At 38.3% G+C, this 144,179-nt stretch overlaps 1 protein-coding gene across 2 annotated transcripts; it reads left to right on the plus strand.

Moving 5' to 3' along the window:
* Positions 1-29,476: 29,476 nt before the first annotated feature.
* On the plus strand, positions 29,477-82,051 carry TMEM200A (transmembrane protein 200A). 2 transcript variants are annotated; one of them, XM_027634190.1, is made up of 2 exons: positions 29,477-29,549; positions 77,188-82,051. In XM_027634190.1, the coding sequence occupies exon 2, from the start codon at positions 77,204-77,206 to the stop codon at positions 78,677-78,679; it is 1,476 nt and encodes a 491-aa protein (XP_027489991.1). In that variant the 5' UTR covers positions 29,477-29,549; positions 77,188-77,203; the 3' UTR covers positions 78,680-82,051. The 2 variants fall into 2 exon arrangements, with proteins under 2 accessions (XP_027489991.1, XP_027489992.1); XM_027634191.1 differs by lacking the exon at positions 29,477-29,549 and adding an exon at positions 57,994-58,036.
* The last annotated feature ends 62,128 nt before the right edge of the window (positions 82,052-144,179 follow it).

Raw genomic sequence — 144,179 nt, forward strand, 5'->3', positions numbered from 1 at the left:
GTTGTTATAAAATATCACATGAATTTTGTTCATATGCTGTAATTGCTCTTATTCTGTATTACAATCTGCATTCAAAGTAAGATTTTTTTATCTGTGTTTTGTCAATGCAAGATTTTGTCAGGTAGATTCAATCATGCCCAAAGTCAGGATTGTACATTTTGCTGAGAAGGGTCATGGCTAGTCTCTGAGAAATGTACCATCATCAGGCATGGGCATATGTCTGGGAGAGCCCGACCTCAAAAAGAGCTACAAGCCATATCCAGAAACATTTTCCAGGCAGCAGAGAAACAAGAACCACAACAAAGTTTTTGAATTCTCCTGGCATTTATTCAGTAGGATGAATCAGCGAAGTAGAGGAGTGAAAGTTACTAGGAAGACATAAAAAGAAACCTTGAAAGAGAACAAACTGCCCTTGTCAGTAAACACTGGTGCGTGCATAACAATAATTTTGGCCAGCCAATAAGAACCTACCCAGAGGCCTCTTCTCATATGGTCGCTCTAGGGAAAACTGGAGTTTGCTACACCGTAGGAATAGTTAGTAGGCTGCAGGCAACTCATCAGCATTTTGAAAGAGTAAAGCAAGTAAAAGTATTTGGAGCACAGGAACGAGGTCTGACTAGCTCAAGCAAAGACACCTTTGGGTTTTGTTTGGCTCGTGCTGAAGATAAACAGCTCTGGGCTGACGGGGGGCGCTGCCGCTCTCTCCCACACTAGCCCTTCCTTCCTCCTGCAGTGAGCTGGGCAAGACACCCCTGTTCAGGTGGAGTTACGCACCTCCTTGGTAAGAGACACTAGATAATGAATACTTTTAGGAATCACTGAGTCGTGGAGTGGATCACTGCTGCTAAGCAGTGCATGCTCCTGCCCACTGCTCCTGGATTGCTGTTTTAGCATGATTGGGAGTTGCTGAATCATATGGTTACTAACCACTTACAGCACTCCTCCGGTTTATGCATCACACAAATATGAAGAAGATGATGAATAATTAAGTTTTAACACATTTCACAATGCACATTTTTTGTTTGTTCTATTAGTTAAATAAAGATGGATCCAGTCAGTCATAGATTTTTTGTGTTAAGGAATTATGTTGGCATATGAAACCAGGTGAGGTGGGTGTAATTGAGCTAGATGATAAAAACAGGCTGTCTCACAGGCCTATTTTATACTCTAGAAGCAACAATTTAACTAATTTGGCATCCATTGGTGCAAACTCTTTACGTACAAGATGTTCTAAAGAGTGAATTAAGTAATGTAGTATTAATTCAAAATAAGTGTCCCTACAAGGTGAATGCATTTATTTAGTTCATTGATATTCAGGGCATACACAGCCCATTCCTTACAATATTACCACAGTAACCAGTCATTTCTGCCTGTGTGCTATTGTCTTCTCAACATATCCAGATGAAGAAACTGTGTAAGCACTCCATATTTGATACAGAATGTTCGTTGAAATCACCAATAATCTCTAACCATATGATGGATATAGTGGGAACTGGAAAGTTTGAAAATGTGCAAATTCATATTTTGTTGTGATACTATAATCATGATATAAGTAAAAGGATTCACAAACCCACTTCAGAGGACTGTTTCATCCTGCTTTTTGCCACTTTTACAGCTGTCCTAATTTATGATGCCATGGAGAAAACACCACCCCAAACACAAAAGGACCTATACATATATAACCATTTGTTCTATTGACAAGGGTGTAAATTTTCTGGTCTAACAATCTACTGAGATTGTATCCTCAAACAGTGTATCAGTTAGTGGGCCCACATTCTAGTTGATTGCTGTAATCTGTGCTTTTCAGGACTTCTGAATTATTTATGTAAAGAGGAACCTCGCAATTTCACCGTGGAGCCAAGAGCCTCTTGGTTAGTACATAGGAAACACGAAAACTGCTCTTAAATCCCTGCTTCAGATTAGGCAGAGCAGGGATTTGGAACTGTGCCTTAAACTTTCAGATTGCCAGCCGTTACAGAATAGAGTGAGACTGTCGTTTTGAGGGGAGGATATGTCAGAAAAGTCCTGATCTCAGCTTAAATGCCTTCTGCAGGAGAAGGGCTGGAGTGAGTATCTCAAGGGCAAGTAAACACCTTTCTCCAGGCTGAAGATAGGTGGATATTGTGCGTTGAAACCAGCCACATCACGTTTAAGTTATGCTTGTATGATGCATTAATAAAGTTAAACTTCTTTTCCAAAATAGCAATTCAGTCTCAGGCAGTTACAATGTATTTGGGAAAATGTAAGGTTCACCAATTTAGCTTTGTTTCACTCATTCTGTGGCTCCGAAACCTACGCATTTTATAAATAAATCTTTTCTGACTGTAGGTCTTGTTTACATTGCAGGCAGACTGAAGTAACACAACACCAAAAGAGGTGAGAAATTCTTCTGTGTGTGTCTAAAGTAGAGTGCTAATGTCAAAACATCATTTCACTGTTAAAATGCTAATAACTTTAAGCAAATCCATACCCCAAACAGCTACACGCATTGTAAGTTATTTGCATTTAGTTATACACACTGGCCAAATACAATAAAAATTTGGTATACATGGTTCATCAGTCAGGATGTGGCAGAGCAGTAGAGAGAAGACTCTCAGATAGGTGTGAGAATTATGACACTGATTATATGGATAATTATGATTAGACTTATTGCTAATACAGTATCTAAATATTGCCTGTGCAGTATATCATACAAGCAGGTCTAAAGCATTATAATATACAAAGGTTCAGCTAGAAACATACAAGGTCACAGGTTTTGGCCTTACAGACTGTACAATTGCAAAGCAACAAAGCACCAATGGAGCTACTTCAGGATTTTATTTCTGTATGTGACTGGATCTTAGTGCTTTTACTCACTGATCCAAAAGTGAGCGTTCCCCACCTTTAGGTTGGAATTACCCTGTAGGCACCCCTGACAGGGAGAGGAACATGGAAACCCATTCAGAAACTGCCTGCAACCTCAAGAGAACAATTAGCCCAGTCACCACCAGCATTTTATACCTTTATGGAGGGCAAAAGCCAATCACAATCATCACAGCTTCCCCATCACTGAAATGCATTCATTATGTGAGCACCCAGACCTATCTGGTGTTCTTATCCTAGGACAAATCATTTGTCCATGACACACGGCAAGTGGGAGGGTGTGTGTGTGTGTATGGAGGACACATGCCAAGACCCAACTAACATTCCTCATTATCACACAGGGATAAGCAGTATATACCACGAATTTTTTTTTTGTCCCCCAGTCAAAGTGGCTGGCTTTAACAAAACCAGGAATGAAGGCACATTTCTACCCAGAAAATGGCACAGGGGTGTTTCTGTGACAGTCAATGTTGCCATATTCTGCATTTCATCTTTCTCTGACAAACGGAAGGAAAAATCTGTTTGGAAAGAATTTTCCTTTTCCATAAGTATGTAACATTATTGTTGTATTGGTATTTCCAGACACTGTTTTTTGATTTGCGTTATCCTTGGGATCATACCAAAAAAAAGCACAAACAGCTCACTCACACAGAGCCAGTATATACATACTCACACACAGATGTACTAGTAAGCTTTTGTGGATGCAGTAGTATAGACATGCACATTCAAATAAGTATTTATGGATGCCATAAAAATCATAGTGTTTGTGATCAGGATACAACAAAGCATATTAAAATTACTTTGTTTTCCTTTTTTGAATGAGAGAGCAGAAAAATCACTTCCCCAAACACCCAAGATCTAATTAAAAATACTATATTAACTTTATGTCAGCAAGTAAACTGCTTGGGATTTGTTACTCTTATTTTTCACTGTATCTGTTACTAGGTTTACTACTATTCAGGAGTATATTGGAAGATGTTACAAATGAAGCTGTCAGATACAGCCTACATGAATACTTAAAACTGGCCATTTATGAGAAATACTGTGATGTGGAAACCATGCTTAGTACAGAAGCAAAAAACTTTCAGAGATGAAAGTTTAGTCCAAAACTTTATCCTAATTCATGTCGTAAAAAAACTAATCTTCTTTCTTTTTTCAGTTTGATTAAAGAAAAAATCCTGCCCAGTCCATTTGCCTGATAGCTCCCTTTTGGACGCTCTTGTTGCTTAGCTGATGCAAGCACTGGGGACGCTGTCAAGAAACACCGCCACTGGAAGAAGCTGTCCCTGTCCCCTCTTCTGTCTCATTTTCCTGCCCACACTGCCCCCTTCCCTTCTGCCAGCTCAAATGCTCTCTGGTCATACAAGTCAGATCAGGGGATCAACAGCACTGAAAACTGAGACAATACCGAGTTTTCTCTCACAGCTGGTGCCCCGTCTGGTTCACTGAACAGTCGTACAAATACTTGTGCTGATGAAGAGGAGGTGTTGGCACAGGTGGCAATGGCCTACCAGGAGTCTATGGGGGAAGGTTTTTTCACTTTGGTAATAGTTTGGCTCAAAATATCTATTGAACTAGTGTCCAACTTAAATAAGGATGTAGAAAAACAGTCATTTTGGAAAGAGCTGTCCTGATGTGAAGCATTACCTCCAGCTGCTTTTTGTTTCTCAGCTGGAAAGCTGTTAAAACCCAGCTGTTTGGGTACTCCTGTACACCAGTTTAGCTATGCAGTAGGTAATCACTGGCATCATAGGCATGATACCTTAAATCGCCACAGCTGTTTTTCACAATGAACCTGACTCAAACTTCAGATGCTGAGTGGGTGAGTCTTTATCATCATTAGAGTCACGCTGATCTCTGTATTTGCAGTAATTCTTACAAATCAAATCAGTAGGAATGTCTGGTAAGAGCTGAATGAGAGAAAGTAGGATTTCCTGCAGGTTAGGCTTGCCTCTGGGATCCTCCAGATATTTCATCTCATCCTTGTCCTATTGCTCTCAGTGTCCTGGGCAGTGAATGGTGCTGTGGTTTCTTTGTTCTTCTGAGGGTGATATTGCTGCTGCTGTCCACTCAGACTCAGTCTTCTGAAAAATGAGTGGTCATCAGATCCAAATTTAGTGCAGAATAGATTCAGTCTTTAGGCTTGATGTGAGTCCTGTGGGGTTCCATTTACATGTTTGCAGCAGAATTGGCTGGGGCAGACTGCAGCTTACTGCTGCTTGGCAGCTTGCTACTCCCTGGTATTAAACAGTTGATGGAAGAGAATGCATTCATGGTCACTTCAATATAAAGTCAGGGCTTAAATCCTCCTTGGGAGTTTACCTTAAGTTATTAGATTCTGGTGGGCAGACAGGTTTCATTACCATTTTGATGTGGATGAGATAAATTTCAGCAACAGATAAGGGGTGAAGGGGGAAATCAGCATTACCAGGCAACTTGAATTATTTAAAACTTCTGGCATTTAGAATTTCTCACATTACACTTGCAAATCTAGTCTTCCTTATAAGTGCAGACAGATGTTTCTTTTTTCATATCTTCTTGCCTAAGTATAGTTGGGAGTTTAGAATGTTTAATAACATCTTCCAAGTCTCTAGTCCTCCTCCTTCCATGAGGTCTGGAGTGCTGCAGTGCTGGAGCTCAGATGTGCTGTCAGAGCTTGTGCCAGTCCAGCACCATGCAAAGCTGTATCTAGAGCATAGCACAGCCCAGGGCAGGTTCTCCGTGGCTGTAGAAAGGGTGTGCATGTCTCATACAGAGGTGGGTTGCTCTTCATTCAGTACAACCACAGTTCACCCTCCAGCCCTTGCCGCAGGGTTTTTAAGTGAACCTGGGGAGAGCTCCACAGTGCTTTCATCTTGCTGCCTGGTGCAAAGCCAGGAGATGGTGGGGAAAGCACAGCTGCACAAGCAGCCTCGAAAAGCATCCTGAGAATTATTAGTGTCCCCCCTTTTTTTTTTTCATTGAAAAATCTGACCAATTCAGGATTACTTTGCCCTTCAAAGCAATTGCCTTGTCCTATGTCAAGTAAGGGTTGTCTGTGATCTTAACTGCCACTTATACACAGATATTAAGATTAGATACTTGAAGGCATCTTTACAATCTTAAAGTTTATGAAGTATCTAAAACTCAGCTATATCTTAAAGGGCTAAAAATAATCAATACATACTGTTACTACTTATATAATTAAAAATATAATCAAGGTAATCAAAGGGTAGCACAGTGACTACTAAATGAAGTTCCAAAAGCTCCATACGACAATACTTGTATCACATGATATCATTTTTTATAGGTGCTTGTAAAGATACATTTTATCAATTATATTATCAATTATGTTTCAAAAAGCTGTCTGCAAATCCAGTTTTACTGAGAGAAAATAATTAGCTATATTCCCAGTTTTGACTCTTAGTATCTCTTGACATTAAAGAATTACACCAAACTGCTCCAAAGGGATTAACGGCTTTTCATGAGTATTTCTGTAACACATGTCCCTGCCAGGGTAGTGAATCAGGAAAGCAAGCCACAGCTAATTCTGGATTACTTTAAAATACTGAGCTATAAACTGGGTTAGTTTAAAAACTGTTTCACAACCACCTCATCCTTCTTTATTGTACAGATAGCAAATTTCAGAATAGAGACCCTGAATGTCTCCCCAGCTGCCTGTGTTTGTGTGTTACACAACCTTATATACAGTAGGAGTTTTGGGAAATAACTGGCCATTGTTCCCTGTTTGGAAGGATAAAGTAAAAGAATTGTATTGTTGGTTTTGATCAAATGAAAGATTGATCAAATTTTATAGAATTTTAGCACAATAAAAAGTATCATAGAACACTGTTGGAGCTAACAGCCTTATTCAACATATGCAAGTGGTAACAAAACAGGGGAGTTACTGCAGTTTTTATTGACAGTGAATTCTTCTTAGCCATTTTCCTCCAGTTCTGACATTGTATTGTTGAAGGGAGCCTTATGTCTTTTGAAAGAGCCAGCAATAACAAACTGCTGGATTCCATGGACTTTCAAGCTAAAAAATAAACTATATTCTTGTACCTATCTGCTGGATCCTCTCCTGGCTGAAAATCAGGCCTTATTTTATAAATATTGTTTAAAATACAGTGTGTAATTGCTCTGGTGAAATTTCCCATGTCATTGCCACTATCAATTAGCAAAAATGTTTCACATTCAGCTCTTGTCGAAGCAAGCAATGAAGCCATGCTCTGCTGTGCTAGTTTCAGACAAAGTTGTGTTAGGGAAGGGAGCAAAAGGCTGGAAGCATCGTACTAGCCCCTGTATTGCGTGTTTGTACTTAATAAAATACTATAATCAGAACCTACTTTTTAATAGACCTGAGCCTTTGGACTCTAGTGTGGCAAGACTGAAGTAAAACTGTGTAGTTGGCATGGCAGAGATAAAGATTGTGTCTTCATCGATGTGTTAAGCAAATGGCCGTGACTGTCCATAGAACCTTGCCTCATGCACCGTGTGGAACAGCTCTGCATTCTCATGGCTCCGGTGTGGCTCCTCACCTTTCCTGGACTATGGGCTCCTGCAGCCTGACTGGAAGCTCTGTGCCTGTTCAGAAACGGCAAGGTTGGTTTCTGCCTCTTGGTCTGAGCCAGTAGTGATTGAACTTTGGACCTGATGAGGAACAAAATGGCATCGGCTTTGCCTATACATGCAAACTTGGTGTCAAGGCATCTTGTCTGTAGCTCTGATGCTGGTAGTTGCTAAGCAAAATTGATGGCTTCTGCCTTGCAGATATTTGCCTAGGACCCCAAAACACCTCTTAAAAATACATTTAGATGTTGTTGATTTTAGATGTTTGTTGATCTCAAGATCCCCTCATTTTATACCCAAAATCTACAGGGAACCTGGGTACCTCTCTCAAAACTAGGAATTTTATGTCACAATAATTTTTCTAGGAGTTTAGTGTGCAACACCTTGAAGTGGTGGTACATTGATTTATCTCAGTGAGAATTCATGGTAGTCGATAATAACATTCCAGTGGGGATAGATTTCTTCTCTTACTTTTGTTTGAAAAGTTCAACCCACACTAAAATAATCTGCATCAGAACAAATCTAATATTTCAGTGGCATAAACTGTATCTGGTGGCCTGATAATTACATTACTAGTAAAGAAAGAAAGAAGATCTAACTTCTAAAGCACAGATGCTTTAAATATTCCCAGAGAAGGGCTTTCTTTTAAGATAGCCTTCTCCAATAAAAGGAATATAAGCTGTTGCTTGAAAGAATGGAGATTGGTTCTATAGTTTTATGAGTAGTGATAGTTTAAACTGTAGTTTTAGTTACACTTACTCTTAACATATATGGGGGTCATGGGAACTGGTCCAGTAGACTGGTAAAAGAAAATGTTAATTAAGCCATCTGTCAACTTGCTAAAGCTTTGATGCAGGACACTTGCCAGTTATGTTTTTGCTGACTGACATTTTCCTGATTACATGCAAAATTATGCATTAACTGTTTTTGTTATAATCTCAGTAGACTCTCTTATTAATTTATTTATTTATATGCATACTAAGACATTAACCGCAGTCAAAACTATTTGTTACTAGCTCAGACTTCCTAATGCTCCTGGGTTTTTTCAGCTTTGAGTTGCTAGTTTTACCAGAAAATGTGATATCACATTTAATTAACTTTTCACAAAACTTTTCCAGTAATTCTATATCTGGAAAAAAACCCCATATGCATATAATGTCTACATCCAAATATTCCTTATGTTAAAATCAGCTGAAGAATTGAATTTATTTCAAATTAAAAAGAAAAGAACAACCCAACTTTGTAAAACCCTGATGGTTATTTCAGAAAATAATCTTGAACCAAAGTCAGACAGCATTCTGAGTTGGAAGAGACCCACGAGGACCATCAAGTCCAAATCCTAACTCCAAACAGGGCAACCTAAATGTTAAGCCATATATCTGACAGTGTTATACAAATATTTCTTGGACATGGACAACTTAGGGCCACAATAATTTCCCTGGGAGGCTTGTTTCAGTGCTTTCAAAGAAGAAGACATTAAAATAAGATGATCTGAAATTTGGCAGAGTGGTAGTCTTGGTATTTAAGATGTGCCTTTTCTATCTCAATAATAAAATGCCTGCAAAGTTATGGATTGCCTAAAAATATCTACCTTTAAAAAAATATTAATTTAGAATTTATTACTAAATTTAAAGTAAAAGTGATCAGATGATAAGTTGTTTCAAGGCTTGATGTTTCAGCTTGCATACAGTGTACTCCTTCAATCAAAACCCAGCTGATATGAAGACACTACAAGGGTTAGTTAATGAAAAGCACCTGCCTTCTTTCCTTTTTCTTTGTAAAACAGTTTATTTTGCTGGTGACAACCATAACTATGTCACTTTTACAGACATTTTATTACAAAGAGGTTAATAAATTTACCACTAGTCTTCTAAGCTTTATGATCAGGTTTTACTGTCTGAAACTCTTGTTCAAACTCTCAAAAGTTGTTACAAAATATTAAGCAGTGAAGATGTCCTCTAATCTTGCATCACAGAAGCAATTTGACATAGTACCTACAACATCTGTTCCAGCAAAATAGATGAGGAAAGATCATAAGAGTCTGAGACTTTGTTGTTTGGGTTTTTTTTCTTTTAAATCTGTTTTCATGGTTTAAATACGCTTTAACTATGAAGTTAAATTCCTCTGGGTAAAACAGAAGTTAGTGATGTATACTTTTGATCTTGTAGTGTATGATCAACATTGCCATTGGATATGACTCTTGTCAGTGAAAATCACAGCAGATACCAAGATGAAAATCTTTTTGTTAAAAAACAAACTCCAAACTACTAGATCTTGTGCTTATAGGCTTTCTGATCAGTAGGCCCTTAAAAAGTCTTCTTATATTTTGAAACCTCTAATTTTGTTGCACTGTTTAGTTTAAATGGCTTTTAAATTGTGATTATGATGTTTAAGGGTTGCTCTTCTAACTTGAACTTGTACTTGACCAATTTATGAGGACTAACAGCAATGATTGTAATTCTGTCTTAACTACACTGTACCATTACTGATCTTGCACGAAATAAAACTGTCCAAAATAATACATTACAGTGTAAAAAAATCACTAAATAGAACCCACAACATTCTTTGCAGGACACGTTCACGTGATCCTGTTCAAGCCAGGGGATTTGTGGTAGCCTAAACTTGATCATTGGGTGGATGCTTTTCTACCCATTGTCCCTGCTGATAACACCAACTCAGGGAAGGAAGAACCACGGTAGTCTGCGATTGGATCAGTTTGAATGGATCTGGAACAGTCTCCTTTCTTGCACCAAATGCTGGTTCTGCTCATGCATATGACCCATTTCTGAGCACCTGGTATGAAAACACAGACCACTGTGAGCTTTGTCTGAAGGAATACAAAGCACACAGCCCAGCACATTGAGTTCATATGCACTTATGTTCATTTGCAGTGCCTACTGTTTTGGCATCCTTACATCCTGACATGACTGGCTACATAGTTTATCCACATGGCCTCTACTGTTCTGGGCCTGACTAAATACCCTCTCCTTTTGCAAAGTTTTCTCTGCAGTTGAAAGAACTCTAAACCTGAGGGTACATCACCTTCAAAATGTGCCACCAATGACCTTCTCTTTTGGGAAGAGGTGATGATCTGTTCTTTTGAGCAAACTTCAGTGCAATGGTCTTTACAAAGCTGTCACTGCAGTGTCTGTTTAACAAAGTTATGTCTGCCCTGAAATGTGGAGTCACTGGAAAAAATGCAACACAGACTACCGAGAATGAAAAGAAAAAAAGCAGCCCTCCAGTTCTTTGTTTATTATTATATGGGATTGGACAAGGCTTTCTTTGTGTGACTCTTCTGCTTGTGGCTCGGAGAAGAGTACTGAGATGCTGCTGCAGTGTGGAAATGATGCCAGGATCAGTGTGGAGTCTGGTAACAGTCACTTAAAAACAAGAGTCTGCCTGTTATACAAAGTTTTTTAGAATAATACAGACAAGACTCTTTCATCTGTCAGGTTTCTAGATGGGACTCCTTTTTGGGATGGGAATCTGTTCAAGTTTGGGTTTTGTTATAAATATTTTGTTTAACTTTCTCTGATAGACATTGAGTCTTTTTCACTCATAACTAAAATATTGCTTATGTCAAGGAGGGATCATCCATGCCTGTAAATGTAAAGATTTTCTGTACCTAAGCAGGCCACTAGACAGAAACAATATTTGTATTGTTCTGCACTAAGTCTTGCTTAAGGGGAGCTGGATGTATGGTTGTGCTGTACTCACAACAGTGACCCCCTCTTCCTTTTGGCCCTGTGTACAGTGCAGACTTTGAATTATGATAATCATTGTTTTAACCTCAAAACTTGATCAATGCGCTTTTAAAACTGCATAGAAGGTTATATGGTATATTGTAAAGCTCTATGGAATAGTATGGTGAGAGGCCTTTCAGGTTTCATAGCACAAAAGCTTAGTGTTTCAACAGGACAACTGGATGGCTTTGTGTGTACCTGTGTGGGGATGGTGGATGGTGTCTCATAGAAAATTCACCCATTTCAGTGTTCTGCTTATTGAATGCCTGAGCATGCATAAATAAAAAGCACTGAAAAGGTGCTCAGGTCACCTCACCCTCTAACAGCTTCAAAAGCTGTTGGAACTCCGTTCATGTCACTGAAAACTTTGGGCATGTCTGCAGAGGGTACAGAATGCAACTTTTGTGCATGGAATCACTTGTTGCAGCTCCAGGATCAGAAGGAGAGTCACTATGTTTTTGACTTCAATATAGGTAACTGGCCTTTTAAACTTGAAGGATGTCAAGTGGGACCATTCTGGTGAATGATGTCAGTGTGTACCTTGCTGTGCACCATTTAGAACTTTTGAAATAGGCATTTGTTCATCAATGATGTCTCTTCCGACACAGGGTATAAAAATGTCTCTGCCAAATGCTTCTCCCTCTCTCCTTACTGCCTGTCCTTTGTGATGATAACATGACTCTCATCAGGCATTCAGCATCTGGCAAATTACAGGAACAGAGTGTTAAAAGAGGAATATTTGGTAAGCTAATAAAAGATGGGATAGCACAGAAGTGGCTGAGGATCTTAAGGCTAAGGAGGAGAAGAGCAGAGAGGAACCATGACCATGTTGTTGGCAGTGTGCAATGTTCAAGGAGACTGGACAGAAATGTTCACAGTTAGGGAATGAATGAATTTGATTTGTGAAAAGTATAAATATTCTGGGAACTTTCTGGAAAGTATATAAAGCTTCCCCATTTTTTTTTCTCTAAAACTGCTCCCCTGCCTTATGTGGCTCCATCTGATGTAGCACTGAACACCTCTTACTCATGTAAGTTTTGCTAGCCACAGATCCTCAGAATTTTCACTTAGATAATGCCACATCTGAGGTGCTACACCAACAGTGATTTCTGCCATGTCTTTCAATCTCTCAAGTGTAATCAAACTTGCCATAATAACTCTCTGAGTAGTATGGCCCAAAGACCTTCTCCATCTTCCTTCTTCAGAATAGTATCATTGGTCCTATATTAACAGGCACTCCCAGCCAAGGCTGTTTTTAGGGACCTTGGCAGAACTATTAGTAACAGTAACATGGCTTGGATTCAGATTAAACGCTTTCACCAGCAAAGTAGTAGCCTTTTTTCCTGCCTCAGTTTACCTGCCTTTCAGCCTTCTCTGTGCATTTTCAGTATAGAGGGAACTCTGCGAGGTCTGACTGATTCTGTGATCTCACATGATTGACTGTTGTCTCTTTTCATTCCTTTAGAGGTATCTACAGAAATATCACCTAAAGTCCATAATTTGGTAATTATAGGACTGGCACCTTCAGGGTGACAAGCATATATCTGTACTGTACAAGAATCTCCATTCAATCCTCAGGGAAACTTTAACACTGCCAATCCAGATGTCTCATCCAGACAGGACTCAGACATCCGACTCAGACAAGAATCACTTGCTCCTGCTGTTGGGCTGCTAAATGTTACCCAAGTGTTGTTGATTCTGGAAGTGCTCTTGATCCTACTTCTGAAAGATTAAAAAAGACACCAGCTTTATGCAGCAGTGTGGCTTGATAGTGTTAGAACAAGATCAATATACATAACGTGATAATGTGGCCAAGTGTACACTAACCTTAGGAGCTATGCACCTGCAGAGCTGCAACTCAGGGATAATATGTGTGTAAGACATCATTGTTAATAAAATAGCATTACTGTGGATGCATTATAAAGTAAATAGTAGTCATTTGAGATATCAGTGGATGTTGTGTATCTGAGGCTTTCTGCTTGGCTATTGCTGCTAGTTAATAGCTTTTCAAACTAGAAAAAAAAGTAGTTATAAAGTTTCTCTAAAGTGGGAAAGGAAAGTCATACTCTATGGGATTATTATAAACCATGTCTTTGGTTCACAGGATGTCCAATAATCCTGCATTTAGGATTACATCCCTCATTCTGTACTGATTTACTAGAAATAAAAGCCGATAATTGCCTATTGGAAAGTGTTAGGCCTAGAAAGAGAGCATTATGTATTGAAGGTTCCCAAATGTTTGACAAAATATGAAAGAATTTCTCATTCTCCTGTTTCTACTTTTAGCTACCTTGAATAGAAGAGATCAGCCTTTGCTCACAAGAGCCTTTCTTCAATATTGCTTAATACCACAAATAATTTTTAACAGAGAAAAGATGAAAAATAACTCTACCAGTTAATACCTTTGTTAGGATAAATTCTAGGATATAATGATTAGTAACAACTCTTATAAAAATGAACTGCAAAGTACTTTGAGGACTACAAATGCTCAAGACCTTCATTTTACATCTGGTCTGGAAAATCAAATGCTCTTCGAAGTGAGATAGAGACGCATTATCTGGGCATGCCCTGTGCCTCATCACTGCAGCCTGAACTGGCTTCTCATTCTACTCCATTTCTAATTATTTTTGACTCTCTGTATGTGGGTATGTGTGTGGGTGAGTGGCTGAATCGGTTCAAGTGCCAGCAGCTGGAGCAGGACAGGGCTCTGTATCTGCGTGTCAGCAGAGCAAGCGCCTTGAGACCCAAGAAGGGGATGTGGCAGTTTGTGTCTGTGAGACAGGGAGAGAGCAATGATCTGGGTGCATGACTCACCAGCTGAGCTCAGTTATTGGAGGCATCCACAATGTATGTATGCACTGGGGTGTGTGTGCATGTGCTGGGGGCTGTGCACACTGGTGTGTGTTAAAGGGGGTCCCATGCACAGGTGCCACCAACTGGGGAGACTGAGAATCCGAGGTGTGAACTGTGCCCAGGTTCAGCAACCAGAGGGATTCCCACTGCATGAATACATACGCATTTCTCACTAGCAGAACTACATACAGGTGAGCTAGAGAGGGGAACAGGACATGAGTGCTGTGATTTCTGTGTTGATCTGTGCGGCTGGCAGCGAATGTATGCATATCTGTGTTGTGTACATGTGTGTGTTCACCTATTGAGTACGCCTGTGCCTACTGGGGACGCCTGCTGCTGTCAGCCCTGGGGGCACAGAGCTGCAGCAGCCTCACTGCTTTCGGGCTGTTGGATTTGGTGACTGTGAACATGTGCTTTTGCAGCTGATGATGCCACTGAGCTGCAGGACTGCTACATTCAACACAAAGCAAGGCTGACCCTTTAGCTTAACTCCTGCTATCACTGCTGCCAGCAAAATATTCAGAACTTTCAGCAATCAAAATACTCTGCTTCCCTAAAAATCTGGCCCTAATGAAAGTTTTAAGCACTCAGAGTTGGGTCCAGTATGGCTATCTGTGTATAATGCAGCCTAAAGAGTAAAAAAACTTCTCTGATTATATAGAAGCACTTAGATTAGTATGGTGATAATTTATTTAAGAAGTAAAACAGAAATGTTGAAAAGTATTGGATCAAACTAAATTTCATATAAACTCTAATCTCACTCAGAATTCAGACTGTTAAATCTCAGGCTGGGTTACCTTCCCCTATTCCTGAGTGCTAACTTATTACAGACATGCTTAAAATCAGTCCTACAAACTTATAGATGATAAAGGTATCACCAATGTGAAATGTTTTTATTTTGAGCCACAGATGTGTCTATGCTGGTGTATGCTTTAATGAAACCTGGACTGGGGAGTTACAGAGGTTCTATCTGTCTATCTATCCTAGCATTGATTTCAGTCAAGTAGGATCAAACCCAGGATGGTTGTAAAATGGTGATGTTTTAACTGTTAGAGAGAACACAAATATTGAAAACAGGTGCTTACATGCACAGTGGCCTTAGACTTCAGGATTATGATTTCTTTTATTTCTGTAGCATGATCCTACAGGACAAGGATTTAATGATTAACAACAGAGCCCAAACTCCAAGCATAGCATTTTACAGTAGTTTTACCTGGCTCTTTTAAACAAAATTTTAAACAAAATTGTAATGCATTTTATACATTTCTAGCCTGTTATATTATTGAAACAGTTCTTAAAACAAAGCTTTTTCTGCATCCAAAAAAAGGAGTTAAATCTCTTTATAAACAAAAGTATTATCAGAGACAGCACAGATTCACTAGGTGGCAGCATAGTTAGTAATTTTCCGAAAAATCCACCTCATGTTCCATGAATGTTTTAGATATTTTTTGGCCAAGCAGAATATGAAAACCGATAGAAAAATCATCTATTAGAAAGCCAATATTAATAAAATAAAATGGTTGTAATTATTCATTCTTTCAGAATGTGTATTAACTTAAGGCTATGTTCTCTGAGATAAATGACATACATGTATTATGGTGTTGTAAACATCCAAAATAAAACAGAAAAACCTGAAATTCTTTAAAAAAGGTTCAACCATAGCTTTTAATCAAGTCCATAGAAGATGAAATATGAATTGCAGCTTTAGAATGCTTAAAAAATAAAAGGTAATATGCAGCTGTTAAAAGGTATTAGAAGTAATTTGAGTTGGCCCTGAACAAGGGACAAATTTAGCAAAAATTGCATCTCAGGAGGTATAACCACTGCCTATGCTCTCCAGGACCAATAGGTACAGGGCAAGCAGTATGGTGCCAAACAGAAGAACAAAGTGAGCAGAGAAAGCAGCTTACTTCTGTGTCTGGCCATTTTCCAAGCTATCCTGATGCTGTGAACTTTTAGCTAAAGTTGCTTGGTTTAGTTGCAAGATTCTCTCTGATTTCATGGTTATACTGTAAATGACAGCTTTTTTCCTTTCTCTTTAGAGTTAAAAAACAGATTAAAACATTTTCAGCAGGGGAAATGGACATTTTTAAGTGGACTGAAATAATTCAGTCTTCTTAACTTCAAAGATTCAGATGAACCAGTTGACCCTTCTTGCCTCTGTACACATTGTACAATCAACATTCACAAAATCAGAATGGGTAATGATAATTTACTGAAACCTTCTGTAAGCAAGCTCTTTCCTGATACAGATCCAATCTAATTATCCAGTAAACTCTGTTCTGCAATGCTACTCTCAGCCAGTAATGCTTAATGTGTGATTGCAACAGCGCTGCTGCTAGCTCATGGGGAACCCAGCCATGAGCACTCAAGCAACCTTTTCTTTGTCTGTCTAATTTCCCCTCATTAATGACTGTGAGATTGGTTACATTACATTCCAACCTTTAGGACTAGACCCTGCCCTACTAAACTGAATATCTTTTCTTACTAGTTTCTCCAGGGTAGCTTTGCAGTGTAGTTTGGGGGTGTTTCTTGTGCCTTTGGCAACTTACTTTCCCCTACGAAATGGACAAGAGTGGTGAATGACAGTGACACAGTCCTGAGCTAAATCCCAGTCCTGGTATTTAATCACAAGGATTGGCTGCTATTCACAAACTGCTTGAGCTGTACACTTGCGGTTTAGGATGCCGGCATTATACCCTGATGAAATTACAGTTGTGTCCAATCAGTACTGATGCATGCTTTTAGACTTTTGGCAAGCAGAAGACCTATGTCTCAGAAATTACATGTGATCTGTTGTAGATATTGTTGTTTGTAATGAAATGGATCAGATTTTCTATTTTGATAGTGCTTCTATATATTTCAGAGGATAGGAGTAACAGAAAAAAGTGTATTTAGAGAAACTCTAGTAACTTTAATTTAAATTAAGCATAACACAGACAACTAACCAGAATCATTATTTCTGAACACCAGTAGAACAAAGATAAAACATAACACTTAAATATGTGTATTTATTTTTAGAAACTGTACATGTTGGTGTGTGATATATAAACCTATGTTCATTTGTTCTAATCCATTTTCTTGAGGAAAACTGATACTATCTTCAACCTTTCTTTTCCTGAGAATTGGCTAGTGGATCAGCTGCCAAAATTCCAAGCCTTGATGGTACTCTCACTGAAGAGCCTGAAAGTCTTGCTGCTGCTGCTGGACTAGCATGAAGTTTCTCTGGCTTCTTTGAGGGACCCTGAGATTAGCTCAGTTGGTTAGAGCATGGTGCTAATAACACCAAGGTTGTGGGTAATGGCACTGTAAGGGCCCTGTAAGGCCATTCACTTAAGAGCTGGACTTGATGATCCTTGTGGGTCCCTTCAATTCTGAATATTCTGTGACTCTTTGAGTCTCTTCTCAGTCATCAGGACTTAGACACAATATTGTCTTCTACATCTCGCAAGCTGATGGCTAGGTCTTTGGCCTTGGAGAAGGGAGAGGCAAGGAAACATGATTTCTCTATCAGCTCTTGTGAAAGCAGAATAATGAGATGCACTCCATCTTGCAAAATGCTTGCAAAATGCATAGCTCTAAAATTGTATAAACAATTTGGATTAAGGGACATTAAACATATTCACACCTGCTTTCAAGCTCTGAATCTGTAGCTCTGAAAAACATAATTTGTTGAAGGAGGTCTTATTCTTTCAGTAAATATCTGCTTGGAAATTATAAACTTATTTTTGTGCTATTAACTTTCCTGTCACCTTTACTCATTTATTGTCCTTTTATTTTAAATAGACATCACTAAACACCACTGCACAATAGCCATAAATAACGATATAATTTCCTTCTTTGCCATCTCTTTTTGGCCTTTAAGCTGAAGGTTTTTCAAATAATTCTGCATACAATCACTGAGCTTTAAAATACAAACAAACTGGAAACCCAAAACAGCCAGCTCTCAAGTATTGAAAGCTGGAAAACGTATTATTCTTCTTTATTGTTAAATACATGAAACTTTGAGGTTCATTGGAAAGTAGTCAAACTCAAAATGTGACCTATGCTGAGTACTTGCAATTAACTTCAATTGATATAACAATGTGTGTAGGCCAGACTGTACGAGAACAGATCAAAATCAAGTTCAATTTACCTTCAATGTTTTTCTGTAGCTATTGCAAAGGATAAAATTCTGGTCTGATAACTAGAGAGGAAAGATGTTAGCTAATATCTAAGATAAGAAAAGCATCAGACTTATTCTGTAATGTGGACAAAATTTAGTTCTATCTTCCCCCCATCTGATAAATTCTCCTGCAATGAGCAAACTAAAATTTTCTAAAAGTCATAGCTATAGAATCACAAAATAGTTGAGGTTGGAAGTGGCCTCCAGAGATCATTTGGTCCAACCTCCTTTCTCAAGCAAGGTTACCTAGAGACATTGTCCCAAGACAATGGTTTTTGAGTTTCTCCAAGGATGGAGACTCCAAAACTTGCCCAGGCAATCTATGCCAGTGCTCATGGTAAAATAGTGTTTCCTAATGTCCAGAGGGACTCTCCTGTGTTTCACGTTGTGCCCCTTGCCTCCTGTCCTCTCACTGGGCACCACTGAAATCAATATATGGGACAATATCATAAAAGATACAATTAGTAAGGGACACTGCAACCAATGTACATATTGAAGTAGCTCTACATGTTGACACACTACAGCGAAGTCAAAATATCCTTCCTTTAGAAGAGGATTAAGCATTCAGCTTAATAAACAAATCCAAATAAACGTATCTATGTGGAGACTATGTAAAACAGCAAATGAAGTTTAAATTTATGTCCCACCTTGTTTCACAACAGCTTTTCTATGCACATGTGCTCTGAAACTGGATTCTTGGAGACTTATTCTCATGTTATGAAGATAAGATTTCATAATTCTCCACAGGCCAACAAACCAGAGCTGTTTGAAAGGAATCCAATGTTTTAAAAGTCTTTCAGAACGTTTTTCATTGAATGGTTTTCCTATTTCTAGAATTCACACAACTGTAGACTTCATAGGCGTCATCAGAGGACTGAAGGTAGGTAATTTGCCAGTATTTCTAACACCCACTTTTGACCCATCATGACCTGAAAGAGACATCTGTAAAGAATAGCTTTGTCATTTTCTCTAAATTTTTTTTATCAGAAACACTGATTATAAGAGCAGGGGCAAACTGGAATGGCACAGGTGTTAGAGAATAAAGTTGAGGGTCATAGTGCATCAAACTTCTGTTGCCTGTGACATTATGCTGCACAGACTGCTGAGCTATTCTTCTATGGAGCTTGTGCTCCCATGAATCCCTTTTCTGTATTGCACAGCCATTTCTTATCTGAAATTTGCACCGAGAATGTTATGGGAGGCTTATTGCCCTGAAATAAATGAGTTCTTAAATTTACATAGTAATTTTTTACTCCAATGCACTTTCAAAATACTTCATAAAATTGGGATACTTCCTATGCCGGCAAATTTCTAACAACCCTTGTTGTTCTCTGTTGTGCAACTGATGGCTACTCTGTACAAGTGAGGGTAAATGTCATTCAGCTGCACCTGGTGCCATTTCAATTGTAATGTTTTTATGCTTTGTACCTGCATTTTTGAGCATTGCTTTTTCATTATTTCTTTTCTGAAAAGTTCATTTTCAACCCAAGCCCATCTAATTAATAGTATGTGTGAAGAACTTACACTTGAACTAACAAACTCCTTCATTTTAATAATGAAAGCTCATTACTCCACATGGTCCTGAACCAGCATGTTTGAACCCTTCTTCTGTCATGAGACTGCATGTGCTAAGGTAGGGAAACAAAGACTCTGACAACAAACATGAAAGCATACTCCTGAAATCACACTCTGTCATGTTCTTCCATCCTTGACAGTCCCTGCCTCCAGAGGGAAAAACACCATATTAGGAAACAATATGAAACATGCCTGGTTAGCATGCCTGGCATTGATCTCAGCATTTTCAAATGCTTTTAATGACATCACATTATAGCTAAGGGGATTTTACTTGAATTAAACTGGTTACCAGCAAAATTAGTAAAAAACATATTTTAAAATTTATTGCAAATCAGAAGTATTTTTCTCCCTAAAGATATGGATTTAAGGTTCCCTCGATGGAAATATTAAGATGCTTCAGATCCCATGGTAAATAAACTGTAGAGTCACAATACAGCTGATGACTAAATGGAAAATGGAAGCTCTCATGTAGTGTACAGACATGTTATTTAATAGCTCTATTGAGAGCAAGAGTGCTGTGACAATTGGAAACTGTGAAGGGAATTTAACTTAAAAAAAAATAAGGTAAATATTCGTGCTGATACATAATAAGAGACCAAAGTTAATATCATTACCCTGTCATCTACATGATGGCTTTCATTAACAGATTAAATGGAAGTAAGTACTAGGCAGTACCTTCCTCTGCCATCCAGGGCATTATATTCACATTAAAGTCAATGATAATTTGAGTGCAGGTGCGTACATAACAAACCGTCTGGTTATGTGTAAATAACTGTAACAGAACTGCTCTCCTGAGGAAGACATTATCCAGCTTTGGTCAAAATGTGAAGGAAATAGATATTTTCAGAAGAGACAGTAAAATAAACAAACAGACAATGACAAAGTTTCTTGTGCTTAATTTCAACATGAAGAATGAATTGTTATTTTGGAACCTCAACAGAGGCTCCAGCCAGCCAGCTATATGCTCATCTGCAGATGTGCTGAAACAATTAGCAGTATGCTCAGGCAGTCAAGTACAGTATTTTGTTCCAGAGTATTTCCTTTAATTTAAGTAAGTTTTGGGAAATTGCTTAAAAATATCTTTAAAAGAAAGTTCTTCTGATGCATTTCCCCTCTGTTATCAGGTTAATATGTTTTGACATGATCCCTTTCCATCTTTTGCACTTCAGTGAAGGTATCAATACTTCTCTGAAGAGAATTGCTCTGTGCTTAGGAATTTGATACAATAAATCCTGGGAGACATATGGAAATAATGAATAAGAGGCTCCCCTTTATCATGCTTCTGTATTAATTACCATTTAAACAAATCTAATTTTCACAAATAACTATTCAGTTATAACCCATTCATAAATGAGATTTGAGACAATATTGCGATAAACCACGCTGAATTGTATATTGATATGATTGTCCTACAATAATTAATAATGGAAATTTCAAAACATTAATGAATGGCTTCACTGTTATTTTTTCTTGCCCTCTTAAGCATTTTATGTTGATAATTTACTGGAAATAGGCAACAGATTACATGTTCATATCTAAATCATCCCTTACAGGCATTTATAATTCTTTAAACAGAACAGAGAACACTAAGCACATAAATAACTTCCTTCAATGGTATCTTTGTAGAGAGATTTTCCCTATCCCGCGATTTTCCATTTTATGTTTTAGCATAGTAGCTACCTCCACAGTCTCTTCTGAGACAGTTTCCTGATATAAACCATGCTGAGAATCCGCTACATTCTGGGTTACTGGTTTAGAAAAGAAAGTGTTGTTTACAGGCTTCTCACTCATGACTACAAAAATGATAGACAGTGGAACACAGTTTTAAACTGGGCTAAAAATGTCAAGAATTTCTTCCCATCTATTTATTTTTTTTTTGCCTAGGACATATTTTTCAGTTTGATTTCCTTTAGTATACAATCCTCTAAAAGTAATGTACCTTCCAGCATGTCTTGCTTGATTCTTGTGGGAAAACTTAAATCCCTAAGCATTGTAATATTTCTGAGGAAGAAGAGAAACCTGCATCTTCTAAAGCCATAATTATAATATTTTTGTATGTATGTATGCACGTATGTATATATGTACGTATTAAAAATTGACTATTTATAAGTACAAGTTCCACATTAGAAAAAAACCCTCAAAACATTTTCTAAGGAGATGGGAAAAAAATGTAAGTTATTGCAACACATTATCATGCATGTGTTGATGGGGCATATGAGTGCAGAATATCTCTCATGCAGACCCAAATGAACAAGGCATGAACATGCCTTGAAGAACATACTTCTTTCCTTCAGGGCCTAGAATATTACTCCACTGTTTCAGATCACTTCCTGAGGTGGACAAGCAGAATATCTGAAGATCTCACTGCTGAGGTAAACTGAACTCTGAAAATTACAAAATAGTAATTTTTATCTAATAGTCATATTTTAGTAGAGCTCTAATAATAATTAAGACTCCAACCTTATTATTTTTATAGCACAAAGACCCAAAAGTCATGACTGAGTCAGTCTTGCAGGACACTGAGAACACTGTCCAACAGCATGTCTTTTTCAGTTGTTTAAACATGTTTATTCATGTTTAAAGTTAAGTATGTCTTGAAATGTTTACATTTATTTAAGCAATTTATTCCATATATATGGCTTTTTTTCTATGTAAATACACAACAGAGGAATAATTCCCTTAATGATGCATTTTAATAGGGATATACATTTTCAAATGAGAGTCATCAATTCACATTTCCTAGTGCTTCATAGTTTTTCCCCCCACGATGACAGTGAGAAAAATTTGAGATGGTATGAAGACTGAACTCACCATCACCACAACTGAAATGATCACAGATAATTACTACATGACATATAAAATACTTCAGTGACACCATTCAAAGTTGTGAAGCAATTATATTTTCTCCATTATTTAGATTTTCATTCAGAAGAGCAATACTTTCCTCAAAGATGGTCCTGCTTCACTTGCTTCTGATTTCCTGTAAGACCCCTGTAGAATTTTATCTGGAGATAATATGACTGCTGCTCACAACAGCACTTGCATGGGGAGCTTGTTATGGAACTAGTAAGTTGCACAGTATGTTGCTTTTTGTTATCTTCCTAGAAATATATGATGAAAAGATGGCAATTCTGTAAGCCATCTTTTGCTGGAACTACTGCTGGCATTTAAAATGCAGAGACAAATCCTTATGCAAACAAGCAAATAAACAACAGTTTTCCCATATAATGCAGGTTTAGTGCCACACCAGCATCCCACCTACCTGCCTTGAAACACCCCAAACAAAAAGAACTGTAGTTTTGATTCATGATGCACTATTAGGAAACCTTACATCCAGAGAAGAAAAACCATCTGCAAACAATTCAGTAACCTGAGAAAAGATATATTTTCTACATATTTGTTCATTAAAAAAAAATATTCCACTACTACTCTATTTATTGAGGGCTTCTGCTATAAGGGACGTAAAACCTACATACTACTTTATGTGTTCCTTTCAAGATGGTGTTGCTATTTAAAGACAGCATCTCAAGAAAGTCTCCCAGACATAGGCCGAAGCTCTTAAACTGCACTGACTTTAATAATAAACTGAAAAGAAAGAAACACCTTTTAGGAAATTTTTTTCCACGCTATCCTATATACTAAACAAAAGTTCCAGTTCATAGGTATTTAACTTCTTTTATTCAGTGTATTGTTCAATCTCTTCATTTACATGTGCATAATAAGTAATCGTTCTTTTTCTTTGGTTTTTATTAGATACCAATGTTACACATTCTAATATATCCATATTATTCATAATATATAATAATGCATTCTTTAGATGAACATTTCAAATAAAGGCAAAATAAATTATTATGCCAGTGGAACACATTTAAGAAAACCTGATTTCTTAAACCCTTCAAGACAGATTAAAACCTACTCAACCCAAACACTTGTTTCATACCTTGGTTGTTAACAAGAGAATAGATATTCCAGCAAATTCTTTATTACATACAAAAAGCCATATATACTCTCAATGCTAGCAGAGAGAAAAATTTGACTTTCTATTTATGAAAACTACCAACACATGACATTCGAAGGTTTATTTTTAATATATATACATTTTCACCATACTTAGTGAGCTAAGTATCTATTCCTTTTTAAAAAGTCAGGCTGTAAGAAATTATGAAAGGAAGTTAAATCAGCATTTTAAGTATTGTTGACAGGTCACAAACCATTTGGAAGCAGATACTTCTGTATTCTCACTAGTTTCAGAAACTGTTGGAGGTAAAGCTCAAGCCAATAAATGGTAAATTACATTGTATTCCATGCTGTGTAACTATTGTTAAGATAAATAGTGAGATATGCCAAGATTCTTTTGTATGATTCTGACATTTTCTTGGCCCTGTGTTTTCTTGGTTTTCATTGCTGTTACCAAATATTTGCATCATAATTCTGCTAAACAGGATCTCACTGATTTCTTTCAGTGACTTACAGCTGCAAACCAGAGAGATGCTATCTGCCATGAAAGGCTTCCAGCCGAGTAAAATCAGTGTGTAACAGATAAGTACCAGGAAGTGAACTGGTCAGCTTGAGAATCAGTGGCTTTGCCATTGCAGCAGCCTAGTCATTTTTCAAGATTTTTCTAGGCAATATAGAAATTAATTTCACAGTGGTGTTAGAAGGACACCAGTGAAGTAGCTCTGCTCATATTTATGTGGAATTCCTGAAAAAAAAGAGAATTAATTACCTATCAAACATCTTGTCGTTTGGTCATAGACACTAGCATAAGGGAGTAGCAGATAACTTGTCAGTATAGCGTGGGATAAGAAAAAGAGGTAAAGACACCTTTTCTAAACCTCTGATAGTAAGGAAACATGGCTTTTGTTTGAAGAGAGACAGTAGGAGGCAGTGATAGAGTCAGAAGTTGAAACAACAGTCTTTGTGGCATCATTTCTCTCTAATAATACTTCCACTATCTCAGTTCAAGGGAAAATACAGCAAAGGCCGTTTTATGTGCTCTAGAATTATAGGACAGAAATATTTACGCTATTAATTCCATTTCTTGCTGGAAAACATTGGGATTTTTCAGATTGTTTATGACCAAATTTTGGTTACTAGCTTGTACCGCCTGATTACATATAATAGGTTTGTGATTTAATACTAAGACACTATTTAGGTCTTTGGTTGCTTAAGCATTTTCTCATGTACAGATTAAAGATCTCAGATATTGTACTTTTTGAGGCAGAAACCAGTCATTAAGGCAGAAATCTAGACATATTTTTCAGTTATGTGTTTATTACTTATTGACTAACAAATAATGCATTATCACCAAGGAACTTGATACCCTTATTCACTGCTTATAGATTCTCACCAATTACACTGTAAAAAAAAATTCAATATGAACAAATCAGTATGAATAAATGACAGATTGAAGATTTATTTTCTGTCTTAAACCGTTATTTCTGATTAAGGGGTAACAGATATAGGCTAATTTTTTTAGGTTAATATAATGTGAGAAATAAGGTATGTTATGATGACAGATTCACAGTACAATTCACAGCAAGTCTTAGCAAAAAAAACAGCTCATAGTGTCATTTACTCTCACTATAATGGTTCAGACTTTATTACAGCTTTTCACCTCTCATGGGGATTCTTTCAACCTTCAATTTCATTCATGTTCCAAATTCAGGATATTTCACTTTTACCTCATTATCACATAGGATAGTTAACCATCACAAATTTTATCCAAAGTTGAAGTAGAAATGAGCCTGGATCTTAGAAAAAGATTCTGTCCAAAGGCGAGAACTAAAAGAATGCCAGCTTTCTCTTTAATTGGATTAAAATTAAAGAAGATACACCTGAAGTTTAATCCACTCACTGCCTTGCTTATTACACAGACTTTTCATGCCATGAACTGAAAGGTGTAGGCTGGAGGGGAAACTAGTATAATACTGCTAACATCCCAAATTTCAAACAAAAGTATTCCATGCCTTTAAGGAACGGAAGAGTCTCACTCATGAGGTTAAACTACTGATTTTTGCTATAACCTCAGAAGCAACAACCGCTCATAATTAATGCATTAAAATGTTTGGTTTTTTTCTGAGCATTAGCAATATCAGTGTTGATATTTAAAGCCTGAAATATTGGTCTTGACATTGTTTGACTCTCCAGAGATGTGCAGATGACAGACCTGAAAAGCCTCAGGGCCTTATTCTCTTCTTTCTTTTCTTCTGGAGATGGGGAACAAATTCCTTAAATCAATGGTCTTAAGGTCAGTATAAAACTGTTCAAAGTAGGAAAAAGAGCAGACACCTCTCTTTTAAAATGCATCCATAGAGTTTTAGAAGACTCCAGGCAACACAGGTAAGTAGCAAAGCTAAATCCCATCTAGTTGCAAGACACACCTCCAAAATATCTGTCACTAGGATAGGCAGCTCTTGTACTATATTCCACAGCAATCTCCCACAAAAAGTGTTGCCTAAAAAAATAATTTAAATTAATTATCATATTGTTCTACATATATCTTATGGATCATGTGTAAAAACAACAATCCTGTGGTTTAGGGTCGGTGTGGGTTTTGCACATACAGCAAATGCAAGAGGAAGTCTATCCTAGAGATGCTTCTCACCTAGTAACACTACTGAAATTAGTCCTCTAACCTATTCACTCTGTCCCCAAAACCACACTGATTCATACTGTCACCTGCCCAATTTTTTCTGGGGAGGGCTGTTTGAGAACATAAATTTTCTGATGATTTATGAGGATGGTTTCTTCTTAGCAGTTAGTATGCAGTTATGTTTGGGATTTGTGCTGGAAACAGTGTTGACAATTCAGCAATGTTTCAGTTACTGCTAAACAAGACTCGCACAAGAGTCAAGGCCTTTTCTGCTTCTCCCTCCAATCCAACAGTGAGGAGGCTGGGAGTACACAGGGAGCTGGGAGGGAACACAGCCACGACAGCTGACCCCAAATGACCACCGTATGGTATCATCCATACCGTATGGTATCATCCTCAGCATATAGAACTAGGGGAAGAAGGAAGTGGGGGATGTTTGGAGTGATGGCATTTGTCTTCCCAAGTCACTGTTAGGCATGATGGAGCCCTGCTTTCCTGGAGATACTTGAACACCTGCCTGCCCATGGAAAGGGGTGAATAAATTCCCTGTTTTGCTTTGCTTGAGTATGTGGCTTTTGCTTTACCTGTTAAACGGTCTTCATTTCAACCCATGACTTTTCTCGCTTTTACTCTTCAGTTTCTTTCCAACATCCCACAGAGGAAGAGTAAGCAAGTGGCTGTGTGGTGTTTAGTTACCAACTGGGGTTAAACCATGACAAGAAGAAAGGTATGGTGATATTCTACCGACTCCAATGTTTGAGAGGAAACAGAGGTCACAAGCAAGAACAAACAAACATTTTTCCTTGTAGATTTACAAGCCCCAGCATTTCCAGAGACAGTACAAGAGCAGCGGTGAAACCAGTGCTGGTTCATGTCACACCCCTGGTCCACATTTCATCATCTACCGACAGGACAGGCAAGTGAAGTTTCCATATCTCTTCCACAGCAACACTTTCCTTAAATTCTTAAGAAAATTTCTGATTTTCTGCTTGTAGAGACATTGCATCTACCTGGGATTTGGTGGGCATATATAATCCTTTCATCCACTGCCTCTGTGATACACAGCTGCATCTCACAGATTTTGACATCTTTGAAGCAGACATCTGTCTGCAGACCTGTTCTCTCACTAGTTGACATGGAATACATGTTACATCATACACAAACCAAATTACAGATCCAGTAATAGCTGAATGAACAGTTAGAAATCACTTGAAAGTGATTCTTCACTCCTTGAATCAAAACAAGCTGAACAGCTGGAAATGCAATGTTTCAAACTTCTGAGGAATGTTACCTTTCTCTTTGCTAGTCCAGAATTGCTAGCATGTAGTCTCCTTGCTAGAAGAAGGTGATAATGGAGGATGTATTTAATACAGAAGCCACTGGAGCCATCAGGAGTATAATCATTATAAAGCATACACTGAGAACTGACAACACACTGTACAACCATAAAGAAACTATATCTACTTAGGATTTGAAGTACTATTGCAGGATGGATGGTAGCTCCTCCCTGTCTTGAGGAAAGCACTTCCCAAGAAAAATTTAGATATACCAAGTTCAGTATCATTCTTTTTTTGGGGTGATGCAATAGATAGAATTATGGTGAGATAAAGGGCAATGGCAATACTTAAGTCCAAGTCATTTTAAAAACTGAAATAAAACCTGCTACCAACGCAAACCAAGTGCAGAGTTGCTTTTATTTTTCCCAAAGAAGATGTTTGATATACAAATGTGGAGAGCTCCCACGCAGGCTGGAGTCGGCCCCTCTTCCAAGCCCATCTGCTGGATTACCCCGTCTGACTGGAAGGTGCGAGCACCATAGACTGAACTTTGCCGTCCCCCGCTGGACACGAGGGGTGGGCATGCGGCCGCAAAAAAACCCCCCAAAAATCAAAACTAAACAACAGTAAGCGGAAAAAATGAAAAGCTGAATCATAAAATGTAATTGCATCTGAGGTAAAAAACCTCACATCACGGTGAATCACTCCGCGCTCCCGCAGTTCCCGTCCGGCTCTCACAGGGGAGCAAGGAAGGCGGGCACACGGCCCCATATACCGTGGTCCCCGCCGCATCCGCGGCACCGCGACCAGCACACCCGAGAGCGGCACACCCGCACCCCCTCCTGCACCGCCTCCCCGGCCGCCCCCGGCGGTGACTCCTCCCTCGCGGTCGCGGCCCCTCAGCTCGCCGGGACGGAACCGCCTGAGCTACGAACCCGCCGCTCCGGCGGGGCTGGCGACAGAGCGGCGTGGGGAGAGGAGGCTCTCCAGCCGGCTGGTCCCGGCGGGAGCGGGGCGCAGCTCCCGTCGGCTCACCGCGCTCTCCCCGGGGGAGCGGGAAACTTCCCGGGCAGGCGGGAGGTAGAGAAGGAGCCGCGTCCCCGCCCCGAGGCTCAGCCTGCCCCTTTCCCAGGCTGCCGTCCCGTTTGCTGTCTGCTGCCAGACCTGCCCGGCCCCCGCCGAGCTCGTCCCGGTCGCCCCGCATCGCCCCGGCTGGCGAGGGGGCTACCTCGGCTCCGCCCGCCTCCACCGCGTCCCGTGGGGAGCAGCGGGAAACGGGGGGGGGGGGGTGTCGTTTCCATGGAGATGAGGCGGCAGCCGGGAGGTTGCGGAGTGGAACTTTGCCGCGGGCAGGCGGCGGGGGCCGAGCCCCGGCGGCGCTGAGCGGAGCGGTGTGGCCGGCGGGGCGGCTGCGGGAGCGGGGTCCGTCCCCCCACATTTCCCCTGCGGCGGCACCGGGGACGAGCGGCTCCCGGGCACCTCGCTGAGGAGCCGGGAAACTTTTGCGCCGCGGAGCCGCCGCCCGCCCACGCCCCCCTCGGCGGCTGCCTGGCGGCCGATCCCCCCCGCAGCTCCCGCGGAGCGCTGCTATGGCACCCGCCCGTCGCCGCGGGGCGAGCAGGGGGTGGCCGCCTTCGGCTGGTCGTGCGGTGGCGGCGGCGGGGGGGCGCGCAGCCCCCGATCGGCGGGCGTTCTCCTCCGGCCGGCAGTGACCGCCCCAGCCCCGCTCCTTGCCTGCTCGCCATGGCTGCCCCCGCCCGCCTCTCGCCGAGCACGGTGGCGGGGAAGGGCGAGGGGAGCCGCCGCCCTGTCACTCCCTGAGCCAGCCGTCACCTCACCGGAGGAGCCCCGTGTCTGGCGGGCGCGGCGCAGCCCCGCACGTCGCTGCGCCAGGAGGGCTGCGGGCACCGCGCAGCTCCCCACAGGTAAGCGGCGGGGCGGGGTGGGGTGCGTGTGGCAGGGGTCTGTCCTTCGCCCCCAAACTTCAACCCGCCCGCAGCCGTGACCCCTCCTCGGGGGCAGAGGGGCAGCGCCGTGCCCGTTCCTGCCGGGGGGGACAAGGAGACGCGCCCTGCCCTCGGCAGCGAGGGGCAGGGAGAGAGCGGGCACGGGTGGGTGGCTTTTTCCCTGCCGGGAATGGACTTTCTGCCTCCCGAGCGGAGTGGGCTGGCGTGCCGGCGGCTGCCGAGCTCCGCGCAACTGCTACACACCCTCTTTTGTCTGCGCTCGGCTCCGGAATACTTTAGGTGCTGCCACCGCCTGCCCCGCCGGTCGGGAGCCTGGCCCGACCCCGCCGAGGGGCTGCTCCCGGGCTGCGCCCCCCGCGCTGCTTCTGCGCTGGCGAGAGTTGCCCCTTTGCCTTTATTTTCACCCGAGTTGGGCTTTCCTTAACCTTTGTTTGCGGGGAAAATGGTGGTGTGCTGGTTATCTGGAAGGATGAGAGACAGATGGGGACGACAAAAGGGATTGCCCTATTCCCTTGCGTGCGAACATAACTCACTGCTAAATAAATCGCTCACCGGCTAGACATAAGCTTACTAGTGAGACAGACTTTGAAACAAAAGTACTGCAAACATTTCGAGTGCATGACAGATACTCCTCATATCCTATTAACATAACCATTGTTAGGATTTGCGCTTGAATTCAATACGTGTGCAGCTGTTCCGCAGATCTGGAATTGCAGTAGCTGTATTTACTTGGCACTTAATAGTCTTATTGAATGCAGTGGTTATGAAAAATAAAAAGGGTTTTACTGTTCAAAGGCAAAAGTATCCAGACAAAAGTATTCCTTTAATGTAGCATTCTGTATAACATGAACTACAAAATAACCTGTAGCAATGTAGCGGATTTGCAGTTCATAATGCTTTTAGGACATGAGGACTATATTGTTAATAAAATTCTGTCAGCGAAGATTTTGTCTTTTCTGGCTTATCCTGATGCTAGATCAGTGCACTGTTTTTTTTCTTTGTGCTTTTCTTTGGTGCTTCCAATCCATGTGATGGAAACCAAGTGTCCAGATAGGAAGAAACAGTGCATTTTCTTTCTTTTAGTTATTTTAATCCTGCTTTGTAGAAAGTGGGGGGAACAAAACCCCAACATTTAAACCAGAAAATTATATTTCTATTGAACGTAACTTAAATTCCTTGATAATGAAGCCAAAGGGTCTTTCAAGTTTGGCACAATTTAGTGTACTTCTTGTGTTGCCAGGAAATGTACTTCTAGCTAAATACTTGTTAGAAGATAATTGTAAGATAATTTTTAGTAACTCAAAACATGAGTTACAATTAGATTTTTGTCCTGAGAACAGAAAAAGTCCTCATGGAAAAAGATACGTGGTACTTAAATAGTAATTTGGAAAATAAAAGCATATATAATTTATATTTTGTTGGCATGGAAACATGTTTTATTTGTTGCTCCTTTGTTGGCTTGCAACAATGATCCAAATGAAAGTTGGAAAAGGACTACCGATGGAAGAGTTCAACATACTATAATTATTTTATTCTATGTACAGAAATGGTTTTGCCCAATACAGTCTTGCTGGAATTGGAACAGAGCTTCAATTTTATGGAAGCTCTGTAATCAGATTATAAAAGGTGGGCTGTTTGAATCTAATTCTGTGAAGTATGGGCTAAGCAAGCTCTGCTCTGACAAAGACTGAAATGTATGCTTACTCTTAAGCAGGTAAGTAGTTGCAACTTCCATCCCTAGTGATCACCTATGGTGCAAGTTCATTACACATGGCAATAGGTCCTGGTAACTTCAGTGAAACTATTCACTGCCTTAACTGCACTGCTGAACCTTTCCTGGACCAAGCTGTCTTTCAGCGTGCTCTGCTTCCACTTCCTTGAATGCTGGCCATACAAAAAAAAAAAAAATACCTGTGCTGTGCGGAGGTGCTCACCTCAGCCACGTCTCATGGGTTGTATATTCTCTCTTGACTCATACCTCTCAGAAGGGGAAAATGAAAAGTGAAAATTGGTTAAGGAGTAAATTACATCAATGGAACAGCAGAAGGCGACTGCTACTTCTTGTGCTTCGTTCAGTATATTTTAGGAGCCAGAAATCTGAAATGCTGCAAATCAGTAAAACTTCCATTAAAATTACTGAAACCAGACAAAGTTATGATATAAAAAATATGAAATGTAAAGGTTGTTGTCGTGATAGTTTTCTTTTTCTTTTCTTTTTTTTTTTTCTTGTGTTAAACAGAAGAATCCTGTCGATCTTGTCTATGATAGTGGTAGAGAATGTATCAGAAGAGGAACTTTGTGTCCTAGCTAGTAATGATGCCTTCATTTGATTTGGTGCCATTATGCTTTATAAACAAATCAGTTACTTTTAATCTATGTTTGACCTCATGATACTGGAACAAAGGGGGCAATTGCAAATAATTTTCTAGTGTGCAGCATTACAGAGTAAAAGTATGATTAACTTGTGAAAACGTAGGTGTCTCATGCCAGTTTAAACACCGTAAGGTGTTTCAGACCTCTCTATGAGGCTGGCAAACAGAGTCGAAGGAGAACACTTCTGGAAAGGCAACTGAAGACCAGGTAGGATATCCTACTAGATAGTTGCGCTCCAGTTCTGCTTACAAGCCTTTAAGAAAACTTCATTCTGTTCTCTGAAACCTTGTTGTTAAGAATTCTGATGCTGCAGTATGATGAATATGGGAAGAAATCCCTTACTATCAGGACTTAAGAAGTCCATTGTCAATGCCCATTTATCAGCAGAATCTCTGTATTACTTCCTGTGCTGCTAACTGGAGATTGTCTTTGAGTAACCCAAAAATACTAATGAATAGCTTAAAAGTTAAAAATCTTCTTAGAAAAGTTTATATATTTTAAAACACAGACTTGTGTTCACTCTCCAAGCCCACTAGAAGTAAATGGAAATTGCAGACAGTGCTTGAGTTAGTGCTTTAGTGTTAGTTAGTACTTTAGTTTTATAATAAAAATACTGTATCTTTACTGGATAACACATAAGAACCTAATTACCCAGAGATTGTGTGGGTTAAGTGGACTGTTGATCACATGGAAAGGTGAAATGCTGGCAACGTCAGTGAATTAAACTACTGGACGGGTGTTTTACACAGCTGTCATTCTTTCCACTAGTTTTACTAGCTCCTGAGTGTCCACCATTTGTGGAGTGCGTGAGAATAAGCGCTGTTCTCAACGTCCATGCTGGGGCTTCGGTCTAACTGTAGAGCAAGATGTTGTTACCCTCTTCCATCATTAACCATTTCCATATAAGATAATTCCCTGCCAGGTGTATATATGTAACTGTTTCTCAGATAGGTGAATCTCCCCAGAAGCGTCTTAAGTGACCTGATGACAGAACTAAGTACTGAAATACTCACATTATACTGGTCTTTTAGTATAAATTAAATTACATTTTCCTTCCCAAACTTTCTTAAGGATCAGTGATTTTAAACTTCATAATTCTGCCTGGATGCCTTTTCTTAAAAATTCTCTTTTTTGCACAGGTAGCCAAATGAGATGGATAACCTGTAGTACAGAGCTACTTGAAGTTTTTTATCTGCAGCAGTAGCAGAACCTGTTTGTATCACTCAATTTTCTTATTTTGGTCTTTTGCTGACAAATATTATGAAGAGCACTTGATGTTTTTTGAAAATAGTTCTATGTCCAGAAGACCTGGTAAGGAAGGATGTTTTTCTTCAGTCATTTCCTCTATTCATCTCTTTTTCTAGCTGAGGAAAATAGTTGTTCTTTTTTCTCTGTGTTTTAGTGCCTAAAAATGTGTGACAGGGAGGGGCAGGGCCGCCTAATCCAAACTGGGCATCTGAGGAGCATTGCAAATGAGATGTAATGATATAGCAGAGATTTTCACGAAAAAAAGACTGGTAAAAAATAAAGCAATATGCTACCTTTTTCTGTATAAAGGCTCTGAAAAGTTTTATGAGAACTGTAAATGGTTGTCACTCTACTCTTTCGTGTCTGCTTATATCAACATCTTGTTAATATTTATATACCACTGGAATTTTAGTCAATTGTTCCTTTTGTTGGAAATATGACTATTTTCGTCCAATTAAAATAAGCAGAAACAAAGGAGATGTTTCTCTGCATTGTCTTTTAATTTTTCATCACTAAGCTCAGTGATGAAACTCTTAACTGAATCAGAGAAACTAGGATTTTGTCACTTCAGTGAAATATGCCTTAGATACATACAGATACATTTAGATACAATAATAAATTTTAAAAATCACAACAGATGTGAAATATAGCATAGGTTACTTTTCATAGAAAGTAGTTTAAAGACAACTAGAACGGAAGAGGAAAAATCCCTTTTTATATTAATTTGTTTTTTCTAGTTGCTGTTTGACAAATACAGTTGGACTGAGCATCTCAGCGCTACGGTTTTAAAACCTATCACTAAAAAGTGCTAAAATTTGAATCTGTTGAAACTGCATACTTCTGTATTCACTCTGGCTGTGAGGAAGGACACTTTCAGCAAAGAGTTGATGCAGTTGGGTGCTAATAGCCTGTGAGTTCTGGGAAGTGGTTAGTGGCACTTAATTCTTTAACTCTAAGTAGTAGATGTTTGTGGTTTGATACCTGAGAATCTGTAGCATTAGCTCGAAGAGGGGGTATGAGATCAAAACAAGGTCTTTAGAGCTTTTCAATAGTAGTCACACTATTTTTTTCCAATAAAAGGTGGAATTCCAAAAGTAATTTTAATTTTTGTCAATTTAAACCACCATCAAAGCATATTAAATAGAAGGCTGTTAAAAGTGTCACTTACTATATTGAAGTTGATGTGATAGTGGTAACAGTAATATAATATTTTTTCACCTTCTCCATCTGAATGTGTCTGAATAAGTTGCTCTGCTTATCTGTAATCAGTAGCACATTGTTGAAAAACAAGTTTGTATCTAATAAATTTTATCACTTTCATTTTGCTATGTATTAAATGAAAAAAAAAAAGTGCTATTACTTGTCCAGCCATGTAGTTCCACGTGTAAAATTGCTTCTCAATGCACTGGAGTTTTTTCTCTCCTTTGTGTAATTCAAAGTAACAAAGGCATACTGCATATTAAAATGCAGAGCAAATATACAAAAAAGTATGTTGTGATTAAAAAACATTCTAGTTACTCAATTTTTGTTTGCCATTATTAAAAATCTTCCACTTATCATTTGTTAGGATTAGGTGCCTGAGAAACTACAGATAAATGAATAGATATAAAGAGTTGTTAGGATATTAAACCATCTTCCTGCATACTGGAAAACTCTTAATCAAGAATTACACTGTATTGGTAGTGCTTGTCTTTCCTTATACAAGTCGGCAGGATTGTCTAGGAAGTGTATTCTAACCTAGCAATCAACTTGATCCCATATTTTTCGATCCTCTCTCTGCACAAGCACGATCTCTTTCTCTTACTCAGATATGCAATTTGGCATATATTGACATTGTAATGAGATGTACAATTAACATATTCCTTCATGATAAGGGATGAAAGCAGCCTCTTATATTGGGACAGCATTTTGCTGCAGTGAATAAGCTTTCCCAAGGAAGTGTTTCTTGGACCACACAGTGTACAGAACAGCTGCTCTAGCTTCTGTCTTTTGTGTGATCTTGAGCTAGACAAACTTGGTGTGTAAGGTATGAGGCAGCCTGCTGGACTCAGAAAAAGAGATTCACTGTGGAACTCTACTTTCTAGAAATATGGATGTCATGGTAGGGTTGTTGGAGGTCAACTGAATAAACCTGATAGAGTGTCTGAGACTTGGCAGATGTGTACTTCTTGCTATAAATTATTGTGTATTTAACAGTTGGCTTGTTTCACCTGAGGTATGAGTATATTTTTGTAGGAAGAATTAAATGACAGATAACACACAAAAAAAGAACAAGGAAGAAAGCAGAAGTGAAGGGAAAGTGGAAGAAAGAGCAAAAGACAATAGGGAAATATTGAAGACAGAAAAAATGAAGGCAGAAAAAAGATGAAATATAATAAGTTGCATTTCTAAAGATGAGTGATGTTCAAGATTCAGTGTGGTAAATGGAAATAAACTCTAATAATTAAGAGAATAGTAAGACCAAAAGATATGGTGGTATTTCCTTTTTGCAGCATTCACATCTTTTGACTCTGGAAAATGAAGAAATTAATTCTTGTTTCCCTGAGATGCATTTTAAATGATTTGTCTTTGTTGTGTACCAAAGTACGATGCTCTGCAAAAATGATGTTAAACACTTCTTACAGAAGATACACTGTAAGTAGATCAGTTCAAACAGACATATGAAAGGAAAGTGAGCTATGAAGTACAGTTTGCTTAGAGAGATAGAAAGTGCATTTTGAAGTACTTGAAAGTTAGGTAAACTGTTGTTTCCATTTGCAAACAGACTAATATTCTGAACCCAGTAGTTATCACCATGCAGATCAGTGTAGTTTGTCATTGTCTCACAGAAGACTAGTGAGCACAATAAGCAAACAGGGACTTCCTGTTAGTGGATAATTAAGTGTTATTTATCATGAGTACTTAGTTCCCACACACAGATTTTTCTTTCTGATATATTTTTGCTATATCTGTGTTAGAAAAGTAATGAGGCTAAGACCTGTCTTTTGGCCATGAGGTCAGCCAGAGTGGTCTGGCTCTGTGTGGGTGTTAAACTGTCTTTGAGATGTTCAAATCCAAAGTGACTGGTTGGAATGAGCTTCTGGACTGAACCAGCTAAATTCCTGAGAGGGCGCTAGCTGACCTCGACCACAAATGTCCCTGGCATCCTTTTTGTAGCATGAAAGAGACATGGTGGAATCCCACTCCCTGGGCCTGTGCCCGGGTACACCAACCAGTACTAAGCATGAGATTCGTTACTTGTTAGAGTGTTTTTCCTTCTCACCCCAAACAATCTTATTACAGTGATCATAATATACACAGATTTGAAATAGAAGTAGTATATTAAAAGCTATATTTGGCGACCATTGTCTGTTCTAATTACATTAGAAGAAATCTGATGTCAGTTTGTTATCACAATTGTAACTTCAGTATTATGGAAACTGGAATTTGGAACACTGTGTTTGGATACACAAAATATGTGGAGTTGGTGGAACATACTGGGACACCAAGAAAGTGGCCGCCTTTTGGCCAAGAAGACCAATGGAATCCTGGGGTGCATTAGGAAGAGCATTGCCAGCAGGTTGAGGGAGGTGATCCTACCCCTCTACTCAGCCCTAGTAAGGCCACATGTAGAATACTGTGTCCAGTTCTGGGCTGCTGAGGACAAGAGAGACATGCAGATCCTGGAGTGGATCCAGCAGCGGGCAGTGAGGATGACTGGGGGACTGGAGCATCTTACTTATGAGGAAAGTCTGAGGGAGGTGGGCCTGTTCAGCCTCAAGAAGAGATGACTGAGAGGGGACCTCATTAATGTGTATAAATACCTAAAAGGTCGTGCCAAGAAGATGGAGCTAGGCTCTTCTCCGTGGTGCAAACCACTAGGACAAGAGGCAATAGGCAGAACCTGTTGCACAGAAAGTTCCACCTGAACATGAGGAAGAACTTCTTTACTGTATGGGTGACTGTGCACTGGAACAGATTGCCCAGAGAGATTGTGGAGTTTCCCTCACTGGAGATATTCAAGAACTATCTGGATGCAATCCTTTGCAATGTGCTCTAGGATGACCCTGCTTGAATAGGGAGGTTGGACCAGATGATCCACTGTGGTCCCTTCCAGTCTGACTGATTCTGTGACCATACTCCCAAATGAATTACAAGAGATTTACCAAACAAGCAGAAAACTTGCACACAAAATAAACCTCTAGCTGGCAGTTCCTTAATGTCACAATTATTGGCCTGGTACAAAAATGGCCAACAAATATTAATAATAAACATCAAGAGGCCCAACAGACTCTTCTTGGGAAGTACTGACTTGCCTATTAATGCAATTTATAGACTCTAGAACAGTAGAATCACTTTGCATTAATTCAGTACCAAAGTTATTTCCCCACACTCTTCCTATGACCCCTACGAAGTATTTGCTTTGCTCTTTGCCAGGAAGACATTTCTTCTCAAATTTCTTTGCAGACGCCTATTCTGAATTTATTGCCATTCTTCTACTAATTCAATTTTATTCTCTGAGAACATGGCCTCAATTGGTGCCCATGGTGGAATATCTGCAAAGTCCTGCATACATTGCTGGAACACAGTTCAATGGATTTTATTATATTATAAAGACACGAGTCACTGTTTTCCAATCCAAGCTTGCAACCAAAGTACATACCAATTAAATTACACACAGAAGCATTTATTGGTAAAGGACTGGCAATGTTGTGTTTTGCAGAATGGCAGTTTGTAATTTTTTTATTGTCAACTGGCTGTACAGTTGACATAGTAATGAAAATAGATTGTAGGTGAGGCTGTAATTATTTTTAATTTTAGTTCTTAATCTTGTGAATTTTTTAATTCAGTTAGATTGTGTTTGTTTGCTTGGGTTTTCCCTTTGGAATTTAGAGATTATAACTAGATGGCATTATATACATTATGTAATTCCTGTAAAAGAGGTAAAGTTGGAATTAGACTATGAGAGGCTGGGCCGAGATGAAGTAGTATAGCTTTCTGTTAATGTTTTCTTGTGCTGCCTTTATAGTGTACAAGTATGTTATTATATATTGGGAAAAAGTTCTCCACCAAAAGGGTTGTCAAGCATTGTTACAGGCTGCTAAGGGAAGTGGCTGAGTCACCATCCCTGGAGGTTTTTAAAAGACATGTAGATGTGGCACATAAGGGCATGGTTTAGTGGTGGACTTGGCAGTGCTAAGATAATGGTTGGACTCATGATCTTGGAGGTGTTTTCCAATCTAAATGATTCTCTGACTTCGTGACATGTGACAGTTCTGGTTTATCCTGCTGTCTCCGAAGAATTTTCAGAGTATCAGATCTTTGCTTTTACAACCATTTTTGTCAGTGTGCACATTACTAGGTATTTTCCCTGTATTAGGGAAGGCAAAGTCCAAAGGGAGAACCTGGAGCAAAAAATGGTCTGTGTGAACCTTAGTTTCTGCAGTCCTTCTTTCCAGAGTTCAGACCTAGTCTCAGGGAAAACTCTTTATCTCTTACACAGAATATTCTGATTGTTACTAGACATGATTTCACTTTGAAGAAGCCTTGTCATCTGTGGTTTTCAAGTTTGCACTTAGGAGGTAATTTTCAGCCCAGAATATTAAGTGCTTTGGAAATAGGCACAACACATTGCTTAAAACTCCTTAAGAAGCCAATATCATTATCACTGTCAGGTTAAATATGCTTTTGTTAAGCCCTGTGATTGGAGAGGTGGACTTCAGAATTCAGTTTTGAGCTTTCTTTCCTAATCTATTTATTCTCACTTTACATTTGAAGAAGCCTGCTGTGGAAATGGGGAAGAAAAAGGAAGGGAAGGACGGTCTACTACAGCAGACTATGAATTTAGATGGGGGAAGTGAGAGAGGCTGGTTAAACTAGTCTGGAAAAGAGATAGCCCTTGGAGAGGGTGGTGATGTTATGGAAATTTGGATTGGAAGATTTTTCTGATGAGTCATGCGCTCTGAATTAGTTGAGGATGTTGCCCCTCAACAGTGAGACTGTGCGTGGGAATACCCATATATCCAGAAGTACTTGGCTGAAACTCTTACAGGACTCAGACGCTTGTGGCTTCTCAGGTTAGACCTGATGCTTGGAGATCTGGGTAATGTTTATTATGTGGATTCTTCTATTGCTTATATTAATAGTCTCGTTGTGCCTAATCACCTGGATTTGATTCAGTAACACACATTCAGTAGCTCTGTGTTGCACAGAAAACTCATACAAACTCTGACATGGTTTATTATACTTCTGTAAAAAACTGTAGGTTATGACAGCTTACTCCTTGACAATTGCCAGACTGTGAATATAATGATGTTATGAAAGCAGAATGAAGATAGAAAGATAGGTCAGTAGTACAGTAACAATCACAAACATCAATTATTCTATAGAGGCAAGACTATATTTTTGCAAATAATCTCTTAGTTAAGTTGTAGGGAGGCTCTTATCTGAGTAACTGGAAGAAGTGGGTCTTAGGTAGTGTGACTAGAAGTACATGTGGCATTAATATTATAATGCTGTTTTCCTTCTTGTCTTTCAGTAAATCCACAAGGAATGATGAGGCCAGGTGTTGGCATTTGTCAAGGTTAACAATTTAGAAGAGAAAGAACATGGTAGGGATAACACTCAGGTCTTCAGCAGTGGCAGCAGAGGCTCTGACATAGAGAAGTAAAAAGGCCCTGAAAAAGGGATCTGATCTGCTGTTGTGTCAGCTGTTCTCCAGAGGTTTGTGCCTTTTGAACTCTTTGCAAAGACTCAAATTAAAATCTTATGTGGCAACAACTGCGTTGCTCTAAAAGATTGTCCTCAGCATGGTCGTATGCATGTTTGTACTGCTTCTTGTCTGCTTTTTGACCATATTTGTGTCTTTTAGACTGTGATGTACTGAGTGATGTGCTGTGGGTAGTGTGTCCTGGGGGTATGTTCTAGCCAAGCTCCAGCCCACATAGGCTGGTTCACAATATGAAAGGTAGACAGAGAGGGGACAGGTATTCGCAGAGGTTGCTAACATAAGCCTAAAGTTCAGGTTCTCAAGATTTTTTATCAAGATCTTGAAGCAGTTTGTTTTCGAATGGTGAGAGTTTGAGCATGGACCTTGAAGTTAAAGTGCAGGGCAGGTTTCTACAATTTCTGTGCCTAAAATCCCATCTTGATAGGAAATTACTGTCTCAGACAGAAACAACGAGACGGATGATGCAGAAAATGTCTACAGATCCTACTTTATACATTTCTTACTGTTTTAGATGTGATGAGGTTGAGATTTGGTCAAAACAATAGAAATGGTTGGAAAAGCATTTAAAATCACTTTCACATACATCACATGTAAAAACCATGTGGCTGTGATTAAACAAGCTCATTGTGTGGATGACTGTTGCTGAGCACAACTTGCTTTAAACAGATTTTTCAGAATGATTATCAGTCATCATGATCAAACTGTAAAACCAGAAAATATGAGCCACAGCAGAAATCTGAAAAACAGCCAGAGAAACCATCCTGGATTTCTTCAAAACCCAAAAGATTATACAGCTTCATGTTATGGCTTTGTGAGAATGATAAAACTGAAGTTGATGAATGACTTGTGTTAATAATTTTATATTTGGCTTGTTTTTTAGTTTTCAGGATACTTTATTGTAAAACTTTTTTATTGCTCATTCTCGGTATGGGTTTTGTTTGTTTGTACAGACTGCATATTTATAGCGCAGCAACTCTCCACAGTCTGTCTGGATAGCTCTTGAAGAAGGAGCATGAAAAAAGCATGGCTATGTAGCCAAGCTAGTATTGCATTATTATCTGAATCTACTATGGCTCCTCTGGCTGTTATGACAGTAATTTCTGTTTTTCTGAAGCAAACCTGCCTTTTCCATATATGAGTGTGTACATTACACACACACACACACACACACACACACACATATAGTGTATATAAATCTTGGGAGGAGAGTGGGGAGTTTATGGAACTATTGCCCCTGTTTTTGTAAAAAAAAAAAAAAAAATCAGGTAGTGGATTTGCTTCATGTGGAAGCTTTTATGCACTGGTTTTGTTGTGTGCTTCAAGAAGCACCTTAATGCCACAGCCCTACTTTATAATATGAACCCAAGCCACCCCTGTATTGTATAGATACAGACAAGATACCAGAGTGTAGTATAATGTGTAAGAATCCTGTGGTCATGATGTTATACGAGAGATTTAATAATTGTTGACTTAGTCCATCTCTATGTCAAATAGTCCTTTAAATCCCTCAGTTTTTTGTGTTCATGCAATGCTCTCTTCTCTCTTTGTAGTGTAGGAGATCCATCCTCTCCTTTGCTTCATTTTTCCCTTTTTGCTTTTTTCCTACATCAGAGCAGCAAATGCTTCAGGAATCAAATGGTATTTAGATTTGCTTATATCTAGGGTGCAGACAGCCAGGAACTGCATATTGGACCACTGAATGACTTCTAAAAAGTTAATTTTTAGAGTTGTATAAATTAAACAAGTCAGCAGAGATAGAAGAATTTGGATTCTCTGCTATTGTTTACTCACATTTTACATGAGTATAAATTCTCAATTTTAATGGAAGTTTTAATATATGTCACAAAACTGGTGGAGGGTTAGATGCAAGTCAAAAATTGTCTTTTCCTGCTGTGAGCTCAGGAATGCAGTAGAAAGATTGAATTATTCTTGTTTGCTTACTTTTGCACTGGTAGTATCATGAAAGCCTGACTATGTGAAATCAAAGGCAGAATTCCTGTGTATTTCAACAAGGTTAGATTTCATTTGGTATGTTAGGTAGTCATGGGCCTAAGTGCTGGTTCTTCTTACATGGCCCAAAAATGTCAAAGATGTTTTCTGTAAATCATGCCTTTATTACACAAACGAGCCAAAACAGCTCTCAGCAGCTAGAAGGGTTTTAGTTCAAAGCCATGACAATCAGTTTCAGCTAATAAGCTGCCATCCTGGAAACCCCCAAAGCCTTCCAGAATGTGCTTTCTGCAAAGAAGACACTCTAGTTTATTTTGGTTGTTGTTGTTTTAATGTCCCTGAATATATGCTTCTATCAGCTGGATTTTAAAATGTCTATCTTCTAAATTTCTAAATGATATGTCTAACATGCCTGAGTAGAATGGAAGGGAAGAGATTTTTTCAATCTAATTTCTTTTATTATTTATTATTTTAATATTATGTTATATTATACAGAATATTATGAAAGCATATGATAAGTTCATTAAGTTAATCAAGATATTGAGATGATTTTTTTTATTATTGATATTCAAACTCTTAATGGAATCATAACAGGGAATATGTCTCTTGCAGTCCAGGAGAAACACTTTTTACAGAACTTTTAGAAATGCCTTAGCACAGGTATGAAATACTTTCTGAGGCCAGTAAATTCCAGGAGGTCTGATGTTCATTCTGAAAAAAAAAAAAAAAAGACCATTCATGAAAACCCATATCCCTCACTTCAAAAATAGGAGTCAAATTTCAGTAACCTTTATGTCCCAGTGTGCTTAAATAGTAAGACTGGAGTTGTAGCAAAGGTTATATAAATGTGTTGAGAATTTACTTTCTTGCTGCAGGTTTTGCAACCCCATTTGCTGTGAATGGGAAACACTAATTTTCTGCCTGTAACTATGGTCTGACCTGCTGGTTTGTGTGACATAAGGCTGTGAGAGCAAGAGGCCTGTGCCTAATAAGGCCCCTCTCAGAATACACTCTGATAGCTATTGGCTGCCTTTTGTGGGAAACCTGTTGAGTTCTTTCATCTACTCAGTAGTGTTCGTTGATCCAGAAAAACACCCTTCCTCCCAGGTTCAGATGTGAAGAGAAGTGACTGAGTGTGCTTCCACTGACACAGAATCACTGGGGGCTGAACTGCCAGGCTGAGGTCTTCATATTCTTTGCCATAGGTCAGAGTTTCAGCAGCTGCCAAGGCAAATTTGGGCTTGCTGTGAATACTGGTGTTCTTAAAGTTGCTTAAGTGGTGTAAAACCTGTTGAATTCCTGTGCTGAATCGTAATTGAAACATTAGTATTAAACCTGTAGTGCATTTCTGAGCTGTTTTAAATGCAGAGTTGTACACCTGCAGAGTTGTACACCTGAACATACAACAGTATCTAGAAATAATACATGCAAATTTGTAATGGTCTTTTGGAAGCAGAGGCATAAGAATCTGATGATGAGGGTTTTGTTCCTGGCTTTGCCAGAGGTGGTCTGGAACTTTGGAGAGCCCTGCCTTCCCAGAAATGCATAGGCACCTTGTTCCTATGTTATTTTCATCCCTTTGAAGAATATGATCTATAGTGTCTTTTCCTTCAGTTTGCCTGTCTGCAAAACGGGAATATTTCTATAGGAAGTTTGCTACTCTTATATACTCATGAGGATTTTTTGAGACTTTTGAATGAAAGGTGCTATGCAAAATCAAATCAGTATTAGATACCAGGAGTGAAAAGAGCTCTGTGAATCTTGGTGCCTGAGCAGAATCATTAGTGATAGAAGAAATCATAATGCACCAAAATGTATTGGAAATTAAAGTATTGAAACTGCAAATAAAATGAAAATTGAAATTGGAAACATTGGAAACAGTGAGAAGAATGAATTAAAATATATTCTAAGAGCTGAGTTGTTTCTCTTAAAATCAAGACTATCTTTCTGAAATAAGTTATTCTTGGAGAAGTTATAGGCTTGATACAGAAATCAGAACTGAACTTCCTTGTTTATGTATGCAGACAAAAATGATCTTTTCTGGCCTAAAATATCCACACGTATACATATTTTTGTGGTTGAACAGTCATAAGTTTGTGGCTAAATAGTGTTTTTCTCTAGAGGGATTTAAATTCCATCAAAGATATTACTTTGAAATGTATAATGTAAGCTCGTTACGTAGACAGACATAATGGCCCAGATGTTTATTTTAGGCAACTCTCTCCAGCTGTATGGATAAATAGATGCTGGAGAGACTGGATGTGGTACTCCAGCATGCAGCTCCTTGGATAATGTTTAGATTGCACATGCTCAACATAGTGAATGAAACAAATGTATCTAAGTAGGAGTAAAATTCACAACATGCCTTTAATGCTTTTTGTGTGTGGCAAAAGTAGGGTTGGTATTAGTAAGCCTGTCTAACAGAATTCAGTACCTTGTGGTGATGCCTGAGCTAATATGGCACTGGACATGGGATGTCTATTGCATGTGGGCTTCAGATGAGCTAGTCCAGATGTCTCCATGTAGGAGCAGTTGATATGACTGAGCAGGTCTTTCTGACATACCTTTTTTTAGAAGAAAAATCATTTATGTGAGAAAGGTTGACAAAATATTATGTGAAACATTCAAAATTATCCCCACTTTTATTTAGGTGGGTTGGTTAAGAATGGAGAACTTAGGTGCTAATCTGCAAAATCTGTTTTGTATAAATAAAGGTTTTGTGATGTATTTTTCTTTAAATGGTATTTTACAGTTTTGCACAGAACAGATCATAATTCTTATGTGTGTGTGTATGTATCCTATTCTTTCCTTTTGTTGTAGAGTCTGAACAGATCACATAACTGATGTCCCAGTTATATTATACCAATGATCAGCATAGAATTTATATGTACGTAAGGAGTTTCAGGTTTTCAAATAAGCAGTTAAAAATATGAATGTTACAATTGCTATATCTTTTCCCCAGGTCTCAGTCGGAAGTCAAGCTACCAGTTTTTGGTGAAGTTTTCATAAAAACATCAGGCGCAGTTTTGTAAAAGGCCCAAGCTATTAAATTCTGGCAAAATTACAAACAAGAATTTACAAAAAACTGGTAACTGGTTAACTTGGCATTTTAAATGGACTTCAGGAAAGGAAACTATTTCCTTTGCAATGATACAAAATACAGTGTATCACAGGAAATAAGACAGGAAGGGCCAGTTATAATTTCTTGGGGTTCCTGACAGAATCAGCTGGAACTGCTGAACCAGGTATTGTGAAGCCATCATGCTTCACTCTTGTACTGCAGGCTCAGATTGTCTTTCAAAGCAAAATACTTTAGTAATAATTTAGATCTACAGCTACCTAGTTAGCTCTAAATTTCATCTTTCCTGCAAACCAAAGGTGTCAGTGCACAGTGAGGTACAAGAATACTGAGGAAGCACAGTATCTTTGATGGATAATCTTGAAAAATATCAGTAGAGGAAATACAAGAATTGCCAAAGAATGACAGATTTTCATAACTGTTTCTTCATTATATTGCTTAGGGAAAGAAAGGGGTCATACTCTGGATGCATTTTTTTTTCAGTGAACTATGAGGGGTTTCATTATGCCCAGTTTGACTATCTGTAAAAGCTCTTAATCTGGCGTATATCTAATTGTATTGATCATTAACAGTGATTAAATTTTAAACTGAGATGCTGATAGCAGAGAAAGCAGGAGATCTTACAGAAAGGACATCAAGCAGCCTTAATATGGAGACACACAAATTTTTGATAATAATTTAAAAATATACATTCTTGGTCTACTTTTATGTAGGTTTCCTGAAAATATCAGAATTTATATTTATTGCACATAATTTAAATATTTTGACAGTTGTGTGCTCTAGTTCCTTCATTTGTCTGTTAGTGAATGACAAGGCTTTGCAGTCAGAGATACTCTGACTTGAAACACTTTCCCAAAATCTGAGTTGATGTCAAATCATTAAAAAATAGTAAGTGGCCTTCAGTGGACCTTTCATAAAGATCTTCCCCTAAAACTGTGCATCTCATATTCCAATTAATCATATACATTTATAAGGAATTGGCCATTGGGCTCTGTCAATCCCACACAGTTATGCTAAAAGATAAATCAGTTTTGATGAATGTGGAGAAAAAGAAGCACTGGCTCTCAAAATGTGAGGGTAGACATAAGGACTAATTTCCTCTTGCACTTTCTTTAGGATGCAGTTTTCTAGACAAATGGCAAACCTTGATACCAGTGTGTGAAGGGCAGGGCTATTAGTTTTCATGAAAGCCCTTCAGCTAATAAATAGCTGTTCAAAACAAAGTTGATTGTATCCACACATTGCAGTGTCAGAAATTTTGTTACCTACTTGACCAGAACCGTGCCATCTGGGGAAAATGGCACCTCTGCAAAAAGAAATAGAAAAGTGATGTTGCATCCAAGGCAGCAGGATGTGCTTCTCTGCTTTCAAGGCCCAAGCAAGCACTGTTGCATGGTGCTTTGTTTTGGATTTTTTAGCTGTAGCTCAGAGTTCAGTTTACAGCGCTTCATTGCATGGTGTTAGTATACCCAGTGGCTGCATTTTTGGCTGCTCATAAAAGTGGAAAAGACTCTTTATGGTCTGCACAAAAGATCCTACCTGTCTGTTCTAAGGCTAAACAACAGAGTATTTATTCAATGATTGTTGTAAAAGTGCGATTAATGTTGTAAAAGGAAATATTTTATAATATATGTTAGGTTTATTTATAAAGCTTCTTGTTTTTTCTGAAAGTAATAATTTAGTCACTATTTTTATTTACTGAACGATCCATATTAACTGAATGTTAGTACTCTGTACTAATGTACATGTCCATTAGTACATGTATAGTGAACATAAAGTTTATTTTATTTCTTTCTACTTCTGTAAAACCTATACACTGTTCACTTGTACTATACATTAATTCGGTATAGCTTCTTTATGATTTAAGGGTATTACTGCTATTATGATTTATCTTTACCAAAAATCTGTCCAGTGCTCTGCTGAGTAAAACTCTTAAGGTCTTGGGACAAATGAATGAGTTATGGAATAAAAGATTAAGTGAAGCAGAGAGAGCTAAGGAAAACAATGAGAATCCAAAGTGAGCTTGTATTTTCATAAAATCCTTATTCTCCCTGTAATGTAATGTCTTGTTTTACATGGTTATATTTTTTTCATGTGGTCTGCTTTATACACACACATAGTGGACTTCAGTTGTTGCTTTGTCTTAAGGTTTCTTTGGATGAGGCCTTTATAGTCACTCTGAAACAGTTTTTGAAGGAATATGAGGAAATGGTAGGCATTATTTATAAATGTCAGAATATAATTCTGATAGTCAATATTTTAGAGCGACTTTGATAAAAAGTAGCACATGAGTTTTCCTGGTTCCTCTACAGAAGTGAGAACACTGGGAGCAAGCCAAAATAAGGCTTTTAGAGTGCAGAAGCATATGACAGGCCTAAATTAAAAAGATATTCAGAGAAAATATTTTTCTCTGTGGTTATACCATACTTAACTGCAGTCAGCTTACTGAGCCTGAAAATACACTGCTGAATGCACTTTCAATTAATTTTAATATGAAGAAGAACTCAGGATAATTGATGCATTGTAATAGAAAATGAAAATCTAGGGGAAGTTCAGGGGAGCTACAGTAATATTATATTTGGTGGAAGCATATATACAGATGTGCCTACAGCAAAGAAGAGGCTTGTTCTCTGCAGTCACCAGTTAGGCGACGTAAAGACAATTTCTTTTATCAAACTTATTAGGAAAATAAAAAGTGTAAAGAGGCAAGGAAAATTAATGCACTAAAGGTGTAAGAGGGAAGCACTAATCTCTTCTCTCTGGTGACTGGGGATAGGACCTGAGGGAATGGCAGTATCAGAGGAGGTTTAGTCTGGATGTTAGGAAGAAGGTTCTTCATCAAAAGAGTGTTTGGGCACTGGAACAGGCTCCCCAGGGAAGTGGTCACAGCACCAAGCCTGTCTGAGCTCAAGAAGTGTTTGGACAACACGCTCAGGTACATGGTGTGATTCTTGGGGTGGTCCTATGCAGGGCCAGGAGTTGGACTCAATGATCCTTGCGGGTCCTTCCAACTCAGGATATTCTATGATTCTATGACTCTCTTTGAGATGTAGGCTACTGTATTTATTTTTTATAGTCTGTAATGCCGAAAGATCCTGGTTTGTGAAGGAGCTCGTAGGTGCTGTTTTTACCGTGTATGTTACTGCTGCTAATAATTTAAGAGCTGAACTATTTTCATAAACTCGAAGTGGAAGAAATTTTACACAGCAGGACTACTTTTTAAAATAATTTTTCAACTTTTGGCCACATCTCCTATTAGTTCCTTATGGCTAGTCAAAGTGTCATTCCTGTTACTATACTAAAATACAAGCTTAGAAAAATCATATGGCTGCTCATGTGTTTCTTTGATAAGCAAAACCATATGAAATTACACATATGATTAGATCTACCAGTTCCTGTGGAATGACAGAATTTTTCCCCACCTGCCAAGGAGCAAAATGAAAACCTGGAGTGCTGTGGCCTCAGCTCTGCAAATTCTTGTCAGTTCTAGGAGCTGTTAGTCAAATGAAAAATCGCACTGATTTTAATGGAGGGAATTCCAGGACTTAGGTGCATTAAAGGCATTTTATTTCTGAACAAATTCTGCATCCAACTTGTAAGATTATAATGTTATTTTGCATACAAGATGCAATAGCTCGGAAGAATTTAGTGTGAAATTTTTGTGACCCTAAAATTAAGAAGAAAGTACAGATAAGCAGATGTTTACAAATCAGGCTCTCTCTAGAAGTATATGCTAAATTTATAAACATAAAGCATACTTTTGTCACTATGGAAATAACAATTTGAGGTCCCATAATTTCTGTAGGTACATTAAAAAGAGTCTTTTACATTTTAAGGTTATAAAAAATCAGTGGTTTCAAGTTCTACAGTAATGATCATTACATTGTTTAATAAGCCAATTTAATGCTGAGGCATGAATGTTTAAGAATTAAAAACAAGATCTGATCTCTTAAGATTTGAGAACACCTCCAAAGACTAAGCATATAAACAATAAACCATAGTAGCAATTATTCTGAAAAGCAGCAAGGCACATATCAAGAATTAGTGAGAAGAAAAAAATAATTCTGAATTCCATGTGACACTTGGATCCCATTTAAACTGACAGCAAACTCCTGTTGCTTGAACTTAAGATTTAACCTTTTATCTTGTTATGTGCTGTCAAAACATATATGTGGGCATCAGATGTCTAACTGATTAGACAAATGACTTGAAAATTATTCAGAACATGGGGAAATATAGGTGAAGGATAGGCAGAAAACCTGGAGAAGAAAGTTAACTTGAGAATTTGCTGGCTTTCATACCTCTTCCTTTGCAAACTTCTTTCTCATCTAAAGCTGAGTGCATATAACGCTCCCACAACTGAATGGCTAAACAAAGCATGGGCTTATTTTCATTTTTATGGCATACTTTTACTTACTGCTCTCTTTCTGCTGGGAGGAATAAGATGGATTGCTTTTGTATTCTGTTCCAAAATCCTCAGCAGTCTTCCAGGAGCACTGAGCTAAGGCCTATCAGCATGGATATAGTATGGCTCAGGATTACAGGCCATCTGTACATCAGCTTTAAGCAAAGAGTTATGGCATGTTATAAGCAGCCATTGCCTACAGCAGCTCCAGAGCCTTGCAACTCCTCCTATGTGGCTGCCAGAGCCCAGCCTGGGGCACCCTAGAGGTCTCCCTCCCAGACCAATGGACACGGCTGCTGATTTCCCATTTATAGGATCAACCAGTTTAACCTAACCTTGCTGGCTAAACATCTACCCCAGAGACACACACACACAGAAGACGTACACGGCTGGCTATGCAGACTGCCGGAGGCAGGGTGCTTCCTTCAACAGCATCCACACACAGTGCTCTTAGGAGTGATGTTACAGCCAGGTCCTTTTCCTGCTCTTTGACTGCTAAGGATTGACATTCACTAGTGAAAGTACAAGCACTTTTGTGGATTACCCAGGCACTGGTGTGGCCCCTCTGTCCATCGTACACTCCTACCTGGATCCTGGATCCCCTTACCCACCCCGTTGGACTAGCCAGCTGGTCCAGCTTGGTGCTTGTTGCAAACAGACACATGCTCTCACTCACTTGTTCCACAGGTACCCCACATTGTGGATCCCCCCAAACACCAATATGAACCCTCTGCTCACCTGATACCCCTGGCAGGTCCCAGAGCCATTCATTAGCTAGTTCAGCTTAGGAATTGTGGGTGAATATACAGGCACACCATGCCTACCCAATTAGTTTCTAGAGATTGTCACTGTTTATCCATGGGCTATCAGTTTGTATCTGTGTGCTTTTGCTTATCACTTCCCCTCTTTGCCTACTATTGCCTTTTGCATTGAAAAGGTCCCTGATTGGATAAAGTTAACGAAGCCCTTACAGAAATAAGTTTTGTGGTTGGTAAGGGAAACAGCTTGAGCTCAGTACTCTGTACTTAATCTACCCAAAGGCTGTGCAGGCATCTGGCTAATCAGGCAGTGCTCCTGGTCTCTGACCCCCAGTTGAGTGGTAGGTTTAGCTGTGGTGGTCTAAGATATTGCTCCTGCAGCTGACCATTCCTGTGCTTGTCAAAGGCTTCCCTCCATTGCTGAACAGTAGGTGTGGACACATGGCAACTCTTCAGTTGCTACAGTTCGTATCTTAGCATATAAGCATAAGTCATTAATGAAGATTAACAAAGTGTTCTCATATTCCATTGCAACTTGCAGTAACTTTGGCCCTGGCACATCTGATGCTGTTGTTCCACAAGGACACTGCAAGACTGAACCGAGAACTTGTGGAGTTGGATGCAGGAGTTCAAAGTGTGTAGCAACCTTGTGTGTAGCAGCACACAACCCTGCTGAGCTGAAGCTGGTCCAGCTTGATTGATAAGACCTACAGTCACTGTTTTAGTAGCCTTGTGAATATAACCTATCTGTATGTTTCTTAATCTTCATTAAAGTTTTATCTTGCTAAATGTTGGTGTGTTTTTTAATTTTTTTTTTCTGTTTCCTGGTTTTCCACTTCTCTACTGTGCACAGATCAGAGTGTGGGAAACATTACAGTAGGTCAAAGACCTGGTTGGTGCCAGCTCCTAGAACTTTTGGCGTAACAGATCTCTATCTCACATTTTACAGTTCTTACAGTAAAACTGACATCCTGAATGGTTCAACTCCTAAACAGGAAAAAAATGAGGAAGATTGAAGAAAGTGAATGAAAAAAGCATATAGTGCAGATAGGTGGCAGAAGGGCTAGAGGCACACAGACCCAGGTACAGACAGAGTTACGGGAAAAGGGGAGGTGTGTCTGCTCTTCTGCAGGGGACAGAAAGGAAGCCTGGCAATATGATTTAAGGGGTCCTTGGTGACCAAGTGAGAGAGAGATCCTGCCTGAGGAAGGAGGAAAGTGTTGGCAGGTCCTAATGAGAACATGGCACATCAGAAAGTTTAGGACTGGGAGTGGAGTAAGAAGATGCTGCTTTCTACAGAAGCACCAAAGGATTTCAAAGGAAACACTGGAAGTGTACTAGATGCACGACCTGTTCATAAGCCTCTTCAAGGATCTTGAAATGAGCAGTATACTGTGTGTTAGAAAATGCATTTTTCTTAAGAAATGTAAATACCCAACTCTCAAATGTCTACCAACAGTAAATAAAATCTTACTCAAATGAGGAGCTCCAGTCTGTTCCACTTGAACTGTTTGTAATAGAACAAGTAAGGCATCTTGGCATCTGTAAGGTCCCCAGAACAATTTCTGTGAGCTACTGTAATACTCCTACATTGAACAGGCTGTAGTTCACAGCAGGATTTCTCCTGTGGCATGGTGATATCCCAGATGAGTCACAGCAACAGCATCTAGTCCCAGCCAGCAAAGTACTGATTGTGGCAAGAATGGCTGCAACTACAGGCAGTAAATCTCTGTCCTGTGTTCAGGAATATAACTGCATTTCAGCTCTATGTTGATATAATGTCTGGTTTAATATCTTTATTACAGGGGGAGAAATTTTTTTAGCCCTTCTTCCTTTGTTGGCCTAGGCCTCTTTTTCCCCATCTCAGCAGATATCCTGAGAGAATGCATGTGGTCTGTAAAGCAGCTGTGAATTTTTATGACAGGGCAGCAGATGTTCTGTATTTGAATTCACTTTTAGATGCTACTACTTTGATAAACAGCATTCAGGGGCTTTTTACTTTGTTGCCTATGTGTTTTTCAATTTGGCATTTATGGAGTGGAAGGTTGAATTCTAAGACTACTGAAAATGATCAGTCACTTATGGTTTTATCACTAAAAGAGATTAATTGAATAATAAGTGACCAATATGAATATTTGTGCAAAAGTAACTGTATATATTTCAAAAATTCAATGAACACCAGGAAAATAAATTTTTTCAGAGACAGACATTATCTCATTTTTATTCTAGTTTTTAGGGCTAATCCAAGGTTAATATATGGATGCTTTCCTAATCAGGTGTACTTACTCTTACATTACAGAGATCTTACTAAGTTTGTCATAGCACTTCCCATAGTTACATGTGCATGAAACAACTTCTAGCTCAAGGAAAACTGCCGGGGGTTTCCTAGCAGGGAGTGTAGGGAGTACACGATTCAGTCAGAGTCAGCATGGAGGACCTGGACCCATCTGTGTGGAAGATGTGCTTCATAGCACAAATGTACCTGTTTAAGACATCAGGCCGTTAAAATAACAGGCATGGAGATTTAAGGAGTTACTTGGTGGAGACATAATGGAGAGAGATTTGATCACTCCCCACTTCTGCTGTCTGCAAGTCAGTTGACATGAGACTTCCCATTGACTTTCAGTAGCAGTCAATTAAGACTATAACAGATTTGGAGACTGAATTTACTGTGGGATGAGGACAATTGGATTTGGCCTTGAGAATTTAAGAAGTTTGCTGCAATATCCAGCAACCTCTATGAAATCTTTATGACATACAGTAAAGAAATTTCATGTATGTGTTTTTTTATTTTGGTTTCTTTTTTTTCCCTGTATTTTTTCCTCATAGACCTGTCTTCTAAAACTATAATTATTTTCAGTTTTAAGAGATGGTTCATTTGGCTGCTGAATTTCTAATTGTGGCTTTCAGCATATGTTCTTTAGACTTAATGGAGAATGGAAGGGGATGGGTCTGTGGACAATGTCTGAAGACATTTATGGAAGATGACTGAGGAAAAAAGTTCACACATATTAATTCTACAGGAGGTTACACTGGAAATTTTTTAAGTGTCTACAAACATCAGAAGTTTGAAAATCATTGCTCTAGAATATGTGTATTTTGCTAGCTGAATTACAAGGCTCTCCTTCTGCTTTTAGTCTTTCCTAGGTATTTTGACTGGAAACTGGAATTTGGCATTTGACTTTTGGCTAGTGGCATCATGCAGGAATATTGAAGTCTTTTCCTGGAAGATGTACGCATTTTATTTTCCACTGCCAGTTTTATGTCTGGCTGTTAGGACAGTGCAAATAGTTCTAAAATGCTTTTAGCTTAAATATGTGTTATTTGTGTAATAAAGAGTATTAAAGGAGAAAATGTGCTTTAGAAATCAGTAGGTAATGTAAGCTTCAAATGCTAGACTTCCAAGTGCTCCCGAATATGTTAACACATTTATTTGTTTTCGATATTGTTGTGTAATAAACCTCTTAAAAATAACAACCTAAATGACCACATCAATTAAGAGAAACTTGCTGTACAAAAATATTGGCAAATACACAAAATTAAGAAAAGTTAAAGTGTGCCCTTTTTCTAGTTGCTCTCAGTTGTTCCTGCAACAACTAAAACAAGAAGTAGAAAATATTTAAAAGTTTGGTTTTGTTTTAATTAGCTGTGTGTAAATTTTAAGCATGGATCGAAGATCTCATCAAGGTGTTGGCCCTGCTGTGAGTTGGAAGATTCATGTGTGGATCTGAAGATGTGTTGTAGCCAACTTCCTCTCCTGATAAATATATTTGTGACAATATGTGAGGTGGAGGGGATGAGGGAAAGATGGCAGTAGTGGGATTGTGAATTTAACCATGCCCTTTCACCTGTGGCATCTGTTGCCACCATCTGTTCTGTTTCTCTGCTTATCTTCCCATGTATGATACCAGACTGGGAGCCCTAAAAAGGGGACAAAGGGTCACTTTAGTCAAAGTATGATGAATACTGCTTAGAAGTCCCCAGGCAGCAATGAGAAGGATATGTGTGGTCTTTTGCCTGGCAAAGAGGAAGATGCAACAGGATACTACAAATGTGATTAATCTCCTGCAAGGAAGTTTTCCTGACTGAGTCTGTATCCAGGATACATAGTGTGTTGTGACCAAAAACTATAGTGAAAATAAAATTCAGAAACTCAGTCAATCTTAGAGAATATCCATTTGGTGGAGCTTCCTGATTTCAAGTAGCTTTGCAGCTACTGTTTAGAAGTCCATTCTTCATAAAACCCAGCAAACAGGAATATGTAAAAATTTTGGCAACCAAGAGTAGACTTCAGTAAGAGAACAATGGGATACATTAAGGGAAAATAACTGGTCTTTTCAATAAACATTTTCAGCTTTTCTAATAAATCTACTCTGTTTGGGCAGCAGCTTTTTAGTTCTTGGCAAGCTTATAGGATGTTCTGTAGCAAAGACAAGAATTTGGAAAACCTCAGGGGGCAAGCCTGGCTTCAGTCTATGACAGCTGGTAATGTATGAATCTAAAAATGGTGTGCGTATTGTATAAAAGTTTATTATGAGCAGCATGATTTGTGGAGATCAGAATTTTATAAAAACAGATAATTTTTTTAAACAGATGAATGTCAGTTCTGTGCAAAATATTTCTTTTGACAGAAGTTGTGTGATTTATAATATGACTCATTCTGTACATGAAATATTTTGGTTAAAGAAATCACTTTTACGTGTGAAACATTTCATTCCAACTCAGTGTTGATAATAATATGAAAGAAGAGTTGCTGTAAAGTTTCTTTTCATCATCTTTTATATTTAATCGTTGTCAGAAATTTGAAATAGGATGGAGCTAAAATTGAGGATCTAAATCAGAACTTTGCTAAAAAAATCTGTTTGCAGAAAATGCAGTACATATTAAAAAACCCACAAGCCCTGTGTGGGCATCCATGCTACATTCAGCAGGTGGGCTTGGCTAAAGTAATAAAAATTCAAAACAGAAGTTGAAACAATGAAAATATTTTTTGAGTGTTTGGAAAGTGAAACCTTTTTTTTTCCCCTCTCAAAAGGATTTATTTAGTCAAAATTCACTCTAAAAACTAACTTTTAAAACTTTTTAAACTGGTCGTGACACGCAGAAAAAAAATGTTGTTTTACCCAGAACTAGTTTTGCTTGGTTAAGATTTTGCTAAGAAAGCTAAAAGCTATTTATGTTCACATCCAAACAACTCTCCATAACATCCCATTTTTAGGATCACTGCAGGGGTACTGGGCCTAGGATTGCCCAGCATATGGGCAACTGAAAATTCAGAATGCTGAGTTGGCACATATGTTACTGGATATCCTCTAGAAATAACCATATTTTATTTCTGAAAAGCTAGGACTGTTAGAAAAATTAGCTTCTTACTTGTTATGTTTTTTCATTTTCTGTGTAGTGTTCACCATATTTGTGTAGCTTCCAAATTATAACATGTGAAAGGAATGCTTCAGAATATCCACACAGTAGTATAAATCACAAGTGAAGGTCTATCCTTGTAGAAGTCAATGCAAATTTTGCGACTCATATCAAAATGAGGATTTCATGCAAGAGTATCAGAGTCATCTTGATTTTTGTGACTCAGCCACCATACCTGATTTATTATTTTTCAGTAATGTATCCGAATTCAAGATTCTGTTCCACATTTGTGGAATGGTAAAACACTTTGGCAATGATGTGAGAAGTCTCTGAATTCTGTTTAAAACAATTAAAAATTGAACTAAAATATCTACCTTTACTCTACACTGAGAAGACAGATCTGTAAGTTTGCGTTCTCAAAATTCAAGAGATCTCATCACTAGTGTCTTTTGACCACAGTGTAGTTATTTGTTATTCACGAGAGGAGCAGCTTAATATCCTTTATTGTAATTTTGTATTCCGTGCACATTTAAAATTTCCATAGAAGGCAATCGTAATTTTATATGCAGTTAAAAAAGTAGGACCAGGACTATAAATGTAGGTGACTTTTTTTTCTAATTTAGTTTAAATAAATTATGCTAAACATAATCCTAACAGATATTTCCAGAACAAATTTTACTTGCCTCACTAATGCAAAGTTTTTGTTGAGAATTGGGCACCAGTAAGAGCAGCATTTGCTTAGCCATAAATCTTTGAAAAATCTTGTATACACAGCAGGTAATTTCAGAGATAAAGAAAGAGAAAATGAGAGAGAAAAAATTGTATCCATTTCTCCGCCTTCTATTTGGAGATAATTAAGTTCAGGGGTTCTGAAGCAACATTGACTGTGTTACAGGATGTCCTCCACACCAGAAAATGAAATTAACCAGTCATTGCTGTATTAAGTGAAAATGAATTAGTTGCAGACAAAACACTGTACTTCCATTAGTCATGTCAAGATGCAAATGGAAAGATATATATCTTTGTATAAATGTTCAAAGATAAACAATATAATTAAATTCACTATGGAAGCAAACTAATTAAATTCACTGTTATGCAACAGATACTCTCTTACAAGAGTATGCCGTAGGTTCTTTATCTGCATTTTGTCTATGATGATAGGAGAATTTTTTTTTTCTTAATCTGAGATGCCTGGATTCAGGCAGTGATTCAGGAAGACATCTGCGTTTATGCTTAATACACACAGTCCACCTAAATCTCACTGGCTGTGAGTTTATCTTTGTTTTAACAATGTTCCCCTGAGGAGTATAGTGTGCAATCTGATCTCACAATTTTGTGACTGTCCATCAGGATGGTTCGAATAAGACCACTTTGGCCCAATGACTAGAACTGAAACAAAAGTTTTGCTTTACATATTTTCAAGGGATTTCATTAATTAGTGTCAAAGCAACCTTCACTGAGCATTTGTTTTAATTTCTGAAATGTCCTACTAACAGAAAACACTTAAAAATTACCTGCTAATTAAATTTATTTAATTTAGTTTTTTGCTGTTGAATTCCGAGAATGCAAAATAGGTGAGTGGTAGTAATGTACACAACCTGCTGTACAAGAGGGGAACTCCTGCACAGCTTGTAAAACAACAATCATGGTCATTGTGTTTGCCCCATAGAGCTTACAGTCTAACATGTACATCTTCAGCTACTCTTCAGTCATACAGTCATAGAATTGTTTAGATTGGAAAAGACCTGTAAGGTCATCCAACCACGAGTCCAGCTAGTAACCTAACACTGCCAAGTCCACCAGTAAACCATGTCCATAAGTGCCATATCTTCATGTCTTTTCCATACCTCCAGGGTTGGTGACTCAACCACCTCCCTGGATAGTCTGTTCCAATGCTTGACAACTTGCTTGGTGATGAAATTTTTCATAATATCCAATCTAAACCTCCCCTGGTGCAACCTGGGGCCTTTTCCTCTCATCCTGTCACTTGTTACCTAGGAGAAGAGACCCACCTTACTACAACCTCCTTTCAGGTAGTTGTAGAGAGCTCTGAGCCTCCTTTTCTCCAAGATTAAATCCCCAGCTCCCTCAGCTGCTTTACATAAGACTTATGCTTCAGGACTCCATTCATGCTGATTGATGGCAGCTGGAAGTAGAAGGCTATAAGAAACAGAATTTACTGCTGTAGGAGAATTTCATAACAACTGGATTAATCCCTAGATTTTAGATTGGCTTTAAGAACACATTTGAAGAGAGAATATTTTAAAAAAATAATCAAAGAAACATTTTCACTTAACTGGGGAAGCTTGGAGAAGAGGGAACTGAGGGGAGACCTCATTGCAGTCTCCAGTATCCTCACGAGGGGAAGCAGAGGGGCAATTACTGATCTCTTTACTCTTGTGACCAGTGACAGGACTCAAGGAAACAGCATGAAGCTGCGTTGGATATCAGGAAAAAGTGCTTCATCCAGGGGGTGGTCAAGCACTGGAACAGGCTCCCCAGGGAAGTGGTCACAGCACCAAGCCTGTCTGAGCTCAAGAAGTGTTTGGACAACACGCTCAGGTACATGGTGTGATTCTTGGGGTGGTCCTACGCAGGGCCAGGAGTTGGACTCAATGATCCTTGTGGGTCCCTTCCAACTCAGGATATTCTATGATTCTGTAATTCAGCATTTGTAGAATTTATTCTTTATGTTAAAATGCTCTGTGACATGGTGCAAAGCATGGGTTTCTTTTTAACTTTGTGTAGAGAAAGAACACAGTGTTTACTGAGCAGTTGAATATTAAATGTAAAATGTGAAGTGATTCCTATGCATAAGACTGTGTCTAGGGACCAGCTTCAATGTTTCAGCAAGGCGGACTATTTAGGGAAAAAAGTCTTATATAATTTACTTATTCTGTTAATATGTTTATTTTCTGTTTGTGTAAGCAAATCAGTTTTGAATGTGTGGTATATTCAGTAATGTAGCACTTGTGTAATCATTTGATGATCATTTGATTTTAAGTCCACAAATTGAATCTGCAGCTGACAGAGACAGCTTTTGAATAAACTATTGCTGCTGCCTATATGTCATAGCAATATTTTATAATAAATAATGTTTTCTATGCAGATTTATGATACATTATTCTTTTTTCATTTCCACTGTAATTTTCTACAGGAAAGCTTTTCAGAAGGTCACAAGTGGGCTGTGAACTACAAGGAAGCATGTTTTCAAAAAGCAAAATTGCAAGGCTTTATAATTAGAAAGATCCTTACAGAGAAAGGCTAGTAAATCTTTGATAGTAACTTTGCTAACAAAACAATTGCTAAAAAAAGCAATTTCTGAATTGATAGGCTTGTTTTTTATACACACAACACACATCCTATATTTGGTTGCTATATAAAGCCTACCATGATTTAAAGGAGGAACTACTGAATTTGGGCATTTAACATATTTTAAATCTGCTTTTTATGTACAAATCAAAACCCCAAGCAGACTGGACTGCTGAAATAAAGAGTGGAAAACGCAAAAAATTTGTCCCAAAATAATGACAGGATGATCCCTATGAACACATTAGGGAAGTGAACAATGTGACCTGCGGATTCTTGTCTGAAATGGTTTTCCTTCTTTTCCCATCAACAAAGACTGCTAGGCGGTAAAACCTTATAGATTCACAGACAACAAAGATGTGAATTCATCAGTTAAAAGCTTCTCTGAAAATACTAAACCCCAATTCTTTATAAGGTTGAAGTATGCGGAGAATAAAGCAGAAACAAGGAAGGAACAGCTGCCTAGGGAAACAGTTATAACTTAATTATGTGGTGATTAGTAGATAGGAATTTGAAGAGGGTGTTGTAGGGTCAGAAATAAAGAGCCATGGTGCAGTTAACAGATGGAATTTGGGAGGTTCTAATGCTCAAATGCTTAAAGATGAACCATTTTGTAATTGCAGGTTCAGACCCGAAGGGTAAAAGTGTCAAAAACTTCTAAGTAATTTGGGAGCTCAATTTCCGTTATGAATGAAGGTACGCAGGGAGCTTCTGAAAGAGGTTCTGAATCAGTTTTCAAAATTTTGCCCTGAGCTTTTTTATGCATTAATTGTTCCATAAAAAGGAAATGGATATTCAACCTTTAAAAGTGTTTTAAATTCTAGTGGTGATAATCTGATGATGTAATTTTTTATAGCTATATTCCTGGAACATTACTGTGTTGTGATATTGACTAAGAGTAGGTTCTAGTATGCTGGGATCTGGTTATGACTTTGCAGGTAAGAAACATGAGCCAGTACTTTTTAGCTCAGAACAGCACCTCCTTCTTACCCTTTGTATGAGTCAGTAGAGTAAACAAGTATTTGTCATTTTCCCATGACTAACATTGGTCCTTGGGAATTGGCACTTGGTGGATGTAATCTACTTATCCATGAAATTAAGGTTCTTAACAGCTGAACTGTAATACAACCACATGTTCAAAAGAAAAGGATAAGAATAAAGATGTAGAAGAATAAAGATGTGAATAATATATGCCTAATGCAGCCTATACAAATCTAAACCTATAAGTCCTTCCCCAAAACACAGGTTGAGTTCCTGTCTGCCCTTCCTTTGTCTTGTTCTTACTGCCCCTGTTCTTTTTAAAGCAATAGGTTTCTGTGATAACAGTTTTAATGAACTACACAAAGTTGATGTGGGGCATATGGTTAATCAGTGGTGAATCAGGGATGCAAATGGTATACAGCACTCATTGTGAAGGAATGGGAACAGATAAATGTAGCCTACATTTCAGAAGATCAGAACAGGATGGGATTAATCAGCATAGTGTGTATTAGGAGGAGGCCAGGGCAAGCCCAATTCAATTGAATTTCAGCATGTCTCAGCTCTCCAAGCCAGAGTGTCTGTAATTAAATTAAAAAATCAATGTTAATGCTCAGCTGGGTCACACAGCTCAAAACAGAAGATAATCAGGAAGTGCTGAAAAATTGAATGTTTCGTAGAAATATTCTGTGGGCTGTACTGCACTTCATCAATGTTCTTCAGTAATGCTTTTTCAGAACTAATACTACATGGTGGTGTAATGCAATTAGAACTGTTTGTCACTATGCTTATTCGTGAGTGTAACAACAACAGAATAGAACAAGGAAGAAGTAGGATGCTTAAACATGCATGAATTGCAGTATCATGCATGGATTGCAAGTTTCCAAGCTAGAAAAAAATGGCACATTGGTATCTCGTCTTTTGGCCACCTCTCAGAGCTTTCAGAACTTGAGGCTTTTAAAGTGACATGAATGTCCTAGCAGTTACAAAAGCAGTTTAGGTGACACCATGGAATTTCATGATCTATATCATACCTCAGATGGAAAGAAAATTAGAATCTTCTTACAGATGCTGATCCTCTGTGAGCAGGATCACACTGGATATTTATGGCACCAAGGGATGATGATGATGTCATTAACATCTGTTAATGATTAATGGCCAGTTGGAGCAAGTCCAGAGGAGAGACACAAAGATGATCAGAGGGCTGGAGCACCTCTCCTATGAAGACAGGCTGAGAGAGCTGGGGTTGTTCAATCGGGAGAAGAGAAAGTTCCAGGCAGACTTTACAGCACATTCCAGTACCTAAAGGGGGCCTACAAGAGAGCTGGACAGGGACTTTTTACAAGGTTATGTAGTGATAGGACAAGGCAAAATGGCTTTCAACTGACAGAGGGTAGGTTTAGATTGGATATAAGGAAGAAATTATTCACTGAGGGTGGTGAGGCACCCTCAGGTTGTTCAGAGAAGTCGTAGAAGTTGTAGATGCCCCTCCCTGGAAGTGTTCAAGGCTAGGTTGGATGGGGCTTTGAACAACCTGATCTGCTGGAATGTGTCCTTGTCCATGGCAGGGAGGTTGTAACTAGAAGATCTTTAAGGTCTCTTCCAACCCAAACCCTTCTATGATGATAACATGAACACTCTTTAATCACATTTCTGCAATTATTTCAGTATGAGTGAGAATATTTCACCAAGAAAGGTTCTGCATTCAAGGGAGTCTTCTTCGGTAAAACCTGTGAACTGGAGAATCAATAATTCCTTCCAGGCTAATTTGGGGATTATTTAGGAATCTGTCCTACTAGTTCCAAAGCAAGGGGCATTTTGGTTTAACACATCTAGGTTTGTCATCTTAAGGTTCTGCCCTGGCTCCATATAATGTGCACACACAAACTTCTTGTAAAATGGGTAATTTTTTTTCTTTCTCAGATGGAGATTTTTCATGTGAAAAATCTAAACACAGCTTCCAGCCAATCTGAAGTGCTGGAGGTGTTCATGGTTGCAATTTGCAGCAGGATCCTTCAAAGATCTTGAATAAAACATTGCAACATATAGAAATTTGCCACTAAGAACAACAACAAAAACACTAACATGATCTATCCTGTTTTTTGACAGTACAGAAATTATATTTCAAATTATGTAGTAGGCATTTTATTTTTAGATCTTTTCTCTTCTGAATTTAGCTTTCGAGGACTGCAGCAGAGGTAATGTGAGTGCCCTCTGTTCTGACCCATTCTTTCACCCACTCAGCAGCTCAGTTGTGAAAAATTGCCAAAGGCTTGTGTTGAACCTTTTCTCAAACTCGCAGCTATTTGAAAGGCAGAAGCATCAGAATTGGCTGGAATCCAGAATGCTCTTGGTTGGGATGTGCCTCACTTACAACCACACCCTGGAATGTCAAGGCAGCCTGAGAAGCCTCATGCATGTGTACCAGGGCAATGCAGGCACGTTTCCATTGGAGTCAGCTGGCATAAGTGTCTGAGGCTGAGTGGCTTAAGAACCACTCAGAGTACTGTGTACTTCTCTGTTCGGTGGTGGCTGTGCTAGTTGGCTATACTGAATGAGCATAGAGCAGTCTGTGAGTTCTGTGAGGACTGCAGCAAGCCTTCTTGTTTCTTGATGGTGTCTTAGAGATGCTCTAGGATAAAAAAACCTGAAGAGTAAATGGGAAGTCTAAATGAGAAGCCTAAATGAAGCACCTGTGATCATTTTGACCTCTGGGCGGGTGATGGTTGATCCTTTCTATAGCGGAAGAACAGTGTAATGTGAAAGGAAAAGGAGAATCTTGTTCTGTAAAATCTTGTCCTCCAGCTGAACCTGGAGGATGTGATCAGCTGCCAAATCTACCAGAAGCTGCAAGTGTATCTGACTAGTTAACTCCCACAGACCTTACATATTTCCTACAAATTAAACAGTTGTCATAACCAGATGCTTTTTTTACCTTCCCTTTTGATTTCATTCTCATGTCATGTTTTTTCATTGCTTGCATAGGTATCTTTGTCAGTTTGATTCTTCCTTGCTTCATAGTATGTTTGCATTTATTATCTTAATTTTTTTGGCATTTACATTGGTTAAATTACATTCTGTCTCTGACATTCCAAGCTGTTTGCGCAGTTATGTGATCTGGTTCATCTTTCTGCATGCTCCTCTACCTCTTTATTCACTTTGGGTGGTCCTCAATGTTTGCAGCTCTATTGGCCAGTATTTCAAATGTCAAGCTCAGTTCATGTTGTACAGAGCTCTCCTTTTGATATTTGCTCTGCTAATTCTAGGGCACAGTTTTAGTAAAAAATAACAGTTATCCTTTTACTTTGTCAGATATCTGGCTTAATGTGGTGTTGCTGCACTTTTTTAATTGCTGTGAACAAGTAATAATTACTTTATTCGCATTTTAGTCCCATAATGAACTTCAACTCATGTACAAATATATATATATATACACCCACTAATCCAGCTATCTAACCTGTTTACTTTACCCATGGTTTTCTAGGAAGTATCTTTTCTGCAGAATCAAAGCCCTTGAGGCTTTCACAAGAAAGTGAAAGAGATTAGTACCTACCTTCAGAATTGACACGTTATGACAGTATCTCACACAACTGGAAACTGGTTACACTTCAGACGTGCTCTGGTTGGCACTAACTTCACTAACCTGGATAGTCCCAACTGTTTCATGGTTTCTGTTGTATTTTAAGGTTGCCACTTACTCCATACTTACATTGACATTGCTGCCATATTTCCTCTAGGAGGAACAAGCATCTAAACAGAACTGTGAGAAAAGATGAATCGTAAATAAGCATTTAAAAGTGTTCTATATATTTTCTATGAATTTTAGTGAATGCCTTCAAATATGTGTGGATAATTTTAGTTTTGTTTTTGCTTGTTGGTTTAACTGTCTAAATAAATCTATTTGAAGTAATTTGGTAACACATTGCTAGCCTTCTACTGAAAAATTAATTAACTGGTGACATTGTTTTTCACTCTTTCCCCTACACTCTGAACTGAAAACTATGGTGAACTGCTGACAGCTTCTTGCTGCTCAACATTTTTAATTTAATCTCCCTCTCCCCATTTCTTCGTCCTGCTTTTCTTACACAGAACTGATAGTTTTGCAGTAATTTCTTAAAAAAAAAAAAAAAGTAACCCATACTGTATCTGTTGTCACTTTGTAGTCTGATGAGTTTTACTGACTCTTACTTTCTTTTCTCCTCAGCAATGCGTTCAGAAATTGGGCTAAAGGTTTAGACATACCAAACTGACTGATACCTACAAATGCTCTGTGATTAGCTGAGAAGACTCTAAAGCCATAAATGTAATTTTTACACTAACTGGAAAAACTTGACTATATATTTTTTGTCTTCTTGACTTTGAACTTCTTGTTGAAATGATCTCTTAGTTGTTTATGCTGTCTATATTTGCGTGACAGATCAACAGTTTTTAATAAGGTGCCAAATAATTGTGGTTATGGATTAATTTTAGTTTAATTGTGCCTAATTTAGAAGTGCTTGATTCTGAACATTATGCTGGCTTTTTGTAAGTCAGGAGGATATTCATTAAAATAAACTGATATTTATCTCTTTAATTAACAATTACTATATCCAAGCTAAAGCAAAGTAAGTAAAATATTAATATCGTAAGGTGATATAGCAATAATGAAAGTGAGGACCTCGAGGGGCAAAAAAAATTACTGCAAGTCATTTGTGAATAAATTGCAACTTATAATACATGCTAATAATAGTTTACATCTCCCCTAAAATTAAAATGTTACCTAGTATCAGTCTGTGTTGACATCTGTCATGATCACACGAGTCAACTGAAGTCATGTTTTAAAATACATGGGCAATTGCGGGGTAGTTCAAATCTGTTAAAACACAGATGTATAGACTTTACGAATGAGGGCACTGAACATTCACAACCCACTAGATAAGCTAGCATGCTATCAGCAGTGCATTCATTAATAGCTCTTTAACTGGGGCACTATTTATCATTCCTCATGTACTAGGAATATTCTAATTTTTCTAAGGTCTGGTAGCCGACTGTTCCACAAGGTTTCTTAGGAACCCAGTCTAATTGGAAAAACTGAATGGAGATGGTTTTCTGCAAAATAGCAGGACAGGCATGTGCTGATTCCTGGATGCAAAGTGAAATAAGATCAACTCTGCTGTATTTCAGGGGACTTTATAATATGGACGAGCTATTTATACTTGAAATGTAAGGCAACAGTATGGGATGTAAGTGTCTGAGTTGAGGGAGGCAGACCTTTTAAGGGTCACAAGTTTTGTGCTGTATGTGAAGTCCCCTATGTGAACAACACCTGGACATTTTGTAAGCAAGTAGAGGCAAGGAGGTAGCACTTATTCTGCTCTATTTAACTTCACGTACTACAAAGGAATTGTTTGGCTATAACCCCCAATGCTGTACACAGATGGTTCATGGTAAAAAAAAAAAAAGGATTTACTATGCGAGTCATGTAGCTTAAGATACAATTCCATAAATGTGGCCCACAGTATTTCAGCATGTCTTTCTCTTAGCATCTCACTACCCATAGGTTACTTGGCTCCAAGCCGATTCTTCATATTTGTAGTATCCTTAGTTTTGGTGTTACAGCACAAAGAAAGTGGTTATTATAATGCAAGTGAGTAGATTAAAAGTACGTAAGAAATTGTTTGTGAGGGATAATTTACATAACAGTAATGATATTAAGCCTTCATATTGACATTTCTATTGTTTTATACATGTGAAATATTAATTTATGTCTTGAAACTGCTGCTCTTCTGTGTACTTTGTAAAAAGCCAAGTAGTAGTGTGGATGCTTACAGGTTCTACTGATGCCCCCATGTGGATGTCTGGATAGATCATTCTAGTCTGCTGAAGACGTAACTGAGGTTTACTGTTAATTTAATAATAATTTATTTCTGTGTCATCCATTAGTGGGCAAAAAAGTGTGACTGTGGGATACCAGAAGTATTTTTGAACTATGCTTTCCATTCTCTAAGAAATAGTGCTTGACTATCCCTTTTTTGTATCAAACATTTGAAACTATTGTTGACATATTGGAAATAGCATCACACTAACCAGTGTACTTATTTTTGTGGGATTCTTGAGACCTAAGAATGTTTTCATTCCATTAATATCCTAATAGCTGTGATGTAACAGTGGTCTAATTAGTTTACTAACATAGAATAACCTAAACATCATACACTGGTTTTTCTCCCCTTGTGGATGAATATAATGATATTGTAACTGATAGTCCAGCTGTACCCCTGAATCACCAAAAATTAGTATTAAGATGCTGCAATTGTCTTTAAATGTGACAGATTGGGTACTGTGACCTTACTAATTACAGCAACAGAGACCTTAGGAGGGAGTGATTTGTCTTGCGTCTTGGCTGGGTAGGTTAACTTGTACAAGGCCTTTAGTTTAAAAGACATCCTAATACTGACCCATGTTTTCACTGTTCCTTAGATCGTAGTCATCAAAGGAGATTTTGAAATGTAATTACAGATCTGATGAGCATAATGATAGCATAGGGCCCCAGCTGTTCTTCTTGGCCATACAAACACCTTGTGGCTGAGGAGCTCAGGGAACTCAAATTCTAGTTCTTCTTCAAAAGACTCCTTGTATGGACTTTACTAAAGACATGGGAAAAAGTCTCCTGCTGGTAGAGAGGCCTGGCACACAAGACACCTCAATTCCCAGACAAATGCCTTGGCCACTAAATTAAAACTATGCTGCCAGGCTTGATGAACAGGTATCAGGGTTGTCTGTGACTTTAACATTTACTTTTTGGTCCCAGGTCCTTAAGTTCTGCTAAGCTGGGCACTTAACATTATTTTTGTACATCTGTCATGCACTGAGATTTTCAAATACAAGTACACAATGTAGATACCTAAGTACTATTTGGAGTTAGACTCTTGCGTTATTTGTGTTTGAAAAAATTGGTCCTAGGTCTCTTGACAGCAGAGCATGCTAATTCCTGCTGCTTTGAGTTTGCACATTTTATAGAACAAGAAGTATTTTTTAGGTCAGGAGGAAAGTGCTGCTCAGACTTCTTAGTTGTGGAGCAAGTAGATTTGATTTCATATCTAAGATGTGTATTACTTAAACCTTCTTTGAAATACGTACTTCATTTTTTTCCTGATACTATTTGATTTTACAGTAACTGGACTTACATACACGGGGAAATTACAGTTGTCAGAACCTGCTAATTAACTTGATCAACTGAGCATGTAGATATGGACATTTGTTTGGTCTCATGACAGCTGGTCACTGCCTATATTAAGTATATGTCCATGCTGGAGATTTTGCCTCTGATCAAATCAAGTAACATATTGCTAGTTCAGCTAGATGATGTGAGCGTAAATGGTAGCCAGATCACTCCAGCATTGCTTGTGCTTATACCTCAACACCAAGTGTCTCTCACTGTTTTGTTCAAAATTTCAGGTGTAAAGAACCAGCAATCCTAGTGCTTGAAAATTAAGATATTTCCTTACATTTTCGTTCTTGTTTCATGTTTGGTTTTTATTAGGAAACAGTTTATCTGGCACACTGGGCCCTGGAGTGTTTAGTCATGCCTTTCCTTTGCAGGAAATGACAGATAACATGTCTTTTACTCTGCTTTTACACATTCAGTCTTTCAGAAGCATCTAGAGACCTTTATAAAATTTGTTTCATGACTTGTGGTTGATAACTGGTCAATACTCTGATCTGCATTGTGTGAGCTTGCTTCAGAATTCACATTAGTTCTGTGAATTTTGGATTTCAGTTCTAGGTTGCTGGGCTATAGTATTATCTCAAAGTGTTCAGTTTCTTACTTTTAAAAGAAGCTCCTTTTTATTCTTAGTAAAGTCTAAAAAATAAAAAACAAAAAAAAGCAAGCTAGAATAAATGCATAAAGATCCACATGCTTCTTTTACACATTTTAAATTAGATTGTGGTCATAAAGTGATTATTTTCAATAAAATGCTTTACTTTCTGTTTATACTGAAAGCAGACAGATTGCATGGCATAGAAGGTTTTAAATAGTCTAGCTATTTCACCTGTAGATGTATATAACCCAGGCTCTTTTCTATTTACAGAATATGAACACTAATAATGCAGATGGACAAATGTATCTAAAATAATTATGAATCTTTGGCTAAACAGCCAGTATCTGCTTTCATTTGTAGTACTGATTTTCACTAGAAAATGGGTTTACACAAACTAAAGTGCTAAAATAGCTTAGAAACAGATTTTGTCACTTCAGTTTTAAAGGACAGTTATCGCCTTTCTCAGTTTAGGCTAAAAAAACCCTAGCTGTTTTTTAGTAGAAAAGCTCAGACAAATGGAAGAATGCAAGCAAATAAAACCAGCAGTGAAGCCTCATGTATAGCTTTTATTTTCCTGTGTGCATATTGTTTGGTTTTTTTTCTTCTAGGAAGAAAATTAAAACACTTTATTAATCAATCACCTTTTAAACAACTTTTATTCAAATCTTATAAAGCTACTTCCCATTTTTTGTTTCCCCTTTCTTTTTTTAGCTCCCTCTTTCTTTTTGTTGTAGTTCTGTAATATATTTTGGAAAAAGACATGACATATCTGTGGATAAGAAGTGAAAATTTCTGTGCATAAGTAAAGAAGTTACTGGTGCACGCTTCTGAAAACAAGTTACATCTCTAAATTTACTAATTAATACATACATTGGATACAGAGGTGATGTAGGCATTCCGCAAATAAGTACATCCAGTGCCTGAGATCTTTTGTTTCTTTAGAACATCATCTAGGACTTTAACTAAGATGGTCCAGCTAGAGAGAGCTGGGAATTCAGGACATCAGGTGTTTTGTGACCTGAGAATATGTTTGGTTCACTGTATAGTGATAGGGAAGCTGTTCCAGGCATACAAGACCTGGCACCAACCTCATTTTGCATGAGTTTTATGTTTGTAAAATCCGTGAACTTCTGTAGACTCGCATCTGATTTATTGCAGTGTGCCAGTAGACATTGAAGATGGAACATATTTAGAAGTGAGTTCAACTGGGTCAAGCAAAAGCTGGCAGACCAAATCTAGGCCAAGTCATAGAGCAGTATCTTGAAAACAAAATATAGAAACTCAGGTTCCTTCTCTCTCTCTTTGATGTCTGCTCTGTGCTTTTGTGAGTAGCTAACGAGCTCTGTGTAATGCTGCCAATATTGAATGTTGCTGATTTTGCACAGAATTACAATATATGACCCACTGAAAGGATCAGGCTGAAGGAGAAATAATAGCAAAGAGGATAAAGCAGCTCAGGTATTCATCTTCATGCAGTATTGCTGGGTGTTCACCTTACATTTGACCTTGGCATAATAGTTGGAATAATTAATGTATATGGCAGATACTGTAAATGATGAAGACATTCAAAAGGGGTTTTTTTCTCTGTGATTTAAAGTACACAGTCACAGCATTCCCTGAATCTGGGTAGCAGGTATCCTCGCTTCCGTTACAATTATATTCATCATTATTTCTAAGGTTGGAAGTTTTAGTTCATATTTTCTAGTTATTGGTTGATTATTGCAAGTTAGTTTAGAGCTAAAGAAAAGCGCAGGTGATTTCAAAAAATAACTTTCACGTTAATAAAATGTGAAGAAAGGACGTTTGCAGACTGAAGCTTTTATTTTTCACTTATGAGTGCAAATATTTTACTATTTAGCATGGTACTATGGTAAATCAAATACAGACTGTTTGTTGTAGCTGCATGGTCTACCAACATCTAGGGAACCTCAGCTTTTAATGTCTACATTTTAATGTCTGCCACTCAGACACCCTGGTGCTCTTGCGTTGCCTGACCTGTGTGCTGCTTGTCTTTCCCTTTTTATGCTATGAAACTGCTTGCACAATTTGCCCTGCTTCCACAATCTGACTGGCAACCAAGAGGTTAAAAGGACGTGATTAGTCCCTAATCTTATCTCTTTAGAGCCTATAAGGGACACCTTAAAGGGAATTTGAACCCAAATGGATTGGTTTCACTGGGTAATTTCAAAGGTTTAATATTTTAAATAGTTGTGCAATTTCCCATCCATGGCTTTTGCTTGCATGACTTTGAAATCCCAGCCAAAATTATGAAGATTTTTAGTACCATATTCCATATGCTTTCTTCTTGCCTAATGTCAGTTAAAGTGCACTCAAAATACTTCATAATCATGAATACAAAAGTTGACTTTTGCTTGCTTGATTGCTTTGTTTTTTAATTTGTTTAACCAGGTCATGTTCTGATGAATGGATATGTAGAGAGAGGCATTGCAAGGTAGTCCCATTGGTGTGCTAGGCACTTGGAGCAGGCTGCTTGTTAAACTGCTAAATAAAAACGTAAATCGAGATGATTTTTTCCGTTTCTTGTGAAACTGCCCTCTGTTTGGCTGTTGCTGCATTCTGTCTATCAGAATGGTTAATCCCTTTGGGCCTATAAAGTTGCAAATTTTTGCCTTTGGAATAGAACAGATTGTGCCAGATGACAACCTCTATGCACAGATAACATTTTGATATGTATATACTGTACATCAGAAGAAAGTATAGATGTGTTAAATACAACTTAATATTGATTTGTTTACTCAGTTATGTCATCAGTTCTCATTATTTTATCATTTGCATTCTTAATTATGGGAAATATTTTGTGAGTAAACAGTCTTTTGCACACCTTCTCTATTTCTAGGACTCTAGGGTTATCAAGGGGAAAGGAAACTTTCCCCAATGTTAAAATGTGTCCTCTTGTTAAAATTTGAAATTGAGTCACTTGAATGATAATGGGTCAAGTACTGATGGGAAATAAATTTCCTAATAAGCTGAAATAGTAAGATAGGAAAAGCTACAGTAATATAAATGAGGTTCTGTCACACTTACTTCTACTGCTTCTTACTGCCATAACATTTAGTTCTTTACTGAAACGCAAGAGCTGAACTTTTCAGAAAGTTTTACGTAGAGTTAAACTACAGGGAAATAGCATGTACAGTTTAGATAACTTCATATAATTTTCAGTAATTTTTCAAAGAATAAATGAGAAAAAAAAAAAAGAAATATTTATGCAAACAAGAGTATCCTGCAAAGATTTTAAGTGGTAAGGGACACAGAAATGTATCTGGAATAAAACATAATATTAAAGAAATACTATTCTGGTATTCTTTAGTTTGCTTCCCATCTTTGCTGTGAAGAATTTAAATTAAGTGTAAGATCTCAATAGAATTTAAATCATTATGTGTGTATTCAAAAGACTAAGTTGTAGGTAGAAGTAATAACTTATATAGTACCAAATAGTTGAAAAAAATTAGATAAGCTTTCAGACACCTAAAATAGAAATCACAAGCTTTAAAACTTACTACAAATTGCGAGTTGATAATAATTTCTGAGAGATTAATTAAATTTTTAATAGATCATCTCTGAAAAAAAAGTTCCTCAACAGCAGTACAGTTAAGGAGATGATAGTCGTTAGGAAGGGAAGAGGGGTATCAAGGTGGTGGTCTCTTAGGTGAAAGAGAAAAAGAAATAGTTTGTAGTTTGTAGAACCAGAAGTTAATTTGAGACACTAAAACATGCTATGGAATTCTTCTGTTGAGTCTGTGTTCTTGTACACACATCTTTCAGATTTTCCTAAGCTGCCTAGCATTAGAGCTATTGTCCAAATAGCAGCTTTTGCCTCAGTTGCTGTTAAAACAGAAATATGCAGTCTGTAATAGGTTCTTGCAGTCGACACATCTCTTCTATCTGGGTTTATCAATCAGTGAATCAACTGGGCTCAAATCCCTTGAAATCTTATCACATCAATTTTGTCATTTGCTTAGCTTCAAAAGGATAACTGGGTATTACTTCTGTAGACAATTTCTAGCTTCAGAAGGACTCTGAGTCGCTCCTTTTATCTGCCATACCCCCCCCCACCGTGGATGTGTTGAGACTGTTCAAGTTGCTCTGTGCTCTGCAGCTACTTTAGCAAGTCCTCAGGTCAGCTGCTTCCTGCCTTCCTTCCTTTCTCTAGGCTGACAGATATGTCTGTATGTCAATCATATATCTGTCAAGTCAGATATGAGTGATGGTGATGGCATAAATACACCATATTTCTGTCTGGTCATCAGCAGTACCTTGATGTACTGGTAAAAGAGAAGGACTACAGTTTGTCTATGATAATTTACCTGGGCCTTACCTTTGTCTCACAGAGTGAATCTACCATTTCTTTGCTGATTTGTTTGACCTTCTGACTTGGTTAGGTAAATACCTCATACTTTGCTTAGCAAAGTCTAGTGGTTACTCACAAAAAAATTGTTTGTGAAAGGTATTTTTACCCTCTTTCTTAAATTTCCTTTATAATACCCTATCTTTGAGCATCTGAGCAACCTTTTCACATATGGAAAGGTGATAAAAGAGAAACCCTTCCAGCCTCTCTGGCAGCCTTGGCCTGGATAGCCAGTGTAATGTAAGGAAAAAGCAGATGTCATTCTGTTACCCATTTTTTAATCATGTCTGCAAATTTCCTGCATGAATTTATTCCTCTGGCTCTGGTATTCTTTCTTAGATGGGCTGCAGGCCCTCTCATGGCTCCTTACCTACACATACTTTTACAAATGTTACTGTATTGGGTTTGTGTGGCAAGGTTTTGGTAGTGGGAGGGTTACAGGGGTGGTTTCTGTGAGAAGCTTCTGGATGCTTCTCCTGTGTCTCCAAGATGGACCCACCGAAGGCCAAGGCCAAGCCCATCAGCAGCTGTTGTAGTGCCTCTGACATAACAGATTTGAGAAGGGAAAAAACAGTCCTCAGTGACCCCAAGATCACTGAGGAAGGAGGAGTAGGAGGTGCTCCAGGCACTGGAGGAGAGATTCCCCTGCATCCTGTGAAGAAGACTATGGTGAGGCAGGCTGTCCTCTCTGCAGCCCATGGAGGTCCATGGGAGAGCAAATATCCACCTGCAGCCCCTGGAGGACCCCATACTGAAGGAGGCAATGACTCTCTGGGAAGACTGTGATGGAGCAGGCTCCTGGCAGGACCTGTGAACCCATGGAAGGAGGAGGCCACACTGGAGCAGCTTTGCTGATAAGACTTGTGACCTCATGGTGGTCACTGCTGGAGCAGTCTGTACCTTAAAGACAGTACCCTGTGGGAGGATCCCCATGCTGGAGCAGGGAAAGAGTGTGAGGAGTCCTCCTCCTGAGGAGGAAGCAGCGGCAGAGAAGATGTGGGTTGAAGTGACCGCAACCTCCATTCCCCATCCTCCTGCACTGCTGCGGGGAGGAGGTAAAGAATTCAGGAATGAAGCTGAGCCCACGTAGAAGGGAGGAGTGGGGGGGGAGGTGCTTTTAAGATCTTGTTTTCATTTTGATTATCCTACACAGATTTAATTGGTAATAATTTAAACTAATTTCCTCAAGTTGAGTCAGTTTTCCTCGTGATGGCCATGGATGAGTGATCTCTCCCTGTCCTGATCTCTACCCACAGGTCTTTTGTTATTTTCCCCCCCCCCATCCAGCTCAGGAGGGCAGTGACAGAGCAGTTCTGATGGGCACCTGGCATTCTCCACCACAGTTATCCAGGTGTTTCCCTTTGTTTCCATTTCTCTGTCCTTGCTGTGTGGCTCACTACTAGTAGTATCTGCTGAGGGGTCTGTCCTTTCTTCATGCTAAGGGGCCACATAACAACCTATCTGCTGCTGGATTTTTTTTAAGGCATCTCCAGATCCAGAGGACTGAGCTTAGCCTATCTCCTGGATGAGAGGTACATCTTGCTAGTGGTCATTAAAGAGGTTACAGCTGAAGTGTCAAGAGCCATTCTCTGTGCAAACAATGCCAAGAGAGGGAGAACAAGCAGGAGCTGCTTCACAGGATCTCCGCCAAGATGGGCTTTCTTTGAATGATCTTTGAATGCTGGCAGGGCTGGTGTCAGAGCCGTTCTATAACAACAGCACAAAGCAAAGTGAAGCTAAATGTAGAGGTAAATATGGGCTGCTACTTTTTTCAAGACTAAAGCCCTAAGCTGTCCAGGCCTTTGGACCTGATGTTCTTGCTGAAGATGAAACAAATGGAGCAGTCACAAGGTTAGAGAATTGTTCAAAGTTTATTCTTCAAAAGGACCTTGGCAGCTGTGATGCTTTTGTATCAGTGAGACAGTTATATTTTATAAAATGAATTACAGGCCTGTCCCTTTTTTTTTTTGGGAAATGCATTCCATTTTACCATTATTTGCTTACTTGCAGAGCCAGCATGTATCATTCACAGTGTCACTAAAGAGATGCTGTCTGAGCTCTTAGCATAATCTTTATTTATCTCTGAGTAAAAGTCTTCTAAGTCTTTGCTTGTTTAGAAGTTTGAATTCAGACTTCAGGGTAAAACTAAAAGTAATCACTGTGCTAAGTTAAATAAGAGAAGTAGCATTTAATGAGCAGCACTTATTATGGCTGTTATGTGACAAAACTAACAGGTTTGCAGAATAAATCAAATGTATCTACAATGCCTTTTTATAATAAATATGATACTTTCTAAAAATGGTTTCTGTCTTAATAGGCACTTCATTGTAATTGGCTTCTGTAAAGCTGTCAGCATGAAGTGAAATCATCTCACACAACCCCGTGGCTTATTTCAAATTATAATTTACAAACCTGGTTATGATTTTTATCATGAAAGGAAATTTAGTAATATTGATGTGAACTCAGGAAATAGGAAAGATACTCTTTCTATGTATAATATATGTTTCTGTATTGTTGCAGCTGGACTTTTTCCTCCCCTGTACCCAATTTCTGGTGTAGGTAAAATTAACAGAGGAACAGCATGTTCTCCTGAAATCAAAGAATCATAGAATGGTTTGGAAGACAGACATGTGCCATGAGAGATCTTGTTTTCTCTCCTACTTTCAGACATCTCAATTTCTGTCTTTCAAGTTATTGGAGACCAAGTAATAATGTAATTGAGTTGTGGTTTTCCAGTTTTTGCAAAATTTGCAAATGAGGACTTTCCACAGAAAGACACCCCAAGATGTAATTTTTAAGTATGTTTTTACTGGCTCTACTTTTCAGAGTTAGGGGGGAGTTCTTGCTAGAGGTATGTTTAAAATATTTAGCAAGAAGATGTGAGCTTATTCTGTTCATTGTTTGGTGCAATTCAGGTAGTTGTGATAAGCACAGTATAGTACACAAAATAACAAATCCTGCCAACAGGCATAGTGAGAACTTAGCACTAAACTGCTCTACCAGTGCAGTTCCTTGGTAGCCCTGAAAATGAGCAGATGGGTTCATGCGTGCCTGTAAAATACCACATGAATATGGAAACTCCTTGTCCCACACAAAGGTCTGGGAACTGGAAAAGATTAATGGAACAGACTAGATTATAGCTGTATGATTATTGATTTCAGTAAAGATATGCCATAATTAATTAATTTCACAGAGAAAGCTAATTACATTTAATTGAGTTGTGACAAAATACAAAAGCTTTTATAATGGCTAAGTCCTATTTATTTCTGTCCAGACATTCAAAACATTGTTTTACACAATAATGATCTTTTGTTTTGGCAGAATCCCATAAACATGTAAGGAAATAAGAAAGTTTTAAAGACTATCAGTGTTGAATAACTTTCTTTGGGGGATTTTAAAATTGTTATCTTAAAAAAAAAGCATGAAGCATTCATGACATTAATGAAGCATTTTAATGAAGCATTCAAGACATTAATTTTCACTGAACTATGCAATTTTCCCAGGCAGCATTAAAAAGGGAAATTAATTGCAAAGGCTAAGAATTCCCAGGGAGTTTGTGAACATGAAACCTGACACTACAAGTGAAATTTCTGAGGTTTTTGGAATAAGGTTATGAATTTCTCTTTCAGAAATTCAGAAAATGCTGTATACATAGCATCCTAGGCCTTTTTCAAATCCTTACTTTTTAAAGACCTTTCTTACAGAGAAAGAGGAAGTGCTCTGTCCTTTAATAATGATGATGCTAGGAGTGAGTTCAGGTTGTCTGTCTGTCATCTGAATTGCTGTTTAGCAGATAATAACACTAGGGGTTTTTTTGCTGGATTAGTCCTTTCAGTTGGCCTCCTATCTCAAATTCCCTATTAATTTCATAATCAATTTCATATTTGGTGGGTTTGACTGATTGCTGTTTGTAGATGTGCTTATGTGACACCTGCTTGTGAGAGCGTCCAAGTAAGGAATCTGTCTTTCTCATACCATGAGAGACCTAATTGTTTTTTTTTTTTAATGGGTGCACTGCTAACATTTAAAACAAAAGAAAAAGTTTGAGATGTGATGAAAATCACTGTCTGTAAATTGCAAGCAGTCACCAGTTTGCTTTACCTCCACCTTTCAGTGTCTCATGTTATTCACCCAGTCTCACTTTAGTTTTGCTTCTTAAACCATCCCTGGCTTTGACACAGCCTTTTCCTCTGCAAAGGCTGTCAGCCTTCCTTTATCTCTGAGCAAAATAACACTACCAAAGAGGACATAATTTTTTAATACCTGGATTATAGTATCTTAATTTTACTCTACAACATTATCTCTCATTACTTCTAATATTAAATAATTAAGCTCAGAAACTATTTTTAAGTTCAAGATGCCTTGTAAAATAAAATACAATTGTCTTGAACTGTGTTGTTTTATTTGTTACTCTTGCTCATAAAAAATTACCAAACATGACTTTCTCTTTTAAATCCTTGCTTGTTAATCTTTCTTATGTGATAGACAAGCAGGTGTGAAAGTAAATCTTGAATGAAATAAAATTTCCTCATAAAAAAAAAGAAAATTTGAATTAATTTGAAATTTATGAAGATTTCTTGTCTGATAAACTAAACTGAGGTTCTTGATTTGTAGTCCAAGAGGAACAACAAGAGAAATAAAAAGATTTAGATATGAGAGGATCAGCTTTATTAGTAAAGGCAAAAATGATTCTGTAGTTGAGATTCAGGCAATCTGAATAGACTTATTAAAAGCTTATTTAAATGCTGGAATAAATATGTATGAATATATGCCAAAATCTATCAGGAAAGCTCTCTTAAAAGGGATATGTAGAATGAACTGTATTCACAGTCACTGTGCATCAGTAGTTTTAAAAGGAACTAGCTAAAATGTTAAAATTATCAACAAGGTCATAATCTGTTATTGACTTCGCTGCAGACCAGTGCAGAGATAAATTATCTGTTAAGACTTATGAATATTTTCATCTTTAGTCCTGATATATCACCACTAAGAGCACTAGATTTATGTTACTGTCTGTATCACTGGTGGAAGCTTTGTTACCTGTGTGAAAAAAGTCTTCTGGAATTTTTTTTTAAGATGCCATGTGAATCTCAAAACTGCTACTATGTCACAACTAGATTAAGCTATAGTAGTAGCTTTTTAAAAGTCAGGAATATTTTAATTATCAGGGAATATTTGCATATTAACAAAATGCTATTTATATTTACCGAGACAACCTTTGTTTGCCTCACTATTTCTGCTTTTTTTTCTTTTTTTTCCAGGGCACAATATAGAAGTATGATAGCAACCGGAGGAGTCATAACAGGACTGGCTGCCTTAAAAAGGCAAGACTCTGCCAGATCTCAGCAACATGTAAATCTTGCCACAGCACCAGCTTCTGAGGAGAAAAAACCAGTTAGACGCCGGCCCAGGACAGATGTAGTAATTGTCAGAGGCAAAATCCGTCTTTATTCTCCATCGGGTTTCTTTCTTGTTTTGGGAGTGCTTATTGCATTCTTTGGAATTGCAATGGCCATCCTTGGATACTGGCCCCAAAAAGAACAGCTTTTAGGATCTGAAGATAATCTATCTGTAAATGAAACCCAGATCCTGAGAAGCCAAGGAAGCATTTTACTTCGCTTCTTTGAACAGCACGTGCACTCAGATAAGATGAAAATGCTGGGCCCTTTTACTATGGGCATTGGAATCTTCATTTTTATTTGTGCAAATGCCATTCTGCATGAAAACCGTGACAAAGAAACAAAAATAATACACATGAGAGACATATACTCCACTGTAATAGACATCCACACCCTGAGGATCAGGGAACAAAAGCAGCTGAGTGGTGCCTTCACTGGCTTGTTGGGGGAAGGAGAACTCAGGCACAGTGGGAGCTCATGTGCATCACATCTGGCTGCGAACACGGTTGCGCCTTTCTCTGGCTTCAAGAGTAGTCTTAGAATGGATAGTTCTGCTGAAGAAGATGAGATTATCCTAAATGAAGAAAGAACCACTAGTAGCCTCCTGCCACCTCTGCTGACTGAACAATCTGGTTCAGTCTTTGGACTTTACCCTCACTCCAGCAAGGCTTCAGATGACAAAAGCACTAATTCTATAAAGTGTGAAACAAAATCCATTGTATCATCTTCTATTAGTGCTTTCACACTGCCAGTAATTAAACTGAATAACTGTGTTATTGATGAACCCAGTATAGACAACATAACTGAGGACTCGGAGATCACTAGGGGTCAGTCTAGAAATCTGTCAATGGATTCTCTGGCCATTCCACTAACTGATACCAATGAATCCTACAGACCGGCTGTTCCCATGCTGCCACGACACAATTCGTTTGTGGACACTCCATCTGATCAGTTCAAATCTTCTATGACTCTTGGACCAAGCACAGGAAAGCTTTTATCTCCTGGTGCTGCCAGGAAACAGTTCGGTTCCAACACATCTTTGCATCTTTTATCTTCACATTCTAAGTCCTTGGACTTGGACAGGGGTCCATCTATGCTCACCGTCCAAGCTGAACAAAGGAAACACCCCAGCTGGCCCAGACTGGATCGAAGCAACAGTAAAGGATATATGAAGCTAGAAAACAAAGAGGATCCAATGGATAGGTTACTTGTGCCACAAGCAGCAGTCAAGAAAGACTTTACAAATAAGGAAAAGCTTCTTATGATATCAAGATCTCATAATAATTTGAGTTTTGAACATGATGAGTTTTTGAGTAACAACCTGAAGCGAGGAACTTCTGAAACAAGATTTTAATATTGAAACAAGATTTTAAACAATTTAGATGATGTCATACAGTATTTTTTAAAAAAGCATTTTGACAAGTGTTTCATTTTCAGTGAGACTGTACCAGCCTGTTTTTAACCAAATGCTTAATAGCCCATTAAAACTGGCTTGTGTGAACAGAAATCTGCACCTTCGTAATACCGGGTTTCTTGTTGTAGTAACATACAGCTGCAATACTGTACATTATCATTGCTCAGACAGTTTTGTTGCCACTGATTCCAATTATTCCCAAATCATTATTTCTTTTGTTCTATATAAGCATGTTACTTTTTATCACTTTGACTCCAGGAGACTGCATTAGGAAAAAAAGCTCAATTTACTTGCAAGTTGTCTTTCTTTAAAGACTGCAAGAGTCTGAAAACAGAGCTCGTGGTCTAGAATGGGAAGTGACCAGGAGCACATACTGGAATTGTCAAATCCAAGCCTTTATTCCTGGGTGTTGTCTTTCATATGCAGTACGTCTTGAACTGCAGTCTTGCCATTGTCATTATGAGAAACTTGTTTACATATTGGGGTAGGTGGATAGAAAAGAGTGGGTATAATTAAAACAATTTTTTGTGAATTCATTGTAGTTGATCGAGCTGAATACCGGTGTTGTGAATTGTTAACTATGCTTCGTACAATAATCTTACTACATCCATTGTAACTTAATCACGTAATTCTGGAAAAGCATATATAAAGTAAGAAATCTGAAAATTCAGTTCTCTACACCACTTTGATTGGCAGCAGTTTTAAAATCAGGATAGAAAGACTCAATTAAAATCATAGGAACATGATGAATGCTGACTGGATTTTAGAAACGATGTATAATAAGATGATATTGGGGCATGCATCTGAAGACAATAATGGAAAATTAATATATTGCCTCTTATTACTATAGCGAGAAGCTAAATAACTAGATCTCGATGTTCAAAATACTGATACAAAGCATACAATTTGTGTACTAATATTGTAAAAAAGCCTCTTGCCTAAAATTTTGATTTATATATTTCACATAAATATTGGTGTAATGGTTCACTGAAGGCTTAGCTGTGGCAATTTGCATTACAAGATTTTCCAAAAGGAAGTGACATTTACAACAATGTTTTTCTCAGCAAAGCAGGCTTCAGAGTTGACAGTTGTAGGCTATTGCTAAAGAGAAGGAGAATTTGAATGTGCAATATCAGAAGGTTTTCATGTATTTCATTAGGGTATTTAGGCCATGGCCCTGCCTTGACACCGTGCTAGAGAATGTCACTTCAAGCTGCTAGGCTTACCTAACAGGATGTTGGTCTTACTTGGTTGAATTTGATATATTCACTTAACCTAAATACTCAGGAATTATTTTTAATGGCTTTTCCCAAAAAGAATAAAGCTTTTTAAAAGTGTCTTTGTTCCTCAATTACTTTGGCTATGAAAGATCAAAGATAAAAATGCCCTCTCCCTTTTTTAAATATTCCACTCCATATTTCAACTGTGCAATGTTTATATATCAGGAGCATTACTTGCTCAGTGAGTTGAGGCGTAGTGTTAACTGTTAGAACCTCAAGCCTATATATTGTAACAGAGTTGGCTAAATATTTTGCTATGAAGCTTTTAATAACTTTCTGGTTTGTGTTCTTAAGACATTTGCTATTTTTTGCAATAAAATGTCTATCTACACATATCTGTTTTAAGACCTATTTGTTCCTCTGTGATCTCAAATCTTACATATCAAAGTATAATTAGGTATCATAGCATTGTATATACCATTGTGCTTAATTTTTTAGCCTGCCACTTCTTATTTTGTCATGACTAATTTCAGGAACATGCCTACATGTGTAAAGGCTGAATGGTTTTTTTACCCATGTAATGTGAAATATATTCAAAGTAGTTTTGATACAGGGAATTTTTGTATGAAAAGAACATACTATTCTTTTTAGTTTGGCAGTAAGTATTCTCATAAAAATAGAAAACACTATAAAAGAAATTAATGATGCAAGCATTTTATTTCCTTAATAGCTACAGTAAAAGATAGCTTAAAATACTGTTTTTCACATACTATCATATGTGAGAATGATGGTCCCTTTGTAAGTATAGCAGGGCATGAGCTTTTAACATAGATAACAGGTAGTGAAAAATGTACCAAATTAAAGATTTAAAATTAAAAAAAATTACCAAGGTAAAGCTACCAACTTAAGGAGTCAAAATAGCACCATGCAAAGTAACTCTGTGGTTGACAGACCAACTAAAAAAAAATATTCCCCAGTTACCCTAAAAGGTAGGCTTTCATTCAGATAATCACAGGACTGTTGAGGTTGAAAAGGACCTCTGCAGGTCATCTTGTCCAACCCCCCTGCTTAAGCAGGGCCCCAGGACCATGTCGAGATGGTTTCTGCGTAACCCCAAAGAGGGAGACCCCATAACCTCCCTGGGCAACCTGTGCCAGTTCTGGGTCACCCTCACAATGAGAGAGATTATCTGATGTTCAGAGGGACCCTTCCGTGTTTCAGTTTGTGCCCATTGCCCCTTGGCCTGTCATTGGGCAACAAACTCTTTCCAGAGCCTGGCTCCTTCTTTTTTGCAGCTCCTTTAGATATTTAAACACATTGATAAGATCCTTCTGAGAACTCTCAAGGCTAAACAGTTTAGCTCGCTCAGCCATTCCCCATAGGAGAGGTACTTCAGTCCCTTCATACCTGGGGAGAGTCAGGAATCTTACAGTGGCCAAAATGTGAGCCATGTGCAGTTGGCAGGTAAGGAACTGATGAAGACAAGAGCATGTCTTAAACTTAAATTGTATCTTTAGGGTATAAATATCTTATTCAATCAGTTGCAGATTCACTTCACAGGCTTTTTTTCTTATTATTTCATTTCCATTATTGATGCTCTGTGCAGCCCCACAATGAGTTTTTCATGTACACTCCAGGGTGAAAAAGAAGCCAAAGTCAGGAAGTTTAGGACTAGTTTTGTCATCAGAGGAAATAATTGTGTAGCTACACTACGAACCTTTTCATGGAATAAACTAAACCTTACATCTGTCCAGAGGAAATTTGTCCTTTGTTTATAATAACTCTAGAAAGAAAGAACTGCTTGCACAATGAGTTTGTTTCTTCCTCTACCTGAGACTATTAAAAAAATATATTTTCTACTTTTTAGGTAATCATCTTAATCACTGGCTATGGATCAGACTGATGTTTAGGTCTGTCCCACCCTCCTGGGCAAAGCTCATTTATTAGGCAAGTTTCATCAGGAAATAAAGAGCAGGACTCTGCTAGATAGACTGATAGAGCATAAATGCTGCATTACATTGTCTCTCACAGGACTGACTCTGTATTTTACGTGAAACTGTAAAAGGTTGCTGAATAAAATCCTTGAAACAGGGGTTGGATTCTTGCCAGGTTGATACTTTAACTACTCCCCGGTGAGCCCAATTTATTCTCCCTGAGAGGCAATGAACCAAACCCTTTCTTGCAGAGCAGTGCCAAATTCAGCAGGAGGGACTGGCAAATGCTCCAGCTGTTCAACTGCACATGGCTTAATGGATGGGAAGGCATTAGCTTTCTCAGCAACAAAAGGACCTCGGTACAGTGTTACCCACCCACATGGCTGTCATAAGGCTGGAGCTGTGTAAAGGATGGAAAAGTGAGCTGGCACCGCCAGTCTGGTTTTGAAAGAAAATGGAATTTAATGCTATTAACTGAGCAAAATTTTTGAGGCTGCTAGTTTTGGAGGTAGACATCAACAACTGCCCTACCTCTTATATTACCTAAATAAATTTTTTTTTTGCAAGCATGTCAGAGTGCCATTCTTACACCTAAAATTGATTTCAATTATCCTTTAAATGCAGCATTGCTAGTTCTTCAGTTTCTGCTGAGTGAAATTTGGGAAATAGGACTAGCCTACAAAAGCAGTTTTCTCCCTGAAAAGCTTTTCATGCAGCTTGTAGAGCTCCTGAATTGCTTTAGTCTTATGCTCTTAAGTTATTTCTTTATATGAGTCTTTTTCTGACTCTTTCCAGGAACTTTTGCCTTCATTTTCCCAGCACTCCTTTTTTTTGGTTAATTTTCCTACTACATACAGCATTGTGGTGAGCAAGTAGAAATCTTTTAGCAAGACTGTGCATGTGTATATGACAATGCAAATGGAATAAATAGCTATTGTATATAGGAGTGCTTCAATTAGTACAATTTAGCTACTCAAGGGTAAGTTCATGCCCTTTGTTTAAACCTTTTCAGGTTAAACTCAGGAGCGAATTAATTGCAGTTATCATAGCTATCATGTTTAACTTGCAAGTGACATTTATTATATGGCAATTTGTACTTTAGGACTCAGTATTTCAAATTAACTTCACTGGAGTATTTTACACATTCAGTAAACCCCAGTTTTTAATAGGATTATTTATCTGAATGACAGCTGGCAGAATTACAACCCCAAGTTTCATAAGGAATGGAAATGGGATAGTTAGAATACTTTTATTTTAGAATAAGTGAGTCCAGACAAGAGCCACCAAGTTGATCAGAGGCATGGAGCATCTCATGTATGAGGAAAGGCTGAGAGAATTGAGATTGTTTACTCTGGAAAAGGGAAGGCTGCAGGGTGACGTAATTGTGGCCATTCACTACCTGAGGAGAACTTACAGGAAAGATGGGGCAAGACTATTTACAAGAGCATGTACAAAGGGGAATGGGTTCAAATTGAAAGAGAGTATGCTTAGTTTAGATATTAGGGAAAAATTCTGTACTTGAGGGTGGTGAGGCACTGGAACATGTTGCCCTGAGAAGCTGTGGATGCCTCATCCCTGGAAGTGTTCAAGACCAGGTTGGATGTGGCTCTGAGCAACCTGCTCTAGTGGAAAATGTCCCTGCCCACAGCAGGAGTTATGGAACTACATGATCTTCGAGGTCCCCTTCCAATCGAAACCAAATAAACAAAACCCAAAACCCAGAAAATCCCAAACCCAAACCAAGCAACCAAAAAAGCCAACAAAAAAACCTCCAACCAAACAAAAAAAATTTCATTAAAATTGAAATATAAGACCCTTCTGTATTTAACAAAATATACGGATGTCTAATCTGTTGTCTTGGTTTTAGTTCAGGTGGATAATGCTTTAGAGAAGAGTGATTTACCATCACTGTGAGTTGTCCATAGGAAGAAACATAAACCATTGGTGCCCCTTATCAGTTTTTATTCCAGCTAGCGTAATTTTTCAGGATACCATTCACAGAAACATCTAATCTGTTTAGGAATCCCACTAAATCCTTCAGTTCACTAGTTTTTGCAAACTACTGCAGATTAATTATGAGTTGCAAGTAAATGTATTTCCCTTATCAGTTGGCAATTCTTGTCGGCACTGTGATCTCAACTGCTCCCCTGTTAAAAAAAATGTTCCAGGAATAACCTAATATCTATTGTAAATATATTGATGTTTCGGGGAGGGGGTGTGTTTTTCATATTTTTAAAAAAAATCATCACTTGATTTACTCAGAGCCATGCTGTGATTCATTGTACAACCAATTTAGCACTTAGATCTTTTTGTTCTCACAATTAGTTTCTACTTTGTAGACAATACTGTATCTGTTCTTAGCCTCTTAATTATATGGGGTTTTTTACTTTCAACATTATATTCCATTTCATTCTGGCCCACTAGACAATTCAGTTTTCCTTCTGATCTCTTTTATACTGATGACATTTACCTACTCTGACTAAATGGGCAGTCAGTGCAACCTAACAGGAATAGATCTGTGCTTGCTGCCAAGGTCTCATTGTGCATCCTGATTGCATTTTAAAGGGTTTACCTGATTAGCTCACACGTGGGCTGGTTGGCCACTGGAATATGTTATGGGCTCCTGGAGGACATCTCCTCATTTGTTTTCCTGTTAAAGGAGTCCAGTGTGTACTGTGAGATTGCTCTTTGGTATGAACTGAAGTGTAGTACGTGAGGCCAACTTGGAGATTTGTTTCAAAGGAACACTACCAACCTGGAAAAGACATGTTGTTTAGCCACACCCTTAGTCACTTCTGAGAATTACATCAGCACAAGTGTACGTTTTTCTTAAATCTGACAATAAATGCCATTTGGTGAGATTATTTCACGTCAGATCCTTTAAAAACTCCACTAATGACCCACCTGAAGGCTTATACATCCCCTACCAGCCCAACTTGCATATTTTTCCTCTGAATTCTTTTCTCCAGATTAGGGAACGATTTCACATGTGCTACTATATGAAATACTTTGCTGAAGTCAGAGCAGATGAAATCTACTGCATATTTTGTCCCGAAAATTATTATTTCAAAAATAGATATCAGTTTAGTGTGGTATTATCTGTCTTTGGCACATCTACTCAGAATCTTACCCTGTTTCCCATTTTCATTCTTATCTTTTGTTCCCATGCTCACTGTTCCATTACATGTTTCCCCACTGTGTTTCCTTGGTTATAGTTTTTTTTTAATATCATTTTGGTGACACTGCCATTAATCCAGCTGTGTCTGGAATTATCTCCAAAGGTTTCCCACAGTCAAGGTATACGTTTGTGTGCTGTTGGTTTAAAAAAAAGTCTACCTTATCTGAGAGCCAAAACACCAGTCTGGCTGATTTCAATGACTACTTTTCTTCTGAATTTGTCAAAATTTGTTCAAAACCAATCAACACTTTACTTGGAGTCCCATTGTAATTTACTCTTTTTGTATAAAGTTAACTGGATCAGCTTATGAGCACTTGAGTTTCTAGGAGCATTGTGTCTATGGCACATGCCGTGTTTAATAAAAGCCAGCTGGTATTTGCTACAGCAATTGTTTGTGGTAGAGATCTGTTGGCTCTTGTAACTAGGGATATCTCTACTCAGTTGTCACAACCACCGTTTGCTCAGTTTTGTTTTTTTTCTGGGAAATTAATTTTTATAGAAAGCCAAAGGTAAAAATTCAAGGTAAAGACAATTTTTAACTTGGCTAACAATGATCAGTATACTTCTGCTTTTTATCTCAGTTATCACAGGGAAAAATATTCCTATGTCTTCTACCTACTTGTCTTGATTGTCTGGAGGTCTTAAATGTTTGCCCAATATAATTCTGAAAACAGTGAGCTGAAAATGTGCGTCCAAGATGAGAGTATAACACTGTTGTGTGAACTTAATGGAATATACTACTTTCAGTAATAACCTCTACAGTTTCCTTAGTATAGTATTTTCACTGAGCTGCCTTCACGGAGAAGTGGCTTGCTTTTCTGTGTAAGTGCAGTTTTGAAATGATCGGCGTACAGAAGTACTTCACCTAACTCTTTACAGAGTGCATTTCTTAGCATTTTTGAGAAATAGTTATAAATTTAAGCATATTCTATTCCACCTTGAAGGAATGTTGCTCCAATTTGTTGTGATTACTGTCTTTACTGTAGTCACTAGTTTTTCAACGGTGTTGATTGATTCAAATAAAAATATGTGAATGAAAAATAGGAAGATCACCTACTATCACACAGAGGGTACAATATAGTTAAACTCATCTGGCACCTGTAGAGAATTCATTACCATTTTAACAGATGGGAAGCACTCTGATATACGATGTGAGCATATTGTGTTATCTCCAGCAAACAAGTGTTCTTTTATTATTTCTTTATTGAGAGTAGGAAGAGGATTAGATTTATAACTTAATTAAATGTCAGTACTCTTTGATTCTTGGGTAGAGGAGTCAGGTGAATACAATATATTAGGGGGGTTAGGAATTAATGAAATGGACATTAGATTCTCATTATACTTTCTGAATCTGTATGCCTTATAATTAACATTGTAGTGAAGGGCTCTTGCTTACTGTCCTAGAAAACAGTTCTGGTCATTCTGCTAAGGAAGAAAATACACCTGTTTCTTGTCCACTGAATTTTTGAATGAATGCTTTTATTCTTATGACATTGTTATTGTTATAAGAACATTGAGCTATCTCACTGTTATATAGACTGACAGTTTTGCAAGGTTTTCATGCCTTATCTTAATACTTCATTTTGCCCTTCACTTTCCTTTTGCAGGTAGAACAGATTAGGGTATTTCCGGAAGTCATTAAGAACTCTCTGATATTTACAGTTGCACCTATATCCCTTTACAGCAATGCTTTAGTCTCTGGTCTCATAATCGGTGTAAGATGACTAAATCTTGCCTACCAACATAAGGGACAGATTCCCTCTCCCTTCTTCCACAGTCCTATTCCCTAAGGAGTGGAAAAAAACCCATCAGCAGAACCAGCTACAGCAGCAAACACTTGTAGCAAACAACCAACAGTAGCACAAAACAGGTACTGAATCGGAGACCTGGTCTGCTTCAAGGCTTACCTGTGTAAGGGCATAGGCAGAGCCAGACTACCATGGGGACAGATTGATTTCAGCTGACTGTGAACCCCACTATCTCTTCATAATATCACACTGACTCAGATGAATTGTAGTTTCTGACAGCACTGATAGTCTAATGGGTTTTAGAGAAACATAGTGAACAGGCTGTGACTTCTACCTGTTCTGTCATATCTGCTCTGATAATGAAACCCTGGAAATCTGTGGAATACCTCTCTATGATTTTCTGTCTGCATTTACTCTTGTAAATTTCTTTCGAGCATCCAGTTTCTTGGTGATTATCTATGAATGAGCGCAACATTTGCAGAAAACCCATTCCTGAAAGGAGAAGCAAGAAGAAAATTTACTTGATTATTGTAAGTCATTTATTCAGCTTCTGTTCTGTTGCTAAAGGTAGGCCTGGGTGCTTCTTAATGACTGTGTGTTCATAATAGTCAGTTACTTTCTCCTCTGAGATCTGCACATCTTAATTAGTTGATGTTATAAGCAGTTTTCTAGTCCTAAAGCAGATGGAAAAAAATGTACCCCTGAGCCCTTCTGTGTCTTACTGTCTTCCAGAGCACAATGAAATGTTTATTTTTTAAAATTAAATTATTTAATTTGAATCATGTGCTAGATCATATATGCATATGAATTTACAGACATAGTCATATACATATATACACACAACATTTGTTACTGGATCTGGAAGCTGATCTACTTCAGAGCATTCTGCTTTTGTTGCTCAGCAAAGATAAACAGCATGGTGCAAAGTGAGTGGAGTGAGGAAGATCCCTGTGTCCAAAATGATGGACTGCCTTTATTCACTCCTGCCTTAGTGGAAGTAAGCACAATATAAATCATTAAAGCAAAGACTTAGAAAAGTGTGAAAATTATTGAGATTAAAGGGCCATCTTCGTCCCTTCCCTGACATCAGGAATGTGTATCACAGTAAAGAAACTGTATACGTGCAGATATGTTGGTACCAGTCTTTGCCAGTATATTTAGTTGCTGGCAGCTTGAAAGGCATCTAAATGCATTTGTATTGTAATAGAACAGTGATTTGCAGCATAAAAGTTGGAATTTATATAAAAGTGAGCCATGTAGGCCTCAGGCATAGTCCTTGCTTTTCAAATGCAGATGGAAAGTATCTGGTAGGGAAAAAGTATCAGCTTCAGCTGACGCAGGCCAGGTATGTGGCTTGCAAAACTCTATGACACACAATATACTAGTCTGGATCATGGTTATAAGCTTGGTTTATAAAAAAAGAGACTGTGCTTTTCACTGAACTCTACAAATAATTAATTAATCCTAGCTAACCTTATTTGCAAGGATATTACTCATATTTGCTTTTGATAATATCAGCACTTAAAATTATTTTCACCAGAGGTGCCAGGATAAGCAACGTGATACTCGTGCCAAAAACATACACAGATCATGACCATAGTCCAGCTGACCTTAATTTTCAAATTAGTATCTACAGAAAAGAAAAACTACCCTTCATTCAATTTAGATTTCTAATTGTTATCTAAGAAAAGCTTTTGTATTTAATAAAATATTGCTTCAGAATAAACAAACACATGCAATGGGAGACAAAAAGGATTTGTGTTATTTAAAACCTGAGCACAGCAAGATGTGAAGGGGATACTGACTTTCTTGAAAGGGAAAATTCAATCTACTGGAGTTGACAGATTCTCTGTAGCTACTTAAGATCACCCAGGCTGAGTGCTATGACGAGGATTATAGTTCATTCCTAGGTGTTCAGAAAGCTCAGCTATAACCTGCAAAAATATTTACCTGAGTGTCCTCCTAAGCAGACCAGGGCCTGGTTTAGTGAAGTGCTTGGCTTTCACTGCCTATAGATTGCTAGCTTCCTGAATGAGTGTCTGCAAGTATAAAAATTTAAGTCAGTTTAAAGCTGCAGACGTTTAGAGGACAAACATGGTCATGTTTTCATTGCCTTTCCTCACTTCTCCCCTTAAGATAGTGTTGCCTTCTGTCTTACACTTTCAAGAGTGTAGAAGCAAATGATGCTACAGAGGAATAAAAATTAAATAACTTTGAAAACCAGCTTCTCTGTGATAAAGCCCTGTCACAGAATTTGTAGATATTGAATGAAAATTGTTTTGGAAGACTCATGCCTCTTGTCAAAAACCACATTCCTTGAATGAATTCTGAACAGGTTGGCTATAGTGGAAAGACATGAATATCACTAGCTGACAGAATTAGACACATGCCATTTTAGAGAGTGGATAAATTATATGGACAAGTTTGAAAGAAGGATTCTATCTGTAGAACAGAAGCTTCTGGGAAAATGTGTCCTGGCCCCCTCTTTGCTGCATACGACTGCTTGAAATATATTTATTTTTAAATTTTTGGAGTTAGAGTTAGAATGGCAGTATTATTTTCATAAAAGTGTAGGCTTCTCCATATCTGTTCCTCAGTAAGCATCTACTCTATTTAAAAGAAAGTATCCCCAAAATACAAATCCAACTGTCCTATTTTTTGATGCCTTTCTAATAGTAAGGAGCAACTTAATAACTAAAGTTAGTGATAACATGAGTATGATAAGAAACAGTCTAAAACAGATTGAAGACCCCTTAATTATTTCATATATGTTGCTAAACTATAAGGGGTAATAGTGTTTTATTATCTTAGGAACATTAGGTACATTGTGAACTTTACAAAAGTGAAAGAAGCTTCTATTCAACACCTGTGTTTTGTATAATAAGGTTTACATCATTATTGAGTACAGGTCTTCATATAGTCAGCCATGTCTCCTGCAAATCCAGTAGCTGATACTACAACTGATTCATCTATCTTAAAATGACATTTAGTTTCTAGTAGAATTGTCTAGAATTGTCTAGAAGATGTCAGTTTCTGGACTTGTAGCTAATAACATGGAAAAAGCTGAATGGTGTCAGAAAAGGCAATACCAATAGGACTATCCAGACTTTGAAATTATTAAGTTTCAGCTTAAGCTTGTCTCTCTCTCTAAATCAGCACAGCTCAATTTACATTAAATGCCTTAAGGTTTCTTTTGTTACTCAGGCCTGTGGGCATCATCCTGAAGCATAGAATGTAGCACATGCCTTTTTCAGTATGAAGGAACCATCTGGTTTTTCTCCTACTCAAGTAATACTGACAAAGAACATATATAACTGCAGCAATGTTATCTAAAAGGAAAACAACATTTGCTTTCTCCAAGGAATATAAATAACAGATTGAAAAGTATATGACCATCCACAGAATGCATGTGGTTGGATATAGCAGAAATGTAACTGGTTACAGTAACAAAATTTCAATGTTCTATTGGTAGGAATTGAGGTTTTATATTTCCTTTTCTCTTAGCCCTGTCACCTTTCTGTGTTTCCTGCCACAGTAAATGTTGACTTTAACAAATAAGAAAATGAGAGGGAATAATTTTAAACCACAGACTGTCTAAATCCTTCCTATTTCAGACACTTGCCATTCCAATTTCTACCCTTAAATTATCTTTCTTTTCCTCCTGACTTTGACCATCCTTCTCAAACTATGTTTTCAGCAGGAACAGCAGCATCCCTAGTTGCTTGCGAGGGAGAAAGGATTTAATAGGTACTTAAGGAAATGCAGCAATATCAATGGCATGGCATAAAACTCAGTCAGAGCAGTGTGCCTGGTGCACTCCTTGCAGTGAAGCCTTTCCATTGCAAGAATGGCTAAGTTAATTTTTTCTGTGTCATTCTGCCCCTCTTACAGAATTATCCTTCATAGCCTGCACCTTACAACAGTGAGATCACAAGCCTCAGGCTACAGATATCCTTAGCACAATGGTGCCACCAAAGACAATGCATGCTGGAAAACACATTAGAAACTGTTATAGATCTCTTTGTAGAATCTGAAATATAAGTTCATTTTGCTCTTAAAAGAATGAGCAAAGGAAGAAATCTGGCTTTGTAGCACCTCTAGACGATTAAATCAAATAGTTTCTGTAGAGTTCACAAAACTGTATTACTGTGAGCACTCATAAACCCAAGAACTGATGCTATTGGCAGTATTTCTAAAACAGCCACAACAAAACCCCAAAACACCTTATACACAAACAACAGGGCATTGCTCACATTTCATATTTAAAAAGGCAGAAGTCCATTCAGTTAATTTTCTCTTGTTTTACTTTAGCTTGGTTTAAATGTTGTGTGTGGTTTGCTTAGTGTTTAGGTCCCTTGCAGATACTTGCCTGGCATTACCTGATTTCCTGAAAGAAAAATCTTACCCAAAACTCAGCAATAGTCATGAGGGAGGTGGCCACAGAATAGCCTTCTCTCCTCCATGGAGAGTCCTGGCGGTGCAGGACAGGGTCTGCAATCCAACTTCAGTTTCATCATCAGGATTGTTTGGAGGCTGATCACAGCTCTGGATATACTGGCGTAGGGACACAGAAGGAGGTTGGTCTCTTTAATAGGATGTTTGGTGGAATCATCCTTGCGCCCTCCACATGTAGTATGTTTATTTTCCTTCACTCCTTTTATGAAAATAAGACAATAGTAAAATACTGAATAAGAGTGAAAGTAAGGGAAATAAATGATAAAATATCAAAATGGAGTAACTGAAAAGTAGAAGTTTCTATGAAAATGTTTACTTTGAAAGAGAAAAGAATGGAGATGAATGTTTGGTTTTTTTGGTTCCACACAAAGCTGTTGAATAAAGGAATACTTAGCATTTTTATTTGTTAGTTTTTCTTTCTATTTTTGAAGAAGCACGGGAGCTTCACTCCTCTGGTCTCTCACATCCTCTTCACATCAGTCAATTTCAATACACATTTTTCTATAAATGCCACAGCAGGTTACAAATGGAACTGGACATGAAGTTCTGCAGCAGCCACCCAAGGAGTGAGAAGGTTGTTGTGCAGGGAGAATGAAAATGAAGGGAAAATTGCCAGAAAAGATCAGAAGTATATGGAAAAATGAACAGACTGACCAATTGTAGAAAATGTACATTTTTTTTTTCTTAAAGGTAGGTGACATCCCTCAAGAGGGAATACAAGCAACTGAGACAAAAAAGAAGGTAAGATAGTTCTCCTCTCAACCCTTATATCTCTGGAGCTTGGTGACAAACATCATTGGCAACTACATCTATGCAGAACTATGTCTCTCCCACCCAGGTAGTAAGCCTGGGGAATCAGCAAAGGTACAACAGATTATTGCAGAAGCTTAGCCTCACAAAAATCAGCACCAGCAGATGATTTCAAACCTAGAGATAGCAGAAGTGCCTGAGGTCTCTGTTGCCCTAGATTATGAACCGGGTAGGAGTCTGGTGACAATAAACTGGACAGCTTGCTGAGCAAGCAAGAAAGCTGTCAGAGGAGGGACTCTCCATGGAAGGGGTACAAGCTGGCCCAGAACAGACCTAACAGGGCTCTATGAAAGACAGTGACCTAGTAGAGAGTTGGAAGTTATGTACTTTGCGAAGTGGGGAGTTGAGGGTTGCTGGAAAGAGTCTTGGTAAGCAGTAGGAGCCAAAGAACTGTCTGCTGTAGCTGATCTTACCATACTGCCAGTTGTCATGGTTTGATTATAAATCTTGCAATATTTGGAGACTAATTTTCTTGCCCTTTGTGGGAATGTATGTTCTTGCTGGAGGGGAAAACAAACCCTTGGAGGGTTTGTTCTTTACCCTCTGTCCTGCCAAAACTCCTGGAAATGTTTCTTGAGCATAACCTCTGTACTTGCAAGTCAGAAAATGATGGGGAAAAGCTTAAATTTGTAAATTTAAAAGTTATTTGTAAAATATTTGAAATTTTTTAAAGGGAGGCTCTTGATTTTTTTGAACTTCATTTTGATGACCTGGACTTGGAGACAATTGGGGCCAGCTGTAAGAACTCAGCTTCAGGAGCTTAGCTTCTTGTGGAAACAGGGAAATCCTTGTAGAGCCCGTGCACCCAAAGAAAACATTCATGTTCATCTGATGTGGAAAATGTAATAGGTGTCCCAGCAGTGAGTCTGAATCTGTCTTATAGCTGCACATGGAGATGACAAGTGGGATTTGTAATGTCTAGCTGGGTGGATAAGTTTATACCACCTGAATTAACCATGTGACTGTACGTGTATGTCGAAAGATTCCTACTAAAATACCTTTTTCACCAGTTCTTGCTTTTATTTCTTTAGTGTTCTTACAAGACAACATGAAAGGGAGAGCAGAAAAGAAGAGAAATATAATTTCAAAATGTAGTTCCTGTGCTCTTGTGTGGAGATAGGAAAAGCAGTGATGTTTCTCATGGCGCAATATTTATTTCAGGACTGGATTTCACATCAATCACTTCCTTACTCAGAAGTGACTGATGACAGGATTTGGCAGGAATGAAGATTTGTACTAAGAACCATTTAATTCAGTGGCTGTCAGATCAAAACACAGAGTGGCTGAACACAATCGGGTGAAAGCAGAAATTTCCTAGATGTATAAGGTTTTCTCATTCTTTTTCTCGGTCTTCTTGATCTCTTATTTATTGAACCTCTTTTTGCAACAAAGCAATATCAAAAAGGGACATTTGACTAGTGAGATAGGAAAAGGGAAGAGCATTTGCCTCCCGGATGTAGGTTTGCCTGTATAACTCCAGTGATCAACAGAAACATTTAAGTAGCTACAGACTCTTGACTCACCAGGTTTTCAAACAAAGCATCTCAGTTTAACAATGCCAGGTATGCAGGAACCTGTAGGGACCCTATGGACTCCCAAGCCTGTAACATTTTGTGGGGTATTTTCTACCTGGGTCCAGATGTGTGACCCTTGGAGGCTACCCTAACACATTCTTGATGCACACACCAGATGTACACAAGCATGCCAGCCTGCAAAGGGGCCCCATCCTGGGAAATAAGGGGCTCTGTTCTGCTTCTCTCCTACCTCACAAGTTGAACGCCCGCTTTAGCTGGTGCTGGTGGCTGAAGGCTGATATGAATGAAGTAAGCACTCTTAAATAGACGCATTCACTGCCATTTCTGTCTACACTGCACTGAAATCTGACCCGCCTTTGCACTTGACAGACAGGGAGGCTCCTAAGCCACTACTGCTTGGTGGCTAAATATATATTTTTACCCACAGAGAGTGCCATCCTGCCTTGCAGGCTTCATCAGAGCCTTCAGCCCCCCAGTGGACAGAGAAAACAACACCGCACAAAAACATCACATAGATTATATAAATAGTTGAGAGACCCTGGGGCAGAGAGGATTATGTGTTTGCTGGGTCTTGGGGCAACCATCTTTGGAAAGGATGGTTCTTGTGTAAGAGGTATAACTTAGAATAGAAGTACATTTGTATCTTGATTTCCCCTGCAAATACAGAATGCAAGAAAGCATCTTGTACAGAAGGAGTCTACTGTCACAATATGGGGAGTGTAACAGCAAACACAACCCAAAGTGAGGCACAGAATGGAGTCTGCTTTCCTGTGTGGTAGGCTCCTGCAGGGCTCATAGGCTCTTGCAGGACCCAGAGAAAACACCCCCATCTCAGGGTGGTACAGTCACCTACTTGAGACTGATTCTCCTGCAGATTGCAGAAGAAAAGTCATAAAAAAGATAGCAAAGCCTAATTATTATTTGTAATTGAATGGAAGATTAAAAGATGAAGAGGAATAATGCTATAACCAACTAAAAAGGACAGTTGTTTTCAGTTAAACATATGCATACCTTTGACATCTTGTTCTCATGACTAAAGCAAGTGAGAAATTCTGGTGAGATTCTAAATACCTCAAGGGAGAAACGAGCTTCAGCCTGTCAGTCAAGGTAGAAATCTGTTTAAAAGGTCATATTAGAGACTTCGGTAAAGAACAATACAAACACCTGACTTGATAGCATATTGATCAGCCATTCTCATGGTGAATTGCCTTTCTGTCTTTTGGGAATGGAGCCACTGGGTTCCTTTCTTAAAGACTCCCTCTCAGTGCTGTTCTTCAGTGTTTGCATGTGCTTCTCAAACATTCACCTTATAGCTTAAGTGAATGTACAGCCGATCTGCTGTCTAACTGCTGATCCTGTTTGCCAATTTTCCTAGCTTTAACTAGGCAGCATCCATAGCACTCTAACTGCTAGTCTCAAGCAACAAGAAAAAAAAGTGTTATTCCTCTCTTTCTCTGTGTTTTCTCAAAAAAATGAATATTCTGTACCCCTTCTGCTATCTCTTTGAACATGAGATTTTAAATGACTCAGACACTAAGATTTATGCTGGCAAGAAAAGACTTGGGGCTATACTTTTGTTATTCACAGCAGGGGCCAGAGATCTGTTCTTAGCCCATGGAAGGATGTTTGATGTGCAAGTGCTACAGCACAACTGCAATGGAATCTTTTCTATTTTATCAGCATTTTTTATTGAGCCCTTTCTACATTACTGAGCCTCTGGGAACACAGCTGGAATTTACAGACATACCACTGGAAATTTGCCTACAGATCTGATGTCATATAAGCACAGGAAGCAAAATTGCCTGTATATGGGTGAAGCTAAATTTACATGGTACACTGTAGTTTTTTAAGGCAGCAGTGAGAGACAGGCACCTACATACCTTAAATAATTTAAGTCTTGGTCAAATTTTACTGTTTAAACTGTGCTCCAGAATTTGAGCATATGCTCTGCAAGAGCGAGTGGGAAGATTTCCTCTGACTCTTTAGCCTGTGCATACTAAAGACAGGATTAATGACGCTTCTGCTCTTGTGCAACAATTTGTTCAATCTATTCCTGACCAATATTACAGACTGGTGTAGTCACCTAGGCAAGAATATGGTCTTATGTCTTTATGCTCACATCAGTGGTAGCATGACCTCCATGCAGCTCACATACATCCAAACATGGTGCACAAAGAGCATAAAGTTGTCACACACCTTTGCTAGTTGCTATAGTCTTTTGTGCTGGGAAGATGTATTTCTTTCCTGGCCAACTCTATGAAATTTCTTAAAGGCAGAAAGATATTTTTTGCTGAGAAAAATTTGCTTTTCTCTTCATCTTTTATATGTATGAATTAAAAAATCCTTTTATGTCTGACTAAAGAAACAGAAAAAGTGGAGGAAACCTTGGTTATGATACTGTTTCCCAATACATTTCTTTCCCGTGGGGTATGTTGTTTCTTCAGGTAATCAGAAGAGGCAAAAGCAATGCAGAGAAGAATGCATCATGAAACACCTCCCTTGCTTCCCCTCCTGCCCATACAGCACAATTTATTCCTTTTTTGGGCATCCTAGCTTTGTGTTCTGGGTATTTGTTAAATTTTGTTCCATTCCTCTTTCTTTCTTCTGGGTGAAAGATTTTACATTGATGAGTTACACTATATAGTATTTAACTGTGAACAGTATCAGCTGCCAGTGTCATCTCAGACTATAAGATCTGCAAATAGTAACAAAGTGATACAGAACTGAGAGAGTTAGTTGAATTGGTCATGTACCTGAGGGCTCAGTGTAGGGGCCAGTCCTTTTTAATGTCTTTATCGACAAGCTGGATGAGAGAACTGAGTGCACCCTCAGTCAGTTCACAGATGCCACCAAGTTGGGTGTGAGTGTTTATCTGCTGGAGAGCAGGAAGGCTGTGCAGAGGGATCTGGACAGGCTGGATTCATGGGTTGAGGCCAATTGTATGAGGTTCAAAAAAGGCCAAATGTCACATGGGTCACTCGGGTCACAAAACTCCCATACAACAGTACAGGCTTGGGGAGGAGTGGCTGGAAAGCTGCTTCATGGGAAAGGGCCTTGGGGCATCCTGGCAGGTGTCAGTAATAGTGTGGCAAGCAGGACCACGGAAGTGATCATGCCCCTGTACTCAGCACTGGTGAGGCTGCATCTCAAGTCCTGTGCTCAGTTTTGGGCCCCTCACTATATGAAAGTACCCCTCACTACATTAGGGTGCTGGAGCATGTCCAGAGAAGAACAGTGATGCTGATGAAAGGTCTAGAGCACAAATCTTATGAGTAGTGGCTGAAGGATCTGGGGTTGTCTAGCCTAGAGAAAAGGAGGCTCAGAGGAGACCTTATTGCTCCAGCTTCCAGCCAGCTGGGACCTCTCCGGATTCCCAAGACCTCTCAAAAAATCATTGAGACAGGTTTTGTGATGACATCAGTACGATGACGTCAGATTCTTGGATGAATCCCATCAGACCCCATAGATTTGTAGGGATCCAGCTGGAGAACAATTTCAATTATTCTCACAATCATGAGACCCCCTTGGTTCATCATCCATGATCAAGACAGAGGCAAAGAAAGCATTAAACATCATCCTGTAATGGGCCAATGATATTTCTATATTGCCTATTGCCTATTGCCATTAATATATTTGAAAAAAATCTTTTTATTGTCCCCCACATTTCTGGCCAGTGTCAGCTCCAGCTGAGCTTAGGCTGCATGAATTTTCTCCCTCCAGAGGCAAGTAGCATCTCTAAGTTCTTCCCATGTCCCTTGAACTTGCTTTCGCTGGGCATACACCTTCCTTTTTGCCTTATCTCCAAGAGAAGATCCCTGTTCAGCCAAGCTGGCCTTCTGCCTTTTGAGAACAAGCTGAGCCAGATGCACTTGTGTTCAGCTGATTAGAACCAAATGGGAGTGTTTCGGCCTTGGAGCTGAGAAAAGAATGCTGGGAATTCTGCTTAACTGAATGGCAACACCAGGTGCTGTTTACCTGAAGAGGTTAATAAAAGGGGAACACAGAGAGAGATCTGTGGAGAATCCCAAAAATGGGGTGGGGTCCCATTCCTTCATTGTTGATATGCCTCGTCTGCTTGACTTTTATCTGGGAGTTGCCTGTTCCTGTGTCCTTACAGAGTAATGTTTAAAAAGTGACCAGCACTGATGGACCCCAGCACCTGCAAAAACATTTTTCCAGGGGACCTTACTTACTAATCCTCTGAACAGCCTGAAGTGTGCTCTCCTCATTTCCAGAGTTGAAATTTTGCTAGCACTTCTCCTTTGAAGAGAGATTTTAAATCCAATCACTTTGTGGTTGCTGTGGCCAAAACGGCCACCAATCTCCACTTCACTCACAAGATCCACTCTGTTGACCAGCAGCAGATCAAGGAGGGCATCTTTCCAAGTTGGGTCTCTTAGGACCTGTTCCATTCAGTTGTCATCCAGGTGTTTTAGGAATCCTCTGGCTCAAGTTGTACCAGTTGTGTGATGCTCCCAGTTATTTTCTGGCAAGTTGAAATTCCCCATAAGGACAAGGGCAGTTGGCTTGGGAGCATCCCTTAGTTCCACAAAGATTAATTTGTTGGTGTCATAGGAGGTCTACAGAGAGGTCTATAGTAGACTCCCACAATAACATCCATATTATTCATTTGCCCCTTGATTCTTACCCAGAATCTCTCAACTGCGTCATTGCCAACTGTGAGCTCCATACATTCTAACCCTTCTATTACATACAGTGCCACCCCTTTGCCTCTTCTGTCCTGCCTATCCCTCCTGAAGAGCCTGTAACTGTCCAACAGGGTGCTCCAGTCATAGGTCTCATCCCACCAGGTTCACTTATGCCAATGATGTCAAATCTTTGGGACTGGGCCAAAGATTTTTGCTCTTTGTTTGTTCCTCATGATGTGTGCATTGGTTTAGAAACATTTCAGGTGTGGTAGCCAATTGTAGCCAAACATTGTAGCCAATAGCTCCCGAAGTAGATTGAGGGATGCCATTAGTGCTGTTTCTTCAAGTGTTGGCACACCATTCCATTTCTCATCACTGGTGAGCCTAGTTTTGTTCCTTTTCCCCTTTAAAGCTCTGTCAAGCCCCAATAGCTCCCGTGCTAAAACTCTTTTTCTCCTCTGAGACAGGTGCATCCCATCAGGTGTCAGTAGGCCAGGTGTTGAGTGGATGGTCCCACGGCCAAATTTTTTTTTCAATTACACCAACCTCAGGGCTCCTCGTTGACCTCATGGATCTGCCTATCCCTATCAATATTATTCCTTGTTACTGGAAGGATCGAGGAAATCACTACCTGTCCTACTGATCTGTCTAACAATTGTCCCAGGGCCCTGAAGTCTTTTTTGATTTCCCTCAGACTTCTTGTTATTTTGTTGATGTCAGTATGAACAACCAATAACAAACAGTAATCAGAGTGCCTCATTAGACTGGATTGGATATTAAGAAAAATTTCTTCACTGAGAGGCTTGTCAAGAATTGGAACAGGCTGCCCAGGGAACTGGTGGAGCCAGTCCATCCTAAAAGACATGTAGATGTGGCCTTGGGGACATGGTTTAGTGATGGACTTTGCAGTGCTGGATTTATGGTTTGATTTGATGATCCTAGAGGCTTTTTCCAACTTACATGATTTTATGAGTCTATGTGACAGTATAAAGAACACCAGAATTCAATGGCTTGTAGCTGAGTTTCCCTATTGCTTCTGATATTAGTTTATTGTTGATAATATACTCATCAAAAAATGAAAAGCACCATGCTGAGGCAGAATTTTAAAGAAAGCTGGAAGGATCATAAAGTGCTGGATGGATTTTGCCACTCAATTTACATGTGGGTAATAGTCAGCAGTGGGTAGTATGCACCAATTGACTTTTTACATAAATGAATACTGTAACAGAATGTTGATTGGTGGGAGCACTACTCCCATTAAGCAGTAGGAATTGTGTCTTGCTGCTTTGGGAAAAAAAGATTTTAAATAATTAGAGTTCTAATTAGAAATGCCAGACCTAATGTTCTGTTGCCTCCTTTGATTTGAGGGCTACAGGAAAATATGCACTTCTGACAAAAGTTTGCACCCACTAGTTACTTGTGAAAAGATTTGTATAGAAAGTAGAGCCTCAATCTTTCAATAAAAGGAAAAGCAATTAAAAGAAAAAGCAAGCCATTATGTTGTTCATTTCTCTGGGTGATCTATGCCATTACTGTATTGTTATTGCTCTGACAAATTCCCTTATTAATAGCATTCAGCCTGACTTTTATTTATTTTATCGTCTCTAAACATAGCTCTGTCATAAGAATGTTGAAATGAGGGAATAAGTTATATTAAAATGAAAATAAGACTTGGATCCCAACTGACAAATAATTCTGTCCATCTTTTTGTAAATGATCCACAGGGGCTAGAAGAGATAGCATTGAGGATTCCTTTTCTTAACAAACATTCACAAGTTCATAATTTCCTCTTGTATCAATAGCTTCTAGTGACAGCTAAAGAAGTCAGTTAATAAACACTGTCATATGAAACTACTGTGACTTAGTATTTGTCAATGGAGGTTTCTTTCCCTTCCACATAAACATACACACATGTATTAGCTATACTTGAAACAAACTTGAAAATGAGGTTATGTTAGAAGTCAGAGTATATGTGATAATCTAAACATTGAGGATTACACTGGGGCAAGAGTTTTGTCCACCTAACACATTGGTTTTATCCACCTGTAAGTGTAGTGACACACTGTATATAGGTCATAGTACTGCATTTTTAACTAGCGTTTAGAGTGACCTACACTGTTACAGTGACAGTGGAAACACATTTCTTCAGCTGTGACCTGACATCATCCATTGTTACATCTGGTTACACCTGTACTGAAAAAATGTACAAAATTAATTAGTTATATATGATTGATTATTAGGATACAGCCTAAAGTTATAAGCTTAATATAAGCTCAATATACATAAGGCAAATACTGGCCTTAAACCTACACACTAAATTCAGTAATGAAATTAATTTTGATAATTTTAGTTGACCAATTCTTTGAGTTCTTTTTTCCAATAGCAGCATACTACTTTTCTAAAAATTAGTCTTGGAAGGTAAGCCTGGCACAAGACTTTCCACAAGAAATGTTGCCCAGCTCTCTTCTCCTTCCAAAAGGTAAGGATGTGGGAGATAGATACAGCCTCGTGTTTTGCCTAAGTTCAAATAAATCTTTAAACTTGCTGCTGTTAAAACATGATCTGTTAACCTGCAGAAGTACTTCACAGGTGGCAATCTTCTGCAAATTCATATTGTTACAGAGGGTGCAAGGCGTGGCTGTCGAGGAGCTTGCATGAAGAGCTGGGCTTCTGTTAGGCACGTCCTAGGGTGAGCAGGTGGTTGAATTTGTTAGACTGTCTTCAGTTTAATTTTTCTCCTTAATGAAATTGATAGTCATTGTAATATAATGCTGGTCTTCGCTGAGAAGAGTAAGTGATTCCTATGGAGGAAAAAAATCAGAACAAAATAGTGATATCTGAGTGTCTTACTGCACATGCAGACCTTTGATGTTTTTATTTTTATTGACAGCGTGGTTGCTTAATGATGAATTTAATTTTCCATTTGGTACTTTTTTGGAACAGTTCCACTTATGGAAGTGAAATGACATCCATCTATCTTTTCAGGTCTTGGGTGGTAAAAGTACAATATAAAAGGCAAATCTTATGTTAGTTTTCTGTCATGGACAGCTATGCTAAATCATAACTCCTCCTTCTCCATCCAAAAAGCCCCATACTCAAACAAATACTACAGGCTTCCTGACAGTTTTTAAGTAATGTTCTACCTTCTTTTCCCAATTTTTCACCTTTACTTTTAAAATCTGTTTACTGAAATGCGATATATTATCTCTTTCATAAAATATGATTTTATTATACAATATTAATTTGGAAACTAAATACACCAAGAAATACTCAAACTTACAGTAGGCAGATATTCACCTGGTTAGCAACTACTAATCGAAAAGTAGGCTAATACCAATTACATTCTGTTTATACCTTTGTGTTTAGCCATGAAGTGGTTTTTGAAACCTGACTTTCTTTACATCGCTGGTTGTTGTACAATGACTTAGATGTTTGAATGCTTGTCCAAGTTGGCATTCTTAATAGAGTTCATGAGAGTTTGCAAACCACCATGTCAGTTGAACAGTCAGCTGCTGAGATGCCTTTAGAAACCCCACAATTCATAATTCCTTTGTTGTCTGCCTAGGTGACAGAAGCTTTTTAAACAGAAGAGCAATAAAAAGCACATACCGAATAATCTTATTTATACATGAGTTTTTCTGTATGTGGAGATACTGGCATTTATGAAGAAGAGTAACTCCCAAACATTTATGCATTTATGCATCCATGCATCAATAACCTCATTTTTACAAATATTTACCTGGTATTACTGCATTAGCCATTAGAACAGATTTCAAATGTCTATACTAAATTTCATAGTTATCATACAATCCTAGTTTGTCTATTGATGTGATACTGGAAGCTGATGTGTCCATTTTGTGAGCTGCAGAAAGGCAAGTTGACTACTTCTGTAGATGGCAGGCACAGTGCCAGACCCTTGTGCAGGAGTTTGGCCATACCTATGAAGTTGGTAGACAGCTCTGAAGACCTTTTCACCTGATACATTTCACATGTGCTAAATTCATTATAAAAGGATTAAGCAGCTTAGCTACCATCCCAATCACAGCTGCTTCTTTCCCTGAAGAAGTCCCAGGAAAAGGTTATTTTTCATGAGAGTACTTTGCATGAGTGATGTGCAGTGAGTGGTCACACTCTGTGGACAACATTAATTTTAAAACAGTTTTAACACTAGGATCACCTTTTTTCTGTAAGTCCCTCTAAACTAGTGGAGCTGGTGTTCCTGTAAGGAACAAGAGCTAATTTCAGTCTCATTGTTATTCATGTAATATAGTCTTTCATTTTTCATAAGGGAGGACAACCTCTTAAATGAGTTTTGAAACTCGGTGAGTATTTTACTGAACACATGCATAAAATATGGTAGGCTGAGCAGAGAATAACCCAGATTCCTAATTCATATGGTGTGGTATCCGCTGAGAGAAACTTGAAAATTAGTTTGTTTTTCTTTTTAACATTTGCTTTGATTTGTGGCATGCTTAGTGTTACTAAGGATCACTTGGAGAGTGGCTGCGTGATACTTAGTTGCTGTCTGGGATTAAACAACGGCAGATCTTAATTAATTTTCCTTTGATCATATCTACATATCTGACTCACATACTGCATCTAAATTTAAAGTATATGTGACCAGGCTGATGTAGAGAATACATTGGTATAAACCTTTGGCTTTTCTTTGGTACATGTAATTATGTGCTGAGCTGTTGGTAGCACCAAGTTCTGTGAATTGTGACTATGAGGATGCCTTGCCTTTTCAAATAAGAATTTTAAAAGTTCTAATTTATTACATCTAAGTGAGGTGCAGTATCTCGTAATGTTAGGTTAGCTATTGGACTAGGTCAGGAACCTTGGATTAGGTGTCTGCCTGTGGGGCTATTGCTTTTTTTTTTTGTCTTTGGAAAGCTCCTTCTTCAAAGAACAAGGCAAATTAAATCAAACTTTTTTGATTAAGTCTACTTTAATAGAAAAGAAAAAAAGGAAGATGACAATTGTGAATGTTTCACAATATAAAATAATCTTCCTGATAAATACTTCTTGAGAGTAAACAAACTCCATAATATGTGGCACACATAGTTGGAGAAGTGTAAATTATGTACTCCATAACATTGTCTACTCCGTGGTTTTGATGATAATTTCAGTTCTCTGTGATATGTAAAGGAACAATATTCTCAGAACTCTGTGATTATTTATTGGCTTTTATAAATTATGTAAAATTTTCTTGGCAAATATTTTTGTCAATTATTTAACCAGCCATTTCCCTTGTGCCTCTGAATTTTGTCAATTATTTAACCAGCCATTTCCCTCATACCTCTGAAAAAGTAAATTATTCTGGTTTTTTCTGTGATGCTACAAAGTTGATGTAAACATTTGCAGTGATTCTTACTAAATGTCACTTCACATATTTCAGCATTAAAATATTCAGAAAGGTGTTGCATAATAGAGACTTTTTGTGCTAAATTTGCAATATCAAATGCTTTGTTAATAAACTGAAAAGTTCATTCTCAATGAAAAATTCTCATTTTTATTTCTGCAGAATAATGATAAAAGTAATTTTAAGTTTACACAATAATATTTTTATAGTTTCCTTTTAAGGTCTCATTTTTGAATGAAATTCTTTGTCTTCATTTTTATTGAATAAATCCATCTTCATTATGTTCCTATAAAGTTTCTACATTGTTGTATTTATAGTGCAATAGTCATACTTTGAAGAGTTTCTAGCATAATGAAAGTCATCCACACTAACACTATATTTCTTGGATTCCTACGGGTAGGATTTTTTCAGGTGATATAGGTCGTTTAGGTTAATTAACATGCTAGTACAGGTTTTCAAATGTTCAGACTTCAAAATTTTCTTTCAGTTGGCTTGAAACACTGGGCTGAGTCTTCCTTAGAATTGTCACACCTTGTGTTCAGACAACATTTTGGAAGACAGCATTGTTTTAAATGGAGATACAAATTCCTCAGCACAAATTAATGCAGCCAGTGAACTTTTTTGGCTAAAACAAAACATCAGCAACAGAGTTCAGATGAAAATTTCCTCTCCATCTAGAAGTGCCTTCATTTAGAGCATCCCAGACTCTGCCTCCTAGCTTGTCTTTCCCAGCTTCCGTATGTCATCCTTTTATTTCTTTTGCCATCCTGTTAGAGGTCTGGACTACTCTCCAGTATTATCATTAAGGCCCCAGTTCCTGCAAAAAGTCTTCTTAGTGAGTCCCCTGAGCTTCTGTTCTTGGATCAGATCAAATGAAATGCTGGAGCAAGATTTAGTTGTGAATGTTGAAAGAGGTCCTTTAAAGGGAAAAAAAAGAAATTGGAATAAAAAGGGAAGAGGTATGGTGGCTGCAACTTCTTCAGGATAAGCATGTCTTTGTAGGAAAAAAAAGTGTATCAACACAAGTTACTCTGATATCTCTTTACCTCGCCATGACAATAAAGGTGTCTTTTGAGAGCTTATATTGCTTCACAGTGAAATGAGATAAAATTTTCTGTATGAGTCAAGTGGAACTGACTTTATAAGGTCTGTCCACTTCCCTCCTGTCAAAACAAAAAAGGAAGCAAAGCGTGGTATCTACACAGAGGAACGATATCCACTGAAGCAGGAAAATATTTCTAAAAGTCATAGGAAAAAAACAAATGGCAAGGAGTTTACACATTTTTTGAAATAAGAACCTAGCAAGTGAAAAAAAATGATGCTTTTTTTGCTTGACAAAATTGAAAGGGTTTAAAGGGGTTGGTTACAAAAGGGCAGGTTTAGCATAGGCAACCTTTCCCATCTGAACATAGAGTAGGATTTATTAATTAGTAATTATTTCTATAAAGGACAGATTCATACTGACAGCAGTAATGAAAAATTCATGATGGAGACTTAGCATTCTAATCTGCTGGATTACTATAAGGAGGCTGCCAAACTTGGGAGACCAGCCAGTGCTAGGAACACAAACAAATATCATAGTTCCCATAGTAACTGGGATCACCTTGGAGATGATTAATACCAGTCTGACTTAAAATGGGTGTTCCAGAGATATCACTCTCTGCTGATTTAATTATGACCCAGTATAATATAGCTTAGCATCTCTGAAGAAAAATATCTCTATATTTTTCAAATTCTTCCTCCTACCCCTTGATGGAAGCCTAAGAAGGATATTATTTTATTTTGTTTCTTTGTTATTAAGAGAAAACAGAGAACCATATAGTACACATCCCAGAGTCATGCATGTCACACTGGAACATAAATAGATATCCTGAAGACTGTTTAGGAATATTTAGATGTTCCATTAATTTTTTGGGTTTTGTTTGCTTGTTTGTAGTCTTGTAAAAGAATATATTGCTCATATCTGTGGTACTCTGAGCAATACAAACTATAAACAGTTTTCATACTTAATCAGAGTACATCAGCTGGTGCTAAAAGAATATTTACAATCCATTACAAAAATGGAGGTTCCATTTCCTTGGAAGCCTATTCCAAGACTTTACAGTTTTAACCAAAAATAAAATGCTAATTTCACAAGAGTCTGTGGAAAAAAATCATAAAAAAAAAAAAGTAGATCTTTTTAGCACTACCACCAGAGAATTTAGGTATGCTATGAATAAAATACTCTTTGTGCTTCATTCACCACATCTAACACATGTGGTATCATTCAATTTCTCAGTTTCTTAATGAATAAGAAGTGAATATCAATCTTGTACACTAACATGTTTTTCCAAAAGACATAAGTTGCCTAAAAGTGCTAGATCTGTACAAAGAACTTCTACCATAAACTAGCAAAAAATTCAGTTTTCCTTCTACGTGTTCTTGAGGATCAATTTTTCATGCACTTTCCCGATGCATGAAAAGTTTAAAATTTAACAGTGACTTGTGAGAGATATGACACATTTACCAAAATGAGCTCTTATATTTACATAAAGCATTGTTATTGACACCAGTACTCAATTTGGTTTGAGATACTATAAACGTTTCTTCACTGCTGAAGCTTCAATAGTTTGGAGCAAATATTCAGAATTCATTTTATTCTTTTTTAATGTTGAAAATGCTTCTATGCTTATCTGGTTTTAGAAAGTTTAAAAAAATGAAAATATGTGTCTCCATTTTTGAGTACAATTACAGAATATTTCCCCATCCACAGTCAGAAGTAAAATAGCCTTGGTTTTCCTCCACCACTGGAAGTGGTCTTATATGTGTCCACTGAAAAGAGGATGGGGAAGTATTAAAATATCAGAATAACTATGATGACTTTTAGCTTGTATTCTTCATGAGTGAAGCTCCTGGATAGACTAGATTCAGGGAAACTGATTGTTCCAGAAATAGTAACACTAGAAATGTGAATGCTAATTGTCCCAACGAGAGGAGCAATGGAAAAAAAACCAACAACAACTGTGGGTCATGGGTAAGCTTGTGAAAGAAGGGAAAAGTCTAGATGTGGTAATCTTTAAAAAAGGAGGAAAATAAGCCCCAGAGTTTTGGCTCAAGTCAACTAAATTACTATGTCCTGAAAATTCGGGAATAAATAAGCAAAGCATTCATAAGAACTAGCAGATAATGAGGAAAAAAGATTTTTTGAGAACAAATCACATCAGACTGTTAGGACAAGCAAATATGCTTTGTGAGTGGGAGAAAAGTAGTAGATGTCTTGTATGTTTTGAAATTGTTTTATTACATGCTCAAACAATGCATCCAAGAAAATTTATCCTCACTGAAATTAACATACAGCTATACAAAAAAACAAGAGCAAGTGCATACTGCCTATCTATGGTTCAAGAAACATGAAGACCAATTAAAATGAACCCAGCAGTGAGAATGCTCATCAGGAAAGACCAAAAGCATGAATTGAGTAAAAAGCAATAGTTTTAAACTGAAGAAAGTACGATTTGTAATACAATTAAGAGGAAAAGAATGGCTAGAAATTTACATAGAAAATAGATATCCAAAACCAGTGCTCCTTCAAGTTTGTGGAGACTTAAGTTCTCTCTGGATCATTTGCTCCCATGTGATACCTTGCATTGAAAATGTTTGTTCCATCCTGGGAAGAATTACCACATGCCTCTGTTAATGTTAGTTATCAGCTACCTTCTTCCCATGAGCAGTCACAACCAGTGCTCACAACCCATTCTTACTTCTAGGTGAAAAAATGCTGCTGCTCATTTCTTTGGGGTCTTCTTGATGCCTTTTCAAGAATTTCTCACTTTCCTCCCTGCCACTTTATCCAGGGGACGCTGCTTGAAAGTTTTCAGCAGATGATGATTTTAAGAAAGAATTACCTAATTTTTGTCATGAATGATATTGGTACATCTGTTTGTATTACAGAGCAGGGAGATAGATGACACTGACAATGACAATCCATTCCACCTCCACTCACCACATGAACAAGATGAACTGGAGGATATGATTCTTCATTAAATTGGAAAGCTCACCAATGAATAAGTAAACACTTCTCTTAGGAAGGGCTGTAGGTTAGATTTGTCTCTTTCTTCTGCCCATCAATTTTTAAATTTAATTTTATCAAAAATGCTCGATTCTCTGGAGAAGAATAAGACTGGCTTCTTCCTGTACTAAAAAATTTTCTAAGTTCTTAAATTTAGGCTTTTTCACAGGTACCTATGCTTTTGCCAAGATTTTCAACAGTAAAATATGTTATGGCAAGAATGAAGATCAGATTTTTTCAAGAGAATAAAATATCTGTCCTGAATTTTTTGGTAAACGTCTTCATGTTATTATGAATCCTAACAGTTTGCATTGACCTAAATGTTTTCCACTAATACAACCATTGATCTAATTTTGCAGTTGGTCATGGGAGAAGGGATGGTAGATCACTTCTGATTGCCTTCTTATATGCACTGATCTTTTTCATTTATTTCAGTGGAGTTGCTCTGATGGAAGCTAGAATGATATGCCATCTGTGTGTTCCATATCCGGACCTATATTTAGATTTGATTTTGCTAATTTAAGGTCTCTAAGCATACCTTAATGTTTGCAATTTATTCCTCAGGTGCCTCACATTTTCTTATCTATGTAATAGATAGGATCCCACACTGAAGCATGCATGCACTGCAGTGGTTTGTTGTAGTCAGAGGACAAGAAATTCTGCACAAGAGCCTGTTCTTCTTTCAGCTTCTGCTGGGACAAGATACTCTAGCTTTATGAAGGTCAACACATCTTGTCCTCCCCACCAAAATCAGGGTAAGTCTACTACCAGCACAGAGAATTCTTTAGAAATTCTCCTTCTCTTTCATATGATGGAAAAACCCTTTCCTTTCCGCACTGTGCTTTTGAAAATCATGTCATTTATCTTCATAACAGCCTTGCTAAATATTTTCCTTGAGGACATACAGAGAACACAAAGGATGTACTCAATGTTGCAAATACTTTTTTTGAGCTGAAATTCAGAAATATAATTCCAAAACTATTTCTGACTAGAGAGCATCATACCTTTTGAAACCTGTGTCCTAAACTCATCCCAACCCCTCTTCAGTTCTTGTCTGAATCTAACTGCAGTCTGTTACCACTTACATTTTTATGCATGTTTAGCTTTGCTGATGAGAATAGCTTCACTGACCTCAGCAAGACCACTTGTGGCAGAAAATTAGGCACATACATAAACATTTCTACAAATTTTACTCTTCTCAATAGTGCCTGTACAGCACATTGGCTTGGTTAAGAGTTTAATGGTGGCATGATACACTTTGTTAAAGCAAGAATTAACAAAGTTTCTGTCATACTTTGCATGCAGAGAGTTGAAACACAAATAATTTTAGAGTTTAATCAACAGAGATTAAACCAGGTCAAAACTGAAGATCTCCAAACCTTATATGAACAAAATTCTTATCATGACCCTCTGCCATTGATCTCAGAATGACCAATTTTGGGATGTTGGTGCATATATATATAGTGTCAATTCTTCAAAAGCTTGTGTTCATATATCTGCAATTTAATGTATTACATTTTCTCTTTTTTCTCCCTGCCTCAACTGTCATGAATCTATTTGCTTGTCTTCTGTAGTATTTTTGTGAATAATTATGCTAAATACTGGAAATGCCATAGAAAAATTCAGCAATCTGCTCATATGTTCCTGATAGCTCCCTTGCTGAGTAACAGGATGATACTATATTGATGGCAATTCAAATTATATAACAAATGGATACATAGCATATTAAAAATAAATCAAGGCTTTGTGCAATGTTCTGTGTTTCCTAAGGCCATCCTAGAACTTAGATCAATAACAAATATATAACAAGAAGCAATTTGTTGGATTCTGTGCATTATTTTGAAAAATAGAAGGAAAGCTCCTTAAAAAAATACAACCATATGTCAGTATAAGAATGTATTCTAAAAGCAGATAAACGTTTTCCCATGTATGTATGATTTATCAACTGAAAGTTGAATGAAACTTCTCTGTTCCAAGGATACCACCAGCAGACGCTTTCAATGCTCCAAAGAGCAGTCCTCAGCTGCTTTCAAGGGGGTTAAAATAGATTTTCTGCTCCACTCATGAGAAGCCTCACTGACTTTAATAAAGATAAGCTATATTGAGATAGACGTCAGTGGTCAAACCATGGTTTCTACACGATGATGTTTTATTGACAGATCACTTGGATGCAGAAAGAATTTGTTTGTATTTTTCTTGATGAGAATTATTTTCTCACAGTATTTTCCATTCTTTTGTGTCCTGATACTGTCTACAGCAAAGATTGTTTATTCACTCATAGAGCTGATAAGGACTAGGATTAATTAGTTGAGCATGTGGATTCAACTGATTGAAATTTAAACACTATTTTATTTGCCTAGGGTAACTTTTATCCATCCAAGCACTGAACCTAAAATGTTAATTTAACAAATCTTCATGAAACCACATCTAAGTAAAAAAAATACTACCATGCCTATAATACCTACTCAGGTGTAGAATAATAAGCATATGTGTGAGGTGTTAAAGACCTTCTTTGCAGAAGAAATGGCTGCATGTGGTTCCAGGCATATCTGATGGCATTCCACTGTGAATCAGTGCCATAGCAGAAAGCAGAACTCAGTATTCCTCTCTCTGGTTTCCTGATTTGTTCATATTTGACTTCTAGTCTAGGACAGTAAATAAAAATATGTTGTGTATCTTACTGATCCATTTCTATGTACATACAATCTACCTTCAGGCCAGGGTTTTGATCACTCATTCCTTCTTCTGGAAGTACATAGTGGCAACCAACTTTTGGCTTTACTGCTGAAAACCCAGCAGCACATTCCCAGAACTAGATTTGCAATAATCATCATATGGACTGACAAATAAATACATGAGTGAAAGCACATTTAGAAGGGAGAACATGAAGAATAATGGCGATTTTTTGCAATTACAGAGCATTTAAGATAGGCATTCTCTTAAGCTGGCAGGACATTCTTTTCCCTCTGTATGTATAGACTTCACTTGCACAAATTTGAGTGATTATTGGTTTTAGCAGGGAAGTGTGTATTTCACATTGCATTATTACTTTCATCACCCATAAAATCTCATGGAAACTGTTGCTGATAATAAGAAGCCCCATTATAGGAGGGCTAATAAGATTTTGGAGATGTTAAAGCTATATGCATTATTCATACACTATGAATGGAAAGCACTGAAGCCCTCAGCTGACTGTGGAAGCTTTGGAGGCTCTAATAGATAGCATGGTTAAATATTTTACACAGCAGTCAGAGGGTTAGGAATGTCAAGTGAAATGAATATATTTTCACAAAATTTTGACACTGATGTTATAAGAAAGGGGTATTACGGGAGGTTTCTTAACAATGACTACTTTAGTAGTTAGATTCCTATTCCCTGTACCTGGTTCCCCACATCAGCAGTGGCAGTTCTGCATGTATTTGTCTCTCCCTTATCCCATCCCCTGCTCCTCATGGATCTTAATGGGCTTTAGAGGGGAAAGTGTCCTGCATTTCTCTGCTGGAAGAAATGATTGATGACTGTGAAAACTAGCAGTGCTCACTACTTCACAGGAGACCCTTAAAAACTTAAAGAATTTGAACCTTTAAGAACTGTTTAAGAAAAATACCTAATGAGAATTGGGTTGGCTTTACATTTAAAATATTTTCTAGGAAAAAATTACTTGACACACCTTCACCTAAGGGATTACCTGTAGTGTAAAACATATTGGTAATCTAGGTCTAGGTTCACATTCTCCATATAGTCCCACCTCAGAACTGCAATGGGTAAAGTGAAAATTCATGTCAACTCACTCCATTGCAACTGTTGTTTTTATTTCCAGGGCTTTGACTAAGGAGTTGTTACTCAAGGAGTAATAGAGGCCACTACATTTTTGCTAAAGGAAGGGTGCTGGAATTTGTCTCACTCTTTCCAGAGAGAAATAATGCACATCCCACAACAAATGTGCTTTTTACTATGATAATAATCCTGGGAGTAGTAATACAATACACTGCCCCATAGGTTAATCTATTCTGCTTTCATACTATGTAAGAGACTTCCAGAACACATTTTAATTCTCTTTTCCTACTCTTTTAAGTCAACATATACTCTGATCTTGATTCTGATACAAAGGCACATTTAAAATATCCAAATATAGCTTTGAGGATCAATTTAAAATATTTGATAATGATCAATCAGCTGTGTTTTTTGTAGCTAGTGGCATAAGACTTTTGGCTGATAACTAAGCTAGAATGTCTTCAGGGGGTGGAATATTATTTGATGCATCGGGACTAATTTAGGTTACCATTGCATGGGATATCTGGGGCTTTAAACAGATCTATTTTAAGATACTTAGACCATGAAAGCTAGAAGCTGATGAAATTGAGACACCCAACTTCCAATCAGGTCTCTTTGACCTCATGGGCATCAGGAGGATCAGTGTGTGAACCTGCTATATAAGGCAGTGAGTGAGAGATTCAGTCACTGCATTCCTCACTGGAGAGAATGCAAACTTCAGAAAAATGTGAAGGAGAACAAAATTTAGGAAGTCATTAAGACCTTCTCACCTCTTACCAGATTGACAAAAATGAGGTTGTTTATTGACCAGGTCAGGTGGGCAGGAAGTGGTGAGATGATTCCTGACTGCTAGTGCCATGCCCGTCTGACTCCAGTCAGGGAGAGGGGCAGGATGGGGGGCAGCTGGGGGCAGCTTCAGTCTCAGCCATTTTTGTTTAGTAGTAGTCTACTGGTTTTCTTCTATGTTTGTGACACTTCTTTTACTACTATGTTTGTGTCACTTCTTTTACATCCTCCTTTTCTCTCTCTCTTGCTACGTGGGATCTTGTAGCTTTCCTCAAAGAGAAAGTTGATAGAGTACTTGTCCTTCCCCTTGTCTAATCATTTTGTTGGCTTCCCCTCCTACAACTCTCTTCTCTCACTTTCTGACATATGCAGGGATGTAGATTTCTAGGCTGCTTTCCTCTGCTTGGCTTTTCTTCACTTGAACAAGTAATTTTCAGCTTTGCTTTCTTATTCATGATTATTTCTTTTCACGGTTTTTGCTCACGAGTCAAACCTAACTAAAATTGACCAGTGAGTCTGCTTCTCCCTCCAGACCCTTCTGCCCTTCTCCCGTTTGTGTATCAGCTTGTTGGCTGTCCTGTGCACTGCTGTCCTTGTCCTCACACCTCTCCATTTGGCTTCCATGTCCTGCTACTTTCAGTAAATTTATAAAAATCCTCTTGAACACAGTGAGACAACACAGTTCTCATTCAGTACTCTGGTGGTTACACCAGGGGTTTGACTGTTGGTGTATGAAACCACTTTCTTCCGTGGTAAATAATGTTTTCTCATATGTTCTATATACTCCCCCATACTTGAAGCCTGTTGTGGTTGTCATGGGTCAAGGATGGTAAATTTTATGCATTTTCAAAGAGCTGCAGAAGCACAGCCTGGGCTCAGAGTAAGTGATCCGTGTTAGCACTTTATGTAACATGGCCTGAGGAGGCAGATTCTGTCCTTGGGATTTCCTCTTATGGTTGTGGGGAGTTACTGCTGCAATGTTTTCCAAAATCTGGATCTGAAGGTAAGCTAATATTTTTATTATTGAAATCCTCAAAGCACCATTAACTATGCTACATCCTCAGTAGTCATAGCTGCTTTCTTTCAACTCCTCCAGATTAAACCAAACCTAACTTACAAATGAGAAACCTTTCAAGTTGTTTGCTCATTAGTGTAGAATAAATTCCCTTTGAAATGTTGACAATGAGAATTTAAAGTAACTAAATACTGCTGTGATTTCTGAAACACTGTTTGCGCTTGTATTGATCATACAATAGAACAAAGTGTGTCTAAGCCCTTAGTTCCTTATGAAAGTCTATGAAACATTGAAATGTACTACTCCCATGTTGGCTGATTGGTTTGTACGTAAAATTTCAGGTTTCACTTCTATCTTCTTAGACACCTAAGCTTGCCTTACCACTACCATACTAAGTGGATTTTATAATGCTTGACTGAAAACAGAGCATTTCCTTATTTATGCTTCTGTCTTTAAACAGTTGCCCAGCACTAATTACCACAGTATTATTTTACCTGTACTTTTTTTTTAGAACTTTAGACAATTCCAGGCCATTATTTGAAGCCATTTGCTTTTTCAGCTGAACGTACTAAAAGCACACAAAGAAAAGAGAAGCGGGGTTCCAGTGAGAACTGTTTCTAAATGGTTTACAGATCTTTGAAGGCAGCTATTTCCTGTGGACTCCCGTCTGAAGGGCATCTGAGAGGGTGACAGATATATACAGCCTCTTCTCTAGGTTCCTCCTCCTGTTTATTTACCTTACTGGTTCCATGAAACTCAGAAAACAGTTCTGGCAGACCTAAGTGCTTGCAGCCTCCTGCCAGCTGTAGCAGTTATTTCAACAGGCATGCCAAAATAATTCAGCTACCTGCAGGCTACTTTCTGTGGCATTTGCATTTTCCACACACTATGCCTGATTCCTCACATTTCATAATTATTGACCTTGCAGACATTTCATTTTAGAAGTGAAAGGCTTTAATCTGAGCTTTCTAATTATGCTGAGGGTTAGTTAGCAGTGGATGTCAGGATTGAATCTGCTCCATCATCTCATGGCTATCTGGGAAAAGAAACTGTTGTTTTGACAGCAACATCTTTAGGCACATAGGTATTCCAGCTGCAAGTACCAGCTTCTCCATGCCTTCACTTGCCACTGTGGGCGAGTGAGAACATTCATGCTTGTTGGAACAGAATGGAAAGAAGTATACGTTTTTCTTTCTGGTTCAAAGGAATATAAAACTTAGTTGACTCAGGTTCTCTGTTTGTTTTAGTAACAAGACACAACATTTACTTTCCCAGTGACACTGATGCTTTGGTCTTGCTTTTAAACAAACTTACTAAATAAAACTGTGATGTTCTAACATTTAAGTGGCTATTACTATAGACAGAGTGAAAACAGGGAAAGAATAATGAAAGCTAATTATGGAGTTTGGCTAATAACTCAGCTAATGAAACAACTAAGAAATGTCGTTAGTAAAAATGTTAAGTATAGCCAGTGTAAAGCAATGTCTGGTATTAATCCAGTCTGAAGTAAAGACTCTTATTAGTGGGCTTTATGGTGTGATATAACTGGTCTTGAATAGATATTCACCAGCATTAACGTGAGGAAGACTATTACTGACACATCTTCAGAGGTTCAACTCTGACCTCCTAAAAAGCAAATGGTTTCTGTCTTGAGGCTGACTTATAGGAAAGTCCGTCTTTCAGTGAGGGACCACCATCACTATGTGCATGTTTGTAACATTTGTGGTAAGAAAGTCCTGAATAAGAACCTGCAAACACTCAATTGATATAAATATTAATAATAATTCTATTAATAACAAAACCGCACGATCATCTTCGGAAATTAGCTCTAATCCTGTCATATCAGTATGTGTGTAATTTAGAGATTAAAACATGAACTCTTTGCAGTTCAAATGATCCATTGCATTACTTGTGGCAAACCATGTTGTGCCTCATGAGATAACATGACTTAGTGATTTGTTCCCTTTCCTGCTTGATGGTATGATATATATAATGAGTGTAAGGTCTTGCAATATAGTCCTGTCCTACTTTGAATTTTTTTTTTTTTTAAATCGGGTGAAACCTTTCAGACTCAATGTCACTTTCAGGGAAGAAACTATGCAATTCTTGGTCAAATGTGTTCTTCATGAAGTTAAGTTAGTAAACCAAGACTTGCCAAACAGAGTCACACTAAAAACAATTTCTGATCAGAATTCTTCAGAATTTTACCGAGAATATTTTGCTTCTGCAAAGTGATATGTGTACATTTTATTTACATTAATTGTAATTAGAAAGTGTTATTTTTCATAACTAGTAAAGTTTCACTGGCACTGAGCTAGAAGTTATGCACACTGTGTTGTGCCATAAAACCTGTCTTTCTTTATTTACACTGGGTAGTCCAATCTGTTTTGTCCAAAGTTTTGTCTTTGATGAGAGTTCACAACTTAATTTTCACTACATTTTCCCTCACTACTATAAACTATCCACAAATACATAGCTAATTTCCCAAAGGCCTCTCCCAAGTAGCCAAGTGACATGAAAAAATGATCTTTTACTCCCACAGACAATAGGTGCAACGCACGTAGAATTTAAAAGGTGCATATACAATCGTCTAGTAAAACCTGAAACCTTATGGAGCAAGGCTGAGATTTAAGCTGCTTGCTGCAAGTGTCGCTGTTTCATTTCAGGCCTTATTTATTCTGGGCTAATATTTAATTTTATATTTTAGACATTATTATCATAAGAAGCTACAGGCATGTGTTTTCAGGGTGGGGATGGATGCAAGAAGCTTACAATTTTATTTTTTTCATTTCTGAATAAGACTGTCAGGACCAGGGAAGTGATTCTTCCCCTGCACTGGTGAGGCTGCACCTTGAATATTGTGTCCAGTTCTATGCCCTTCAATTCAGGAAGGATACTGAGGTGCAGGAGAGCATCCAAAGAAGGGCAACGAGGCTGTTGAAGGGCCTGGAGCACAAGTTCTATAAGGAGTGGCTGAGAGAGCTGGAGCTGTTCAGCCTGGAGAGGAGGAGACTCAGGGGAGACCTCATCACTCTCTACAATTACCTGAAAGGAGGTTGTAGCCAGGTGAGGGTTGGTCTCTTTTCCCAGGCAACCAGCAGCAGGACAAGAGGACACAGACTTAACCTGCACCAAGGGAGGTTTAGGTTGGACATTAGGAAGAAGTTCTTCACGGAGTGATTGGATATTGGAATGGGCTGCCCAGGGAGGTGGTGGAGTCACTGTCCCTGGAGGTATTTAAGGAAAGACTGGATGTGACACTTAGTGCCACAGTCTAGATGACAAGGTGGTGTTAGGTCCTAGCTTGGACTCGATGATCTCAGAAGCTTTTTCCAACCTAATTGATTCTCTGACTGTGATTTTCAGCTTCTCTGGGTTCAGGCTGTTACACACCATAGATACAAGTAAATGTAGAGTATTCATAGAAGTAACCAACATGAAATACCTCAGGAAGAATAAATAAATAGACACCTTCCTAGCCTTTGACATTGTGGAGCCCAGTAAGAGATGGTGTCTTTGTGTCTAGTAAGTGTCAACGGCTTTCATTCCCATGTACTTGTTCAGTTACATGCAAAACCCAGTTTAGCTCCCTACAAACCCAGATAGGCTAGGTAAACTGTAGAATCTACAGAAGGGCAATTCAGGACACCTCGAAAAGCTTCTCTGTGTACTGATCAGTACAGGGATACTAGGCCTAAACATAGCATGGATGCAAGTTCCTAGCTTTTTCCTGACATCCTGAACTTGACTCCATCCCATCAAAATCCACAGCAAAGAACAAATAGCATCTCTGGATGCTTATGCTTATTCAAAGACAGAGATCCCTAGGCCTGAAGATCAATGAAGTGATCTGGTGGCGACAAGAGCATAAATAACCAGATGAAGTCATTCTAAGATGAGATGGGAAGAAATCTCTTCCTATTTAGGACTAATGTCTCTGTGAACATCTAATGTCAGCAGAAGTCCAGGACTGCTGATATGTGACAGAATTTTCCCACTTTGATGAATGTACCTGGAAGAAAGTAAGATGACCAAAATCTGCTTGGTGGTTTGATCCAAAGAGGTTGGTACAATAGAGGAAATTTTCTCTGCCCAAAAGACCAAATTTATGTTTTGCTCAGGCAAAGACTGAACTTGTTCTTTAGTAAGAACTGGTTCTTTGCTAAGAACTGGCCATCCTGGTAGAGCAGAAGTTTGTATGCAATGAATGAAAAAAAATTTCCAATTTCTAAGATAATAGTGCATAAATCGAATTACTTGACCAGTTGTTTTAATGGATATGTGGAAATGTCAGTTTTCTTTTTCTCTGGTAGATTTTAGGTTTTCTAAAGCAAAGCAAATCATCTAACTTTTTTTCAGAACAGCCTGTGAGGAAAAATAAAACAGATCATTAAACCAACAGAAAGATGCTGAATGAAAATGTTTTAAAAGCAGAAAATATCTGGTACCCCTCAATGCTTAAAAAAAAATAATTACAGGTGTCTTTGAATCATCCTTCCACAGTACAGTTATTCCAGAACAAATGTATGCTCTTCTTTCCCTTTCAACTGCTACTGTTTTGACTAGTTGCATAGACAATCTGAATGATCACCCGAGTCAGATTTAGTTCAAATATAGAGGGAGTATGTGGTGTGAATACGGGAAGACACAATTTCATTAAACTATGTTGTTTCCAGAGTAATTCCTGTTTCAAAAAGTTAATACAGGGACAAAAAGAAATTTTACACTTCTCCCTGTGCGTTGACATAGCTCCCACCTTCCTCCTGCCGTGACTGGCGTTCCTAGTGGTTCAATAAACAGGACATCCTGTTTTCAAGCTGAAGTAGGAAATAGGGAGGCCTTTTGCTTCTGACCTAAACATCCAGGTGATGCTTACTCATACATATCAGGGTAGTTACAACTAGGATGATATTAGCATTTTACAAGAACAATTTTGCTATGAGGCTCCTGGATTAAGGGGGCAGGGGAGATCCAGGGATGAAAAAGTTTGTTTAAAGAATGAGCTTTTAAGAAATTTGTACTCTCATAGCTTGTCCGGACATGCCTATCTCGTATTGGCCTTTTTAGCCACCAACGTGCTTGCAACAAACGTGGGTAGAGCCCTTCCCAAATCTTCGTTCGTGAAGCCTGGCCATGAATGACTCTCATAGCTGAGCCTCTTTGATGACTTTCTCAGAACCTCTGGCCAGATGTTGATTAATAATGTGCTGATGATGATTTTGCTGTAATAAAACAACAACAACAACAAAAAATCCCTCCTTGTCTGCCAGGAACACCACCTTCCAGTCCACACTTAGAGGTCTGAAACTTCAAGAAGAAGCATCAAAACCACTGAAATTGGTAGCAGCAGAAAACTTACCTCTGTGTGCTCTGACCTGGTCTGTCTCACACACTGGGGACTACTGACAGGCCATCCAGGCTTTCTCTGATCTGCGTCTCCACTGTTGCCACTCCTGCTTCCTGGATGCTCACATTAGCATGCATGTATGCAGGAGTTTTCTTCCAGTCTTTTTCTCTGTTTTCCTTCTATTCAATTTGTATGAGTAAGAATTTGCTAATGATGCCAAGCTGAAAGCTTCTAAACCTTTAAATGTCCTCTGAAGATTCCCAGTCTTCTCTCATTGTTACACTTCCCAATATGCATAATGAATCTTGATGGAGACAAAATTACATTGACCTCAAGTCATTCTGTCTCTATTGAAATGCTCATCACTCACATGCCTTAATTTCAGAAGTAACCCAAGTAATACTGCTCAAAGCCTCTTTGAAATGCAAAAAGTTCTTTCAACAATATCTTTGGAGAATTGATTTATTTTAATAATAACAGATACTGATATGCACTAAGAGTCAGTTATGGCTGGTCCAAATGATTTTAGAACATATACAAATAATTTAAGTAATACTTTGTGATAGGAGTGGCTTTGTGTAAAATTATCTCATATTTACAGCCTGTCACATATTAACTGCTCTCTATCACTGATCTCCTCTGTTTTCTGAAAAGTAATTGCTACTGCTATCTTAAAAAACAGAATATATTTTGGTATTGTTGTTTATCACGGTTTTTCTCATAACACTTTTTTATAATCTCGCTATCTGAAGGATTTTAATAAAATGAAGACGTATAATTTAAACTGCATTCAGAGATGCTATTCTTGAAACTCCTAGATTTACTTTTTCTGCTGAGGAATCCTTTTAAAGCTGCAGTGGGACCTCACTCCATTTCCTGGAGGAAAAGCATACACATGGTCAAAAACATCACCACAATTGGCACTAATTGGGAGCCCTTGTGGAAGTTTGAGCAGAGACCATGGTTTTAATAAGCAAGGAGTATGAAACACACACTCAACACCTTGTACTGGGCTTCTCCATGGTAATGTTAGATACATTGTCATGGCAATTGAGGTAGTTTGCACTGTGGTGCTTTAGATAATTAGAAGACTTGTTTCCCTGGAATTGCTATTCTGCAACCTTGCACTAAACTCTTAGTTTTTCTTAACTCTGTTTCTAACAGGTAAGAAAGAAAGGCAATGTTCTTTTGTCAGAAATAACTACAATAAAAAATTCAGCAGCTGCAGTTCATTAGAGACCACTAATTAAATAATCTATATCACCGCTCAGTATTAATTAGTGAATTTCAACATCTGTAGACTAATGAGACTAATCAAACTTTCAGTCAATTCTTGCTGTGACTCTCTTGTGTCCTGGAAATTGTTCAGTGTTTTCCTGCCTACGAATTCTTTACTTTTCAATTACTTCCCAGTAAAATATTTTAAACATCAAAGTGCAGCAGATGTTTCAGAAGCATAGTAGACCCCACAAGATGCTCTTTGACACAAAGTACTCTAAAGGATATAGCCACAGAGAGCTCTACTGCATTGGGTGTGAGGGTGGATTTATACAGGAAACTATTTTACCTGAAACTTTCTTTTCCCCTTCCATCGGGACTGAGCCTAGCTTCGTGTTGCATGAAAGAGGAATGCTGTTGCTCCTGGAGAGAGATCAACTCAGTGACAAGACGGAGCATGGCGTTTCTTATATTACCTGAATAGAGCCAAAAGCAGAGTGCAAGGGCAAGAAGCTGCCACCAGCAGCCCGCCACTGTGGTAAGGGAGGGCTGACTGGGGAGAGTAGGTGAGTATTTGGAGTGTATTTTACAAAAAATAGTGAGTGCAACTGACTGGCTGGGGATATTGTTGGCTTTGTTGTCTGTATAAATATGTTTTTTTTAAGCAGCAATTCAAGCACAAGCTTTTTAAAAGCATGTGTAACTATTCTTGGTTTGTTTGTGCATATGTGGCTAATAGCTCTTGGCAGATAGGAAAGGAAACAGGAGAGCCACATGAGATAAGTCCTGGAGTTCCCAGCCACCACACAACTTACTGTTCTCATTTCAGGGATGTGGTAGCTGTAGTCTCACATTCTGGACAAGGCAAGGGCTTGTTTCTTTTGAACAACAGTGTCTCCAAGCTCCCAGTTTTTCCCCACATTCTCATACACTGCTGTTTGCCCACAGATAGCCTGACTCTTAGTTATTTGTGTACTCACATAGCACAGATACAGGCCCAGCCTCCAAAAGAATCTAATCCAAAAATGCTCCTACACGTGAGTAAACACAGTCTAGGACAGAAGTTACCAAATTGGTAACAAAACCTGGTCATATAAGTAGAGATTTGGTTAGGATATTTTTTAAGGTGTTAATAAATTAGGCATTTTTGATTACAGTGATTCTGTCATTTTACCCTCTCTAACCACTGTTTTCATTCTTCCAGTGGTGTGTCTTTATACTTTAATGAATGTGTTCTAACAAAATACACAATAGAACTTTTCCCCCCCTTAACAATATGAAGAACAATATATGGAATAATATCTGATCCTTTTTCTCCCTCTCCTACATTCATCCCTCCTACAGAAGTTGGCTAAAGTGGGTGCAGGAGACTTGGCTATCTTCAGGTACATTAAACTTAGGACTCTTGCACTGTGCTCAGAGTGACTCACACTCATTCACTGGTACTACACATCAGCTGGTACTTGCCTTGTTCAGGCTGGTCTGTGAGGGATATATGAGGAGGGAAGCATAGACACAGGCTTTGTATGAAAGAACTTTTTATTCTCACCATTTCTCTCCAGGGCTTTTGTTTTTTCTCCTTCATCCTATGGCACTGGTGCTGGATCTTAATACAAAGGCAAGAAAACACCAACACTTTGCATCGAATCCAATCAGTTATGCTTGAGTTCATGACAAAAGTCGTGTCGATCAGCAGGAAATTTGGGGCAGGTATAGAGGAAGTGATTCAAGAGGGAAGAGGGTGGGTTCAGACTAGATATAAGGAAGAAATCTTTTACAATGGGGCACTGGAGCAGGTTGTCCAGAGAAGGTGGGCACATCCCTGGAATTGTTCAAGGTCAGGTTGTATGGGGCCCATAGCAACCTGGTCTAGTTGAAGATGTCCTTGCTCATTGCAGTAGGGTTGGACTAGGTCTCTTTAAAGTTCCCTTCTAACCTCAAATATTCTGTGATTCTATGATTTTCATTTTTGCAGTTATTTCTAGTTTCCTTTAGTTACCTGTAATAGGAGTAAGTCTTTTAACTCTGCTTTGTCTTTAACAACAGTAACCATACATAAAACGCTGTGGTCCTTTTACAGCAATGTAACAATCAAACCAATGAAGTGTAAAATCAACATTATAAAGTCAGATACTGTTCCAAATGAAGTTAATTGCAGAAGTGTTTTCTACTGATTAAATATAATGTTATTAGCTCTTGGGCCCTAGACATACACAAATAAAGATAATCTTGGCACAGTATCACTAACAAAGCTTAAGAAGTTAATTTCAAAAATAATTTTTCTATTCCCAAACAGATCCTTGACTTGGTGTCATGAAATCCGATGGAGAAAAACTAGAATTTTTTTGAGTCATACCCTCCTCTTGTTACAGAGATCAGCTAAGAGGCAGAAAGCTACATCAGGTGGAATTCATCTCTATGGCTGCATCAGCATGGTCCTACTGAGCCCAAACTTATGTCTCCCATGTGTTGCTGTGTTGCAATTGCCAGGCAGCTAGCATAAATGGGAGTGGGTCTGATGCTGTCCTAAGCATATGCCAAAAATATCTATATCTTTTCAGATCATTCTCAAGATCTCCAGGACTATACATGTGCCCTATGACCATTTTTGTCCTGCTCAGCTCCTCCAGCTGTAATCTATTTATTGTCAGGCCCTGCAGCAATTCAGTGGTTAGGAATTGTTTTAGTGCTGTTTCTCCTGGCCAGCTAACTTGAATGGCATGAGCATTTTCAGCTTCTTAGTACCACAATATCCAGTGGGGCAGCCTTCTCTCCTGGCTGTACATATACTGCTACTCCTAAACAGTTCCATTCTGGGTCTTCTTTTTCTGAAAGCAAGCTATCCCATTGAAGTCAAAAAAAAAAAAAAAAAAAAAAAGAGAGAAGCCTAAACAGAAGAGATCTAATTAAACAGACACCATGCAACCTTTTAGGAAACACAGCGGAACAGATGCTTTTAAGTGAGAGGAAATCAATCTAAAATTCATTGTACTGTGACCACTATTTATAGATGTGTGCCTTAGCCCAGGTACTGAAGATAATGATAAATCTAAATTTTGGAAATCAGGCAAACAGCAGGAATACCGTACAATACGATTTGATCTATACAATATGGAAAGCAGGAAACTTGGATTGTTCTGTAGCCCTATGTTCATCATAACAAAAGGAACTGGATATTATGATTCACTAATGGTGTTTTAAATAACAAAATAGCCAAATAACTAAAAAGAAATATATAGTACTGATAGTTATCAATTCATGCTACTCAGGCAGTATATGGCAATAGCAGGAGCACCTGCTGTTCTGGCCATCTCCTGCTCTGTGCTCATGGTTGATGCAAACTCCATTCTCCTTCCTTGTCCTGTGGGATGACTGTTGCAGTTCCCCAACAAATATTTACAAACCTGAATGAAATTGCAAAACGAGAACTGGTGTCATGACCATGACAGTAGGAGAGCAGATAAGAAGTGGGTTGTTTCCTGCATATGCAGTTTCTTACCCATATATTAGATACAAGATGAGAAATTCAGGCAGCAGGTAACAGCTGAGTAGCTGTGGCCTTCAAAACAGTGGTGAGTGAAATGGATTAATGAAATGTCTGCTTGGCAGACATAGCCAAGCTTAGATGTGCAGAATAACACTTCAAGTGGTTGTTCCTTTCAGGAAAAATCATATTTCTCTGCAGCACTGGAAGAACTGGTAACTTCAAATTGTCTTCTTGACCCAGCAAAAGTGGTAGAGAGGGCTTGTGACAGTGCTTGCCGCTGAACTGCAGTAAAAATGATAACAAACCATGTATCGTTGTCTGGTCTGAGATGTTTGGGAGTGCTTCAGATTTAGTTGTTCTAAGCAAGAACAACCTGATCTGGCTCTAACTTTCTGTGCTGCCAGGAGTGGTGGTTGTTAGCAGTTCTGTTTTATCATTAAATGCTTATTAAGGTTATGGTCACCTGGTAACTCTTTTCCTCTCCCAGTTATCTTTTCTTGTGTCCCTGCAGGAGCAGAGCTAAAATACAAAAAATAACAAGTATGAAGGAACAGACTTGTAAGAACAAAACTAAACTAATTTATTGAGACTGGATCTGTGAAATTGCTTTCCAAAACAGGTTAGCAGTCTTGAAAATTCCCAGAGATGCAATGACTGACTTAAATTGAAACTGAAAGGCACATCCTATGAGGCACATTCAACATTAGGATTCATTTCCCTCTGATTCTTCCCCCAAGAATATTTGTTAAATTTTCCAAGAATAAACACATTGTGTTTCTTGTCTTTTGAAGCAGTAAGTGAAGAAAGGGTTTGAGGATTTAGGATTATGATTTGTTCATTTATTAAAAACTTATTCTTTGAAAGTAAAGCAGAATGTTCCCAAGTCAAATCAGATATTCTTTTATCCTGGAAAATATTCTGCTACTGATGTAATGAGTGCTTGAAGATAGCTGGGAAATACACAGTTATTGAAGATGTTATAAGGACATAAATTAAACTCCAATCTGCCTTGTGACAAAATTTGTACTTGGTTTTGCAGGCATGTTTGACTGTGGAAATTCCAGGATAACTGGGACAGATGACTTTTTGTAGTTCTCCAGTGAGTACAAAATATAATAAATATAAACATAAAACAGTAAATCAAATGTTGAAAAAATAAATAAATACAAAACAGATGGGCAAAAGATGTGTCCAGCTGGCTTCTGAACTAATTTTTTCTCATTTGAGCAGTAGCCACATGCACATTTGGTTGCGTATTGTGCTGAAACCATATTTTCCAGTGTCATACTGCATCCACTTGCTCCCCCAGACTTTTTAGATAAATCGGAGGGTAAGTTTCTCTGATAAGATTTTATGCAAGTAGTCAAATAGGTAGGATCATGTCATCATCATCATAATTTTTGGGCTGTATAATTCTCTGACTCATATCATGAGCCTATTGACAGTTCATGTGTTCTCTAAATCTCCATGATCATGTGCACACCTTCAGCTTTCAGTATCACATTCACATGGACCTGCCTGACGCAGTAGCAGGCAAACACACTAAGCAGGTGATCACTGGGGCATCTCTTTGACAACAAGTCTCCTTCTGTCTCCCATACAACTGTTGGTGGTGTGTGCATTTTGAGGGCTAGAGAGTTCTGAGTGCAAAGTCTGCAGAAGAACACCATGGCTTTGATGAAGCCTTGAACTAAAACTATGATTTCAAATTCCGAAGTACAAATACTGTGAATCAAAGTATTTACACTACTTCTGTGGCTGATTTCACAGCACTATGTAGGAGGGCAAAGAACTACTTTAGCAAGACCAGATGTTTCTTGTTTGTGGTTCTGTATAGAACTCTTCATTTTTATCAGCCAATTTTGAAAAAGTAAAGTGGTATGAAAGCTCGTTTCTTGTTCCACATGCAGTCAAGTACATATGGTGCAACTGATACAACTGTTGGGCCTAGTAGTGCCAGGAGCAAATGGGATGGTCCTAGTAATCATGTAATGTGATTTATTCACCTCAAGTACATTTTGCTGTGTGTAGAGAAAGGGAAACCAAACACTCCAATTATACTCATGACATTTGAAAATATCACTACATTTTTTTACTCAAGGAGAATACAATATGATATACCTGCAATGAACATTTCCAACCTAAATTATTCTCTGATATCATGATCTGTACATTCACAAAGATCCTGGGGAACGAATTTAGACAAACATAAGGATGACAGCAAAGGCACTGAAAATACAGACATAAACAGAGCTCAGGGATGTGTCCAGCTTGGCTTGAAGCCACCACCTACACTAGTGAGGAATCACTGCTAAAATCACTCCCCCCTTGCCATCTCCACCAAGTGGGTGACTCATGGAAAAAACACAAACGCTTTTGACTTCATAAATAGCCATTTTGGCCTCTTTCTTTTAATTTGAAACTGATCTAGACTTCAGTGGCCTGTGGTGAAATCAAACCAACACTCCAAGATGAGGAACACTCAGCCCACAGTCTGTGATTCAAATCCAGCCCTTGAGAAGATTAATCACCAGGCCCATTGACCCTCTTTCCAACTGCCTGCTTAGACATTCGGCTTCAGGCAGCATGAATGAATCTGACAGATGTAGCATCTTGCTCCCAAATGCCATTTTTCCTCAGCAACTTTTCCTATATCTCACTGGGGTGTGTATGTGGGGCAGGGTCTACACAGCATGTGCATCCTTCTGCAAAATTCCCAGAGATTCCCCATCTGATCTGTTCCTGCATCTCAACTTTTTACTGGGAGGCCTGTCAATACCAGTCATGAGCTGACCAGCTAACAAAGCTATCTTAGTCTGTGCTAAGCTTTCAGCCTTTCTCCAAACATTTGGTGGCATTTAGAGAATAAAAATAGGTAGAGACAATGGTCTAACCCTCTGATGAGAATATACATAGGGGAGAAAAAAAACCCAACACAAAAACACGAAGATGATGTACAAATTTACAAAGTCAAAATGAGTCATTACCTTTTTTTTCTGATAAAAGTGCTTTTAAGATTTGTGATTGCACATAGAAAGGGATTTCATGCTTTTAGGGTTCTGCCTGCTACCTAATACGTACTTAGTAATAAACCCACAACTTCAGATACTCTACAAAAGAAGTGGGAAAAAGCAGTGAAGCTTGAAAAACCTATTTCCTGACAATTTATAGTTCAAAAGAATATGTAAAATTACTTTTCTATTATATTTATGCACAAAATCATGGAGTTCTATATTCACTTCTAAACTTACAATTCTGCTTCATGGAGTGAAGCTTAATTTCCTGATTAGGGAAAAAACCCTTCTGTTTTGCCTTGAAACATTTGCATCTGTTTGTTTCATTTTTTTCTCAATCTGTTTCCACTACATTTTAAAAAACTTCTCTTGCCGGAATATCTGGAAACAGCTACTTACATTGACATTATCTTCTTTCTCTTCATAGTCTCATCCTCATCAGATATTGGCAAGACAAGTCAAATGATCCAACTGATCCTCTGCATTTATTGGAGACCTACCTTTCCTCATAACAGGGTAAGCTCACCTGTGCCAGCAGTTATGCAGCGCAGGTTCTGCTCTCTCTCTTAGCTATGGCAATGGGGAAGACGACATTCTTCCAGGTTCACTGAGTTGGCTGTTTTTTACTGTATGTTCTGTATCAGAAATTTGTGTTATATAGTCTCATATTCCGCAGTGGCATTTTGTTGGCAAAGATTGATGACTCCTGAAGGAGTGCTCCCTGTGAGGGACTTGTCAGGTAGCTGGGATCCCTACAGGAAAGAGCTACAGGCTTTCCTGACATTCTAGATGAGGAACTTCCTGGTTAATCTGTTCATAGACTCATCAAAAGGAAATGGTGTAACCTTGTTGAGAACAGTAATATCAGTGTAAGCATGGTAATCCAGAGCAGTTTTAGGCACAAAGACAGGTCAACCTTCTGAAAAGCAGCAGATGATAGAGAAAAGAGTGTGAAGAGCAGGACAGCTTTCCTGTGTAGGTGGTCATTTATATCCATTGGCTCCAGTAAATCCACAGGGAGATAAACATTAAACAGGTATCTAATCTGAGACTGAGTTATTGAGTTTCATGGATAGCCTTTTCTATGGATTTCCCAGTCCTTTGAATGATAAGATGCTAGCAGTGCTGCAAGTATGTCCTTTGTATCCCCACAGGAAAGTCCCCTGGTTGCAAGGACGTCCAGTTTTTGCATGGATCAAGCAGGGCTCAGCAACAAAAGCTCTTAGACTCAGATTTTGTTTTACTGGATTCAGTCCCATTGCCATACCCCAGAACTTGGGAGTACTCGGGGGTGAAAAATGTTACCATCTGAACAGCCACTTGTACTGCTCACTTGTGGAACAGCTGCAACGCAGTGTTTCCTCTTGGTAAGTTTCTTAAGACACAGACTGCTTGTCTGATGATAAAAATCACTGATCACTTGCTGGGAACTCTCTTTCTTGCAGAAGAGCCCACCTAGCAAGATGTTCATGCAGTAAAACATCATGGCACCAGGCTTCAAAAGAGAATTACAGCAATAACATTACCAACAATGCACAAAATGCTTTAGTGTCATGTGATAACAGCATGGAATGGTCAAAGAGTTTAATGCTGTAATTCCAGTCATTTTATGAATTGAATGACTTTTGTAATCCATGGACAAATATACAGTACAAGCACATTGCAAACACAATCATTTCATGAAATTGATATTCCACTCTCTCAGTTCAGGCAAGCCTGATCATTCCCATGGGCTGCAAGCAGAAAATCCTACTGCTGTTCCTGCAGATACTATCTGTGCTGACACTGACTAAAATGTGGGCCCTCCGTAAGAGTCCAGACTAACTACTGCTTGTTCCAGTTCCAGTAATTTAAAATCAAGGTCTTTTACCAAAGTCTTCATGTGGCCAGTAATCACCAATACTGAGTCACCATCCTTCCTCTTAAAACCACAAAGAAAATATATGTATGCCTACATGCTGTATAGGAAGCAGAGGTTTCTGTGATCAAAACAAGCTGCAGGCACCAGGTCTTTTTGTTGGCCACAGACGGCACTGTCTGTGCACTATATTGTATCAGAACTGCCTACTGAACAGAACTGTTCAATGACGCTACTGGCAGCAGAGTGTGTCAGTAGTGGTGGCTCTTTGCTTGAAGATTTCAGGTCACCTGCTCTTTCCAGATGTTAGGAAGAAATTCTTTACTGTGAGGGTGATGAGGCACTGGAACAGACTGCCTGGAGAAGTTGCAGATGCCCTGTATCTGGATGTGTTCAAAACTAGGGTGGATGGGGCCCTGAGCAACATATTCTAGTTTGTGGCATCCCTGCCCCTGGCAGAGGGGTTGGAACTAGATGATCTTTAAGGTCCCTTTCTACCCAAACCATTACATGATTCTAAGATTTTACTGTGGTCAGCTGCAAACAAATTTAAACAGGGCACAATATAATAAGGTACATGCTGAGTTATTACTTTCTTCCTCATTTTGAGAAATAGATGATAAAAAAACTCAATCTGTCCCAATCGGAACTACTCTAACTGCATTTCCATAGAATGATCAATACAGGAAGAATTCCTCAAAATTGCATCTGTAGTGGTAGTCATCAACAGGACAGTCATTTAGAAGAATTTGGGAACCTAACTGAAGTTTTCTAAAGTCTAACTGACATTAGGACCAAGATAATAGAGAAACTATTATACTGGTGGTATATATTTTCTACTTATAGTGCCATTCCTACAATGTTTAAAGGCAGAAAAAAAGAATGTTTGAAGAATAAAACATTCACTGGTATAACAAACTTAGAGATTTTTTTCCCCCCAGATTTAAGCAGATCTCATTCTGTGCATAAAGGAGATTTTTCTATACACTAAGTAGTTAATGTATGCATATACAGGAAAAACCATAACTTGGAACAATGCCAACAGATTTAATGTAGTAAAATATTATTTTACAATTGTAAAATGAAGAAGATACAAAAAACCACATTGCTATTGTACTTTTGATAAGGTTTTACAGCTCTTCAAAATAAGAAGTACTGAGAGAAAATTATGTTATTTATATTAGCCATGATATAAAGCAGCACAAAAACTGTAACATGAATAAACAGTGATTTGTTCACTGTATTAAACACCAACCAGTATGTTTTAAATCACAAGGTAATTCATAATTTTGAGTATTTAAATAAATCAGATCAGATTAAATACACAAAACCCAAGAAATCAAATGTAATGACTGAAAAGTAATCAGCAACTCATTCCCCCATGTTCAAATACAGAGAGATGCAGCCTAAGAAACTGAATCATATATAGTGTATTTATACACTGAATACACCATAGTGTATTTCATATTGCAGAATTGAGCCTGACATACTATTACCATAAAGACTTTAAATAATTGAACATTTAAAGAATACACAGATGCCCTCTAAAGAATTGTCTGTTGTGACTATGCCTTCAACTAGATGGTGTGCATTAGATGTATACAATATCCTTCACCTGATAGAAAACTTGACCCCCACAGACTGCTATTCTACTAAGTACATAAAAAGACAAAGCCTCCCTAGAAGTCATTCATCTCCTATGCAGCTCAGTCTTTTCGCAATGTATTTGAAGGGAAAATACATTTTCAATTTCTTTAGTTACAGAATTGTCTCATGCAGCTCCAAGTTTATGCTGCTGTCGTGTTTAAGAGAAAGAGGCTATAAGACAAGGTGGTGAAGAAGTGACTAGGCACTGGAGCCCTGGAGACTGTACCAGACCATGCGGGCGCTGTGGGACCGACACTGTGTGCATTTCAGAACTTGTATTAGATTGCAGTTTGGTGCCTTTTGAATTTACATTTTTTACCCTTTTCAGCTACTTCCTCACCTCAGTCAGGGTATTTCTGGCTATGTAAGCAACTGAGCAGACTCTTGTGTGACGTCTCTCCAGCCCTCCTTATTCCTTCCCCTGGAACAAACTTTGCAGCATAAAAACTGAGTCATGAGGACATAGACAGATAAATCTGGCCAAATCTTCTGGTCCACTCTCTATTGTTCTTGTTGCTGATAGATTGTTGTGTATTTATCTAAAGCTTTTTTATTCCACCCCATACTTAACACTTTCACACTTCATACCCTGATGCACTCAAACACTTGCTTTCTTCTGCTGAACTACAAATCCTGGAAGCAATCACAAGGGTGGAATGGAGGCAAAGCCAGTGTTGGTAAAACCAAGTTGATGAAAGAGCCTGGTGTGTTGAAAGGTTTGAAACCAAATGTTTGTAATGAAAGATTAAACTATTGCCTGTTTGAAATTTCAGTCACATCAAAAAAGGAAGAATATTTACACAAAATATTTAAGCCATCTCAAAATAAAATATTTAAGAACACAGAAAGAGATTGCAGGAGTGAAGAAAGAACAAATATGAAAATTAAAACACCAGGCCAAAGGCTGGATGGATAAGGGGAATGGAAATGACCTAGTCTGAGGTGGAAACAAGACTGATTTTAAGTCAGGGGAAAGTTTGCAGCCTACTGGGTCATGAAAGTATATATCCAGTTGCAAATGCTTTTACTTTGTTAGACTAAGAAAGTCTGAGGCTTTAACCCAAGAACCATTTTGGGAGATTCTCTTAATACACAAAATATCTAAGTGCATCTAGATTTAAGACGGCACATAAACAGTTGTTAAAACTGTATGATGTGATTGTCTGAGATTGCAGACAAAGCAGAGGACTGGCCTTGACGAATCAGGAGAACTGTTCCATATTTGTATTCCCATAGGAAATCTACTCCGAAATAAATCTAACGTTTTGAAACTATGCATTTAGAGAAAGGTACAAGGTTGAAATCCTCCCTGTAAAAGGAGCACTTTCTGTGGTTCTTTTGGGATGAAAAAAGGAGCAGCAGAGCCAACTCTGCAAAGCAGAATTATTTACACCTCGAGGTGCATACATAGGTTCCCATTTATCTCTGGGTTTTACCAGTCTCTGGTGGTAGAATATGAGTATCCTGTCTTCAAAAACAGAGATCCTGGCAATTTATCTTAGCAGTCATGTAACAAGCGTAGTCTCAACCCCTCACTGCAAATTCTAGTCTCTGGCAAGTCTATGATACGTGAAAATAAAAATTCCATCTTACTTTTCTTTATTCTTTTTGAATAAGCTGAGAAAAGAAGATTGATGCAATTATGCTGATGAACACTGGTAAAGAATAATAATTAGGGGCCCAACAGAGATCTTGTTGCTAGCATAGGTGAAATGGCTTAAAAGAAATTTTTTTTCGGTTTCTCCTCAAGAAGCTGTTCAGATAGAAGTGGCATTCTAGAGTCACTGTAGTTTTACAGGTATTTGCACAGATTAGTAGAAAAATAAAATAAATTTTAAAATCTTGTCAGGATGAAACCAGGGATTTGAAAGAGGTAAGCTAGACAAATCAGAAGACAAATATGATTAGTGTCTGTTTGAATAAACAGCAAAATTACATCTACAATTTTTTGCCTGTGAATTAAGATACAGACTTCGATTCATGGGAAAATGCCAGTGGTTGGATTTCCATATATGAAAATTTAAATCTCTCTGCACAAATATCTACAGTTATGTTTTGCCATAATTCTAGGTTTCCATTCTGCCTATCCTGGAATCTGGAATGCAGAGGATGGAATCTCAAGGTGTCAGAGCCTGTTATATAAAGGTTTAGTACATACACACATGTAGGCACACACAAACCTACTCAAATACATACACTCACATATGCTGCTGTTTGCATGGGATTCATAATGCTCATGAAAGCAGTACTGAATTTTCCCTCTGTTATTTCACAGACAAAAATTATACAGACCTAGAGAAAACACTAAAAGTAAAAAAAAGAGATGAGTTAATGTAATGCACTAACATAGGACCTTTCTCTGTATTATATAAAATACATAAAAGGGTTTATAGGTTTCTATTAAAAAATAGAAAGAAAGAAAGAAAGAAAGAAAAAGAAAGAAAGAAAAAGAAAGAAAGAAAAAGAAAGAAAAAAAAATAAAGAAACAAAATAAATGTCTGTAAGATTAAACTTGTCAAAGTTCATCTGATTATTCATCTGCTTTAGCTGTAACTGAAATGCCTCTGGGAGTACAGTATATTATGCAAACTGTAAGTCCTATGGATTGGCATAACAAATTTCAAGAGGAAAGCCTTTCAACTGGCATTTTCACAGTCTCCCCTTTTATATCAGCTGAATCATGCATGGGGCTCTAGAAAAAGTAATAAGACCATGCATGATTTTGATTTTTTGTATGGGTCAAGCTGTGGTCTTCCAACCAAGGAAGAACAAAGAAAATCATTACAGTTTTGTTCAGTAAATGGGGACATTCAAGTCAGTTTTTGTGGAGGTCAATAAAGCTAAGACGATCCCAGGGAGGCAAGAAACTGGAATGGTTTATTGGAATTACAAGTTCATATTTAAAGGGTTTAGGGTCTACATATTCAACAGGGGGTTGTAACTATTACAATTTATTACAAACAGGGGGTTTCAGGGGATGACATAAGGGAAAAACCCAGATTAACAAATCTGTGGTCTTAACAATTACCTCATGGGGAAAAACCCACTTTATTTTAGGGGATTTTAGAAGGGGGAACAGGTATTAGAGTCTACAGATTGCAAGGATTCAGGGAACACAAAGGAAGAGATAAGGTACAATAGGCCTTCTGCACAGGTTTGATGGGATCAAGGTGCAGACTCTCTGTCTCTGCAGGGCATGTGATAACATCATGCAGAGAGTCTCTTCATATTCTGCTGGAGAAGGCAGGGAGAATCCACAGGGATGAGGTCAATGCAGAGGGTTTTTCCCAGCTTCTGTAGCCCATGGCTCTTTGCAAAGACCACTCAAATCTCTTTCTGCAGATATTGTATTTTGGGATCCAACAAGTTTTATTTTATCTCACATTTTTACGCTTCCTTACCATCACTGGTCACTATCACAATTCTGTATTCATTAATTAATTACGTTCTGCAAAGGATTCTGTATTATATTTTCCATTTTCTCTCTCTTCAAATCCTAGTGGTTGCTCAGTCACTACCTGTCCCTAGCTAGGTTAAACATTAAGTAGTGCGAAAAAAACTTGCACTGGAAGACTTTGTTTAGTGAAAAAGGGAGCAAAACCAAAAAACAGAAATAGAGATCTAGTTTCTTGGGTGCTGGACATAGGAAGCAGCAGTGACTGTCATGGCTTTTGGCTGGATCTTCTCTTCAGCAAGTTCACAGCTTGCTCGCAACACCACCTTGACATTTAACTTTGGAAGCTGCTGCTGAGCTGCATCTGATTGCTCAAATGAAGTTCACAGCTGGGACTTTTATTCTAAGTTTTCTGAGATAGCAGAAGCCTTCTTGGAATTGTGAAACAGTTTTATGTAGGTTGTTCTAAAAAATCAAATGAGGACCAAATGGACCACTGATGTTACAAGATCTATGTGGAAGGGTCTTCAAGACTGTGAAAAATTATCATAATCTGAAAGATTCTAGAAATAGGAAAAGTCCTCTGGCTGAAACCACCAGAGTGTATTTGAAAGTTAATTTTAACCAGATCAACTGTTATTGTTGAATGTTGTTTATCTTATGGTCACAGAATAGTAGTAGGGAAGGCTGGTCCCCACAGTGAAGTTCTTCCTCATATTCAGGTGGAACTTCCTGTGCATCAGTTTCTGCCCATTGCCTCTTGTCCTATTGCTTGCAACTGTCCAATGTCCTTGTAAATCGTCCCACAGAATATTTCACATAGTTCAAATGAAAGGGAAAAGAGAAAATTATTAATATGGCAAAAATCTGTATCTAAATGTTTCATCAATGTTTTCTCCCATCTCCTTCTTCTTATCCTCAATCCTTTCCTTCTTATCCTCAGTGATAATGGTTGTTATAATGGAAGTTGCCCTTTAATGCTGGTGTGTAATGCTGATCATGTTTTAATGCTGCAAGTATTAAAAGACCCTTTTTCCTTATTTTCTTCTTTGGTGAACATGGATACAGAATATCCTATTCCTTGCCGAACTATGTATTAGAACCACATTTGATCACTGAGGATTCCAGTTTCTAAACTCTTATTACAGGTTCTCAGCTGTGCCACAGCCTATGGATGGGACAAACGTCTATTACTGGTGCAAAAATAAAAAAAAAAAAAACAGAGTATAACCAAATGTCATGTCATTTCATACACATTGTAGACATTTAAAAAAATAAAGAGGCTATTAAATATGAAATGAAATCCTTGCACTGCTTGACAGTGAATAAATATTACTGATTTTAATCATGTAAGAAAGATTGAGGAAGTCAAATGAACAGGTGATGTGTTTCAGCATGAATTTACATTTAATAGGTTTATCTTAAAAAGAAGATCGACATAACCATAGTATCTCATGGCACCAAAAGCGATGACTTTGTGAAACTTCAGATGATATTTTTGAACATGTGTCAGAACCCAAATACCAGCCTTTCAAAATTTGCTAAGGGTCAACAAGCTGGAAGAAATAATTTAACAACTACATTCTAGAATAATTCTCCATGACATTTGCAAAACCATGTTTACTCTTCTACTTAAAAAAAGTTAATTCAGAGAGCTATATTTTTTGACAACTGGAGCCAAATATTTTACTCTGACTGTTGCTGATGAAAGAAAAGCATTTTTTCACCTGTACTTTCTCCTTCTGCATCCAGTCCTGACTTTTAAAATAAATGTTGAGAGGAAAGAAGAAGAGTGTTTTCTGACAGCCTGGGTACCAGCAGAGAAACCATCAGTTCACTAAAATTTAGAAACAAGGTTTAGACTGCTGTAGCTGTGCTAGAAACCTTCCCAGCCTTCTATGACAAAAAAAGCTGGAAAAAAATGATAGAAAGAGAGCAAGGCAAATCAAAAGAGGCACTGATGGAATGTATTCCCCATTACAGAATTACATACAAATCCCTAAATGAATATAGAAAATACTTTTATTCGAAGAGAAACTTAAAATTGAGAGGCCTAAAAACCTTGTTATTATAGACTAAAGAGTTATTATAGATAAAAATTCTTTCTAGAAATATATTGGATTATGTGGAATTGAGGGTTAAAATAGCTATGAGGAATTGACCAAAAAAGTTTTTTATATCCCTACCCATTTGATCAGTTTCTGCTGTAATAGAGACAGGTCCTGTACGTCTCTAAAAGCTCATATTAAAGAGTTCTTTATAAACAGAAGACCCAGAGAAATAATGTAGAACAAGGTAGAGGGAAAGACAATTCACTTCAACAGAAAATTACTGTGTGTCTTGTACAAAACCTTTTCAACTCAAGTGAAAATATTCTTCAAATGACAGTGCACTGTAATCATCAATGGAGAATTGAAAATGCTACAGTAATAAGAGACAAAGTACAATTTAGCACAATAGCAGCAGACAGGAAATTGCAGATTTTCACAAATTGGCTAAGAAGCAGTATTATTTAACTAAAAGGCAAGGAATTCCATTGCGATAATGAATTACAGAGAATAACTGTGAGAAATATGGGAGTACAGAAGTATCAAAAACTTCCTAACACTGTAAAACTTCTATTTTCCACAAAGGAAAGACAGAGACATTTAATATTCTATCAGCCATGTTTGTATTCTGAATCAGGAGAGTTAATTTATAGATTTAATTTGATCTTGGCAATGCTCTACAGTGAGGTTTTTTCTCTCATCCTAGCCTATATTCACCACAATGCTGTTTTCTAAGTTCAATATGCAAATTATCCTTTTATACTTGACTCATGAGCATTGAAGAAAGCCCCAGTCAACAAGAGTAGCTTGCTGAGTGAGAAATGTAGGATCAAATCTTTTCTATTCTTCAAGAAGTGGTATTCAGATACCATATGAAGTGGTGTATAAAATGTGTCAGATGTATAATTCTTTAAACCTCAAAAAATTTCTTTTTAATTTTTAACTTGATTAGACTGGCTTCCTCTGATTTCTTTTGTGACACCATCTTTCTCTCCTAATGGTTTACTGCAAAGGTTGGACTTTGCTTCCCTAGGTGTTTGAAATTACTGCTGATGCTGAAGCGGGGCTGTGTTCATGCCATTTATCAAGAAAATGTCTTTTTGTTATATAATCTGAGAGACAGATGCAAGCCAGAGTTCCATTCTTCTCTCCCCAAACACAATCTGCTTTTAAACTGCAAATCAATCCAACATGCCTCAGATGTCTGTCTCCAGCTGACTTCTCCCTTTAAACATAAACAGTGTAGATTCCCTAGGCCTGTTACTCTGACAACCCTATAATGCCATCCTTTTGACTGTCCAAACTCTGCAAATCTTCATTCCATCACAGCTTGAAACAGACCAGTCTATTTTGGCTGCTCAATATATGTAAAGCTATAAAACCAGCTCCCATGGTAAATTCATCAGATTATAGAATTGTTTCAGTACAATCTAAGCACCCATCAATGATGCAGATAAGTTGCAGCTTTTAACATCTTATTTTATTTGCAATATGATTATCCAGTGCTGTTTCATATTGACAACTGGGGAGGAAAACCCCATTAATTTCTCTAGTGACTCAGGCTGAAAACTGCTGGTCCAGTACAAGCACAGAAAAGTACATGCACTCATATGTGACACATCAGGTATTTGACAGATGGCCTTTTAGTATCTTTAAGTATCTAGTGATATTAAGAGAAAGCACTTTCAAAGTGCAGTGGTGCAAATCACCAAATTCCAACATATGGAAAAACATACAGGGGAGTACAGGCTTATTGAAGCCAACCAATTACCATTTTTAACAGGATAATATTTGTTTTTAGCCACAATTCCAAAATTTTCAGTGCCTTGCCATAAAACTGTAAGATATCCACTGTTCATAGTAATGGTTACCTACAAAAAGGCCACTGCTACTCTCAATAATTAGCAGCTACAGACTATACATCCAATGTCTTTTTTTTCAGTTATTATTTAGACGGGAAGAAGAAGCACTAATAATTTTTTGTGTTGGAACTATAGTTTTTTTTCAGTCTTAAAGACAATGTAAAGAGAACATAGTTATTTTAAAAGGGGCTGAACTCATGTCTTGCAAGCAGCAAACACAATGTGCTGTTTCCATAGAAACAGAGGTTGGTATTATTAAAGAAGTGAGACATTCTGTGGCTGGTTCTCCTAAGGGACCCTCATTTACAACTAATATTGGGTAAACTGGGTAAGTGAGTTTTACCACCTGTTGTTAAAGATCTTTAGATATGCCTCTTTAAAGCTTTATTAACTCTCCACTAATTCATGGTGAAAGTGTAAGGAAAAACATTACCCCTACTCACAGGTTCTTCTGGAGTATGTTTTCCATTAAAAATCAAACCCAAAGCCATAGCCTCCTTTAGGCTATCTCTGCCAGCTCTGAACATGGTATGTTAGGTGCTAAAAAGCCAGCGGATCATGTCATTGCATCCTGTTGTACTACATAAAAAGTATAAGCCTGGTTTAGTAAGAGGGGGCTGGAGCTGTACATTTTTTTCTTATCATTTTTCTTTCAATTTTGAAGCATAATTTATTTGTATCTCTTGCAAATCCAAAACTGAGCTGTTTATGTTTTCCAGTTCCACCTGAGATTGTAGGAAACAGTGAGCTTGGTAAACTAGACATTTTTACTAACTGTGGACTTTTCCACACAAGGAAGATGAGCTACTTTTGCCAAATGCAGGAACCACACAGTCATCAAGCTTTGGCTACTGTTTCAGGACTTGTACATAATCCAGATACAAATGATTTGAAAGGCTTGATGTAAAACACAGGTCTGGACTTAGTGATATAAAAAAAATCTTAAAACCAGTGTGGGACACTTCTCAAGCTACAATTCTCCTTTGATCCCCTTTTTTTTTTTGGTCCAGCTTAAGCAATGCTTTTTTATTAATTCCTCTGAGATAGAGGAGGTTGGCATCACTCTGTCAGCACACTGATTGTGGTGCACAGACTTCATATCTTGATGTTGCTTCTGGAAGCTTTTTTTCAGTGTGTTTCAAGCAAAAAAAAAAAAAAAAAAAGAGCTGCTTTGAAGTATCTGATACAGAAACCAGATTATCACTTGTTTTCTGTTTGCTGTCATAGCTTGAAAACGAAATTCATAGAAAGACAAGTTAATTACATGTTTCCAAGCTTCTGCTTTTCATGGCAAACAAAAAGTCAATGTACGCCCTGGAAGGACATTTAAAATAATTTGTCTCTTCTTCTTCTTTTTCTCACATAGAGCTTCTCTTTTCAATCATTTTACCAGGGCAGTTAGCCAGCACTGTTCCTAAAGCTGCCTGTTGCAGCAGGAGTCATCTGTTAAGTCCTCCTACATCAGCATGACAACCTCAAAGGGAACCACACTAAGCTCTTCAAAATTTTAATTGAAGTTGACAAAAGCCAAAGCCTGGGTATGCTGATGCAAAATGGCAAAGCTTTCACCGCAAAAGAATTTGAGTAGACAGTGTAACGATGGAAAGAAACTGAGACCTGTGCTTGCCCTGCATTATAAAGTCTGCCCAGACTGGAGTAAGTTGGTGAGTTTTGCATGGCATCTCTCTGTACCTGATGGTTTCTGCTGTGAGATCGCCAGATACTGGTCAGAGGGATGACCAACAAAAATGAGGGTCCTTCAGGGAGCAAGAAGAGAGCTAGTTACTAGAAAACACCTACTTGCTTGCTGTAAGGTATCCAAGCTGAGGTCAAAACTATGTTCAGACAAATGCCATCCTGAAAAAACAATATAAAATGTTGACAAAAGAGAAAAAGAAAGTGAGTAAACAGAAGTAATTTAGGAAGAGATAAGCATATATATATATATTTATATATGTATGTGTATATATGTATAAATCCCTGGTATATATGCACTGTCTTCAGCAGGAATGGAGAGTAAACTGGGACTTAGCTGTGTGTGCTTGAGACAGCTGGACACTCATCTAAGCTCCAAGAAAGGTAGGCAGGATGCAGATGAGCAGATGTGTGTGTTTAACACTTTTCTGCCTGCTCAGCGCCTGTGGGTAACTGAGCAACACCTCCACCCAGCAAAAGCTTCTCTGATCTGCTTCAACCAGCTGCTGGTTGCAGACACACAGAGGAAAGCATTATGCACCCACTAAAGACAGCTGAGCTCTGAACATTCCTGTGTGGAGAGCAATGGAGAAGCCAGCCCACAGGAATACGTGGGTGTGCCCAGACTGCTGGGCGCACATCAGACAGTTCATGGACAGGTGCTGGGTAGGGGGCACAGTAGCCTGGTGAAGCAGGTGAGCATAGTGTGAACCACAGAACTCCAGTAGGTACCTGTCCATGCAGGTCTGCCCTGTAGAAAAGTGGCACACAAAGAGAGAAAGAGAATGTAATAAATTACCCCACCCCTTCAACAGGACACCCTTCAGGTTTAATTTTACATAAGAAAGTTTTCTTAGGGCAAGGTGAGGAAAAGCTCACTAGGGAAATACATGACTTCATTTTCAAAGAAAAACACTGCATACAGCAGAACAAAATTTAGAATTTAGAAAAGCAAACATTTGACAGTTAGAGGAAGCCTGTACAACTTTAATTATTTCAGTGTGCCTACAAACTATGACACACTTTTATGATGTCCTTTTTTTTAACTTTCATTCAGCACAAAATTTTCATGCAGCTAGCAGCTATTTAATATTTGCTTTCTTCTTGTTTTTCAGCATGTAGCTCACCAAATGTCATTTTCTGCACTCTATAACCTCTTCTGAAGTTGGAATTGAAGCCCTATAGGCTGCATTTCCCCCCACTATGGTATCTGAGTGCCTCTTAGACCTGAATGTATTTCTTCAACATCCATGCAAGGTGGGAGGGAGTAGTATCTTCAAAACTGAGAACCAGGACATGGAAATTAGTTTCCTGGAGTATTTAGGATGTAATTTGTAGCATCTGCTTTTTAAATACCCTGCCATTTAGTTCCTGACCCATCAGAAACAGAGCAAAGAACATCACTAGCTAACCAAGGAAAAGTATTGGCAAAAGGTGAACAGTCAGCACTGTTTTTCCAAGAGTGGGAGATTTCTATTCTACTCAAGATTCACTGCCAGGGACCTACCTCAGGGAATAAATGAGAGAACCAGGTAATGGAGTCAGCTCCATTCTTCCTGTGCTTTGTAGTCTGCAAGAAATAGTTTTTATCTACACTAGAGAAAATAAATTTAAATCCTTCTTCTTCATAACTAGATTTAATTTCAATCAAACCTAATTGGATATGACAGTACTGAAATTGAAAACAAATCTGTCATGCAATAACACCACCAGGTATTGCAGTACTTGTAGATTTATGTGAGACATGGTTTTAGAGGGTGTTTTTTACTCCTCACTCCCCAACTGCTCTCCCACTGCTCTTCCATTGTTCCATTCTTGCCATGGAGCTGGGATCTGAATTTGTGGATTTTTTGCTAGGAAACTCTGCCCTTCTCCCCTCAAAGGCAAAGGATTTTCAGACTGAATAGAAATGCTTTCTGGACTCCCCACACTATGGATGCAGAAGGAGAGCCTGTACAGCAGCACTGCCAGCAATTACATTGCGAAAAAACAGAGGGTTGAAGCCAGGAGCCAGCAGGTTTGGGCAGCGCAGGACTGGGCTGGGCCCCCAGCACAGGGCATCCAACTGGCATTGCTGACAGTTCAGCATCACAGCAGAATACAGTATATTTATTATGAGCAGACATTTCTTCTTATAGTATTGGTATACTGTCCAAGATTAATTTGAACTGTCAGTCTTTCCCTACGATGCTCACTTTATATAACTACTTCTTCACCAGATCAGGAACTACACCCTACCTATCCTGTCTCCCTAAATGATAACCTCATTGTCCAGAGCCTCTTCCTTTTTATTAGAAATTCTGAATCAGAGTTGAGCCTGTTTTGTGAACGCAGCTGATGCTAATCTGTGGATTTATGCAAATCAGAACTTTCAAGATATGAGTGGTTGTCTGCATAAACATAGCAAAAACCAGAAGTTCTATCTATGTACATCATTTGGATGCTAATTTCTGAATGTCTTCCTGAACATTCCCCTTAGGATGTAAGGCAGATATTTTAAGGTCAAGAGCACTTAGTAACCTTGAATGGCCACACTATAATACCTATGATCTGATTTTTCAGCATGTTTATCTTTATACATTGAAGGTCACCTCCTATTGAATTTATTTGAGCCTGTTGTGTAAACCTGGAGTAATATGGCTAAATAAGCAGAGCTATAGGCAGAGCTGAAAAGAACAAGCAATTGTGAGTTTCATTTGAATTCTTACAAATTATTCCATCTGATGACTTTGGAGACAAAAATAGATGCGTGAAAAATTGCCTTTAATGTAAACTGAAGCTTTGAACTCCACAGAAGTACTTGGTGCAGAGCAAAGATCTTGTTGGGGTATATTCTGAATTTTAGAACTTGCAATATAAAGACTCTTGAACAAGATACTTGAAAAGGAATGAAGTAATATTAAAAGGAAGATGGTAAAGCATGACTATAAGTCTGACACCAGGGATATGGCATCGTAATGTACGCCAAGAAAGTGAGAAAATTACCCTGGTTTTCAAAGACAGTAGTTAAAAAGACTTTTTGCAGACTATTAAATGACACTGAGACAGGCTCAACCCTGCAACAGACCTTCCATAGTGCTGGGGGCTGAAGGAAGAAATCAGGTATTGTAAGAAAAGTCTAAGTGAGAAAAATACCGCCTGCCCTGTGTATTTCCAATTACCCTATTGTGTCAGTGCTTTTGGAATGGAACAAAAATGGTTTCACTAGTAGAAACATACTAGAACAAGGGGAGACAACTTCACAGAAAAAAGAAGTGGAAAAACACTGGATTTGGAAAGTGATGATGTTTTCATACCAGTCTTATACTGCAAAGAGTGAGATGCAACTAAAGACTCTGTTCCATGGAAAGGCTGAGCAAAAACCCTGATCATAAATAATAGCGTCTTGTTAAAGTGCAAATATAGGGTATATCTGCATCTGAAAACAGCATCTTCTTCCTCACCCAAATTGTTGTATATGTAGTTTCTTCTGATTTCAGTGACATTTTAGAAAGTTTTTGGTCCGTTTCTTTTTTTCAGAGCGTACCAACAGTATGAGCACAAAATGCTCTCTCCCAACAATAATCAGTCACTGATGCAGACAGGTGAATACTCTATCATGGACAAAGGGGTAGTTTTTCTATCACCCCTTGGTGCCACACCTGGCTAATCCTGACCATAGGAATTACGGTCTCCTCAGACCTGAGTTTCATGTGATAACTGCACAAACAGGAGTCAGATTAGTAAAACCTACTCTATAAAATGTTAAACTAAATTTGTTTTGATTGAAACAAAGTAAGGCACAGTTTACGCAAGAGACAGTTCACACAGCAAGAAGAAAACAAGCAGTTCAGCCTCCAAGTGTGATGAGCAGTAATTTCCCATAGAGGAACAGTGTGAAGTGGAGATACGCGGCCCTTCTGCTTTTCACACCATCACAGCTGGATTCAGATCACCCACTGTCTCTTGCAGAAGAACCTATGCTTTAAGATGCTGAGTTAGAGGTTTAAAGCTACCAATTAGGCAATTTGGGAGAATTATTTTTTTATGCCATGATTATACTTGAGTCACTGAATAACAGAAAATCCATATCTTCCTATGTCTTTTTTGTGCCACAAATCTGTGTTTTGCTACCATTAGAAATGTTCAGAGAGCTAATGTAGTGTGACAGCAGTCCAAATGAAATTAATCTGCAAACTGAGATTCTAGCTTGAGGTTGACAAGAATTTCTTCCCAGCTGGAAACCACTTAGGGAGAGCTTCACAGATCACTTGGTCAGCTATATGCCCCATTAAGCATCACTGACTGATATCAGTGAAGGCTTATCAATCACCAGAGTCTCAGAGACTGTGAAGAGATTAGGAACTGTATAGTTTAGTAGGGAAAATAAAATCTTTGGTGGGTTTTCTACATACTCCAGTCTACTTTGGTTTTAGTGAAATTTTAATAGGAGTTGAAGAAAAAAGATGGAGAAAGTGTGAGGGTGCATTTCTGCCTTTTCTCACTTAATTCCTTCTCTAGTTATGTAGGAAATTGCTGGCACAACCAGATTATCAGAGTAACTTCTCCATAATTGCAACTTGTCGTGTAGTAAAGACATTTTACTTGGGTATGACATGTATGCCTTCTTTTCATTACCACAGACAGATGTGGCTGCAACTTCATCCTGATTTCACAAGGTAAGGCAGGAAATGTTGCTGTGATGCTCTAGCTATTTCCCTTGGTCATAATGACTAAAATGAATGTAAACCACTGCTACCGAATGACTGAAAATTATGAAGCTTCTCTTTCCTATGCTCTCGTAGATAACTGTCAATTGCTTTGATTTATGGGTCAACAACAAGTTAAGACCATTTTATTTCCAAAAGAAGAAGCTTTCATGCTTAAGCACACACTCTAATATTGATCACCTTGCTGTTTGCAAAGTATAATTCAGAGAGAAAACTAAAATGAAAAGAAATAAAAACCTGAATGTTTCACAACTAAAAACCAAAATTCCTCCTTCCACTTTTTTAACATTTGGAGTTCTATTTTCATGTTTCTCAGACGTTTGCCTGGAAGTCAAAACCCCCTAAAAAGCTCAATGAAGAGATTCTAAATGTGCAGCAATGAAACACTAATTGCATGTTTAGAAGAGGTCAGAAGTCTTAAAACTTCCTAAGCTATCTAACAGTTTTCTGCTAGGAAAGGAGTTTGAACCTGGGCCTCTCCATTTGCATCACTGCAACACTAATTTCAGAAGATGAATAGAAACATGAATTCCTAAGGTGCAGATGTCAGGTGAATGCCATTCTGTGTCAGTGACAACAGCTTCTTCAGGAAAATACAACTGTGCTCCATGTCAGCAAGCAGAATGACCACTGACACATTGCCAAAC

The sequence above is a fragment of the Corapipo altera genome, unplaced genomic scaffold (genome assembly GCF_003945725.1).
Source record: "Corapipo altera isolate COAL_440 unplaced genomic scaffold, ASM394572v1 2b, whole genome shotgun sequence".
Taxonomy (NCBI): Eukaryota; Metazoa; Chordata; class Aves; order Passeriformes; family Pipridae; genus Corapipo; species Corapipo altera.

Bases quoted from the DNA above. Each gene is read 5' to 3' on its own strand.
- TMEM200A (XM_027634190.1), top strand. From the start codon at position 77,204: ATGATAGCAACCGGAGGAGTCATAACAGGACTGGCTGCCTTAAAAAGG.